Raw genomic sequence first — 144179 nt, 5'->3', positions numbered from 1 at the left:
TAATTGCCCTGGTGTCTGGCTGTTCAAAATTGGCAGCCAAGTGATTTACCTCAACCTCCCACCCTGCCAAAAACATCTCCCCCTTACTCTCACAGATATTATGGAGCACACAGCTAGCAACAATAACAATGGGAATATTGGTTGCGCTGAGTCTAACCCTAGTCAGAAAACAGTGCCAGCAAGCTTTTAAACAGCCAAAGGCACATTCTACCACCATTCTGCACTTGCTTAGCCTATAGTTGAACTGCCCCTTACTACTGTCCAGGCTGCCTGTGAAGGGCTTCATGAACCATGGGAGCAAAGGGTAGGCTGGGTCCCCAAGGATAACTATTGGCATTTCAATATCCCCAATGGTAATTTTCTGGTCTGGGAAGTAAGTCCTTTCTCGCAGCTGTTCGAACAGCCCGGAGTTCCTAAAGATGTGAGCGTCATGCACCTTTCCCGGCCATCCCACGTTGATGTTGGTGAAACATCCATTGTGATCCACTAGTGCCTGCAGAACCATTGAGAAATAGCCCTTGCTGTTTATGTCATGGTTGGCAAGGTGGTCCGGTGCCAAAATAGGGATATGCATTCCCTCTATCGCCCCACCACAGTTAGGGAACCCCATTGTAGCAAAGCCATCTACTATGACCAGCACATTTCCCAGAGTCACTACCCTTGCTAGCAGAGCCGTAACTAGGTATTTTTGCGCCCGAGGCATGGATATAAAATTGCGCTCTCCCCCAGGACTGGCTATTTGGCAGCGGGTTCCTCAGTCCCTCTCGGAGGGAAGGGCCTGCCGCCGAATTGCCGCCGAAGAATGAATGAAGCGGCAGCGGTAGAGCCTGTCTGTGTTTTTTGGGGGTCTAACTCATGATTTTTGACTGCTTGGGCTAGTAATGTTGCTTCCAAGATGGCCTTTGGTTCCAGTCCAGTTCCAATCCAGAGAGGGACTCACAGGTTAAGAGCGGAGGGAGGTGCTGGATATCAGCATGTGTCCTGAGAATGCTGGGAGTTCAGGTTTGCAGGGCAGGATCGGGGTGGCAGGTTTGTAGAAATTTCGGTGGTGACCAGAACCCCGCCTCTCTCCCCCACCCAAGGCTCTGGGAGGGAGTTTGGGTGAGGGAGGAGGTCTGGGGTGCAGGCCCTAGGCTGGGGCAGGGGATTGGAGTGCAGGTTCTGGGAGGGAGTTTGGGGATGGGAGAGGTGCAGAGGGATGGCATGCAGGGGTGAGGGGTGTGGGTTGTGGCTGCAGATGAGGGGTTTGGAGTGTGGGAAGGGCTCAGGGTGAGAGTGGGGGTGAGGGCTCTGTTGGGGGCTGGTAATGGGAGGTTTGGGGTGTGGGAGGGGCTCAAGGCAAGAGTAGGAGTGTGGCGGGGTAAGGGCTCTGGCTGGGGCTGGGAATGGGAGGTTTGGGGTGTGGGAGGGGCTCAGGGCTGGGGCAGAGGGTTGGGGTGTGGGGGGATGAGGGCTCTGGCTGGGACTGGGGATAAGGTGTTTGGGGTGCTGGAGGGGCTCAGGGCTCGGGCAGAGGGTTGAGGGTATGGTGGGGAGGTGAAAACTCTGACTGGGGGTGTGGGCTCTGGGGTGGGGCTGGGCTGGGGATGAGTTTAGGGTGCAGGCAGGCTGCTCCGGGACAGGGGCCAGAGAGGAGGACTCCCCCCAGCCCTTTCCCTGCCGGCAATAGCAAGCTCTGGGGGAGGAACCCCCCTTTCCTGCTCCCCCAGCAGCACACTCACCCCCACCACTGTCACTGCATATGCTCCTAGTGCTCCTCTCAGGTCCAGGAATCACCCTCGCCTCCCCCATGGTGGGTGCCAGGGGGCGCTGCGTGCGCCTCCTCCCCTGCTGTTGCCCCTGACTGTAGCGTCACTGGGGGTGAGGTCTGGGGCTGCCTCCTTGCCCAGCATAGGGCAGGAGTGATGATCACTTTCTGCGCCCCCCCCCCCCCCAGCTTTGTGTGGCCAAGGCAAGTGCCTCACTCACCACACCCATGTTATGGCACTGCTTGCTAGCAGAAAGTTACTGATTGCCTTGGCTACTTGGATCACAGCAGCTCCCCGGTAAATTTTTCCCACTCCAAATTGACTCCCAACTGACTGGTAGCAGTCAGGCATTGCAAGCTTCCTCAGGGCTATCACATTCGCTTCTCAACTGTCAGAGCAAGTCTCATCTTGGTATTCCTGCACTTCAGGGCATGGGACAGCAACTCACAAAGTTCCATGAAAGTGGCATTATGCATGCGAAAGTTTTGCAGCCACTGGGAATCATCCCATATATGCAACACTATGCGGTCCCACCAGTCAGTGCTTGTTTGCCGGGCCCAGAATTGGCGTTCCACTATATCAACCTGCCCCACTACCACTATGATGTCCCAATTGCCACATCCCATGGTTTTAGGAATGTCTGTGTCCATGTCCTCCTCACAATTGTCGTCGTGCTGGCGTCTACTAGCTAGGTTCTGCACATACTGCAGGATAATGTGTGAGGTGTTTACAATGCTCACAACAGCAGCAGTGAGCTGAGTGGGCTCCATGCTTGCCATGCTATGGCGTCTGGATGGGTAACCCAGGAAAAAAGGCGCAAAACGATTGTTTGCCATTACTTTCAAGGAGGGAGGGGAGACTGATCAAATGTACCCAAAACCACCCGTTACAATGTTTTTGCCCCATCAGGCATTGGGAGCTTAACCCAGAATTCCAATGGGCAGCAGGAACTGTGGGATAGCTACCCACAGTGCACCACTCTGTGAGTCAATGCTAGCTACAGTATTGAGGATGCACTCGTGCACTTAGTGGGGACATACACGATCGACTGTATAAAATCGCTTTCTAAAGATCCACTTCTATAAAATCAACCCAATTTCGTAGTGTTGACCTACCCTTAGATGCTAGCTGTCTGTCACTATAACTAGTAATTCAGAGATCAAAAGGGAATAATAACATTTCGATGAATGTTGGCTAAAGTAATGTCATTGTCTATACGTCTCTTTGAAGTTTGTGATAGACTGGCTAATGAATAAATTGCCCTATGTTAATTTGTAACTAATTACTGGTGGTGTTTAGGAAACAGAAGGTTACATCAAAAGCCTATTGTTTACCCAGGACTGTGTGGTAAAGTGGATACTAGAACACTGTATAAAAGAGCTTTGGGTCCTGTTTCTGTCATCTCAGAACTGCTTTATGCTTCAACAGGGGAAGCTTAAGACAGCAGATTGGGATCCCAGTGCTGACTGGTCTGCCCTGAATATGATATTGGACATTGGACTATAACCTATGAACTATTTCTGAAAGAACTCTTTGCAAATGCAAAGCTCACCATCTCTGCTATGTATCTGAAGCTCAAGAATTAAAGTCATGTCTGTTTGTATATTGATCTTTGGCCATACTCTCTCTTTTCTTTTTTAATAAATTTTAGTTTAGTTAATAAGAATTGGCTGTATATGTGTATTTGGGTAAGATCTGGAATATTCATTAACCTGGGAGGTAATGTGTCCAATCCTTTTGGACTGGTAGAAACTGTTATTTTATATGATGAAATAAGATTTACAGGAATCTTTATCATATTTGACTTGGGTACCTGGATGGAGGCCTGAGGCTGAGTACTTTAAGGGAACTGTGTTATTGACCCCTGGATAACCAGTGAGGTAATTAAGAAGCTGTTTTATGCTGGCTTGGTAAATCTAAGTACTGAATCATCCACCAGCTTTGGGGTTTGTCTGCCCCATTCTTTGCAGTTCACCTTAATTGAGTGACCTCAGCTGGTCCCCACTGGGACGTTCACAATCATATTTGAAGTAAAATGTATAGTATGGTTTTCCACGATTGAGGCATCATTAGATGCATACACCTCATTTTAAAATTATCTGTCTTCATTGAGTATTTTGGCCTAAGAATTACCCTCAACGGTGACTAAACTGCTGAGGAACCTTAGTGATATGAGACATGACTCTGCCAAGAGGCACCCTCTTCCCAACGTGTGCAAATGAGCCATTATAGTCCCATATTGTCAAGATTTCCCCCCATCCGTGAAGTAAAGGACAGACTTTGAGAGTAGTTATGTCTACATTAGCACTTTTATCGGTGTACCTTATGTTGCTCAGGGGTGTGAAAAAATACCCGCCCTCAATGACATAAGTTACACTGATAGAGGCACAAGTGTGTTTAGGTGTGACCTGGTTCATCTGATCCTTATCTTTTCCATAGTTTCTCCTTCTGGTCTCATATTTTCCAGAGAATATTCCCTATTCTGTATCTTTTATGGGACTGATGGAAGACAGAAATCCACTCATTCTTTCGAGATCACTGTGAGTTCCAGACTCCCAAAACACACATCATCTTGGAAGGAAGGGAACCACTTCTTTCCTTGATTGTGTCTTGTCTCCATCTGACCTCTCTCTGTCACCATAATTCCCTGCTGCTGCTCTTCAAGATGCAAAACCTGTAAGCTGCTGTTATCGTGGCAATCATTTGAGGTCATTATGAATTATTGTGTTCCAGACCTGAAGGTCTTCATTGTATCATGAGACTGAACATTTCCATGTGATTGTGTTATGATATTGAATCCTTGTTAAGAAAGTTATTCCTTGATGGATCATTTTAAAGTATGGTTACTTAAACCTACCAATCAATTCATTATGCAATAAGATGCAGTGTATATATTACTTTTCTTAAATTATGCAGAAGTCTCCAGTGACCTACTGCTCAGGGTTCCCAGACATGTATGGTGCAAGACTAGCAAAATCTGTGCTCAGTTTCATTGTATAGAGGAAGATAGTTTCCCTTCTTATAACAAATGCTGATGCTCTCTGGGTTGCACTGTGATTTTGCACTTGAAATAGTACAGTACTGAGCCAGACAGGGGGAAATTTAAGTGAAAAAGTTCCTAATGCAGTCTAGCTATGACGTGATTACAGCTAGGATAAATATATTAGTTCTCCACATATTACACTAGAGGTCATACAACATCTAATTTATTTCCTTGACTTTCACATTTCACACTCCCCTGAATGTAATTTCTTTCAATTTTCCCTGCTGTCGGTAATTGGCGTGCTACACATCTCTTTTCTCCAGTCTGATTATACTGGCACTTCATTCTGTGTATCTATTAAGAATCAAGGATCAAACTCCACCCCAAGGCCTGGTTTCCTTTTCTCTCACTGTAATACTTGTCCATTTGTTAAGGGCATGACGTTGTCATATATTTCACATTTTGAAAGGTTAATACTTTCCAAAGGAAGAAAGCCAAGTCTTAAGTCAGCGGCTGATACTGTCTTTCAGAATTGGCATCGTCTCTCAATTTGTGCCTCCCCACATGTTGTGCTGCAGTGTTTTGAGGATGTCAAGTATCAGGGGGTAGCCGTGTTAGTCTGTATCTACAAAAACAACAAGGAGTCTGGTGGCGCCTTAAAGACTAACAGATTTATTTGGGCATAAGCTTTCATGGGTAAAAACCGCACTTCTTCGGATGCATCCCACTTCTTCAGTTTTTACCCATGAAAGCTTATGCCCAAATAAATCTGTTAGTCTTTAAGGTGCCACCAGACTCCTTGTTGTTTTGAGGATGGTCTTCTTTAAATTGGACAGTATCTTGACTGCATCTTGCAAAGTCTCTAAATTACACTGATGCTGAAATGTGACGTTTCCATTATTCTGTTAATGGTTCTAAGGGGGAAAGGACAGATTAAAGAGAATAAGAATTCATTCTTATTGTCAAGATCCCACATTCTTGTCACTCTATTTTATTATGTTAGTGACCCAGGGCCTGAGTTGCACCAGTTTTATGCCTGTGAAACTCAGTTGAGTTCAGCGGAGATTTATTGGCATAAAACTGGAGTAGAGTAGCAGGCCTTTAGACTTTTGAATAAGAACTGTGCCTTGCCTGATAACAGTGCTGATCTAATCTGTGCCTAGCTGCCTGCATCCCAAGGGACCTTTTCAGGCAGCCACGGGTCACTGAAGTGAAGTAGCACTCTAGCCACACCCATTGTCACTTAACCACATCTCTTGCACTAGGGCCTGTAAAGGTGTGATGTAGAGCCTCTAAGCAAATTCTCTGCCAGCCGGGGTTTCTCCCAATGCTGGGTAAAATCACAAAATGACCAAAAAAGTTAGATTTACAGTCCATATTGGGGCTGAGGATCAGATTCAGAATCTCAAACTGGCACAACATGCACAATTCTTCTTCGATCTCCAGTTTTCCTTTTGTATTATGTACAAGGTTTGTTGTCAAAAACAGTCTTTGCTTCTGGTGAAAATTTGCCCCAGCAAAACCAATGTCTCACCTGTTTGAAAGTTTTCAAAAGCCAAACTTCACCATTTGGAATGGAATTTGAAATCCTTCCTTTTTTTTTTTTTTTTTTTTTTTTTGGTGTGCCAAATAAAGGATGCCCTAATCAGCTGTGGTTGCTTTTTTAATCATCAATAATTTATCACATCTGCTTATGTCATAAATATTGCTGGAGTGACATAGAAAAATAATTAGATCTGAATATAAAAATGCCTGCTAATTTCCTAGTGATTATTACTTCCATAAACATAAGACTGGTATAAATAGAGTAAAAGGTAAGAGGAAGCACTGTTTGCTGTATAAGGGTCTGCATTTTAACCCTACAATTCAGCCCAAACGTGCATGGCTCGGGAGCTGGGCAGGAACCAGACTGTGGCTGTGATAGTCACTTTCTAGTTACTGCTGCTTCTTTGCTTGGGGAGAGGAGAGAAGAGTCATCTTTTCCTTTTACTGGTATAGATTATTTTCTCCCGTGCATTGGAGAGTGGGGATAAAGCCAAAGCTCCACTCACTGCCTACCCCACTTGCCTACACTCCACTCACCAGCACAGGTGAGGGAATAGCAGCTGTCTTGGCAGCTGCTTTTTCCCTACGTGGACTCCAGCCATATGTAGTCCACTCAGCAGCATAAGGGAACTTATTCCTCTTTGCAGGAGCATGTAACACAGCTCTGCGCTGAGCTCAGAGTGAATATTTTGCTCAGCACATGACACCACTATCCCCTCTATTTTACATTAAAATCTCCTTATTTCCATTCTCAAACAGAAGACTGTTAAGCACATACTGAACTGGTGACATGCAAATAAAATATACATTTTAATTTATTAAGCAAACCAACAGAACTTTCAGGCCTTGTGTCAGTGGTTGATAGCGTAGTAGAGGTGTTCATCAATATGATACTAGAGTTCGCTACATTATCATTGTAAAATATCACAGCAATTTTAGAAGTATCTCCTGTTGCCTACCAGGGAGAACAGATCACTTAAATTAGTCCCACAGTGTAATGAAATCTCATTACATGTTGTTATATAATATATTATCTATAAATCAGTCCAACCAAATCAATATTATGTTATTTTTCTATGAGGAAATAAAATTGGGTTCCTTCTCTTAATCATGCTTTTGAATTGTTATTTGGGCAAAAATGAGTAAAGGATATGGTTCTGCAAAACATCAGAGTTTTCAACGTTAGAACAATACGGCTATGTTAAAGAAGCAAGACAGATGACTGCCAACACTGTATGGAACCTAACGTGTAAATTATGTAGGAAAATAGATGGAAAGTTTCTACACTCTTGCATTGTATGAAGTCATGTAGTGGTGGTCATTCCATTTCTTTATTTTATATTTTAACATAAATAGTACGGTGAATCCAGTACAAATGACTTATGGGAAATATTTTTCAACAATTCACTGTAAAACTAAAGACTCAACTTTTCACTACCAAAATCATTCCTGGGTGTAACTCCAAATCCTACCAATGGAATTACCCTGGAAGTGGAGATATACACCTATCTCATAGAACTGGAAGGGACCCTGAAAGGTCATTGAGTCCAGTCCCCTGCCTTCATTAGCAGGACTAAGTACTGATTTTTGCCCCAGACCACTAAGTGACCCCCTCAAGGATTGAGAGAACAAAGAGGGACCAATGATGGAAGCTGGGAGGCAGTGGAAGGATGTTTACCATATTTCTGCCAAGCTTGGCATTTTTGCCATTATATAATGTTGGGACTCTGACCCAGGCTCACTGTAGCCTGCATACCCCTTATGCCATACATAGTCTTTCATGGTGCTTGCTATTGTAAATTAACCTTTTGATATTGGGAATTTGAGTTTCAGACAAAGCAGGGGACATAACCTTAGGATCTACTCATCAAGAAAACTATCTAGCATTGGTTTCCCTTTACCCAGAAACTGGGCTTCAGCCACCTCCATAGCACCATTTCCTATGCCTGGGATTACCCTCATTCCAGTGAAGTGTCGAGTTGGGGAAGAAAGCATTTCTGCCCTTGTCTCATTCCCCTAGTCTGCTCTGTTAGTATCTTGTTGCCATGTGTGTGTTGACCAGGCAATATAGGGGGAAGAGGCAAACATTTTACCAGTGGGTTTCACAGATATTTGGGGATAGCAGAGGAATGTTGAGACTCAAGAATTTTGGATTCAGTTCCAGGTTCTGAAGGGGAGTGTGGTCTAGTGGGACAAATTCCTTCTGCCCTCTTCACCCCCAAGTCGCATGCCTCCTCCCCACATCCCTTCCAACATATTCCTATGCTAGTCCTGTCTCTTTCCCTCCAACCATTCTGGTGCTTCATCCCAGTCTCTCCCATCCCACCCCTCAACCCAAGGCTCCTCATCCCAGTCCTAGTCTCCTCACCTAGCTAATCCCAGGCTCCTCTCTTATGGTTAGTACCAACATTGTCCATTTCCAGAACACCTTCAATCTGAGGATTTCAAAGCAATGTATAAACATTGCATTTTTTTCAGTGGAACAATTTTACAGTGGAAAATGCTGTTTTGTGGGAACATGTTGATTAAAAAAAATAAAATAGAATTTTTTTGAAATGATACTAAATTGAAATGGAGTATTCCATTTCAGCTTTCTCAGTTCATTTTAACTCTCTTACTTAATTTTCTTCTGATTTTTTTTATTATATATTATCAAAATGAAATGTTTCAATAAGGTAGTTTTGATGTTTCCAAATAATTTTTTGCAGAATTTCCATTCTACAAAACAAAACAAAAAAACCCAGTTTGGCATGTAAATACATTTTGAAAAGTCCAAATTCCCCACATGACAGAAATTCCATTTTACAACCAAGTTCTACTTAAGTGATTTGTCCATGTTCATGCAGAAGTTTGAATAAGAGCTCATTTTGATATGTGTATTTTTTTATTTATTTTATATTGTTTCAACTGTATCAGGAAACCAGGCAGGAGAGAAGTTGGGGGAAAACCCCTACAGTAAAACACACAAAGACAGAGTAGCTTTAGGAAAATCTTATTTTCCTTATTCTAACACTTTCTTCCAACATTGAAAATAAACTGTATCTCTTTCTGTGATTATTTGTTATTGTCACATGGAAAAATTGGGACTAGAAACTAGGTTGCCTGTCTCCCAGCCTCATCACTTAATGACAAGACCATGTTTCAACTGTTATAAATCATAGTGCTATTGTTAAAGAAGTGGGTCCTGATTCACTACTCCAGTTTTATGTTGGTGTAACTCTATTGATTTCAATGTCCTTAAGCAGACATAAAACGAAAATAATGTGGTGGTGAATCAAGCCGTCGGTATATACAGGATAGTAAAAATGTCTCTAGGGAAACAGCTTTACAAAAAAAATTATAAATAGGCAGTCCAACCAACCATTCCATATAGGACTATAACTATGCATGATCCATGGCAGACTGCTTTCATCACTGTCAAGGAGAGTTGTATATATATGTCTGAATCCAGGGCAGAGTATACTTCACGGAGATCACATTCTATTTTGCTTCTTTAACTTTTCTTTAACATTGCTGATGAATCTGATGTGCAAAACAAGAATAAATAAATAGTTTATCCCTTAGGTCACAAGGTAACTCCTAGAATCCAAATTCATTCCTGGGGTGACTCCAGATGATGCCAATGTAGTTACCCTGGAGTGAATTTAACACATTAAGGCTTGTCCAGTTTGTAAAGAATTTGGGGAAGCCGCCAAGAGGCCCTCTGCTGGAATCTGGGAGGCAGTGAATCAATCTGGGCATCTAAGGTGATGCAAAGATATAATTAGGAGTAATGGGACACTGAATAAGTGCTAAATAATATATTAATGGTTTATTGTAACTTTGCCTTGGGAAAAAAGTTCAAAATATCAAGAAAATCTTTCTCATATTCAGGTCTATTTGATGGTTCCATAATATCCAGCGGAAATGATGGAAGCCCCATTACTTGAGACGTTTAGAACTAGCCTGGACCAAGCACCAAAAAATGGACCATGGCAGGATCTCTTCCATCTCAAAGTGTTCTCATTTAAAAAATATTCACCTTACGCAACAGACACGTTTGCTAATCATGTTGTCAATTAGTGTATTAATTTGCCACCTCTGGTGTTCACTGTATTGATATAAGAATTTGATGATGATTCATTTCATAAAGTATAATTGTGTACAGGATGTAATCTAGACTCAACTGTAAAATCTCTCTTTTAGAGCTGTTTGCTTATTTCTTCTTCTCAAGTGAACTGCAATGTATTATGTTACTGAAACAGGGTTTCATTAAGAAATTCCTAAGAGAACACAATAAACTTTCCAAAATAACTACTTAAAGAAGAAGAATAAATATCAGTGTTAATTTCATGAATAGAATCTTACTCTGCATAATGCTATTAGATCAAATAAAATATTAGACACAAAACTAGATTTATACCAAGCTTATTTAGTCCCATTCTATGAGTAATTAATATTATTGATCTCCTCAGTCTGAAAGACTATTAAAGTACAAGCCACACACACATGCTTCTGAGAGAAAATATTGAGTGGGGTGTTTAAAAGTGAGGCGATTTAAAAGGCTACTGGCAAGAGACAGGCACGCAGAGTTAACGAAGTGTGTTCCTTACAATCCATCAGCTATCACAATGCAGCTCTCTGGTGATAAAAATCAATATAAATGCCTTCAGTTACACAACTTTGCTTCATGGGGAACTTTAACCTCAGTATGTCATTGTACAGATATTTAAGCATCAGGCCAAAATGTAGAAAAACTTAATGGGGTTCTGAGCTTGTAAACTCTGCCAAAGGATTTATTTATTCTGCAGTTTTCTTGATTCCAGCGCACATCTCTTTAATGCGCTCATCGCCAGTCTTCTCTTCTACATGGTTAGACACATACTTTGGCCTGAAACTTTCCCAATACATGATAGTTAAATAAATGTTCTGATTTTGATATGGATATGAAAAATGTATAATATTTTGAGGTCTTCTGAGGTAAACTTTTTTTCCTGATTATCCTTCATTATGGCAGATGGTTCTGAACTTTACAATTAATGTTGTTTTAAATCATCCCTTTTTCAAATGTGTGAATTTGTGTAGAGCACTGCCCCTGAAATAATATTACCTATAGAAAATGAAATGTTACAGGTTGGCTAAAATGAATTTAAATTGGAATCAGATTAGACTGGCATGCTGCAGCTTAGGTATAAACATATACAAGTAGTTTGGTTTTGTTCTATGTGCTAGCGATGGGTATTATTTTGTAAAACCCACTATACTAATGATCCCAGTCGAAGAAATGTAACTGCTGCCTAGATGAATCATTTAGATCTGAATGTGTTAAACTCAAAGGTGGCTATTCATTCTATTCCCTTTGGGTTAGTATTCCCAAAACCAGAACATACAGACATCAGTAAACAGGCCTCATTATATTTATTTCCACATAGAACAAACCAGAGGAAAATCCCAGTATACATGAGATTTCTCACGCTAATGGGCTCTGTTGCTCTCTGATTGTATTGGTAGGGTGGGCATCCCTTACTTTCATACTCCCATCCCACTCCTGCTCCATACCCTTGAAACTGCTTGACCATTTCCTCTTTGCTTCAGGTATGACTTCCCCTAAAATATATCCTGTTTTCCCCAATCACTTCATGCTTCTACTAAAGACATCTTGTTCTCAGAACCTGTCTGCTCCCCAATTATCTCCTAATTCCTCCCTCCAAACAACTCCACTGGCTTCCCTTCAGGTTCTAACTCAAAAAAGGTCCTTCTTTTTCAAAATCTTCTATGGACTTGCCCCATCCTACCACATGGAACTGGCTTCTCTCTGCTCCCCTTCCTATTCCTTCTACTTATATTGCACTCTTCTCCTCTGTCTCACACGCAGTCTCTCCAATTGTTGTGCAAGAGCCTCCTCTACAGCTCCTGTTGTGTAAAACAGATCTTATCTGCCAGTAGCGCTTTGACTCTTCATACCTTTAATGCACTTCAGGGACTTACCTCATACAGGGTGTTTGGTCACTTTAGGCAGCTGGCAACTCGGGCAGATGGTAGGACAATGGTTGATAAGATCCTTAGCCACATTCTCTCATTTAGGGTGAGTAGGAAAGGTTCTTTCTTTTATTGTAACCTCTTTAGGAGCTCTGCTTGGTCAACATACCAGAAGCTATCCAAAGTATTCAGGCCCCAGTCACAGCTCTTTCTGTCTGGCATTGCCTCAAGAGCATCCTCCCTGCATCCATTGCCAACACACCATGCATTGCTCCTGCTCACTTCTTTTACATATGTGGAAGTGGAGAAAGGGTAATGGGGAATTTGAACATAGATATCTTAGTTTCTAGGAATAGAGCAAGAGTCAGGATAACAAAGTCAGGCTGACACTGACTCTAATAATGCGAGACTTGAAGGCATGGCCTAGGAGGGTGGAAAGCGAGTGGGAACAGACTGTAAGAGATACTGTTTTGACCTTGTGTTAGATAAGAATGGAATGTAGACTGTGGCAGAAATTAATGAGAAAAGTGAGATATCAGGAAGAAATATGTATAATAAAATGCAGCTGTTGCTCATTATTGTTTGTAACAAAAAGTATAAAAGCTTGCCCTAATTGTTTATCTAGCGGAGACCTGCCTAGAGAGGGAACCCCTGCCCGTGTGTACTCTCCCGTGCATATTGCAATTGCTTGTAATAAAGCTGCCTCTGGCTTGTTGCTCCAAACTCAGAGTGAGCACATTGTTTTCTTCCACACATATGAGCACTCCTGGGATCAGAGATAAGGACTAGGACAGTGTACCGTTCAAACACAAATACAAGGACAGCAGGTTATCCTTCGTGTAAATGGAGTAATCTTCCTCACTGCCAGGTCTTGTTAAGTTCCATATGTGACATTTCCCATCATTGAAAATCACTCAATTATTTCCCCCTCAGGGTGGTCAGGAGAAGCCAAAAAGGTATGAATCTGGTTTTTCCTGCCCTTCCCTGTCCTCCCTCCCAGCCCAAAAAGCCCCTATTCAACCAGCTACACTACCCACTTTCAGCTGAAACTGTGATAGGGTAAAATTTAGCCCTCTTTATCAGTGAGTGAAGACAATGGGACTGGGACTCAGGTAACCTGCACCCACTGATACCTTCAATTTGTTATAAATCAACAGGAGTTGCACACCATCCCAAATGAATCCTCCCAGGGTAACCGCTCTTAAACCCATGTAGAGTTTTCAGGTTCTCAGTTCTGCTCTGACAGGTCACCTCATTTTCCAGAGTTTCTCTGCCACAATTATATTTTATTCAATCAAGCTAGAAGCAGCAGCAGTGGTAAGCTGCTACCAAAAAGTTAGCCTTATTAGGACTTAAATGAATTACCTTACATCAAGATTACATGTTTTACACATATACCATACAAATTATTTATGTACAATAAGTCTAACATTCTTATTTATTAGTGCAGTAAAATATAGCCAAAGTGTCTGAGGTGTTTTTTTTAAAATATGAATCATTGGTTATAGAATGAATGCTAATGTGTTACAGTTAATTGTTCTATTTCTTAATAGTGGGGTGAGATTCTTCTGACAATTAAAATATGTTATATCTATCTAAAGTATTTATTTCATTGGCATGATTGGGAAGGGTGAGAGATGTCAGGAAGTTTATTATATGAAAACTTTTATGTACTGTCTCCTACCATTATAAGTATGTGAAATAATGAGTTTGTGAAATACAAGAGAAGCAGTTTTTTTAAAGATTTATTTTTAGAAGTCTCTCTCTTGGGCATGCAGACCCTGCACATACAGATGCTAAATTCAGGATTTAAATTTGAATGCCCTTGTTTCCCATGCTCCAATATTGCTGCTACGGGCAAATTAGAAAAAAAAAAGGCAAAAAAAGCTAGTCAAGCCTCTATATTTTTTTCCTCCAGAATCAGGCTGCTATATCATCAGTATGGCATATTGTTTTGTATATTTTAATGAAACAATTATAGTCTTAGTTTGATTCACTCCAAGATTTGTTCTTTTCTAAAGGGAGTGGGATTGGTCTAGTCTCTCTGCTTTCCCATTATGTTTGTCACTAGTAAGAAAAAATATTGTCATTTTCTGTTGTTATAACCTTTTCATAAAAAGTTAACCAACTGTAAATGACTAAAACCTTCTATAAAACATAGCATTGTGATTTACAACTTTGACCATTCTTGCTAGACAAATTGGCTAGACCCACTCAAATGCTGCTGAAGAATTAGCCTTCAAAAGCAGGATTTAAGTGCTTCATCTAGCCAATAAATCCAGCGGACTAAGGACCAGATTCTTAGTTAATCTAAATCACATAGCTCAAATCAAGCCAATAGTCCTATTATAGCTAAGGATCTAGCCCAAAGAGAGAGCATGATTCTATTAGCTATTGCTTTGTAATCTGACCGCCCTATTAATTGCACAGGTGTAAATAACTATACAGCACAGTAGTAAATCAAGCCCAAAGTGCTTCCTTCTGATTCAGTGGTGATCCACAAAAATACATAAATCATCATGTTCCCTTGTGGCTTCCTGAGCTGTGCTGACTATCCCCAGTGTAGGATTGGCCTCTTGTGAGAACTTCCCCCCAGCATCCTCTTCTAGGGACTAGCTTTTTTAATTTGTCAGACATCATGAGTTGCAACCCTAATGAGAGCATTTTGCAATCAGGAACAGCTTACTGTACTTCCTGCTGGTAACAGTCCAATTCTTGTTGCAGTTTCCGCTACATTTCCTTTTCTGATTTGTGAGGAGAGGGCACATCCTTGCCCCAAGGAATGTACACTCCTGCTTATGTTTAACACATAAGGATCACAAACCAGAAACAGATGGGAGAAATGAGAGGGGACAGCTATATCTGTAACCCATGGGCTCATTTTAACATGAACTTGAACAGGTAGTCAGAAGGTCCACTCTAAAGTCAAGTACTTCTTTAGATTTTCTATGTTACAGAGCATGGAATCTGTAATTAAAGGGGTGGGAAAACCAAAACAAAATTCAATAAAATTGTGAAAACTATAGTTAGACATATGACCCATATGAAGTAGCATTTGAAGCTTCTTCAGTCATGCTGCCATACATTTAACTCCTAGTATGAAAGGAAGTCATCTTTCTAGGAGGGATTTAAATGCTTACATAATAGGAGATGGAATCTGTTACTTTTATGCTCATATTATAACCATGCGTGGCACAATCTGAAGGAAACCATTTTCAGAACACTGATTAGAAGTATCAAGATGATTAGCATGTTTTCACTGTCAGATATAGATCTAGCAATGCGAAATACTGTTGGTTTTACAGATTCTGAGACAGAATGTGTTCAGTGTAAGGAAACAATATTTAAAATCATGAAAAATGTTGGAACAAAATCGTTACACTATTTTATGATTGTACAGCAGATTAACATTTTCTAATTTTCCTAAGCATTAGATATTTATCATAAATAATGTGAATGAAAATAATAGTTACATAAAATACTTATTATTACGAGATGCTTTGCAATATAGTCTTTGATAATAGAATACAGTCTAATGCCACAGGCTGGTGTGGGGGTTGTTGATTTTTTGGGGGGGTATGGTTTGTTTTTTTGTCTCGGGACAAAGGAAGTGTAAGCCAGATTCTTGTTATATTATTAATATCCTAGTGATCTATTAGAACAAAAAATAAAAATCAATAGAGGGGTGCATCTCTGTAATAGATTTCTGATCTGTGGATGCATTTGTATCTTTTATTGCATTATGCTGATGGTCCCTACAAGCAACAGACTCCCATTTTTATTCGGTCAAGGTATAAAATAGCAATTTCCCTTTACTTCTATGCTTGCTAGAAAAGACTGAAAAGACTGATAGTAGAACTGTCTCATGTGAATTGAGCAGGACAAACTTGCTTATGAGATCACTGATCCCATTATGAAAGCACTATCAGTGCAAAATCTGCGTATTTTACCAGAAGGAAAGCCTCCTTTAGAAACACTCTAGCAGACTGCTTTAGAAGGGTTGATGGTTTTATTCATCTGGAAGGTAGGCCACCTGGAGATGGCATCTGTTGACAATTGTATTCCATTTCACTACTTCTTTTGAGAGTTGAGGATTGGTTTACATCAAACTTGGTGGGATTTCCCTCATTAAATGCCATGGGAATTAACACTAGGTGAGATGGTGCTAATCAGACTCACCCCTGTGGGATGGCTGATATGGAGACTTACAGCCCTAATGTGTGCTCCAGCTGGCATTGGGTTTAAGACCCCACATTGGTGAGTGTTAGGTATATAAGGGTGAAGAGCTGTAAATTTATGTCTTTGTAAATAATAAAGCTTTAAAAAATGAGGCTAATTTTTTTTAATGAACAATTTTAATTTCATTCAATATTTGTCATTTTTTCTATGAAAAATATTGACAATTTTTCATTTCAAATATTTGTTCCTCCCACCCTTCTCTCATCTTTTTTTTCTAGTGGGGACAAAAAAAGGAAAGGAAAGGAGAAAAAGTGAGGGAAAGCAGGATATTTTCCCCACCATGTAGAATGACTTTTTAAAATAAAATGTCATTTACAATTTCCAGAAACAATATTTCAACAATACAATTTCTCCAATAAAAATTGTTGGCCTCAAAAGCTCATTTCTTAACAAAAAATCTCATCCAAAAACTCTGAGCACTTCATATATAGTAATAGAAAGAGTCCTATCGATTAACACGTTAGAATATGTGCCATTGTTCAAATTGGGAGGGTCAGTAAAGTTGTTGGTTTTATGCATTGTAAATAGCTTACTGAGCCCACTTCTTAGCAATCAGAGTCAAACATTCTGTAGCAGCCTTTCTTCACCTAAGGGGAAAATGAGCATAAACTTTGCAAAGTTTTTCATAGCATTTCACAGTAACGGATGATTTAGTGCAGTCCTCATAGTATCGCTATAATTGTTAATGCTTCTTTCGTTTAGCTGTAGCTCCATGTGTTCTCCTTTTATAGCTCATTCCATATGCTCAAACAGTTTTCCAATGACTGGGTAGCCACTTCTGTCAGGTTTAGGATTTTGTAAAAGTCAAAACAAAATATGTTTTGCAGCAGCCCAAGCACTCAACAGTGTCGTTTTTGTCAGAGGTAAATGGTATTATTTCTAAGGATGAGCTTTTCCTAGCATTTGCTCATTTTTTTTAGCATTTGTGAGCTGTGCAGTCATCCCAAACTCATGGGATCTTTCTATCCAACTACATCATTCTATAGAACATTCCACCCCTACCTCATGCCTTCCTCTCCCGCAGCCAGGTCCTGATTGGGTGAATCTGTGCATAAAAGTGTATATGGTGAAAAATAGTGACAAATGTGGTGTCTTACATATCCATCTCAATAATCTGAGCAGAAACCAGCCTGTTCACAGGCAGATATGGACAGTGGATGACAGAGTGCACTTGTATATGGTCAGAGCATTATTGAACAAACGGATAACCAAGCAGATAGCAACATGGCACTGGATGGCAATGACATGGGATCAGCCTATCCAGTGGCTTCTGAGCCTGTATCTTCCTTTCTTGGGATCCCTGTCATCTATTGATGTCACTGTGATATGAGCGTGCCATCAATTCCCTGTTAATTGGTGGGAGTCACTACTGAGCTACTGAAGATACCCTCATCCCTATAGCACATGTCCACAAAACAGTACCAGTGACTGTGTTTGAATAAGACACCACTGGGTCCACCTACTCCCAGGTTTTTGTTACTCTGTGGTAGGGTTGCTTAGAGTCACTTTAACACCTGCTATGCCCATGCAATACCTGTGCTGTAATCTGAGAATCCTGTCCTCCTTTTCTTCTTTCTCTCTGGGATTAGTTTGGACATCTTCTTACTGCAGATGCATGCAAAACCTGTAGCTGCCTCTCTGTTCTTCCATGATTAGGGACACTCCCACACTGTTGTATAATTGCCCAGTCACAACCATGGTCACAGTTGTCTAATTGGGCCTTGTGTCCTGTTGATTTGCAGTGCCTTGCCTTCAGCAGTGAGCTCAGAAGGGAGTAGCATTTGTTCTGCAAGGTGTTGCTCACCCACTTCCATCCATTCTTACCCAGTTCGACCAATTTCTGTCCTCCTCCAGCCCTGTTAGGAAGAAGGATATGTGATTGTTTTACTATTGATTTATGGTGATTGTTTTATTATACAACCGGAAGATTAGTAGATTCATACTATCAGTTCCAGCTAAATTTAGGTTAACTAGAATTTTGCCATTTTCAGCTAAAAAAGATTTTTAGAAACTCACAGGCAAAAACCAAAACCAATCACACACAAACAAAAAACCAAACAAACAAAAAACCTTTTGGCATCTGTTTATAATATCTCAATTGCTGTCATTTTAACCTAAATGCGTTGTGTATTTTATGCTCTTCAGTCTGAAACATTTACTGCCACTATTATATTTTGCAATTACAGTGAAGTGAGGCAGAAAATAGCAGTTCAAAATGTATTCGAATAATGAAGTTTCAACCATTATTTGTAAGGCTGTGGTTATTTTAGCAAATATTTAATCTTCCTAACAGCATGTATTCCTAATTGATCTTTATGTATTATTGTTCTTGGACATTTCTAATCAACTTCTAATTGCTACTTTAATGCAGTGAGGAATAGAGAGAATAGAGTAATGGATGTGGGAGATTTTTACACTATGCAACATCAGCCACACTTAATAAAATATGTTTTAAGTTGATGAGGTTTTTTTTTGCCAGGATGGAAGCATTTAGATTTATACCATGGAGCTAAACTCTTTTTCAAGTCTCCTTGACCACATGCTTTACAGTTTACATCTGAATTAGATAAATAGATGGTTAAAAACTTTTAAGATCACACTCCTGAAAATGAAACCTTCTTACTGATTGGTCAAGAGTCTCTTTTCTAGTATGCTAAAAGCCCACAAGATGTTCAGGAAAAAAATCTTCCCTTCCTCCACCCCATAAACACTTTTATTAATTTTTTATATAGATGACATAGTTATAGCAGAACATTATGCATGACTAGAGAAACTAATTCCGAGAAAAGCTGACAGGGAAGGTTTATCGCTAGAGAAATTCAAATTGATATCTGTACTTGTTAAATTGTCTTATTTAGTAAAAAAGAAAAAAATCTCCTTCAATTCTAACTGGTAATAGATATGGGGAAGGGGATTACTAGTCTAGTTAAAGCAGAACTAGTCAGAATCATCTCAGTAATGAAAATGCAACACTTACTTCAGGGGACTTAGGGCTTGTTTTCACTACCAGGGTAAGTCAACCTAAGTTACACTACTCCAGCTACATGAATAACATAGCTGGAGTCGACATAGCTTAGGTCAACTTATCCCCATGTCTTCATTATGCAGCATTGATGGGAGATGCTCTCCTGTCAACTTATCTTAATCTTCTTGGGGAGTTGGAGTACTGGGGTCGACCACAGAGCGTTCTGCCATCGATTTAGTGGGTCTTCTCTAGACCCACTAAATCAGCCCCTCCTGCATCTATTACAGCACTGTCAATCTCCCCGTAGTGAAGACCAGCCCCTAGTTTCACCTAGTTATCGAGACTTATTATCGTTGGAAGACAATTATCAGGGCGTAACCGTGTTAGTCTGTATCCACAAAAACAACAAGGAGTCCGGTGGCACCTTACAGACTAACAGATTCATTGGGCATAAACTTTTGTGGGTAAAAAAACTCACTTCTTCAGTCTCCATGCATCTGAAGAAGTGAGTTTTTTTACCCACGAAAGATTATGCCCAAATTAATCTGTTAGTCTTTAAGGTGCCTCTGGACTCCTTGTTGTTTTTTTGGAAGATAATGTAAGAGGCATAATAAAGTACCTCAAGATACCTCTGTACTGCAAAAAGAATGCTCACAGCTGTCAATCTCAGAGCCTGGTCAACTGAGTCGGGCTCACACTACAGGCTAAAAATAGCAGTGCAGACATTCCCAATTGGGCAGGTCCCTGGGATCCGGGACTTTCCCTTCTCTTTGTGTTTCAGACTTTGGGTTCCAGCCTGAGCCTAAACATCTACACTGCTACTTTTAGCCCTATTGTGCAAGTCTGAGTCAGCTGACCTGGGCTCTGAGACTCATTGTTGCAGTATATTTTTTGTAGCATAGATGTATTCTTACACATTATATCCTAGATTTTATAACAGGGGTCAGCAACCTTTCAGAAGTGGTGTGCTGAGTCTTCATTTATTCACTCTAATTTAAAGTTTCACATGCCAGTAATACATTTTAACAGTTTTTAGAAGGTATCTTTCTATAAGTCTATAATATATAACTAAACTATTGTTGTATGTAAAGTAAATAAGGGTTTTAAAATGTTTAAGAAGCTTCATTTAAAATTAAATTAAAATGCAGAGCCCCCTGAACCGGTGGCCAAGACCCGGGCAGTGTGAGTGCCACTGAAAATCAGTTCGCGTTCTGCCTTTGGCATGCGTGCCATAGGTTGCCTACCCCTGTTTTATAAGATATGTATGTGTTGTTCCACTCAACATTGCAAGTGACTTAGTGTATCACCTTTAAAAAGAACAGGAGTACTTGTGGCACCTTAGAGACTAACAAATTTATTAGAGCATAAGCTTTCGTGGACTACAGCCCACTTCTTCGGATGCATATAGAGTGGAACATATATTGAGGAGATATATATACACACATACAGAGAGCATGAACAGGTGGGAGTTGTCTTACCAACTCTGAGAGGCCAATTAAGTAAGAGAAAAAATTTTTTGAAGTGATAATCAAGATAGCCCAGTACAGACAGTTTAATAAAAAGTGTGAGAATACTTACAAGGGGAGATAGATTCAATGTTTGTAATGGCTCAGCCATTCCCAGTCCTTGTTCAATCCTGAGTTGATTGTATCTAGTTTGCATATCAATTCCAGCTCAGCAGTCTCTCATTGGAGTCTGTTTTTGAAGTTTTTCTGTTGTAAGATAGCCACCCGCAGGTCTGTCATTGAATGGGCAGACAGGTTAAAGTGTTCTCCCACTGGTTTTTGAGTATTATGATTCCTGATGTCAGATTTGTGTCCATTAATTCTTTTGTGTAGAGACTGTCCGGTTTGGCCAATGTACATGGCAGTGGGGCATTGCTGGCACATGGTGGCATATATCACATTGGTAGATGTGCAGGTGAACGAGCCCCTGATGGTATGGCTGATGTTATTAGGTCCTATGATGATGTCACTTGAATAGATATTGAACAGAGTTGGCATCAGGCTTTGTTACAAGGATAGGTTCCTGGGTCAGTGTTTTTGTTCAGTGATGTGTGGTTGCTGGTGAGTATTTGCTTTAGGTTGGGGGGTTGTCTGTAAGCGAGGAGAGGTCTGTATCACCTTTGAGACTTAGCTAAGTTCCATTTTCAAAAGTGACTTAGGGACTTAGGAGTCCAAGTCCCATTGATTGTCTATCCCATTGGGCTCTTAAGTGTCTATGGGCACATCTACACAGCAATCAGAAACCCAGCAAGTCTCAGACCCTGGGTCTACAGACTTGGGCTCGCAGTGCTCGTGCTACAGTGCTAAAAATAGCTGTGTAGACATTTGGGCTTGGGCTGTAGCCTGGGATCTGAAGCCCTCCCCCCGAGCTTCCGAACCTGAGCCTGAATGTCTACAAAGCTATTTTTAGTGCTGTAGTGTGAGCCCTGTGAGCCTGCATCTATAGACCTGGGCTCTGAGACTTGCTGCCGTAGGTTTCTGATTGCTGTGCCCTAAGTTATTTATCTGGCTTCATCATTTAGGGTACATCTACACTGCAATTGGAGGTGTGATTTGCAGCTCACGTATGGTAGCTCCCTAAAAATACTAGTGAAAATGCCACAGTGTGAGAAGGCAACATGAGTACATGCCCAAGTACAGACCATGCAGAAGACTGCACCACCACATCTTTACTAATATTTTTAGGGAGCTAGCTAAACTAAAGCTAATGTAGGTATGCATACATGAGCCACAAATCACACCTCCAATTACCTTGGTGGCATAACCATAGGCCTTTCAAGGCTGAGTGGAACAATGCTTAGATACCTTTAAATATCTGGACCTATAACATTTAAATATAGTTCAAATATTCAATGTGCATTTAGTGACAATCACTTTGTAACTAAGTCCCCTAACATGATTGTAGCATAGGCTAACTTGTTCACCTTAAATCTTCTGGGTTTTCCCCCACTATGTGATCAGTTTGTGACTGTGGTTGGTCTTATGGTGTAGTTTTTGTACGAGGTGCTAAAGGAAACTAGTTTGATTTGCTTTTCTTTTACATTGGTATTGTGTGTATATATATATATAATCTTTAGAGTTAGGGTTATTAGTGTATCAAATGCTGTTGGTTTATCTACATAATTATTTGTATCATTGTTCTAATGTTAGTGTTAGCAATTTTATATAGGAACCAATGGAGTGTTTATCACACTTCTTCTTGAGGTGTCACAGTGGTTGTGCTGGACTCAGCATTTATTCTAAGAACATACTGAATAACTTCTCGTAGTCCTTGTGCTTAAATGCTTTGATGGATTGGAGCATTAATAATGGCAATAAAATTGGTTTAGAAGATTTGAAAAACAGATGCTAGTTCATTATAATCTTTATATTTAACACTCCGTGGGGCCTTTAAACTTATTCCTCACAGAGGGGTTCAGAAATTCTGAAAGCCTGGCTGTTAGGAGCAAAAGGGTGTTGGATATTTGGTTAGAAATAGGAAATGGGCCTGTGAGCCCAATATATCTATGTTTCAGGAGGAAATAACATGTATCATTTTTGTTTTATTTGTTGAATGCTGATGCTTGCGATTCATGTTTGTTTGTGTGTATCTAAAGAAAAATGTGCAGTGGTATTTGGGGTCCTGAGAGAAGGACCCATGTGACATCACCACCTCTACCAGCCCCAGCTGTATCCCAAAAACCTGCTAGGATTGGACTTTAACAGCATCAGTAACAACAGCAGCTCAAGCCCAACTAAACTAATTTCTCTTTTTTTCCCAAAAGGACAGTCGTTACCATCTTTGATATCCATCTAAGAAACTGTCAGATAAGAGGGGTGCGGGCCCTTCTAACATTTCTATCCAGTTAAAGGGAAAGGGAACAAGGGCTGTTGTTAAAATGAAAGCCTTATTTAATACTTTCAAATGCTTTAACTGTTTTTCCTTTAGCTTTAATACAAGGTTTAAAGGATTTTTTAATGATATGTTTGCTGTGGTATTAAGCAGGCTGACATCTCTGGATACCAAACCCCAAACTTTGTTTAACACTCTTTAACGTTGGACTGTGACCGGTTTATGTTAATGCCTTTGACCCTTTATTCCATAAAAATTTAAATCAACAGTCTCCGGAATAACACGTAGTTCTGCTCTGGCAAATGATGGTAAAAAGTTGCATCATGGGTTGCCATGTTCATTATCTCTCAAGGAAGATATTTGTGCGATACCCAGATCAAATTTTATCACTTTATACATAAACATTTGTTTATCAAATGCCAATTCTGCAAATGTCATCTGGGTTCTGAAATTCAAGCTGTGTCCCCCCTGGTTGTATGTCATCATTAAGTAATTAAGATACTGTGGCTCAGATGATTACCTCCAATACACCAGTGAAATCAGTTCTCTCATTTTACACATACACCCCTCCATTGTCCTCAATGGTGTTTTAGGAGTGTAACTGTTTACAAAAATTATCTGTACATTTAGAATTTGACCAAGAATGGTCAATAATTGTATTAACTAGAATAGAATCCAGCTCCAGCTCCCATAGCTGTTTTGCTTTTGCAGAACTAATAAAAGATTTACCTTTGCACTATATCAGAAAGTATAATCCACAATAAAAACAGGAAGCAGATCTGCTGAGTAAAAAGGTGCCATTTTTACCTTGTCACTTTTCTAAACCTAAATATACTACATAACTGTGCTTTAAGAATAGATACTGGATAATTGCAGCTAATAATATTAGGAACGGGAGATTCTGTTTTAAAAAAACTGTGCTGTATTCTCTGGAGCTAGGAGGTGATTTAGACTTCATTAGATATTTCTTTAACCAAACATCTCATTGCAGATTTTGGTAGTATTTTAGATAATTTGAGAGGATAAAAATGGGGAAATTGGGACTTATCTTGATCCAAAGTCATCAGTGGAAAAACTTCCATCAACTTTACTGTGCCCAGCAATAGAACCTCGATGATTATTTGGGGCCTCAGTGGAATTACTGTGATACTCTATAGGATTCAGCATTAAGTTTGCATGAATCTTCTGAGGACCCCAACTGATTAATATATATTGGAATAAAAGAACTATGCCTTGTCCCACTGAACAGTCTTGATGGGATCACTCATATGAGACCTTGATTAGGCGTGAAAGAATGAGAATCACAGATTCAAGCAAGCTGAGTGGGGAGCTGCATAAATTACACAGTAAAAAAAGGCAAAAAGAGAGGGCTGTGTCCTAAAAGCTTTCCCTGGAGTTAGGTGCCTAAAACAGATTGGCCGTATTCCAAAAAAAAAGTAGGAGAAAGACAAGCCCCTCTCCACCCCATACACATTTTCAGTTAGTGCACTCACCCAGGATGTAGAAGACTCAGGTTCAAATCCTCACTCTTCCTGATATAGAGCAGATAATAGAATCCAGGTCTCCCACCTCCTAGGTGCAAGCCCTGATCACTGAGCTATAGGCTACTGTGGGAGCAGGAGATCTTTCCCAATCTCTACTGTTGAAGCAGTTCCATTTTATATGAAGTATTTAAATATTCATTGGGCCACAGAGTGAGTGACTGACTGTGTAGCCTAGTGGTTAGCAAACTCTTCTGGAAGACCCAGGTTCCAGTCCTTGCTCTAATGAGTAACCCAACAGGACTTAGGCATGAGCTAGGCATGGAGCTGCTCAGAGGTATCAGGATTTAGATGGTTTTGTGCATGTCCACAGGCAGAAATGTATGTAGCTAGGCACTTTAGGCACCTAGAGGATTAGGCAGAAGCACAGTGGAGGTTTTGAGGATCTGTTTTGATTTGGACACTTTAAGATGAAGGAAAGAGTGGGTCCATTACTTAGTATGTAAGAAGAAGAACAGGAGTACTTGTGGCACCTTAGAGACTAACAAATTTATTAGAGCATAAGCTTTCGTGGACTACAGCCCACTTCTTCGGATGCATATAGAATGGAACATATATTGAGGAGATATATATACACACATACAGAGAGCATAAACAGGTGGGAGTTGTCTTACCAACTCTGAGAGGCCAATTAATTAAGAGAAAAAAAACTTTTGAAGTGATAATCAAGATAGCCCAGTACAGACAGTTTGATAAGAAGTGTGAGCATACTTACAAGGGGAGATAGATTCAATGTTTGTAATGGCTCAGCCATTCCCAGTCCTTATTCAAACCAGAGCTGATTGTGTCTAGTTTGCATGTCAATTCCAGCCCAGCAGTCTCTCGTTGGAGTCTGTTTTTGAAGTTTTTCTGTTGTAATATAGCCACCCGCAGGTCTGTCACTGAATGACCAGACAGGTTAAAGTGTTCTCCCACTGGTTTTTGAGTATTTTGATTCCTGATGTCAGATTTGTGTCCATTAATTCTTTTGCGTAGAGACTGTCCGGTTTGGCCAATGTACATGGCAGAGGGGCATTGCTGGCACATGATGGCATATATCACATTGGTAGATGTGCAGATGAACGAGCCCCTGATGGTATGGCTGATGTGATTAGGTCCTATGACGATGTCACTTGAATAGACCAAACCGGACAGTCTCTACGCTGTCTCTAGAGCTTATGCTCTAATAAATTTGTTAGTCTCTAAGGTGCCACAAGTACTCCTGTTCTTCTTTTTGTGGATACAGACTAACACGGCTGCTACTCTGAAACCTGTTAGTATGTAAGGACTGCACAAAAGAAGGCTGAGGTGTTTAATGCCTATTTAACTTCAGTCTTCACTAAAAGACTGGATGCTCAACACAATATTAACAACAAGGGGGAAGGAACATAAGCCATAATAGGTAAAGAATGGGTTAAAGAATATATAGCTAAACTAGCTATATTCAACTTGGCTTGGCCTCATTAAATTCACCCTAGGGTACTTCAGGAACTAGCAGAAATTATCATCAAGAACTCTTGGAGGAGAGAGGAAGGACAAACGTACCTATCTTTAAACAGTGGAAGAAAGAGGACCTGGGGTTTATAGACCAGTTAGCCTAACATTGAGAACTGGAAAGGTACTGAAACAAATTATTAAACAGTCAGTTTGTACACACCTAGAGCATAATAGGGTTATAATAGGATTACTGGTCTAATGATGGGGGGGTAGCAGTAGATGTGATTTCTCTTGATTGTAATAAAGATTTTGACACTGTCCCATGAGAGGTGTGTAACTGGTTAAAAAACTAACTCAAAGTTCTCAATTCTTTGCTGTCAAACTAGGAGGATGTATCCAGTAGGGTCCCACAGAAGTCAATCCTGGACCTAGTACTAGTCAATATTTTTATTAATGATTTGGATAATGGAGTGGAAAGTATGCTTATAAGATTTGAGAATGACACTAAGGTGGGAGGAGCTGCAAGCACTTTGGAGTAGAGGATTAGAATTCAAAACAACCTTGATAAATTGGAGAATTGGTCTGAAATCAACAAGATGAAATTCAATAAAGACAAGTGCAAGTACTAAGGAAGGAAAAATCAAATGCCCAAATACAAAAAGGGGAATTAACGAGCTAGGCCATACTTCTGCAGAAAAGAATCTGGGAGTTATAGTGGATCACAAACTGAATATGAGCCAACAATATGATGCAGTTGTGAAAAAAAGTTAATATTCTGGGCTGTATTAACAGGACTGTTGTATCATGTAAGACACAGGAGGTAATTGTTCTGATCTACTTGGCACTGGTGAGGCCTCAGCTAGAGTACTGTGTCCAGTTTAGCGTGCCGCATTTTAAGAAAGTGTGATAAACCCAGGACAAACAGCTATGGCGGGGGGGGGGAGGGGTAGTAATTAGTCTCAGGGGGCTAAAAGGCCTCTCCCTACCCACTGAGGAGAGATAACCACGGGGAAATAAGGTGCAGCTGGAAAAGGGGTTACCAGGGAACTAATTAGGTTCAGAGCAACAGAGGGTCCTGTGGCACCTTTGAGACTAACAGAAGTACTGGGAGCATAAGCTTTCGTGGGTAAGAACCTCACTTCTTCAGATGCAAGTAATGGAAATCTCCAGAGGCAGGTATATATCAGTGTGGAGATAACGAGGTTAGTTCAATCAGGGAGGGTGAGGTGCTCTGCTAGCATTTGAGGTGTGAACACCAAGGGAGGAGAAACTGCTTCTGTAGTTGGATAGCCATTCACAGTCTTTGTTTAATCCTGATCTGATGGTGTCAAATTTGCAAATGAACTGGAGCTCAGCAGTTTCTCTTTGGAGTCTGGTCCTGAAGTTTTTTTGCTGTAAGATGGCAACCTTTACATCTGCTATTGTGTGGCCAGGGAGATTGAAGTGTTCTCCTACAGGTTTTTGTATATTGCCATTCCTGATATCTGACTTGTGTCCATTTATCCTCTTGCGTAGTGACTGTCCAGTTTGGCCAATGTACATAGCAGAGGGGCATTGCTGGCATATGATGGCATATATAACATTGGTGGACGTGCAGGTGAATGAGCCGGTGATGTTGTAGCTGATCTGGTTAGGTCCAGTGATGGTGTTGCTGGTGTAGATATGTGGGCAGAGTTGGCATCGAGGTTTGTTGCATGGGTTGGTTCCTGAGTTAGAGTTGTTATGGTGCGGTGCGTGGTTGCTGGTGAGAATATGCTTAAGGTTGGCAGGTTGTCTGTGGGCAAGGACTGGCCTGCCTCCCAAGGTCTGTGAAAGTGAGGGATCATTGTCCAGGATGGGTTGTAGATCACTGATGATGCGTTGGAGAGGTTTAAGCTGAGGACTGTAGGTGATGGCCAGTGGAGTTCTGTTGGTTTCTCTTCTGGGCCTGTCTTGTAGCAGGAGGCTTCTGGGTACACGTCTGGCTCTGTTGATTTGTTTCTTTATTTCCTTGTGTGGGTATCGTAGTTTTGAGAATGCTTGGTGAGAATTAGGTTCAGCTGGCTCCAGCAGCTTGAGACCTTTGTAAACCCTCCCCTGCGTGGAAGGAGGGGGGGGGTAAGAGTGAGAGAAGCAGGGAAGCTTCTAGTAGGCTAGGTGCAGCAAGACACCAAACCCTTCCAGGAAGGAAGGCTGCACTCCCTCCCCAGAAGGGAAGGAAAACAAACACAAAGGACTGACTGAGGAAAGGAACAGCTGGACCCTGTGCTACCTATAAGGATTTGCCTTACCCAAGCATGTGTCTCCAAGGCTAAAAAGGAATGAGCCTGCTGAGGAGAAGAAGGCACTTTGCCACACGTGGTGTTAGCAGTGGGATGTGGTGAGTGAGTGAGGCTCTGTGGCAAGCTATCTCAGAGCAGGGTAAATCACCAAAAATAAATAAATAAAAACTGGAGGACATAGTGAAGGCATTGATACAGGCCACTGCGTCCCAACAAGAGGCTACCAGGGTACAGATGGCTGCCCAGCAAGAGTCTGTACGTGTCCAACAGGAGACAAACCAATTACTGATGAACCAGGTGGCCAAAGATCGAGCCACCCTCAATGAAGTAGTGAACCAGTTGAAAGCCCTGACCACAATGACGCATGGGCCCCAGGGGGCCCAGCCGCTGCGGGCAAGCAACTATTTACAGAAGATGACAACAGACGATGATATAGAGGCATATCTCCTTGCATTTGAGAGGACGGCACTACAGGAGACCTGGCTCCAAGATCAGTGGGCAGGTATCCTGGCTCCATTTCTACGCGGGGAGGCCCAGAAGGCCTATTTCGACATGACCACAGAAACAGCTATGGATTACCCCCAGTTGAAGGCGGAAATCCTGGTGAGGTCAGGCGTGATGCCAGCCATAAGGGCCCAGCGCTTCCACGAGAGGAGATACCGGTACAACAAAGCACCAAGGTCCCAGCTATTTGACTTAATTCACCTCACCCAGAAGTGGTTCCACCTCGGGACCCAGGGGCTGGAGAAGGTATCCTAGTGTTGGACAGGTACATGTGGGGGTTGCCACCGGACATATGAGGGTGGGTCTGCCAAAATTATTCCTCCTCCTAGTTGTCCTTGTAGAGAAACATTTAGCAGCCCGAGGACTTTCTTGGACCACCAGGGAAGGAAGGCGCCAGAATCGGAGACAAGTCTCTGTGCCGAGGCCCTGGTTTGCCCTATCGCCAGGTTGGACTATGGAGGGGAGGAAGGAGGCGGAAGAGCAGCCGACGGTCCCGGAGAAGAGCCCATGCAATGCAAACTGGGGGATATAGGGGAACCATGTGATCTAATAAGTCTAGTCGGGGTTGCTTTGGTCCCTCATAGATACACTAGACCCATTAAGATAAATGGTATAGAGACCACCACATTAGTAGACTCGGGAAGAGCGATTATGTTGGTCTCAGGGAACCTGGTCAGGCAGGACCAACTATCCCGGGCCAAGCGCTCAGGAATATCCTGTGTGCATGGGGATGTCAACTATTATCCAACCATCCCCATAAAAATAGAAGTTCTCAGAAACCCCACTAAGGTGACGGTGGGAGTAGTTCCGAAACTCCCCTACCCAGTCCTTATCAGACAAGACTTCCCGGGATTTGATAGCCTACTCCCCGGGGAGGAGGTAGAAGAAAATAATGACCCCAGGACCCAGGAGATGGCCCAGATAGCTAACACCCCCCCCCCCCCGCTAGCCTTCTATGAATTTGGCCAGGATTTGTTCTCCCCACCGGGGAAGCCCAGGAAGACTCAGAGAGAATGGAGGGTGGATAAAAGGAGGGGGACGAGGATCCTGACCCAGTACCAGAAGTCTACGCTTGTAGGGGAAAGAGGTGGCTCAACGGACAGCGGGACTGGGCCAGCGATCAACAACTCTATCGCCAAACCTGGTTCCCCGGCGGCTTTCCCCCAGGGGGAGACGGAGGTAGACCCCCCTGAGTTTGGACAAATGGGGACTGCACTCAGGAATTGTGGTCAGGATCAAGCCAATGATCCAATATACAACAATATTCGTAAAGAAGTAGTCGAGGTAAATGGGGTCCCCATAGAGGGGAGAGTTAAGGGCCCAGGGCCATATTATGTGATTAAGACTGATCTGTTATACAGAGTAGTCCGGGTCCAAGAGCAAGTCATAGAACAGCTCTTGGTCCCACAGAAGCATCAGAGGGGCATGATGGATCTGACCAACAGCCATCTGTTCGGGGGCCATCTAGGGGTAGATAAGACCCATGATCGGATTCTGCAGAGGTTTATTTGGCCCGGCATTTATGCGGCGGTCCGGCGATATTGTACATCATGTCCAGAATGCCAGATACATGGGCCCCGACCACACTTAAGGGCTCATTTGGTACTTCTGCCAATTACTGAGATCCGATTCGAGCGAACAGCTATGGACCTAGTAGGACCATTGGAGAAGTCAGCCTGGGGCCATCAGTACATTTTGGTAGTACTAGATTATGCCACCCAATACCCCGAGGCCATACCCCTACAGAACACCATGTCCAAGACCACAGCCAAAGAATTAGTCCAGATTTTTTCCAGAGTAGGGATACCTAAGGGGATCCTGACAGACCAAGGGACCCCCTTTGTGTCTAAGCTGATGAAGGACCTATGTACGGTGCTCCACATACGGACCCTCAGGACATCGGTCTACCATCCCCTGACCGATGGCCTTGTTGAACGTATTAATAGGACATTGAAGAACATGTTACGGAAAGTGGTTAGTCGTGACGGGAAAGACTGGGACATCCTGCTGCCTTACCTGCTGTTTGCTGTACAGGAGGTTCCTCAGGCTTCCACTGGATTCTCCCCCTATGAGCTGTTATATGGTCGCCACCCCAGGGGCATACTGGACCTGGCCAATGAAGGCTGGGAAGAACAGCAGAACCCAAGGAGAAATGTCGTTGAACATGGGTTGCAGATGACAGACAGGATAGCCCAAGTCACCCCTTTTGTGAACGAACACATGGAGAAGGCTCAAGGGATACAACAGACATACTATAATTGCCAAGCAATGACCCGGAAGTTCCAGGTGGGAGACCGGGTAATGGTGCTCATACCCACAGCAGATAGCAAGCTCCTGGCCAGATGGCAGGGGCCATACGAGATAATAGAAGCTATAGGAGAAGTCAACTATAAGGTCCGACAGCCGGGTCGCCGGAAGCTGGAGCAGATCTACCATATAAATCTGCTGAAACCATGGCAGATAGAGAAGCTCCTGTTGTTGCGCTAGGGGCATCATCCCCTAAAAGCAACCAGCCCGACCAGGTGGAAATATCCCCGGAGTTGACTCCAGAACAACGATCGGAAGTGATCCGCCTGATCAAATGCAACCAGGATGTGTTCTCGGAAAAGCCAGGCAGGACTACAGAGGTTCACCATCACATCCTCACAGAGCCTGGAGTGAAGGTGGCCAAAAGAGAAGAGATCAGGACAGAGGTCAGGAAAATGCTGACCTTAGGAGTCATTGAAGAATCTCATAGCCAATGGTCAAGTCCCATGGTTTTAGTGCCTAAGCCTGATGGCAGTATGAGGTTCTGCAATGACTTTTGCAAGCTGAATGAGGTGTCCCAATTTGATGAGTACCATATACCCCAGATAGATGAGTTAATTGATAGACTGGGAAAAGCATGGTTTATGTCTACCCTTGACCTGACCAAGGGCTATTGGCAGATCCCCCTGGCCAAGGCCGACAAAGAGAAGACGGCCTTTGCAACTCCAGAAGGTCTGTATTAGTACACCGTCCTCCCCTTTGGGTTGCATGGAGCTCCCACTACGTTCCAACAGCTCGTGGACAAACTGTTGCGACCGCATGGCAAGTACGCGGCAGCCAATCTCAACGATGTAATTATATATCGCCCCGACTGGGAGACACACTTGGGGAAGGTAGAAGCGGTCCTGGACACCCTGAGGAAGGCAGGGTTGACTGCAAATCCCTCCAAATGTTCGATTGGGTTAGCTGAGGCCAAGGACCTCGGGTATGTAGTGGGGACGGGCGTGGTGAAGGCCGAACTCAAGAAGTTCGAAGCTATACGGAAGTGGCCCCAACCACTCCGGAAAAAACAGGTCAGAGCATTCCTGGGACTAGTGAGGTACTATAGATGGTTCATTCCCCACTTCGCCACCAGGGCATGCCCATTAACAGACCTAACAAAAGCTTGGGGCCCAGACATAGTAAAATGGTCTACCATGGCCGAAGGCGCTTTTGAAGATCTGAGGACAGCCCTCTGCACAGACCCCGTGCTAGTAGCCCCAGACTGGGGGAAGGAGTTTATCCTACAAACAGACGCCTCTGAAGTAGGGTTGGGGGCGATACTTTCACAAATGGTCAGAGATGATGAACACCCCGTCCTCTTCCTCAGTAGGAAGCTCCTGCCTAGGGAATGGAAATACGCCGTAGTGGAAAAGGAATGCTTAGAGGTAAAATGGACCATAGAAAGCCTCCGCTACTATCTACTGGGACTGAGGTTTGCCCGTGTCACGGACCATGCCCCTCTGCAGTGGATGCACCAAAACAAAGACAAAAACACAAGAGTAACAATATGGTTCCTGTCGCTTCAACCCTTTCACTTCACAGTACAACATAGGTCTGGAACCCAACATGGCAATGCGGATGGCCTGTCGAGAGTGCACTGCTTTCTGACCCAAGTAGCCCAACCCCGTAGTGTTGAGCAGGGGTAATGTGGTAAACCCAGGACAAACAGCTACAAGCGGGGGGGGGATAGTAATTAGTCCCAGGGGGTTAAAAGGCCTCTCCCTACCCACTGAGGAGAGAGAACCACGGGGAAATAAGGTGCAGCTGGAAAAGGGGTTACCAGGGAACTAATTAGGTTCAGCTTGAGACTTTTTTAAACCCTCCCCTACGTGGAAGAGGGGGGTGAGAGAGTGAGAGAAGCAGGGAAGCTTCTAGTAGGCTAGGTGCTGCAAGACACCGAACCCTCCCAGGAAGGAAGACTGCACACCCTCCCCAGAAGGGAAGGAAAAAAAGCACAAGGGACTGACTGAGGAAAGGAACAGCTGGACCCTGTGCTACCTATAAGGATTTGCTTTGCCCAAGCCTGTGTCTCCAAGGCTAAAAAGGACTGAGCCTACTGAGGAGAAGAAGGTACTTTGCCACAAAAGATGTAGACAAATTGAAGAAAGAATCCAAAAGAGAGAAACAAAAATGATAAAAGGAAAACTTGACCTATGCAAAAAGGTTAAAAATACTTGGTATGTTTTGTCTTGAGGAAATAAGAATGCGGGGGGACCTGATAACTGACTTCCAATATATTGAGGGTGGCTATAAAGAGGATGATGATCAGTTGTTCTCCATGTCTACTGAAGGTAGGACAAGAAGTAATCAGCCTAATCTGGTGCCAGAGAGATTTGGGTTCGATATTAGGAAATGCTTTCTGACTATAAGGACAGTCAAATACTGGAATAGCTTCCAAAGGAGGTTGTGGAATCCCCATCACTGGAGGCTTTTAAGAACAGGTTGAACAAACACCTGTAAAGGATATTTTAGGTATATTTGGCCTTGCCTCTGGGCAGGGGGATGGACTAGATGACCTTTTGAAGTCCCTTCCCTACATTTCTATGAAAGTGGCAGTTAGGTGTCCAAACCCCTTTGTGAGTCTAGTCCTTTGTCTCCTTATGCTGTGAAGATGAATATGTTAAAGATTGTGAGGAGTCCAGATGTTACAGTAATGGGGACCCTGTTAGTGCCTCAGATAGATTAGTCTGAATTAACTAAAGTTTTGTTACTTTTGGATAGTTTTTAAATGATATAAGAGGAGAATTCTCAGAGTTTATGAGATTTTGCTAGTTTACTCTCTCCTAAACTCAGTGGAGAGATCCAGCTAAGAAACATTTATTATTTTCTCATCTCTGAAGGTGCTTAGTAATTAAAGTAGGAAATTAGTAACATCAGTTTAATATTAGAAAAAACACACACCGGCAAATAAAATAATCAATCTTTTACTGAATATTGCAGCTATACTCCTTTTAATTTAAAGGAGAGAGTGTTTTTTCTCCCTACATATTAAATTTGTTAATAGGTTTCCTTAGATTAATCTTGATTTTCATATTGTCAGTGTGAGAGTTCATTATGATGTTTTAATTCAGAGCTATACTGGATTGGTTTCAAATGAGGGGAGCTCAGATTGACATAAATCTGAAGTGATGAGACAGCCAGACCCATTGACTCACTAGATTCTAGTTAAATCCAGTTTACTTTGAAATTGCTTATTAAATCTGGCCAATCTCTATAACTTAATTTACTCCATCATTATAGTTGTGATTAAGATGGTGGTTACAGAGCTGCTTAATGATAAAAACATGCTGAATAACTGGCTAATTAAAGTCACTACACTTTTTGATGTTTTTCTCAATTGATCCTTGGGGAAAGGGAAAGGATGTCCAATTACCACAGTGCTTGTAAATATAGGGAGTGCTACGGTTTGGAGTTTGCTTTGGAGAGAAAGATATTTGAAGTTGCAGAGGCCACAGAATGGAAGAGCAATGACCCCATCATGTGACTATTTTTCATAAGCCCTTCTGCAAGACACAATCATTGCCCCCCTAATGCAACATGTTGAGTAAGGGCCTGTCCCCATGAGGTCATAATGGCAGAGCTCCCATGACTTCTCCTGAATCTTTTCCTTTCCTGGGTGAGAAGCTGCAGTACAAGGTGCACATACAGGGAGCAACTATTTAGTTAACTTTATTAATGAGCAGAAAGTAAACTAGGGCATCCTGAAACTTGATCTTATTTAAATACATACAAATTAATACCTACCCTCCCCGAGCTACTAGGAGGAGTTCTATTCCTCGTTTATCCAATATATCCAAAGCAACTTCAATGTGAGCTAGATGGCACCCTAGCTATAACAAACAGGTGACATCTGGGCAAATTTGACTTTCAGAAGGCTTGAGAGTAAGAGGGTATTTGAACAGAAAGAAGCAATGAGTTAGGTAGATTTTGTATCAAGTGCTAGTATTTTATGTGATGTCATTTAGAAAGTGGTGAGTTGAGTTAAATCTAAATCTAGGTGTTTTCACTGCAAGTAAACACAGGGGGATGAATGGGATTTACATTTCTTCTATTTGAAGACCACAATACAATATTCTTGTTTGCAAATTAATTTTTAAATTAATCAGCAAAACCACCAAGATCATTAATAATATAACCAGAAGTAATTTAACCTATATCATTGCTGTGATCCAGATCAAATACTCTTTTTACATCTAAAATTAAAAAACTGCTTTTTCAGTGGGTTTAAGATTAAATCAAAACATTTGCAATCCAATCTTTTGGAAATATATTTAAAATAATTCATTTGTAGCCATTTAAAAAGATCAAATGGCATGTGCTCTGGAGACCTTTTCTTTAATGTTGAGTTTTCCACACTGAGAAAGTTGCAGCTTGCTTGCTAAAGCAATTATCATTCCACATTCCAGTAATTGAACTTCTGTCATCCTGTTAAGGGCTAATCAATGACTATGGGAATTTGTAATTTTATAGTTACCCTGCAATCCCTAAAGCTGTAATTAAATTGATACAAATTCAAACTGTCCTTGATCTCAGCCTAAATTAACTCCTCAAGAGACAGACTTCATGAAATACCCCTGGGGTAACCCACTGGTGAGCGTGTGTTACCTCTGTGCCTGATCCACAAAGGATAAGAGTTTGTTGCAGACCTAGCTGAACAGCCCAACTCTTGGTTGTTTAGCTCAAGCTGTTGCAGTTCATCTTCTTCTCTCTGGAGGTCACCTGCACGTCAGTCATGATGGTGGCCATTACAGATGCAGATTTTGATAGGAAATTACAAAGGGGCAAGGAAGTGGGGAGTGTTCATGGAGCTTTCTCTGGGACCCGTCAGAATTGCAGTTCCAAAAGAAAGCATGATGGTTTTATCCCTCTCTCTATTTGGTCTGTGAAGTGGCACGTGGGAGAAACATGCATGTATGCTGTATGCCTGAGAGCCCTGGGAAGCAACCTGAAGCAGAATCCTTCCCATTTTCCCTCTCGGTGATGTAGCTGCACATTACACCCAAGACAGGGCTTTCTCCATTAGGAACATCGGTTTATAAAAATAGCACATACACCCTTTTTGTAGTATCAAGCTTGTAGCTGGTTTCAGAGGGGTAGCCGTGTTAGTCTGAATCTGTAAAAAGCAACAGAGGGTCCTATGGCACCTTTAAGACTAACAGAAGTATTGGGAGCATAAGCTTTCGTGGGTAAGAACCTCACTTCTTCAGATGCAAGTAATGGAAATCTCCAGTGGCAGGTATAAATCAGTATGGAGATAACGAAGTTAGTTCAATCAGGGAGGGCGAGGTGCTCTGCTAGCAGTTGAGGTGTGAACACCAAGGGAGGAGAAACTGCTTCTGTAGTTGGATAGCCATTCACAGTCTTTGTTTAATCCTGATCTGATGGTGTCAAATTTGCAAATGAACTGGAGCTCAGCAGTTTCTCTTTGGAGTCTGGTCCTGAAGTTTTTTTGCTGTAAGATGGCTACCTTTACATCTGCTATTGTGTGGCCAGGGAGGTTGAAGTGTTATCCTACAGGTTTTTGTATATTGCCGTTCCTGATATCTGACTTGTGTCTATTTATCCTCTTGCGTAGTGACTGTCCAGTTTGGCCAATGTACATAGCAGAGGGGCATTGCTGGCATGTGATGGCATATATAACATTGGTGGACATGCAGGTGAATGAGCCGGTGATGTTGTAACTGATCTGGTTAGGTCCTGTGATGGTGTTGCTGGTGTAGATATGTGGGCAGAGTTGGCATCGAGGTTTGTTGCATGTTGTACCTCACCCTCCCTGATTGAACTAACCTCGTTATCTCCATACTGATTTATACCTGCCTCTGGAGATTTCCATTACTTGCATCTGAAGAAGTGAGGTTCTTACCCACGAAAGCTTATGCTCCCAATACTTTTGTTAGTCTTAAAGGTGCCACAGGACCCTCTGAAGCTTGTAGCTGGTCACTAAAATGTAGTTGAATCAGGTAAGTGCACATGTTTTAGGCCATGATCACCACTAACATAACCCATCACTTTGCATTATATTGAAGTCAAATGAATTTCATCTGCTTATGCCACAGGTGAATTTATCCCTTGCATTCCAAGGTTGCTTTTCAATGCAATATGCAAAGAGTGCAAGATCAGAGGATTATCTGAATACAGTACATTATATTATTTTCACAAGCTGTGATGGAAAATTATTTCTAAAATATAAAATTTTGCGACAGCTACCTTGGAATCCTAGACCAGGTCCTTTCAGGGGCCTAAAAAGCTATACAGTAATTTATTAAAAACAATCTATTCTTTCCAATTATTCTCAAAATGAGGTAGTTAGAGATGGACAGCATCACACACAGCTCTTCCATGATATTTTTATTTGCTCCTCCAAAACATTACTTCATCATTTGAAAAAAAATGCACATATTGGACCTGGCCCTGCCATCTTTATTTACACTAGTAATACTGCCTTACTTCCCTAATTTCGGTGGGACTACTTATGGAAGCAGTAGTTGGCAGGCTCCAGTCCTTTTGTTTGCTTTTTTGTTTGCATCTCATGTGTAGCTGAAATCATGCAAGAAAGCTCATATCTCATTTGTGTCCCAAATTCCTTTTGGTTACTCACTGCTTGCCAAAGTAACCTTTTTAGGATAAGTCAAACTAGGAACACTAATGTATGAGATCATTGGGGATGCAACATGTTTATGAATCAGCCAAGAGCAAATCCCAATTTTTTTCCTAAAGGGCATTCTTCTAGTGATCATAGGGTGGCTTAAACTTATATCCTGGAGATCACCAGCTCCATTTTTATACATGATTTGGATCATCGGCAAAATAAAAATTTGTAGTAATATTATGCTAATACCTAACGGCCTCAACTGAGATTGGGATGCCATTGAGCTAGGAGCTATAAAGTATAGAGTATGTAGCATTCCTTGCCCGAAAAAGCTTGCAGAATAAATCAGAAAGACAGTAAGGGTAGGAGGGGAAACAAAATGTAGTGATACTCAGCACAAACCAGCCAAACCTTAAATCCAGATAGGTATAGGTTGATTATACAGCCTGTCTGTAGCGATGTATTAAGAGCAACAGAGTCCCAGATATTCATGCAGGTAGTCAGCGACAATGATCACTCAGTGTTACACTTGGCAGGAACAATGCGGTTTGGCAAACCCTAGGGGAGTGAATGGCCTAGCGTTCTGTGTGTGCCAGTTGCCTTATTATATAGGGAAAAAAAGTCATAAAAGCCTTAAAATGATCTGATGGACAACAAAACAGCTGGGCGATAAATATTGGATGGTCAATATTTAAATAGAATCAAAGAACAAACGTGATTATCCTCACAGCTTAGAATGCCAGGACGCTTCAGGAGAGTAAAGAATTTTCCTAGAGAGAAAGACTGTTCTGATTTATTGCAAGCTGGCAATATGTTATCTAGATGTTATCTACATTGAAGTTTTGGACTTTTGCTGGGCTCTTGATTTGGTCCTAAGATAGAAGAGACTTATTCAAAAAGGGAGCTCACTGAAGTGGATGTGGGATACACCTTCTAGCAATGCAAACAATGATTAGAATTTAGATTGGATGGTGCTGGATTTACAATTTGATATAAAATCATTACGTATTTTGATAGCTTGCTGTAGGAAATAAATGAACATCTTATCAGACTACAGTTGCCACTTCAATGGAAAATGCATGCAACTATCATCATTACTGCATACATATAAAAGGGATCATAGAAGCTCAGCTATCACCTTTATTTCAAAGAAGTGCTACACACACACATATACACTCGCACGCACACATGCAAGTGGACGTGAGATATAACACTTCTAAGGAATAGCATCTGCCTCGTGACTGTTATTTACAACAGGCTTCCAAATGTCCCCAAGAATGTCTCTTGTGTTTCTACAGCTGAATAGAAGTAGCCATCTGGGCCAAGCATGTTTATGATGCTATCTTATTTTTTTGTTGTTTCAGTTTATTTCAGTGTAATGCACCCAAGGCAAGAAAAAGATCATCTCAAGCACATCTCTCAAAATAGTCCTAATTAGTCACTGCAAACAGGCTTGTCAGTGTAGAGTAGTCGACATCTGTTTAATGCCACTACTTTAATTTTAGTGTCAGAGTGAGATCACAAGAGCTGGATTGTAATGGCTGTGTCTGTCTATGAGAAAAATCCTGTTAGTTCTAATTAAATTTAGTTTGCCGTATACTCCAGCTTTCAAAGATTTAAACTTTGCTGGGATTTCCTTATGTAAGAAGTTTTTGACAGTTTTCATTGGGATACTGTAATTATTTTTGAATTTATTTTCCATGCCACAGAGTTTTCAATATTTTGTAAAAGGTACTTCCACTAAATAATAAAAATCTTCCTTTCTGATGCAGGTATATTATACTGTAGATAAAAAATACAATTTATAATCAGCCATCATGAACTTTACTTAACATAATTTAGAGTAAATGATGGACTCCATCTTTTGTCACTTTATTGGGCCCATTACTTTTCTTATTTGTATTGTTGTGTTTAGAGGCCTGTAGTAGTAATCAGGTCCTAGTGTGCTGTACAAATACATAATCAAAAGATGGTCTCTGCCCCAAACAGCTTATAGTCTTAATATAAGATCAGACATACAAATAGCTAGAGGAAGCACAAGGTAACATTATGATGATTATGAACAGCATGATAAGCCTTGGTCAAAGCACATCAGCTGCCTAAGCACAGCAGAGGTTTCTATAGACATGGTAGCCAAAGGGAGTTTTAAGGAGGCATTTGAATGAAGGCAATGAGGTGAGTTAACATATGTTTATAGGAGTGAATGCCGTACATAAGGGCATGAATGGAAGAAAGTATGATGATGTTTGTTGTGACTAAAGTTCTAAGTACCATTATCCATCTGCTTATCTCTGACATTCCATACATGCCCCAAACTATGATGTATATAGGTGATGTGTGATAATTCTCATTCTTCTGAGGAGCACAGAGGATTACATGAGCTATAATATCTAGGCAGAGTAGGTCTAATTAAAGATAGAACTAAATTTGAGATCAATTCACAAAAGTGAATACAGTATAACTCCAGGTATCCAAATTCTCTTTATCTGAAAATCTTACTTATTTGAATCAAGAGTGTCTCTCCCAGGTAGCTCTATGTTAGTTAATCATCTGCTAATAATTTCTCAGTTAGCTTCTTAGCATGTGTTAGTGCTAATCAATGGCTTTTTTTTTTGTATACCTCAGATATGTCCTTAAGAAGGAAAATTACACTTTGGACAAGGCCAGCTGCAATCTGGCAGTGCCACTCATTGTGGTGGCATTTGCTGGCATTGTACCCCACTGGGGTGGGCAGCACTAGAGGCCCCAGAATCCTGCTATTGGGAGGCCCTCGGTTAACTGTCCTGTCCAGTTGCCCTGCCTGTCTGCTTCCTGGCACCAAAATTCCATCTTGTCCAGAAGGAAGGAGTCCGAGAATTGACTGAAGCCAATGAAAAGGTCCGGGATTCAAATGAACAGGATGAGGGTTGATACCCACTGCCCAGCCCTGAGGGAAGACAGCACCAAGCTATTGTAGTCCAACAATAGGGAGTTGCAGGACAGAGCAGGAGGTGGCAGAGGAGGAGTCAGGGTCTGGGGAGCTCCCCGAGCGGACCACCTTGCCAGCAGAGAACCATTCTCCTCAGGCATCTCTATTTATCTGAATATCCAGTTAAATTATCCAAAAACTTTGGATGTCCTCCATGCTATTTGGATAAATGGAAGTGTACTATAATTCTAAAGCTTTAAGTCAGACCAAGTAAAGTAGGGTTGGATCCTGCAAGGTGCTGAGCATTGTATCCCTAATCTAATAAATCATTAACATTTGTGTTAAACTTGAAGCAAGTGGGCAGTCTCATTGACTTCCATGGAACTACACACATGATGAAATTCTTTGCTGGATTATGGCGAGAGTTCTCATCAGCTTGCAAGATAACACCATAATCAGGAATCTGGTCTTTAAATAGTTTGGAGGGGGTGGGTAATTTCTCCCTATCCATACATGGTTATGAGTTTCCCCTCTATTTTTCTGACCACTTCTGACCAAACCCCAGTCAGAGATCCCTCATCCAAGCTGCAGTCTCAACTAGACATTTTGGTAGGTCACTCAACTACTCCAAACAACTCAGATAAAATGGAGAAGCTGGTGTCTTTGGCAAACTGAAGGCACCATAATCTTCATAGGACTGGAGATGTAGGGTGTAGCTAGGGACCATCTTCAGGACCATCTGCACACAGGTGATTGATTTTGTAGATCAAACTGTGTATTTTATATCTTCTCCATCCGCGCATTCAGATACTATTTGTCTGTGAAGCCTATTACACTGCTCTACAGCCAAAATGCTTTTGAAATAAATGTAGTCAAACTTTATTAATTCTGGGTCACTGAGAATGAAAATGATGCTTAAAATTGTTGATTGGCACTAGTTTTCAAGATATGCTATTGGGTCAGTATATACGAGCCTTGACTTGGGAATGGCGGAGGATAAGTGAGTTGGAAGGGATCTCAATTTAAACCAGAAATGACTAAAATACATCTTTGACTGGATCTATGAATAAATCTATGACTGGGTTTGGACAGTACTTGCTTTTTAGGCAAAACAATGAATGATGCAATCTGAAACTGGTATTGCATCATACATGATATGAATTGCATCATGTTATTCCTAGAAGTCATGGATGATGCAATCATAATGAAGCTTACATCACTCTGCTGAACAAATTGCCCAATATCAGCTCTAGAAATCATACAGTGTCGTGCTTTCTTATTTGTCAGTGTTTGATTTTGCAAAGGGACACATTTCTGTTTAGCCAAAGTTAGCAGAGATGCCTCGTACTTGTGTGAACAGTGCAGATAACTTCTGCCGTGTTTGTGGTGAAGTGACTTTTGCATCACAAAAGTGCAGTATAACCACTATGGTTAAGAAAGCCTATCACCTTTATTTTGGCTGCAAAATTGGAGATCAGGACAAGAGGTGGGCCCCACACATATGCTGCAACACTTGTGCACCAAATCTTCGCCAGTGGTTGAACAGGAAAAGGAAATCTATGCCTTTTGCAGTGCCAATGATTTGTAGAGTGCCAACAGATCATACCAGCAATTGTTACTTCTGCATGGTGCCTCCAGTTGGGAAAGGTGTGTCAAAGAAGAAAAAGTGGACTGTGCATTATCCAAACATTCCATCAGCTATACGCCCAGTACCACCCGGAGAAGGACTGCCGGTTCCTGATGCACCAGAATCATTCTCACTTGAGTCAGACGAGGAAGAAGAAGAGGATGAAACTTCTGGTCCTGAACCATCAATGTCACAGGACCCACATTTTCTCCCATCCTCCTCCTCTGAACCACACCTCATAACACAAGGTGAACTGAATGACCTTGTCAGGGATTTGGAACTACCCAAGAGTAAGGGAGAGCTGTTGGGCTCCAAACTACAGCAGTGGAATCTCCTGGCAGGTGATGTTAGGGTTTCCATGTTCTGTGACCGTCAAAAGGATCTTGTCCCATTCCTCTTCATGGAAGTGATCTTGTGGCCTGCAACAACATCGATGGTGTGATGGCAGCCCTCAACTTCGTTCACGATCAGATGAGTGGAGACTATTCATTCATCGAAGATGAGTCTTAAAGCTGTTTTACTGCATAATGGCAATGTTTTGCCATCAATTCCAGTTGGTCTTGCAGTCCATATGAAGGAAACCTATGACAACATGAAACAACTTTTGAGGTTCATAAACTATGACCAACATCAGTGGCAGCTTTGTGGCGATTTGAAGGTTGTTGCTCTCTTGCTTGGTCTGCAGACTGGATACACAAAGTACTGCTGTTTTCTCTGCGAATGGGATAGTCATGCAAGAGATTCCCACTACATCAAGAAAGATTGGCCACTCCGACAGTCATTGGAGCCTGGGAGGAAAAGTGTTCAGCATCCACCACTTGTTGAATCAAGGAAAATTGTTACCACCCTTACCCATCAAGCTGGGTCTGATGAAGAACTTTGTCAAGGCCATTGACAAAACACAAGCAGCTTTCAAGTACCTCCGTGGAAAATGTCCAAGGTTAAGTGAAGCTAAGATAAAGGAAGGTGTCTTTGTTGGTCCTCAGATTTGTGAACTTCTTCGAGATGATGCATTTGACCATGCACTGCGTGGCAAGGAAAAGACGGCATGGAAAGCCTTCCAGTTAGTGGCAATAAATTTTCTCGGAAACAACAAGGCAGACAACTACAGGTTGTTGGTGGAAAACCTCCTCAAGGCATACAAAAGCCTTGGTTGCAACATGTCACTAAAGATACATTTTTTGCACTCTCATTTAGATTCTTTTGTGCAGTGAGCAGTGAGCAGAGCAGTGAGCGGCGAGCGATTTCACCAGGACATTGCAACAATGGAGAAATGCTATCAGGGCAAATGGAGCCCATCAATGCTTGCAGACGATTGCTGGACAGTGACAAGAGATGCTCCATTTAATGAATACAAGAGACAAGCCAAAAAGCGCCGAGTAGACACTGAATAGGACTAAACTATGTACATAATAGTTTTTTGCCTTTTGTTCCATAATAAATTTTATTTATATAACCCTTTTGCTGATTTTTTAAAGTGTTACATACAGGGCCGGCTCTAGGTTTTTTTGCCGCCCCAAGCAAAAAAAAAAATGTGGCTGCCCCCCACCCCAGCCTTGGGCTCTTCCCCCCCCCCACCAGTGCCCTCCCCCACCCGCACCCCCTGACGCCCCAGCCCTGGGTTCTCTCTTCCCCCCCACACCCGCAGCCCCTGCTGCCCCAGCCCTGAGCTCCCCCACAAACATGACCTCCTTGTTCACCACAGCAATCCCCATTTACACTTGCAGTGGGGATCAAACCGTTTCTACTATTTTTATTTCACTTTAGTATAAATCTTGCCCCCGCAACCCCATATTTAGTGCTCCAAATGCAATGAAAGGCATAGGGACTAACTCTCAAACCTTGTACCCAGGAAGGGATGGGGAGCTAGTAAAGAGGGTTCAGGCAGAGGAGCGGGTGTGGGGGTGCTTGGGGGCTCTACACTGGCAGAGAGGTGGGGTGTGATGTACTTGCAGAGGAGGAGAGGGGGTATCAGGAGGGTTGCGGGAGAAGAGGTGCAGGGGAAGGGGGAGCTGCGGGAGGAGAGGGCTGGGGAAGGGTACAAGGGGAGAGGTGCAGGTGAAGGGAGAGTACAAGGGGAAGGGGTGTGGTGAAGGAGCAATGGGGGAGGTACAAGTGGAGGGTCTCTGAGCGGGATGGGGGGTACAAGGGCTGAGAGGGGCAGGCGCTGACAGCTGCTTCCCCAGCCCCGGGCAGGCAGAGCCGAGACGACAGACACTGACCCCCAGGTGCCTGAGCCGCGGGGGTCCCCCGGCAGGGCAGTATCCCCCGCTGCCCTGCTTGGAGCTGGGCTCTGCCTCTCCCCGTCCAGGGCCGGCAGCACGGGGCTGAGGCGAGAGAGGTGCGCGGCGGGCTGGGTCCGGGAGCAGGAGGGGGCGGCGGCAGCTCCCTGGCAGCCGGGCTGCCCAGCCACTCGCCCTGTCAGTGCGCGAGCCGGGATCCGCGCCCCCTGCCCAGCCCGGCGGCGCCCTGCACAGCCCCCTCGGGCGGGGAAACGCCGCGCCGCCCTGGGGAGACTCAGTACAGCAGCTGCAGCAGGACCCCTCCCCCCTCCCTGCATCCCGGGCCCCACTTCTCTCCCTCCCTCCCCGGCTCCTCACACCCAGGCTGGGCTGCAGTTCAGGCTACCCGGCCGCTGGAGAGCCAGAGCATCATCCCCCGGAGCTGAGCCCCTCTCGCTGCCGCAGCCGGGCTCAGCTCCGGGGGATGACGCTCCGGCTCTCCAGCGGCCGGGCAGCCTGAACTGCCATCCAGCCTGTGCGACTCAGGCTGCCATGATCGCCATCTAGTGACTGCAGCCAGAACTGCAGTGTCAGTTCCAGCTCTGCAGTGACAGCCTCAGCTGACAGGGAACATCTTGGTTCAGGGCCGGCTCCCGGCTTTTTGTGCCCCAAGAAAAAGAAAGGGGGGGAGGGGGGGCTGGAGTGCTGCCCCTTGGAAAGTGCTGCCCCAAGCACATGCTTGGAGCGCTGGTGCCTAGAGCCGGCCCTGGTTACATAAACAGGACAGGTGAAATATTATCATGTAAAGCAACCATAAACACATGAAAAGACCTAGGTTTACAATTTATGATTAAAACTCTACTATCTACACAATATACATAGACATAAAATGTAAAAACTTAAATATCTTAGAAACAGTAGCCAATCAGTTGTTTTAATTGTCATATTTGAATTCAGCACATCAAAATACATAATAAATAGCACATTTTATCTCTGAAGCAGATGACTTCTCAAAAATTGTAGACCAGTGTTATTGGAATATTCTATCACAAAAATAATAGGGTTAAACTGTGAGCATGGGCAGGGCCATAGAAAACAGTGCAGCTCTGGAATCACAAGCTGAGGAAGAGAATAAAGGGTAACTTACTCCCTACTCCCACAATAATTTTTAAAATTATGGCTGTGAATTCAGAACGGGTGGATCACTTGACAAAGAAGAAATTCAGCTGCTGATTTACTGTAATGCTCTTGAGAACCTTAGAAATCTCCATTTAATCCCTACCTATTAGTTGATTTGTTGTTCTAATCTGTATATTTTCTGATTACTATTTAGAAACATCAGATCTTGAATTGAGTTGATATTGGAGATAATGTGTTTTTAGGCTGCTCATCCCTTTTACGGGCCTAATAGATTTTAATTGGAGTCTTGGTATATTATTATTTTGCACAGTACCCTTTGAACAAAATCTGGGGAATGGATACAGTCTTCATGCATTTGGTGTAAGTGAATGGCTGATTATTGGAGCAGTGTTCCAAGACAGGCTAAACCTACCCCCTCTTAAATAGCTGACTATCTTAGAACAGAACAAAGACAGACACTCAATGTAGTAATTTACAGAAATGTTTTAAACAAACAAAAACTTGTTGATGACAACTGCAAGAGGAAAGCGGACATCATTAGACAAATTTAGCTGGCTAAAGCAGAAAAATTCGGTTCTTGCAGTAGTCATATTGTGTTTGTAATTGTTAATTGCTGTACATCTCAGAGATTCAAATGACAAGGTTCAGTTAGCTATAGAAAGCTGAGAAAAGGATAGATGCATCACAGAAGCACATTTTATATAGTAATCATGTTTCAGTATTTTACTGAGTTATTTGTAAGAGAAATGTACACATAAGCAGAACTAGCTGAGTAAAGTGGCCACATTTCTCATGCATGGATCATAAGATTAGGCTGTGCTAGATAAAAGAAATTGGTTCTTACCCACAAAGCTTAAGTGGACTCCAATTTAAAAAAAATGTTGTTATGTTTTGTTTTCAGAAAGGATACAGTAATGTCAACAGCAGGGGTAAATTATTTCAGTATTAAGCTAAATTTTTCATTTTAATAGCCCATAAAGAAATGTGTCTTTTTCAACAATTACAGATGAGGACGAACACATGCCTTGTTAAATGTTGCAAATTTGTCTTGTTGTTTTAATATTATTTGGAGATGCGCTCCTCACTTCATTACAGACTCCCTCATGTAGGGTCAATTTTCTGCCTACATTACAATTCCTGTGCTCCCACTGGGAACAAAGAATAGTTTGTCAGAAGCCTGGGAAAGGAGACAAATGGAACTTTGCTCTAGTCTAATAACCTTCCTGAAGAAGACAGATGTGTGAATTGCAAAAGTTTCACCTGCAAAATTCCTGCTGGCACACTAATTAAGGACTAGTTCTCTCTCACCCCTGAACAGAAGTCTGAAAGGAGATGATGGGGAGAAATTATAGTTGACTTGTCCATCAAAGTTACCCTCAAAACATTTTGCTAGGGTGATGTTTACCTTCCAGACACACAGTGCATTCTGTTTCCAACACCCATGGATTTCCAGAAGTATGTGCCAATCTTGCAGGTTCTGTTGAAGTCATATGGCCTTCCACATGTAATTGCTGTGCCTCTGTCCTACTTCCAGGTCTACAAAATTCCCCGTGGGGCTTTTCTTGCTCTCTACTCCTGGACCAATTCTTAATGTGGTTTCCCTCAGCCTAGAGGAGGCATCCCTCAGATGCTCATACACCCTAAGGTTATAAACACTTCTCAAACTGATAATAAGTTGCCATCCCACTCCCTGGAGTCCCAGCCCATAAGACAACCAGAAATAATATCATATGATTTATGTGGCTAATCACAACAAAACAATCCAACACAAAACATGAAGAAATAATGGGAAAAGTTTTCATAACAATTTTCACTATCAAATAGCAAACTTTGAACAACATTTTCAAAGAAATATCTCCAAATTTCCATCCATTTGTTGAAAACTGAAAACAAAAACAAATATTTGTGTTCACAAAATGTTCTCATTATGAATATTTCATGTAGCTCTAGTGTAGTATTACAGAGTTCGATACCCACTGCAACCATGCTTAGGTGCTTCAGGGTAATTCATTCATTTTCATAATAATTTTGGAAATGACAATATTAAAGGTGTGGTGTACCAGCAGTGAACCCTTTGTGGGAATGCTGTATCTAATGTGTGAACAGCACAGCCTTGCTAAATGAGACCAAGAAAGAGAAAAATATGAAGATCAGAGAACTTACATAATGATTTGAAGAGACATAATTTGAAATAACCTATTTGCAAATGGCACTGCAATTTGCACAGCCATACCTGGAGTGCATTTTGGAAATAACATTGCTTTTAGAAAGCTTTCATGTTCTTATCTGTTTGAAAATGGTTTTCCAAACTTTTTCTTTTAGTCATGAATTGTAGTAGGCAATAAGAGTTCTATACAGTATTCATGGACTCTTGAGCATTACATACACAACTTGGTTACAATTTATTTAGATGCTGCTAGAATCTGGCAAACTGAGAAACTCATAACACCAGGTTGAAACTATGTGTGATGGACAGCAATGTCAGGAAGGGCCATCTGTTGTTGTTTTTTTTTTCAAAAAGAACATCCGAATGCATCCGAAGAAGTGGGCTGTAGTCCACGAAAGCTTATGCTGTAATAAATGTGTTAGTCTCTAAGGTGCCACAAGTACTCCTGTTCTTTTTGCGGATACAGACTAACACGGCTGCTACTCTGAAACCTGTTTTTTTCAGTACACATGGATTAACTAATATGTATGCACACTGCAGAAAGGGTGAGGCACTGTTCGTACATTCTTTACAAACAGCCCCATCAAGTTATTCCCAGGTAAATGGAAAATTCTACTCAGAATTCTGAGTTCTGGGCTAATGTTTTATCTATCTTGCTTACAGATAAATCTATCAGTATGACTACACTGCAATTAGAAACCTGCAGCTGGCCTGTGCCCCTGACTCGCACTCATGGACATTCAAGTGTGGGCTGTAGCCTGAGCTCTGGGAGCTTCCCACCTCACAGGGACCTAGACCCTGGGCTTCAATCAGAACCTGAATGACTATACCACAATTAAACAACCCCTTAACTCAAGCCCCAGAAACCCGAGTCAGCTGGCATAGGCTAACCATGCATTTTTAATTGCTGGGTAGACATATGCTATAAGTTTATCTCTCCCGCTGTTGATACCCAATTCTAATTCAAATATTGCAGTGCAACAACAAGGATACTAAACTCTTAGATGTGATAGCCTCAGATGAGCAGTAAGTCTGAAGCCTATTCTGCCTGGTTTTGTTATGCAAAGGAAAAGTTAAAGGTCTCATTTGAGTAGTCCACAATTTTTTCCCCCCTTATACACATTTGTAAGCAAAAATGGGAGTTACTTGTCAAGGCTTAAGGATTTGAACAATGGTAAAATGACATTTCTGGTGCTGAATAATGTTTCTTTTGTGACCAAGGCAACATGGCAATTATTTTCAAATTTGTTTTCTCCTTTCCTAAACTTTTCAGGTTAAGTAAAATGGGACCCTCAACTCAATTCCTAATTTGTTTTTTTAATCCAAACATCTGAAATCTGAGTTCAATTCCCTGACTCTACCACTGACTTCCTGTGTGAGGTTGGGCAAGTCATGTAGTCTCTCTGTGCCTCAGTTTCCCATTGTAAAGTAGGATAAACCTCTCACAGGATTGTGATGATGACAAACACATTAAAGATTATGTGGTGTTCAAACACTACTATATGGGGGCCATAGAAATATCTAAAATCGATAAATTAAGTAACATTTTCTCATAATGATTCCATGTTTATCAGGAAGGACACTGGATACATTTATAATACAATCATTTTGAAATAAAGTTGCTACTTGATTCTTCTCATAAATAGATCAAACAGGAAATGACTTCAGAAAAGTAACTATAAATGTAATCAATTTATCTTAATAATGCATCTCTCTAAGAATAATAATTTATTACCTGCATGGTATAAATGTAAACAGAACATTAATGGAGTCAGGGCTGGGGCGGGGGAAGAAGACAACAACACATTCACACTGATTACAAGTAGGCAGAGACAATTATTAATTATTATTACTAGTAACTCTTTATATTATCATGAGTCCCAAAGGATCCAATCAGGATTGAGATCCCATTATATCAGATTGTGTATAAGCACTTAATATAATGTCCTCTTCCCCCAAATGCCTACAACCTAATTTAAGGCAAGACCCAACAAGTTAATGTTAGAATCAATGAGAAGGGAGAGAGGGTGATTAAGGATAAATATAATGAGATCACTGTGTTTATGTACTGATGACCTTGGATAGGCCATCTGTGGGGTTTGATCCCAGAACCTTCCTTTTAGCTCACACAATAACAGACTTAAACTTCTATATTTCATCTAGCCACTAGGACAAAAAGCCAACTTCCAACCACAAAATAAAATCCACCCTGTGAATAGAAAACAATGAGGTGCCATTCACAGTACAAACTTTATACGTATAGTGGCAGAATAGATAGTGCCAATTACTCCATTTTGGATTGTGTTTGCATCTTGGCTCCATCGAGCTCCCTGAGCTTGACTTCCTCTCCAGGAAGCTTGCATATACCCAAGGAATCCATCCACAAAAAATGTGGTATTTCTGAAACACCACTCACTTATGGCGCCAAAATGTACTCTCAGTACGTTGTATAGATTTGTGCTCCTTCATCTTTTTCTAACAAGAGGAATGAAATAATTAACCATGCTGACTTTTAAATTACCATCCCTGGGCATCTGAATTAAAACCTCACTGAGAGGAATAAGACAATTCACACCTCTTAGAGCTACTGTTCCAGGCTCACTGCAGACTCATCTCCATTTTGGGTACACTAGGTTCATATTTTGTAGGTTTTCTTTGCATCTATGACATCAATAGACTGTGTTTTTATTACTGTTATTTTATTATTTCAAGTGGAGCTGCTGTTTCTGTGCTCTGTAGCCTTCATTTTGATAACAGTCCTATTTGGTTAAGGTTAAATATGGGCATAAGTACTTTTCTGAACTGAGGCCTCCTTGAGTAGTTCAACTGAAACCAGAGGGACTACATGGGGAGGGAGTAGCATGCTACTTTAAGGGCAGCAGAAGCTGGCCAGAAACAAACAAAAATAAGTTGAATGGAAAATACAGCAGAGTGCAAACTATTTTAAGGGCATGGAAAACAAACAAACACCAAACAGCCCTTCAGCTATCAGTACATTTGTGCTGTGCTGCCCCTGATGTTTCCTGAATCCTTGATTGGAGACTAACTTAAGAAGATGTGGAATGGAGAGAGGTAGACGGGGGGGGGGGGGGGGGGGGAGGAGGGAGAGAGAGAGAGAGAGAGAAAGAGACTTCAAGATAAGCTCATTCTTATCTCATTTTTTTATTTTTATTTTTTTATATCTGTCTCTTTAAGGATGTTATGTTTGCTGCTCCGCTGTGACCATTCACCCATATGACCTATTAAACCTGTTTCCTCAATTAGATCATAAACTGCAGAAAAGATAAAATGCCATGTAAACTACTGTGGGCATAAAGGAAATCCTACAGAGAGACAGTGTTTAATAAGATAGAGCATTTCACTTTAAGAGAATCTTAAAATATGTTACTTGAAAAGCAAAAATGTTGTGTGGTCTCAGTTCTGGTTAGCTCAGATCTGTGTGATGCCCCTGAATAGCGGCTATAACCAACAGACCTTAATCTGGGACATAGTTAGGTTTGAGCTATTTCGTTTTCTGGGATTCAAGGAATCTATTTTATGAGAGCACTAATGCAACTTCTTGCAGAGGAGAAAGACTATGATTTTGTTCTGCCCCACCCCCATTCACCTTACTCTAAATAAAGACCCGGGGTCTGTGGAACAGCACCTTGGGGGGGGGGGTGCCTAAATACAAATGTAAATTAGACAAGCTCTGAGGCTGTCTCAATTTGACTCAGAGTCCCCAGTACTGGGAGCAGAAATGCGACAGAAAGTTGGCAAAAAGCCTATGCCCTTAACCCTTCCTTTGGTGTGTGGGTGAATGCTGCTCAGATGCACTTATGGATCAGGATATGTATGTGTGTGTTTATATATGAATATATACAATATTTTGACGATAAAGGAGATGGTAGTTTGCTACTGCAAGGAAGAGCCTGCTTGACATGTCTGCTTCAGGGCACACTCTGAGACTGCTGAAAGTTCAGTGCTACCTGCTGTTCTTGGGAACAGCCTGTCAGGATGGTCTGCCCTTGGAGAAGTTGTGGAACCTATGTGTGATTACCCCTGGGAGGATGTTGGAAGCAACAGCCCATTTATTCACTGCACCAGTGGTTTCTATAAATATATTTATACCCCTGGCTTGTCTGCCTCACTGTAGTCTCAGGGGCTTGTCTATTTCAGAGAAAGTCATAATGGGAACTGTAAACTGTTATGCTTGCCCTGTCCAGAAATTGTACTGAAACTTTTACAACCATGATTTCCCACCATTCCCTTTTTTTCTCTTGAAATCTTACTCACAAAGTAGTTTCATAAAGAATTTGAGATGTACGCAAGCTCCTTTATTGTCTACACCTGCTACAGCTTGCTATCTAGACAGCTGACTACAGTGTTCAGTTGCCATTGTCTAGGGGACATATTTCCAGTAATAATAGTGATTATTAATATTTTGTCATATTAATTATGTCCCTTTGTGTTATACACAGTAGAATATCTCTTAAGAAATCCTCTGATTATAGAGAGAGAACATATTTATTTAGAAATGTTTGGAAAAGGAAAGAGACCAAAATCAAATATTTTATATCTGTCTGTGCAAATGATATTTTGTAAGGTTTCTACCTGATTTTAGAACCTGGCTCAATATTTATTGTCATGCCAAACTTCTTTGGTTCACTTCATGGCACTTTTTCTGTAAAAACACAATACTTTGTGAACTTTGCTAGCTTTTATGTGGTGTAAAATGTTCACATCATCTGTTTACTGAGTATTTCAATATTTCATGAACCTGCTGGAGGAGATACTGGTTGTGATGTAAAAGTCAAACAGAGAGGAGAAGAGAATGTGACTTAGGGTAGTGGTTCTCAAACTAGGGCCGCCGCTTGTTCAGGGAAAGTCCCTGGCGGGCCAGGCCAGTTTGCTCTACCTGCTGCGTCCGCAGGTTTGGCCGAGCGCGGCTCCCACTGGCCGCGGTTTGCCGCTCCAGGCCAATGGGGGCTGCAGGAAGCAGTGCAGGCCGAGGGACATGCTGGCCGCCCTTCCTGCAGCTCCCATTGGCCTGGAGCGGCAAACCACGGCCAGTGGGAGTCGCAATCAGCTGAACCTGCAGACGCAGCAGGTAAACAAACCGGCTCAGCCCGCCAGGGGCTTTCCCGAACAAGCGGCGGCCCTAATTTGAGAACCACTGACTTAGGGGATCACTCATGGAGACAGTTTAGGTTCTCTGAGTCAGACATTGAATCTGGGCTCATCCATTATGTTGTTAATATAACAGTTAAATAAAAGTCCTTTACTGAAACCTGGGATTCCCTGCTTCCATGAGAATACTACATTTCACACAGATGAAATAGTAATTCCAGACATCACATAGCTGAGGCAATACTCATAACAAACTTCATGCACAACCCATAGGATAAAACTTATTCATGAAGAAATTTGATGAATAATATGTTCACTATAATTAGGGTTACCAGATAGTAATTGTGAAAAAAAAAACAGGACGGGGATGGGAGGTAATAGGCGCCTATATAAGAAAAAGTCCCCCAAAACAGGACTGTCCTTTTAAAAATGGGACATCTGGTCACCCTAGCTATAATAAACAGTTCAACAACACTCTAGTGATAAACCAGAGGGAAAATGAATGTCTTTATTTCCCTTCATAAACAAAATGTCCTGGTTTTAAATTAAAGGCAACCTGTCTTCCTTTACTTTTACAAACAAGGCAAACATATGAACAGCTTATTGGTGATTTGATCCCATCAGGGACAGAATGGGAAGACTTCAGAGAAACTAAGAGAGGTAGAAGTATTAATATTTCAGGAAGCTACTTTCTTTTTATTAATAAAAATAAAAATTAAAAAAAAAACTTTCTTTGTTTACTTGACCTTTTTCTCCACATAGGAATTTTTAAAAATCTACTCCACTTTTATGAACAGCCAAATTCTGGTCTGTTACCTCAGTGCAAATACAGAGTAACTGCATTAGCTTTGGATTTACACTGGGGTTCAGTAACTGGGAACATAATTTGATCTATTTCTTCCTGCATGCTAGACATTTTAGGCTAGATGTAGCTTACAGTCAGTCCTGGGGGAAGGGCATAGTACAGAGGAATTCGGTTGATATAACCAGAAGGCTCTTGGGGCATGATGCAACAATAGCTCCAATACTATGAGACAGAATGCAGTGTGCGCTCAAGGGCTGGTTGAAAATTTCCCATCAAAAGTGTTTTGACCGTGTTTGGGTTTTTGACTAAATAACATTTTTTATGAAAATTGTCTGTTTTATGAGGAAATTTTTTGACTTTTCATTAAAAAAATCAAAATCCCTCAAACCAAAGTTGTTTTGGTCAAATCATTACAGAATTTTTTTTTCATTTTTTCTACTAAAAAAAAACAATTTTCTGCAGATTTTTTTTTCTGAGTAGCTCTGTTGGGTTTCACCATCCCCACATGCTACTGGCCAGCTCAAATGAAGATTACAGAGATGCTGTGCCGTTATTGTACCATCCCCATGGTACACCTTTTTGGGGGTAACTATTGAACAAGTCATACAAAGGCTAACCTCAACCATCCCTGGAAGACCTCTCTGAGAGGAACATTGTGGTAGGAAGAAGTCCTTTGTGTCCTCTCTCCACATATCTTCCCACCACAATGTGATCATTTTTATTTCTCTCTGTCTGTCTTTATTTCTCTTCTAATAGTTTCTCTCTCTTTACACTTTTTGGTCCATGTTCCTTCAGCACTTACCTTTTCAAATCTGACTGTCTTCACCTCACCAAAATTTATGTTTATTCTTAGTCTCTTATGGTTAAAATCATCAACAACCTCCTTTTCTTTTTAATGTCATTCATACTTTTACCTTCAAGCAAATTAATCAGGATTTTCTTAAGTGGTAGCTGACTTACATATTAATAAATAAGGAAGAGATGCATGAACATATTGACCTAAGTATATACGCTAGCTAGTGAAGTGAGGTTGACAGTAGTGCACAAAAATACAGCCATTCAAAATGGCTAATTAATAGGCCTGGCTAGAAAAAATAATTTAGTTATGTGAAAGTTTTCAAAATTTGGTTCCATTCCAATGCAAAATGTTTTAGTTTCAATTAATTGGCATTTTCTGACCAAAGCTGTTTCATCAAAAAATTCCCTACCAGCTCTTGGTACTAATTAATTCGCTTGAAAAATCATTCATTTCTGAAAGTTCATAAAATCCTTACTCCCACTGAGGAGAAATGGATGAGTTGGATGGGAGGGAGCGGGATCCATAGCCATACCTCTTTCTGCAGTGAAACACTAGATGCAGCAAACTGAGACATCGTTATGAATGGTTTAAAGTGCGTAACAAGTGGATCTGGGAAAGATGTGTCTCCTGAGGCACCATCCCTGCACCTCCCAGTGTGGCTCCTTTGAATTCCTATAAATCACATAATCTACACCAAAGGCTGGAAATCTCTGCAGCATATAAACCAGCTGTGCTTTCTCCATTGCTGAAATATGAAGGAAGAGATCCAAATTTATCTTTGCCCTACTGAAATTCTGCTCTCTCCTTTGTCTGTTACAAATTAAATTCATAGACTCCGTATCTCCCTCAGCGATCAACTTTCATTATTAATAACTGACTCATTTTCACTTGCTAAAGTAGGAGCTTCAGACTATGTTAAGGTAACAATCATTCAAACAGGTGAACCTTAAGAGACTTTTCCCCTAATCAGTCTCTAAGCATTGCCACCACATACATACGCGCGCACACACACACACACACACACACACCTGCAACAGCACATGTAAAGCCATGATGTATTGAGCTGAACTTTCATTCAGCTTTTGCTTACATTGCTGAACAGTGATCTCCAGCAAAAAAATTAACTCTGACTGAATAGGATTTCTCCTGTTGTAACAGAGGTCTGTATAATGTTTCCCTTCCCACCCATATCCTTTAAGAACATAAGAATGGACCTACTGGGTCAGACTAAAGGTCCATCTAACCCATTATCCTATCTTCCGACAGTGGCCAATGCCAGGTGCTCCAGAGGGAATGAACAGAACAGATAATCATCAGTGATCCATCCCCTGTCACCCAATCCCAACTTCTGGCAAACACAGGCTAGGGACACTATTCTGGCCCATCCCGGCTAATAGCCATTGATGGACCTATCCTCCATGAATTTACCGAGTTCTTTTTTTGAACCCTGTTATAGTCTTGGCTTTCACAACATCATCCGGCAAAGAGTTCCACAGGTTGACTGTGCATTGTGTGAAGAAATATTTCCTTTTGTTTGTTTTAAACCTGTTGCCTATTAATTTCATGTGGTGACCCCTAGTGCTTATGTTATGAGAAGTAGTAAATAACACTTCCTTATTTACTTTCTTCACACCAGTCATGATTTTAAAGACATCTAGCATATCCCCCCTCAGTTGTCTCCAAAGCTGAAAAGTCCCAGTCCTATTAATCGCTCCCCATATGGAAGCCATTCCATATCCCTAATCATTTTTGTTGCCCTTTTCTGAATCTTTTCCAATTCCAATATATCTTTTTAGAGATGGAGCTACCACATCTGCATGTAGTATTCAAGATATGGGCATGCCATGGATTTATATAGAGGCAACATGATATTTTCTTCTTCTTATATATCCCTTTCCTAATGATCCCCAACATTCTGTTAGCTTTTCTGACTGCTGCTGCACATTGAGTGGATGTTTGCAGAGAATTATTCAAAATGACTCCAAGATCTCTTTCTTGAGCGATAACAACTATGTTTTCCCATGTGTATTACTTTGAATTGATCAACATTGAATTTCATCTGCCATTTTATTGCCCAGTCACCCACTTTTGTGAGATCCCTTTGTAACTCTTTGCAATCTGCTTTGCACTTAACTATCTTGTGTAGTTTTGCATCATTTGCAAATTTTGCCATCTCACTGTTTATCCCCTTTTCCTAATCATTTATGAATATGTGGAGCAGTACTGGTTCCAGTACAGGCCTCTGAGGGGCACCGCTATTTACCTACGGGTCTGTCACATCTTACGTGCTTTTAACATGCGCGATTTCAGCTTTACGCAGTCAGCAAAAACAAAAACAAAAAAAGAGAACAATAAAAATTTTAATACTGTACCTGTAGTGCAGGCGATTCCGCCCGCCATTGAACTCAATGTAATTTTGACTATACGCGGTTTTCGCTTTAAGCGCTAACCGCGGAACAGAACCCCCGTGTAAGATGAGACAGATCTGTATCTCCATTCTGAAAAGTGACCCATTGTTTCCTATCTTTTAACCAGTTTCTTTGAATCCCTCCACTGGTACTCCTTACACCATATCAATTTTCTTGGCCTCACAACCTTCAGGGACTCTTGTAACTTTGACTCTCCCTCCTTATCCTCTCTTGTTTTTCATTACATTGACCCTTCCCTGCTCTGACAATTATACCAGACTCTTCTTTTTTGCTTGCTTGTTCTCCCCACAAACATCTTCTGTGTTTTTTTCTGCCCTGTCCTTTATTTGCAGAATGCCCTACCTGAATGGATCTGTTAGGCTATTACCCAATCTTCACTTCAAATCCTTTCTCAAAATCCACTTCTGCCACAAGGCCTGTCAGAAATCAGCCATTGTTTAATGAGGGACAGTTGTGGATATTGAATGAGAGGCACCTGTGGAAAGTTAATATTTGTATATTTGACTACTAAACTAAAAGAAAACTCAAATGAATGCATGTATATAAAATTGTATATATTTGCTTATCTCCCCCCCACCATATATTCATCATTTTATACCACAAGCTGTGTAGGGTAGGGAATGTGCCAATTTCTATGTTGCTAGAGCACAAGGGAGTCTTGATCATCATTGGAACCTTGAGGGTTCTTTCATAATACAACTATTAAATAATAATTGATAATGGTAATAGTGTATCACACTTGTTGCCACCTATAAACCAGAGAGAACCTGAATATAACACATATCTGTTGTATTATAATAGAACCTCGGAGTTACGAACACCTTAGGAATGAAGGTTGTTCGTATCTCTGAAATGTTTGTAACTCTGAACAAAATATCATGGTTGTTCTTTCAGAAGTTTACAACAGAACATTGACTTAATACAGCTTTGAAACTTTACTATGCAGAAGAAAAATGCTGCTTTCTCTTTATTTTTTAGTAGTTTACATTTAACACAGCACTGTACCGTATTTGTTTCTTTTTTTTTTCTCTGCTGCTGCCTGATTGAGTACTTCTGGTTCCAAATTAGGTGTGTGGTTGACTGGTTTAGCATTCACATTTCTGACATTCGTAACTTTGAGGTTCTACTGTACTTCATTTGTAGGAAAACAGGAATCATCTTATTGAATAAAAAAGTAATGGTCTAGTCTGGAAACTTGTCTCAAAGGTATACAGTACAGCTGCTTCCAGGAAAGGTTTTCACCTTCCCAGTAATGGACAATTTTATAATAACATAAGGGAAATGAATATGTCACACAAGACATTTAGTGGTAGGCTTCTGTTTTAAATTATTGAGGTTCAGATACCTCTTATATATAGTTAGTTTCACTAACTAGTGAAAATGTGGATGATATTCTTATGATCAATCTACGTGTCTTTTCTGAGTCCTGCTAAAGTCTTGGCCTCAGTAGTCTCTCCTGGCAATGAGTTTTACAGGGTAATTATGTATTTTGTTAAATTTGCTGCCTTTTCATGGTATTGTTTCTCTTCCTGTCTCTCTGTTATGAGTAAGGGGAAATAGAAGCATAAAGTTTAGCTGCTATATATTGTACCATCTATTGTTTTGTATCTCTTCCTATTCACAGATTATAAAACCAGAAGGACTCATAGATTATAAAACCATTGTAATCATCTAGTCTGACCTTCTGTATAACACAAGCCATAGGACTTCCGTGACTTAATTTCCATTTGAACTAGAATATATCTTTTATAAAAACATCCAATCTTGATTTAAAATTTGCCAGTGATAGAGATACCATCTCTTCTCTAAATTAAATAGTTCATATTCAGCTATGGATTATAACTGGGGAACCAGTTATTTCAAGGGATTGCTGTGGTTGAAAACCAAATCAGAATTTGGCCCAGTAATTCTGATGAAGTATTCTTTCAGTTTCCCTATTCTTTCTCTTTCTGATATATTCTTTTAGAGATAGGATGGATACAACTGAACTCATAATTCAAGGTGACCTCATATATCGATTTATAGAATGGCCTTATAGAGAATAGTTTTGAAAATCCTCTCCTCTCCTGTATTCAGCCTAACGAATTGTTGTTGTTTTTTAAATCATTACAGAGCATTGAGCAAAGGTTTTCATTGAGCTGTTTACAATGACACCCATGACTTTTCTTAAGTGGTTACATTTAATTTAGATACCATCAATGTATTGTGAGTAGTTTAAATTGTTCCTTCCAATGTGCCTTACCTTGCAGTTGTCAGAATGAATTTCATCGCCTACTATGTTGGGATCTTCTGAGGTACTGTTCAGTCTTTTGTAGGCTAGACTAACCCTCAATGATTTTCAGCCATTTGAATTTTTTTTCCCCTCACAGTTCACCTCTCCTGTTCCAGATCATGTATAAATATCTTAAATAACACAAATCCAAGTACAGGAAGCAATAGTGAATGCCCACACAATGGTTAATGCAGGCAGACAACCCAGCTTCCCAAAAAGCTTCAGGGTTTGTGTGCCTAGAACTCAAAGGTTTTTTATTTTTTTTTTTATTTTTTTTTTTAAAGTTACAACTTGCCCCAGAAATGTGACATGTCTTTAGTCTGTATGACGGGTACAGAAATATTGCCATCCTCGGCAAATGAAATGTTCAGACTGGTAGTTCAGGAAGGAGCCATAAAAGCAACTGGTTCAGGAACAGGAAGCGAGACATTGACTGGGAGAACTTTGTTTTCTGAACCCAGGGCAATGGGTCTGGGCAAGAAACCATGAGTTGAGGAATATTTGTGTGTTGTATTTTGAGGTTTATCATCTGTTTCTGGGACCAAGAGATAAAATTCCTGCTGGAAAAGAGGATCTCACTGATGTTCTTGTGCTGAATTGCTTCACTAGTTTACAATATATTACTTTTGAGATAATGATCTGCTTGGTAGTGACCAGGTTATAACAATTCTGAAACCACTGATTTCTCACTCATCCTTCTCTGTTCCTTAGGCCCTTTTCAGGGCTTAGGGTGACCTGGCAACTTATGAGGGAAAACAGAGGATTATAAATTAAAGATGTTATAAATGATTGACCTACCTGCATGGCAGCATGAAAAAGCTGATTGAGTGCTGGAGGCTGTAAGGATCAGACACCAAACTTCAGTCTGAATGCTAGATGCTCTAAACTAGAGATAATTCATACTGTATTCAAATAAATGGAAAGACAATAAGGTATTTGTGCTAAAGACAGTCAGATGGCCCAGTATAAACCAAGTACAATTACTGCAAAATTAATCTGATATGATTTGCATTTTAAAATGACCTAGTAAAGTGAGGAGACACTCAGATATTACTCTGCCCTTTCAGGAAGGAGGAGTGTAGTTTAAGAACTTTGTTAATTTAATTTAGCTTTAATTTAAGCCCTGAGAAGGGCTGTGACTGAAAGAGACTGTGGATTTTATTGAAGGAGCCCTAGTGAAGGGGAAAAGAGGGGCAGGATCCAGCAGAGGCACCCTGGCCATGAGGGGGCGCTTGGGTGGTAGGCTGGCACCGTTGCACCTGGAATGACCAAACCAATTAATTTATGACAAACTCCCTCCCACACAGAAGTGAAATAGAGCGTAGATTTGCTCTGTAATGCTTGTCTTGTTTGCAAATTCTGCACATGTTCCATTCTGATGTTGGGAGGTGTGGGAATTAGCCATTAGTCACTAATCACTTTCCTTTTCTGCCTCGATTCCCTTTCCCTCCCTTTGTCTTCTCTATATAGGTTGTAAGTTCTCTGGGACAGAGACCTGTCTCTTACTATGAGATTTTTAAAGCTCCAAGTACTGATGAGGTTGCTTTCTTGCCTGGAGACTCTAGGCATTACTACAACACATACACTACTAATAACAAACCATGCTACACACCTACCAAATACGGTTAAAACTTTTATTGTGTAGCTGGAGCCTTTTTATGTTGATCATATAATTAATGTACCTTAATTTGTATACAATAAGGTAGCATTAAGATTGAATGTACTATTATCTTAACTTAGGGTTTGAGGGTTTTTTCAATGTATATATTTATATATTTATTTTAATTGGGATTTTTCTAGAATGGAATACTAATACTTTTTTCATAACAATAAAGAGAATATTGAACAAGGTTTATACAAAGAATCTCCAGCCAATATAGGAAAATAATAATGGGCATGCTTTTATAATATATTAAATGTTTGCATTCATAAACAGAACTTCTCCATAATTGCCATATGTTTCTTCAGAACTGCTAATGTTTTAACTGCTGAATTTTCAAGAGTTGAATAACTGTCCAAAGAACTGTCTTATGCAATACTCTTTTTTTAAAGTAGGAAAACACATGAGAAGCAATGTTTTGCTATTACAAATATATGTATATTGTCTTTTTTCATCTCATTAACAATACAGTTTGAGTCCTACAGTATATTTAAAGGTGGGAAGTAGTGACTTAAGAACACTTTCCATGTTTATTTTTCCTCATTGAATTCCACGTCAAATTAGCTTCATTTACAAGTTTTTTTTAAAAAATCCTGACTGTCCATGTAACCTCAGTCTAGTATCTGAAAGTCAAGCTGTGTTTTTCTGCTTCATACATCACTACCAAGATTAAACAATGTAGGAATCATAGTTGGTGGTTTTGCTGATGCTTAAAACTGAACTGAACCAAACTTGTTTTTCTGTTCTGCAATGCCAAAGGCAGTACAACTTATTGGTCAGTAACCTATATAGATACTGTACAGTGGATGCTGTGAAAAATACACAGGGAGTAGATACAATGTTGTAACAAAAGATCAATTTTAGATTCCTGTTTCTGACTGTAACCACATTGTAGGCAGTGATCACATTTTTAAAAAGTATCTGAAATCTGCTTTTAATAAACATATATCGTTTTTAAGAATAAACAAGATCTGGCATTCAAAAGTGCTGCTAAGAAATTGGGGATTATTTTCAGATCTTGGGAGACAGGCCAGTCCTCGCTTACAGACAGCCCCCCAAACTGAAGCAAATACTCACCAGCAACCACACACCACACAACAAAAACACTAACCCAGGAACATATCTGTGCAACAAAGCCTATTGCCAACTCTGTCCACATATCTATTCAAGGAACACCACTGTAAAACCTAATCACATCAGCCACACCATCAGGGGCTCATTCACCTCAACATCTACCAACGTGATCTATGCCATCATGTGCCAGCAATGCCCCTCTGCCATGTACATAGGCCAAACCGGACAGTCTCTATGCAAAAAAATAAATGGACACAAATCAGACGTCAAGAATTATAACATTCAAAAGCCAGTTGGAGAACACTTTAACCTCCCGGGACACTCAATTACAGACCTAAAAGTCGCAATTCTTCCACAAAAAAACTTGAAAAACAGACTCCAAACGAGAAACTGCATAACTGGAATTAATTTGCAAACTGGACACCATTAAATTGGGCTTGAATAAATACTGGGAGTGGATGGGTCATTACACATTACACAAACTAAAAACTATTTCCCCATGCTAATTTTCCCCCTATTGTTTCTCACACCTTCTGGTCAACTGTTTGAAACTGGCCATCCTGATTATCACTACAGAAGTTTTTTTTTCTCCTGCTGATAATAGCACACCTTAATTGATTAGTCTCGTTAGAGTTGATATGGCATCCCCCATTTTTCATGTTCTCTCTCTCTCTCTCTCTCTCTCTCTATATATATATATATATCTTCCTACTATATTTTCCACTGCATGCATCTGATGAAGTGGGATTTAGCCCATGAAAGCTTATGTCCAAATAAATTTGTTAATCTCTAAGGTACCACAAGTACTCCTCGTTCTTTTTCCTGGTTTAGTTACACAACATAGGTTAGAAAAAGGCAGGGGTGAAATCTGGCCACATTTAAGTCAATGGGTGTTTTGCCATTGACTTTCATGGAGCCAGAATTTTACCGTAAGTATTTAAGTGCTACCGTTAAAAATCTTATTTTAGAACGCAAGCCTATGAGATTACATATAAGTACATCTGATGGAATAGGCAACACACACACAGTTAAAATACCTGATCCCTTAGGCATTTTTTTCAATTCTTCTTTTTTGTTTAGCTAATAGTATTTGCTATTGTCAGAAACACATGAGAATCCCTATCAGCCAGGTGTAGTTAAAGTGAGGCAGTATTTACAAAAGAAAAAAAAAAAGTGTTTACAGATATGTGCTGATTTTAGTGATATAAAGTCTGACTCCTGCAATAGGACAGGTTACATGCTTTGTTTATCTACAGTTAGGGTGCTGCACAGACAACAGTGCCATAAGATTTCACCACACTGCCCCACCCATTTGCCTTAACCCCAAGTTAGAGAGACCACCTCTAGGAATGAGAGGATAATTTAGTCTTTATGCTCATTATGCCCATGACTTCTTCATGACACTGTGAAGAAGAGGGCCTAGATCCCAGTGGGGTCCTTTATTTTGTGGATTCCTGTCCACTAGGAATAGGACTGAGCCCATCAACTCATTTCACGTAGTCCACCAAACAGGTATCAGACACAACTTTACTGCAGGAACTAGTGCCGTAGAGGTGAAAACTTTTGCAACTCATTACTAAATCCCTGAGCCATCCAGCCCCATTAATCAGTTTGTAAGAAAGATGCCTTTCCTTGGGTAGAAGGACACTTAGTTAGCTTCTGATCATTGACTAGCCCAGGGAACGATTGCTTTAAAAAGTAATTCCCTTGCCTAATTGTTTATGATTTGTGTCACTTCACACAGCTGTGATTTCCTGGCCTCAGCTGAAGGGGAACCAGCCTGTTGGGGCAGCTGTGAGCATATTATGCTTCTATGCAAAAGACCAAAATCAAGAAAAAAGATTTGAGACCTCAGGCCTCAAGCTGGCAGAAGCAGAGTACATCACTCAGGTAAACTGTTTAGTGCCTACAGGGAGAATGTTGGCTGAAGTGTACTTACTTCAATCCCTGCCAACAAATTTATACCAGTAACTGTAACAGAAAAGAAAAAGGAGAGAAAGTCATTGTGCTCAATTTGGAGGAAATTGTGAGCTTTTGTTTACTTTTTCTGGATCTAATTCTCCTATCACCTAACCCTCCACTAGTACAGAAAATAGTATAAAATTATCAAGTTATAACTAATACATAATAGAAAGACACATAACACAGAAAGAAATTAACCTACCCATTTGGCTCCTGGTTTCTGGATTATATCAGTATGTATTTAATATGATTTTATTTTAGAAATGTCTCTTCGAGTGCAGCAATTTCCTGAAGCACAAAATCATTAAAGTATATAGTGTTGGCTGAAATATTGACTGTGTAGAAATAATAAGTCTGGAAAAAAGAAAAAACATTCTGACACACTATTTTGAATTTCAGTCAGCGCAATCATAATAGCTGAATCTTAGTTTCCTGGTATCAGTTAGTCAGTCACTCATTGGAACCTTACTTACATAAATTAATTAAAAAAGCATATGTTACTTGTAAACAGCTTTACGGTCATGGCTAGAAGAAGTTGTGAAAATAGATTCTGCTCTTGACCAACTAATTCGTCAAGAAACCAGTTGCCCAAGGAAATTCCTTTAAAATAAATAATTATGTTCTGTGAAAGGGATCTCACAAAACTGGGTGACTGGGAAATAAAATGTCAGGTGAAATTCAATGTTGATAAATGCAAAGTAATGCACATTGGAAAACATAATCCCAACTATACATATAAAATAGTGGGATCTAAATTAGTTGTTACCACTCTATAAAGAGATTTTAGAGTCATTGTCGATAGTTCTCTGAAAACATCTGCTCAATGTGCTGTGGCAGCCATAAAAGCTAACAGAATATTAGGAACCATTAGGAAAGGGATAGATAATAAGACAGTAAATATCAAAATGCCACTATATAAATCCATGGTATGCCCACACCTTGAATACTGCATGCAGTTCTGGATGTCCCATCTCAAAAAAGATATATTAGAATTAGAAAAGGTACATATAAGGGCAACAAAAATGAGGTATGGTGCAGCTTCCATCTGAGGAGAGATTAAAAAAGACTGGGACTTTTCAGTTTAGAAAAGAGCCAAGTAAGGTGGGATATGATGGAGGCCTATAAAATCATGAATGGTGTGGAGAAAGTGAATATGGAAGTGTTATTTATTCCTTCACATAACACAAGAACCAGGAGTCACCCGATGAAATTAATAGGCAACAGGTTTAAAACAAACACAAGGAATTACTTCTTCACACCATGCACAGCTAGCCTGTGGAACTTGTTGCTAGGAGATGTTGTGAAGGCTAAAACTATAACAGAGTTCAAAAAAGAACTAGATAAGTTCCTGGAGGATATGTCCATTAACAGCTATTAGCCAAGAGGGTCAAGGATGCAACTCTGTACTTCGGGGGTCCCTACCCTCTGACTGCCAGAGGCTAGGAGTGGATGGCAAGGGATGGATCACTAGATAATTCCCTGTTCATTCCCTCTGAAGCACCTGGCATTGTCCTCTATCAAAAGACAGGATACTAGGATAGATGGAACATAGGTCGACCCTGTATAGCCGTTTTAATGCCTAAATATTGGAGAACTGCCTAAACAATGATATCCATAGTAATTTATTATCTTCAGCACTAGCTAGGGCCATGAAATGGAGTTTCAACCCCAGCATTAGCTCTTAAGCTTGAGGTACATTGTTCTACTGAGGACTGGTGAAGCTTCTGGTGCTTGATCCAGACTCCTTTGAAGTCAATGCAAATACTTTCATTGACTTCAGTGGGCTTTGGATCACACCTCTGAAGAACCTACATTTATACAGCAAACAAGTACATAGCATTCCTCTTGGCATTATCTGAATTAATTATGATATGATCTAAATTAATCATCATTTTGTCAGAAAGTTGTATTCCCACTGTGGTCTTTGTTCTGTCCCACTGCCTTTTCTAATAAGCATTCCCTTTTTCAAGCTATCTTATATCATGATCAATTTAGCTTTTGTGAGGTTTGGGTAATTCTTTTTACTAGTGTAAATTTATATTCAAGTGAAAATAATATGTTATTTCTCACTATTAACTTATTAAAATAAAAATAAATTTGTCTTTTTGTGAGTCACTTGACTGAACAATACCTGATAAGGTGCTTCCTAAATTTCTTAGAGCAAATTTTTTCCCTTCTGAGGAACCCTCTCCCCCCTTAAAGACACATATTGAACAAAAATTGGGCCTGACATAGTCTGATGTTGGGGCAGAGTATGTTGCCTTCCAAAAGCATGGAGCTCAAGAATATGCTATCTTGAACCCTTCAGATTTCAGGAAATTCACACTTTTGAAGATAACTTAGAACAGGGGTCGGCAACCTACAGGACGCATGCCAAAGGTGGCATGCAAGCTGATTTTTGATGGCACACGGCGGCGGGCTGAACGGCTCAGCCCACCGCCGCTCTGGGGTTCCAGCTGCTGACCTGTTGCCAGCCGGGGTCCTGGCCGCCGGCCCCACTCAGCGCCCTCTGCCGGCCTGGGGACCCCCAGGGAACCCCAGGCTGGCAGCGGGATGAGCAGGCCAGCATCTGAGACCCCAGCTGGCAGGAGCCGGCAGCCGGAACCCCAGAGTAGCGACGGGCTGAGCAGGGTCGGTGGGGGGCTGAGTGGCTCAGCCCGCTGCTGGTCTGGGGTCCCGGTCATCAGCCCTGCTCAGCCCAGATCGGCAGCAGGCTGAGCAGGGCCTGGGATCCTTGTCTGGTGTTCCAGCCACCAGCGCCGCTCAGCCTGCTGCCAGCCTGGGGTTCCATTCACCCAGACCGGCAGTGGGCTGAGCGGGGCTAGTGGCAAAATGTATTACTGGCACGCCAAACCTTAAATCATAGTGAACTTGGCACACCACGTCTGAAAGGTTGCCGACCCCTGACTTAGAAGATCATGATGTAGCTCAGGGGTGGGCAAACTACGGCCCATGGGCTGGATCAGGCCCACCAGCCATTTTAATCCAGCTTTTGAGCTCCTGCTGGGGAGCGGGATCTGCAGCTTGCCCCACTCCAGAGCTCCAGCCATGGAGCAGGTTCGGGTGCCGCTCCGTGTGGCTCCCAGAAGTAGTGGCATAGCCCCCTCTGGCTCCCATGCATAGGGGCAGCCAGGGAGCTTCACTCCACATGCTGTCCCCACCCCAAGCGCCACCTCCATTGGCCTGCGGACAGGGCAGCGTGCAGCAAAGCCACCTGGCTGCACCTCCATGTAGGAGCTATAGTGGGGACATGCTTCTGCTTCTGGTAGCCGCTTGAGGTAAGCGCCGCCTAGAGCCTGCACCTCTGAGCCACCTCCCCTGCCCTCCCACCCCCCGCTCCAGCCCTGATCCACCTCCTCGACCCCAGCCTGGAGCACCCTCCTGCACCCCAAACCCTTCATCCCAAGCCCCACCCCACAGCCTGCATCCCCAGTTGCAGCCCTCACCCCCCCAGTGCCCCAACCCCTTGCCCCAGTCCTGATTCCCCTCCCACCCTCTGAACCTCTTGGTCCCAGCCTGGATCACCCTCCTGTACCCCAAACTCCTCATCCCCGTCCCGTCCCTAGAGCCTGCGCCCCCAGCTGGAGTCCTCCCCCTCCCTCTCGCATCCCAACCCACTGCCCCATCCCGGAGCCCCCTCCTGCACCCCGAACTCCTCATTTCTGGCTCCACCCCGGTGCCCGCACTCCCAGCCAGAGCCCTCACCCCCTCCTGCATCCCAACTCCAATTTTGTGAGCATTCATGGCCCACCATACAATTTCTATACCCAGATGTAGCCCTCCGGCCAAAGAGTTTTGCTATCGCTGATGTAGCCGGATCCTGACCTTTGAACTTTGAAGATCGGGGTTAAGCCCCTTAACTGGAGACAGAAGTGACTGAGAAACACTGGAGCAGTCATAGCTAGAGCTGGATGATTTTTTCTGACAAAAAAAATCAGATGTGTCAACAAAAATATTTTGCAAATTCATGCTGATTTGGCCAAAATGGTTCAGCTAAAAATAAACAAAAATTATATATATATAAAAAAACCCAAACAGTTCTTAAATGAAACATTTTGACTTACTCAATTTGAAACAATTTTTTGTTTAGAAATTTCCTTCAATTGTATTAAATAGTTCAACCCCAAATGATTTTTTTAAAACTTTTCAGTTCACTGAAAATTTTAAAGTTTTATTTTGTTATACTGACCTGAAACTATTCTGTAGACTTTTTTCAGAACTGCCAGTGACAACCCAGTGATTCACAAAGCCCTAGTCATAGCACCACAGAAATGCCGCTACAGTGGTTTGCCCCATTGTAGCGGTGGTCAGCTGCTTTCTGCTTCCAGCGGGAGACACATTTCAGACAGCCAGAATGACAATGAGCCAGTAAGGAGGTGACAAATGTGTAGATCACTGGGGACAGATCCTTATCCAGGAAGGGACAGTCTATTAGGCATCAGCAGATTGAAAATGATTGATTTCACCACTGATGCTACCTGAGTGTCTAGACACAGGGACAGGTTGGCTCCCTAGATCTTACACCATACTATTTTGAATCATTTCTACTCTTAGGGTAGTATTTTCTTGCTTGGATAGCCTCATCTTTTCGTCTGCATGTTGTACTTTCATTCCACTCTACAGGCATCTGTCTCTTGCTCTCAGAAAAAAATGCAAACACCTTTGAATATTTTGCCATTGTCAAGAAATAGACATGTGAAAATGCTTTTGTCAAAGGTTTAAGCAGTACACAGCATACTTTAACACTTTACAAGCTACACATATGGTCAGGAACCATGTCACTCTCAGTGACTACTGATGACACCTATTAATTAAATTTCACAACAGTAGAACAAAATGTGACTTTAAAGGACAGCCATTGAATCAGCTGCCTAACCCTAGAACTCTTCTGTGACACTTGTTGATGCACTTAGCAAATAATCAGTTGAAAGGCTTTATTCCTTTTAAATGAATAGCTTATTGACATCCTGTGCTTTCATTCAAGGCAGATGACCATTCTTTGATCATTCTTTACTAGGTGCTGTTAACTGATTAAGCAAAAGCTGTGTATGGCAATTTGCCTATCTTAGCTCTCAGACATGTAAATGGGTGGGCAGAACAGGAATCATTCCTCTACTGGGTGGGTTGCTTGAAGATATTCATGGGGTAGGAATGTTACAGTAACAAAGGGCAGCTGGACTGTAGGGCAGAGGAGACATTGTCGGAGAATAACAGAGTTCTCACTTTTTGTTTGGGTACAGCAAATCAGATACTTTATTATCTCTCTATCAATTGCATAGAGGGAGAGAGCTAAACAGGTCTCTCAACAGGTAAACAATTACAGCAAGCATTTATACCTTTTGTTACAGACAATAATGAGCAACAGTTGCATTTTGTTTATACAAAGGTTATTCTGATATCTTGTTTTGTTCACTAATGTAGACTCTTAGTCTACATTCCATATTATCTACACAAGGTCACAACAACTTCTCACACAGTTCTTTCCCACTCGCCTCACACATTCCTCGCTTCTGCAAATCTCATGTTATTAGGGTTACAGTTAGCATAACTCTTGCTAACGAACTGTCATGCATTGCATCCCCTTCCTGTCAGTTCTTTCTCTGCTTCCACAACATCATGCAGTCAAAAGTACCTGATAAATTAATTTAGCACATGGCTTTGAAGTTCCTGTCACTTCCACAGGTATGTTTTCCAAATACCAGGCAATGCCATTTTCCAGCACTTTCATTAATAACTTACTGACCAAACATACATTTGTAGTGAGTATTGCCAAATAGTTACTAGTCCTCAAATCTCTATACATCCATTTTACATTGTGAAGTGGGCAGCTCAGCACTGCTATTTTTATTTTTCTGGACCTGAGGTTATGATTCTTTAGTCAATTTATACCCAGTATAGTAGTATTTCTGCTAGATCATTTTTATTGAGGTTTTAAATTTAGTTTTAAATTTAGTTGTCTCTATTGTGCTCTGCAATGCTTCCCTAAATTTTTTCATTGTCTTGAAGGCTTCTAGCCTAAATTAAATCATCATCCATTAGAGTTGTAACACTTTATAATCCCTCAGATCTGTGCAGTTACACTTTAAAATATCTCAGGAGTAGAAATAATATAAAATGGCATTTGCTTAAGATTATATTAGCTGAAAAGTGTATTTCAAATCACTAGCTTAGGGCTTGATTCACCTAATTCTACTTGTCAGACTGCGTGTCCTGTATCTAATACTGAGAATATATTTGTTTCTAAGGCCTTGGCTACACTTGCAAGCTACAGCGCTGTGAAGCCACCCCCAGCGCTGTAACTCACTCCCCGTCCACACTGGCAAGGCATTTGCAGTGCTGTATCTCCTTGGCTGAAGCGCTGCATGTACTCCACCTCCCCGAGAGGAATAGCGAGTATTGCGCCGCTGCTGCAGCACTGCGGCACCAGTGTGGCCACCCAATGCACTGTGACTGGCCTCCAGAAGTATTCGGCAGTATCCCACAATGCCTGTTCTAGCCACTCTGGTCATCAGTTCAAACTCTACTGCCCTGGCCTCAGGTAACCAACCATGTGACCCTCCCTTAAAATTCCCCGGGAATTTTAAAAATCCCCTTCCTGTTTGCTCAGCCAGGCGTGGCGTGGAGTGCTATCAAGGAATTTTTCCAGGTGACCATGCCTCCACGCGCCAAGTGAACCCCAGCATGGAGCAATGGCGAGTTGCTGGACCTCATCAGTGTTTGGGGGGAGGAAGCTGTCCAGTCCCAGCTGCGCTCCAGCCATAGGAATTACGATACCTTCGGGAAGGTATCAAAGGACATGATGGAAAGGGGCCATGACCGGGATGCCCTGCAGTGCAGGATTAAAGTGCTCCCCCCGCGACCCCCCGATTCTACAAAGAGCTGGATGAGATACTTGGGGTTAACCCCACCTCCACTCCGAGCACCACCACGGACACTTCAGAGCCGGAGTGGGAGGAGAAGGAGGAAAACAGGAGTGAGGGTGGTGGGGCGGATGGAGACACCCTGGAATCCCTGGAGGCATGCAGCCAGGAGCTCTTCTCGAGCCAGGAGGAAGGTAGCCAGTTGCAGCGGCCGGTACTTGGTGGAGGACAAACAGAAGAGCAGGTTCCCGGTAAGCGGGTTTTTTTTCAGGAAGGAATTTTTTCGGTGCGGGTTCTTTGGGAGAGGAGGGTTAGGCATGCATGCCTAGATGCAGAATAGTGTGTTGATGTGGTTTATCACATCGCGGTAATCGGCCTCAGTAATCTCTTCGAATGTCTCATCCAGAATGTGTGCAATGTGCTTGCGCAGGTTTATCGGGAGAGCCACCATGGTCCTTGTCCCAGCCAGGCTAACGTGTCCACGCCACTGTGCCACGAGGAGCAGGGGGACCATTGCTGCACATAGGCAAGCTGCCTATGGGCCAGGGCGAAAGCCGCACTGCAGTAGAAGACCCTCCCTTGCTTTCCAGGTCACCCTCAGCAGCGAGATATCGTCCAGGACAACTCCTGTGGAAAATGTTGGGACAGTGTTCAGTGTAGGTGCCCCCTGCAGCTGTTGGCTCTCCCCAAGGCACAGAAACCCAGAGGACAGTACAGCCCTGAAACAATCAGTCCCCCTTACTCACCATTTTGAGGCTCCCGTGGGTTATGTGTGCTCTGTTTGGGATGGGAAAATTATGCTATTGTGTAGACCCTGTATATGCCCTCCTTAAGTGCGGGGGAAATCATTACTCTGTCTGCTATAAACAATGCTGCCTCTGTTAAATGTTGCATTTTGCCTATACAGCTGCAACAACCTTGAGACCTCAGCCATCCCTCTTATCGCCTGCTCAGAGACTGCAAAGACTCAGGAAGAGACCACGAAAAACCAAAGAAGACATGCTGCAAGAAGTGATGCAGCAATCTATTAAAGAGAATGAAAAAGCACCGAACTAGAGGGAGAGATAGCAGGATCCACCAGGAAAACGCAGCGCACCGACGACAAAGCACGGAGCACCGGCAGCAAAGCACGGATCAGCTCATAAACATCCTGGAGCGCCAAGCAGACACTATCCAGGAGCTCGTAGCCATGCAAAAGGAGCAGTACCGCAAACATAAACGCCCCACCCCCACAGCCCTTGTCCCAAAACTCTTTCCCTTGTGCCCCACTGTTACCTCCAACCCACTTTCCCCAACTTCTGGGTTCTTCATGCCACCAGCTGCCTCCAACACCAATATCTTCACCACCCAGGCCTGAAAACCATGACCCTTACCTTCTGCACTCAACCCCCATCACCATGCAGTATAGCTATCCTGAAGTGCAGCACTCACTGCACAGCACACCAGACAGGACATACGCGAATCTGTGATTGTACCGTTCCCCACTCCACCCCCTTGCCCTTTCTGATTCCCAAGCAGTTGTGTTTCTTTTCAATAAATAAATTTTCTTTTCAATAAATGGATTTTTTGACTTTGAAAACATTCTTTATTAATGCAAAAAGTAAAAGATTCCTTAGCCCAGGAAATAAACAGGCACTGCAAGTCTGCTTAGCAAACACTGATTCCTAAAGATTGGAACTACTGCACTTCACTCCCATGCAGGGCACCAGATATCACTGCTGGTTTTCAGCCTCAAATTGCTCCCTCAAGGAATCCCTAATCCTTGAAGCCCCGTGCTGGGCCCCTGTAATAGCCCTGCTCTCTGGCTGTGCAAATTTAGCCTCTAGGTGTTCAACCTCGGAGGTCCATGCCTGAGTGAAACTTTCACCCTTCCCTTCACAAATATTATGGAGGGTACAGCACACGGATATAACCGCGGGGATGCTGTGTTTGGCCAAGTCCAGCTTCCCATACAGAGATCGCCAGCGGCCCTTTAAACGGCCAAAGGCACACTCCACAGTCATTTGGCACCAGCTCAGCCTGTAGTTGAATGGTTCCTTGCTGCTGTCAAGGCTCCCTGTGTAGGGTTTCATGAGCCACAGCATTAACGGGTCACAATGGGCATTTCAACTTCCCCTACTGTGATCTTCTGCTCTGGGAAAAAAGTCCCGGCCTGCAGCTTCTTGAACAGCCAAGTGTTCCGAAAGATGCGTGCGTCATGCACCTTTCCTGGCCAGCCTGTGTTAATGTCAATGAAACGCCCACAGTGATCCACAAGCACCTGGAGAACCATAGTGAAATACCCTTTCCGATTAACGTACTCGGATGCTAGGTGGGGTGGTGCCAGAATAGTAATGTGCGTCCCATCTATCGCCCCTCCACAGTTAGGGAAACCCATTTGTGCAAAGCCATCCACTATGTCCTGCACGTTACCCAGAGTCACGGTTGTTCTGAGTAGGATGTGATTAATGGCCCTGCAAACTTGCATCAACACGATTCCAACGGTCGACTTTCCCACTCCAAACTGATTTGCGACCGACCGGTAGCTGTGTGGAGTTGCCAGCTTCCAGATAGCAATAGCCATCCGCTTCTCCACTGGCAGGGCAGCTCTCAATTTCGTGTGCTTGCGTCGCCCGGTGGGGGTGAGCTCCTCACACAGTCCCATGAAAGTAGCTTTCTTCATCCGAAAGTTCTTCAGCCACTGCTCATCATCCCAGACTTCCATGATGATGTGATCCCACCACTCAGTGCTTGTTTCCCGAGCCCAAAAGCGGAGTTCCACGATGCTGAGCATGTCTATGAATGCCACAAGCAATTTTGTGTCATACACGTTACACGGCTCGATAGCATCGTCGGACTCCTCACTCTCACTGTCACTTTGGATCTTAAGGAATAGTTCAACAGCCAAACATGAGGTGCTGGCAAGACTCGTTAGCATACGCCTCAGCAGTTCGGACTCCATTTCCCGCAGACAGATCGCGCTGCACAGAAACCATTGAAAGATGGCGCCAAAGGTGGACGGAAACAAATGGATTTCTGGGATGCGAAGCGATGCATCACGGGGCGCTGGAATAGGACCCAGAATCCCTCGCACCCACACCCCCTTCCCACAACTCACGGCGCCAGAATGGGAAGAGGTGCTTTGTGGGATAGCTGCCCATAATGCACAGCTCCCAATGGCGCTGCAATTGCCGCAAATGTGGCCATGACAGTGCACTGGCAGCTGTCAATGTGGACAGACTGCAGTGCTTTCCCTACTCAGCTGTACGAAGACAGGTTTAACTCACAGCACTGTACAGTTGCAAGTGTAGCCAAGGCCTAAGGTCTCCGTCCTGCACCACTGAAGTCAATGGGTGTTTTGCCACTAAATTGAATGGGAGGAAGAACACATAGATTCCTTTATTTTTGAACCAGGCATGAAGTATGTGTATCTGAAAGCTTTAAGGCAAATCCTGTGGTGTCAAGATATTTTTATTAGCTCCCAATTTTTTTGTTTTTGACTAATCAGTTGACTATCATGTTGATAGTACTGATGTAAAGTATACTGCAACCCTCACCTCCTACGTAAAATTTATAGCATTGAAGCAAAATAAATATTTGGTAACAGTTTAGCAGACCTTGTAAGGCCATCATATTTCCATTGAAATATGATTTATGATATTGATTTTTTTTAACCTTGCAGAAGATCTCCAAAAGAAATAGACATAAATTTTGCTGAACAAACGACACCAATTATTTGGTTGTCCATAGCTGACAAATTATCTATTTTTTTCTTAGTCCAATATGATGGCCAGTAAAATATAAAAGTGACTGGGACTATAATCAAAAGGTATTTCTGTAAATCACTCAATGACAATCTGGGGCAATTTTCATTTACTCTCAGGACAGATTTTTCCAACTGACTAGACAGAAAGTGGTAAGAAAGATTTAAGAAATGCCTTGTAAGTGCTGAGCTCAGAACTTAGCATCAAATATCATCAATCTGTATCCTGCTGAGACCAAAAGCTTTACAAAATAGCTATATTGAACCCACATAAGCATTCAATTATAGAATTATACATTGGTTAGTTTGATGTCTTGGGATTTCTGAATTGAGGTATTATCAATGGTCTCTGGCTTTGACCATTATTGCAAGAACCATCTGCTTAATTAGATTAGTGACTGATCACTCGGAACTAGATTCCCCCCTGCCCTCTTCCTCCCCCTTATCTCTTGAAGGCACTACTAAACTATTTCATTGGGTTACAAGCAGGGCAGAACTCCTACAGTCAGGATCTCTGAATGGTATCACCATAAAAAGAGCTGTCAGACTGACATTATTTATTTTCTCTAGTCAACGGAGCACAAAATACTAGATGAGAAAAATTGCTAAAGGAACAGCCTTGGTATAAAATACAGCTAATAGGTTCATAAATATCTGTCCAAAATTGTGGAGACCCCTTTGTTTTTATTGTTTTTTTTTAAAATATAACTAGAAATGTAAAGAAAAAAGATACAGCGAGATTTTCAGTGATACTAAGACCTCTATACAGATCTCAGGTAATGTAAAGGGGCCTTCTACTGGATGCAACTGTCATCTATCTGTATTCTAAAGCTCCTTTAAACTGGTAAGAGCAGATCCTTGGTTGCTGTAGCTTGTCATAGCTCCATTGACTTCAATGCAACTAAGACAATTTGCACCAACTGAAGATCTGCAGTACAAAGGGGCCTTTACATAATATAGATTCAGACCCATGTGGCCTGACCCTCCTCAGCCACTTCTTTTGCGTCAGTAGCTCTATTCATGTGAGTAAACAGGGCAGGAGTAGGTCCAATATGTGCAACTAGTGTTCATTATAATAATACAGATGATTTACATTCTTGTTGGTACACTAGAATACTTATTGTGAACTTAAATCTAGAAAGACTTTTAAATTAAAATATTAAAATATAAACTAAATGTGTAGAAAGGAGTAAGTGCACATAGTTTAGTTACTATGACATGCATGTCTTTCACTTGTAACCAAATACTACTATACTTTCTCTGCTTGTTCCTATTTCCTACAGTTATTTTGCTAACACGTTGAAGAATATTTTCTGAAATATTGTTATTATTAACTATTTGTATTACAACAGCTCTTACAAGTCTCAACCAAGATCAAGGCCTTCTTGTACCTGGCACTGTATGAACAGTCCCTGCTCTAAAGCTCTTACAAGTTAAACAGACAAGACAGACAACGAGTGGAAGGGAGGAAATGTTCTTGTCCCCATTTTACAAATTGGGGAACTGAGGCACAGAACAATTGCATGTGACTGGATTATTGATCTAGCTCCATGATCCATTCCATTGTTAAGGTTGCAACTGAGTTTATGTTGTGGGACCCCCCTCTAAAATCCACAATAAACATCATATCAGCCTCAAAATGGTAGGCTATATCTGGGCCTCCTGCAAAACTCCTAACCTCAGAAGGAGAGGTTCTCAGCTCTGCTAGGGAGATGCTTTCTTGTGGAAGTTCTAAGCTTCACAGAAGAGTGAAATGCTTTCCTTAAGCCCCTACTCTTGTGAAAAAAAATTGCCACTGGATCTTATATGATCAAAGGTGAGTTTATGTCTCATCTGAAATAGAACAGTACCTCCCTAGCATCATGCAGGACCAGTCACACAGAGGAAGGAGTGCCACTGGATCAGAGAAGGAATGCTAATCTTCTAAATTAAAAACACCACTTCCTTTCACCTCTTAGAGGTCTCCCATACAACTATTGATGCATCTTATCTTCTGAGACCTTATAATATCACAATTTAATCTGGTGTGTGTATGAGAATATGCTCATAATGTTTAAACAAGAACACATCTCATTAGTAATGGAAATTATTACTCATATGCTTTTTCTTTTAATAGCAGTTCTAAGTATACCCAGATTATTATGAATATCTTCTTTTGAGATAGCATTTTAATAACATAGCTGTAGTCTGCTCTTAAGGCTACATCCAGAAATCTTTATTACTTCTGTCAAAAGGTTCTACACACACATGCCTTTAGCTAAATGCAATGAAGCAAACACATGAATAACTGACAGTGCATTGATATGGAGACAGTTTTCCATAGTTAGTAACCATACACAGTATCAAAATTTCTCATTCTTACAAGAACATCACACCAAATTAACATTTAGATGCACAGTGTATCATATCTATATTTATTTCTGCACTGAAAAGCTAATTAACAACATATTTGTATTCAGAACTGCCATAGATGCAACCTGTGCATTGGACTCCCCCCCCCCCCCCAAAAAAAGTTTTACATTTGATTTGTACAGCAACAATCACATTCTAATTAGTAAGGTAATCAATTAATAAACTCAGAATTGAAGGATCTTACTTTGTAGATTAAGATTACCTCAACTGTGATTAGGTGTAATTGGTGCATTCTTAAAACAAAACCAAAAAGATTAGACAGTCTACTCCATTACTCTAAGGAAGAGCTTCTATTCAGTTTATTTGAAGAGGTTTGGTGGCATCATTTTACCCCCTACAGTTTGAAAGGGATGCACATGGTTATAACCACATGACATCCATTAAAATAACAGGAGTTCTGTAACCAAAATCTCATGCAGTCCTTTAAATGTTTACACTGCCTCACTACAGTTAATATATACAAAATGATATAATAGAGCAATTAAAGCAAATATGATATGTGAATTGAAGACAAACAGATATTTTTATGGGGAGCTAATTGAAGGATGTAGAGAAGAAGTAGGGAGGAGGTTGAGAAGAGATAAACCTTAAAGAGCTTGTTGAGCCAAATGGCTTTTTCTCCTCTGCTAATTTCTTGACTCTATAAACCAATCAGAATAATGACTTTCGCTTTAAAGGACCAATATTAGAATTGTGCAAAATGTTGTAGGGTGAAATTCTTCTCCCCATTCTGCACTGTGCATCTCTCTTATCCACAATGTTACATTCCCACATGGAATGAGGTCAGAATTTGCAAATAGTGAGGTCAGAATGAACTTTTGTCTCTAGACTAAGGTCCCTGAATTGAAACGTGTGTGCTTGTGGAAAACTGTGGGCTAAGATTTCAAATGGTCCTTTAAGACCTTGATCCTTCAAACACTTTGCAAATTGGCTTAGCATTTAAGAATGTGAGTAGTGCCATAGAAGTCAATGGGACTATTTGTGAGGTTAAAATTAAGCACATGCTTAAGCATAGAGCTGGTCAGGACTTTTCCATTGGGTTGATTTTCTGGTGGAAAATGAAGTTTTGATTTTGTGAATAATTTTCAGTCAGGATAATCTAAAGAAAATATTTCATTTGGGCTCAGTTTGACCCAAATCAGAATATTGCTATTTTTTTTTACCTGACTTAAAATGTTTTGTTTTGTATTAGTTGAATGGAAAAAAAATCCCTCATTAAACTGCATTTACCTATAGAACATTGCCTAATGGGAATTTTAGTTCTGACAATTGTCAAAGTGGGAAAATGAAACATTTTCACATTTCCAAATAGAAATTTCAGGACAAAACCAAATGTTAAAATATCAAAAATTCCCATGGGACAGAAATTCGGAATTTCAATCCATCTTCTTAAATGTTTACAGGAACTTTTACAAGATCAAGGCCTAAATTTGTATCCACCAAGGCCGACTCCAGGCACCAGCCCACCAAGCTTGTGCTTGGGGCGGCACCTGGAGGGGGGCGGCGCGGTGCTCCGGCCGCCGGGGAGAGCGGAGCCGCGGCGCGCTCGCCGCCCTCCTCCCGGCGCTCTGGCCACCACTCCGCCCTCCTCCCGGCGCTCTGGCCGCCGGGGAGAGCGGAGCCGCGGCGCGCTCTCCGCCCTCCTCCCGGGGCTCCGGCCTCCAGCGGAGCCGCAGCAGGCTCGCCGCCCTCCCCCCGGCACTCTGGCCGGTCGGGGAGAGCGGCCTGCAGCCGGGCTTGGTGCCCTCCCCGGCCGCGCTGGGGGAGGCGGGGGGGCGGCGGGAGGCTTTTTTGCCTGGGGCGACAAAAAAGTCAGAGCCAGCCCTGGTATCCACACATGTGTCTTCACAGTTGTTTACATGCATAACCCCCTTAACCCAAACAAATAAGACAGGCTTCTAACTACACAACTCACATGTAAAAATGCAAGTGTTCACCCCATATATGATGAGAACCACTGAATAGTTGTCCCTTTGTCTGCTGGTTCCCACAGCGCTCTCAGTAAAACAGGGATGAAAGTTTTCCAATGTGGATGCCAAAAGTAGGGGCGCCCTGCATTAAATGCTATTTGGTCACCTAAATAACTAGCTCTGATGTGCTTCAGCTAGAAAGAAATGTCCTTTTTGACCCTTTAAACATTTAAAAGAATGTTCTGATACAATATTAATGTGCGCTCACTCTGTTTTCTATGTCCTTTTTGTAAACTATTTGCCATTCTCTGTATGTCTTCTGAAGTGGTTCCTTAACTATTCCATTCTGTGGATCACTTCATAAAAGAAAGTTCATTTCATTCATCCACATCCTCTTCCAGCTCCTTTCTCCTCCTACCCCTTTTCTCTTTGTTTCTCAAAACATTCCATGTCTGGGGTTGCCAGTGTGTCTTTGTCTCTGAAAACTAGTTTGTGGGTATTATCCAGACTTAAAAACATATTTCAGTAACAATCATATAATAAAATATCATAATTTTACATGCAGGGATGTTAAACACATTTCAACTGGATAATAATATTCAGAAAATTGTGAGTTTTCAAATGATATCTCAGAAGGCATACTTTGTGTAAACTATATCATAACCTTATAAAAGTGGTGTCACAGCAGGATCTCATTCCATCAACTCCTAGTCATCTATATTCTGCACAATAACTGTACAATATAGTATGTAATTTATGTTTTGTTGTTGTTGATTTGCTTTATTTATTTATTTTTAAGGAAATTATGCTAGCAGAGTCTGGTATTCTATACCTCCAGCTTCTAGATATAGCCCCAAAATTGTGAAGAGTCCTATACATAAATACATACACTTTGTGCTCTTCTTGTTTTAGAATTAATAGTGTATTTTTTATTCTTTGAGTTATATTTTTTGAGGGAAGGGTTTGCTATGGGGTTGCAGCACTTAGCATGAGGAAAACAAATACAAGTAATGCATTGATTACATGGAGACTCATGAATGTATCTCAAGTATATATCTGCTCAAGTTATTACCAGTACAAATCAAATTGTGCATACATCCTTTGAAATAATTTTGGAGTGAGGGAGAGGGAGAAGCATTAGCAGGTTTTGATTGGCAAGGTTGTTTAAGCAAAGCATTATCCTATCATTATACTATTCCAAAGGTAAGTTCTTATGCTATATAAAAGGTAAATAGCCTAGAAATAAGAACACAATGATTCTTGTCATAAAACTGATGATAATGCTGAGGTTATAAACACTATGAAGGAAAAAAACACACTAATGTGTAAAAACTAAATTAATGGGAAAGAACTAGGTCAGGAAGAGCATCTGAACTAAGTCTATTAGTATTTATTTCCAGTAAAACCAAAGAGGATTATCTTTTTTACAAGAAGGTCATTAATGAGATTACGTTCCCAGTAGTGACTGCTGTGAGCAATATCAATAGCCATGGATAGTATATCCAATATAAATGTTTATGGTGCCCAGAGGGTTCATTTTCTTGAATGATAGGATGACTCATGCTTTGTGTTAGACAATGGAACTATGTGAAATTGAACTTCTTCAGGGCATGAAGGACATTTTATAAAAGACCGGAAATAATTAACAAATTTGAATTTGCTTCATTAACTACTAAAGTGCTTATTTCTGCATCCTATGAGGGGGATGGGGGAGAAGGGCATGGCTTTGTGGTTAAAGGATTTCACTCGGACTCAGGAAACGTGGGTTCAATTCCTGAGTCTACTACTAACTTCCCATGTAACCCTGAATAAGTAACTCTTTGTGCCTTGTTTCTCCATCAGTAAAATGGGGCTAATACTTCTTCCCTACTCTATCTTAAACTGTAACTTCTTCAGAGAAGGGACTGCTGTTTGCTATATTAGCACAATGGAGCACTGATTTCAGTTGCGATCCCTAGGAAGTACAGTGATGCACATTAATAATTTATAGATTTTAATAGTAGAAGTGACCATTATACAACAGTTCATGCTAGATGAACGTAACTGGCCATAGAACTTCACCCAGTAATTCCTGTGTTGAGCGCAATAACTTGTGGTGGACGTAGAGCATATCTGCTAGAAAGTCATCCACTCTTGACTTAAAGTCTTCAGAAGTGATGGGAAATCTATCACAAGTTATTCCAATGGTTAAATATGTAATAATAAAATAAAACTACACTGCTGCTGTGTACACTATTCTTTGACTTGCACGTAGACCAGTGGAATGTCAGTACTTTCAAAATGCCATAGCAACATTTGCTCATGAATTGCAACAAAAGCAAGATATTAAGGGGTTCAAATTGAAAATGGTCCTGAAAGGACTACTGTGATCAATCAGTTAAAAGAAAACAATCTACTTGTAGTTTTGTTTCCACATACAGAACCCAAAGTCCACAACTGGGAAAGGCAGTAACATTACAACATTTTTACCAGATTTGCATTAGGCAAGGAAACCGGGGATAAGTATGGTGGAATTTGGATGACATAGGCAGGTCAATCAGAAACACACTCATGTAGTAACAGAATCAAAAGGACAGGCAGCTTTTAGATAAGAAAATGCATGTACAGTTGCACTGAGAAAAGAGCAGTCACAGCAAAAGCAGCACATAAGCCTTTTATAGTTTCCCATCAGCATCTCAAAGTGTACTCAAAACATTTAGTCACTTATAACCTGCATTGTTCAGACTGTCACAAGTATAATAATGATGATCCATAAAAATGATTAGCAAACTAATGCTCTTACCCAGCTGCAGCAGTGTTAGATAGACCTGCTGGCCTGGTTCCCAACATGAATCCTTTTTCATTGTTGTAAATATGTCTCCAAGGCACTGCCAGAGCTGGCCTGTCTTTCACAGACATTCATAAGCCGTACTGCGCAAAGGCTATGAGACAGCAAGCACCTTACCTACTCCACACAGCTCCACTGTGAATCCCAAATGTTATCTCTTTTCCCCTATGCAGTGGCAGGAGCTATGGGAATGGCCTTATAGTCCCAGCCCTCTAGAGTTCCTTATAGCAACAACACAAGCAGAGGAAAAGAGGGTGAGTTTGGGTTTGCCAACACTACTCTGCCACCCTCTTTCTCCTACTAAATCATGAGTGCTTGTTAAGAATGCCAGGATCCGACACCTCCCTTTCTAGAAGTGGCCTTAAAGAACCAGTGCCTGGAGCACTTCATTCCCCAGTTGGGAGGAAAAGCAGCGGCTGTGAGCACCAGCCCAGCCTCACACCCTCAGTAGCCCGATGCCACTGGGACACTCAATTTTAACCCTTCCCACTTTCCACATTGTGAGTTTTTCCCTTGTTCTTACTTGTGTTTGAATTCCAAACTCCCTCTATTTTAGGACCTCATTCTGTGCATGTCCCTCTACATCCTTCCTCCTTCTCCATTTCACCTCCCATATATCCTTCTCATTATTTTTTCTTCCTCAAACTTACTCCTCTCCCCTTCTCACCCTATAAGATACTTCTCCATAAGCAAAGAAAAAGAAATGGAACTATCAAGACATGCTCCCAACCTCTCTCAGACATTTCCTTGTGTATTTTACACTTGCCTACACTCTGACTCTTTTTATTCTAATATAGTTGGAGCAGGGACCATATCTTCTTGTGTCACATATGACACCTAGCAAAATTGGCCCCTCAATGTTGTTTGGAGCCTCTGTGTGCTGCCACAATACAATGACTGAGTAACAATATATGCAAACCACAGGAAAAGATATGCAAAAAAGTAAAGGAAAAAACACATGTATTGGATCTATGTGAATGGTTAGAACAAGAAAGCTTGATTAGAGGTGGGAATTTACTTGCCACTCTGCACAAATAAATCATTGCTTGTAGTTATTAAATGTAGTGCATCCAATGTAATCCATTTTGAGAACATCTGAATACCCATTTTATGGAACATCAAATACAATATTTTTTCCAGTGGAGCAAGTTTGCATATGAATTTTAACCATTTTACTCTGATAGCCACCAGGACAAATACGTCCACCCCTACACAGTCTAAACTCCTATCTGAATTCAATAGTAGTTTAGCCTGAATTAGACTGTAAGGACTAATAGAATACTGTATGATTTGGTCTTTACTGAGGCCTCCCTCTTAAACTTAGCAGGTGAATAATGCTGACAATAAAACTTACCATGCATCTCTGCAATAATCTATTTTTCTTTTCAGCGGTCTTACTACATTGCTCACTGCCCCTTTCAGTGAAAAATGGTCAAAAGAGGAGATAAAATGTCAGGTTCACAGTGTTAATTGGCTCTTTTCTGTCTGACGACAATGCAGAGGATTATTCCACAACATAACACACGAGCACCAGCCTTTCTTCGCCATTATCCTGGGGTTTTAGTTTCTTGACTGCCATTGACATATTTCAAACATCTTTTTCCTAATCATGTACAGGAACAGATAAGGCTTACATAAAATGATATTTATATCAAAATTATCTTGTTTCTTCACACAGCTGCATTTCCAAAAGAACTCAAAAAAATCTGCACCACCCCTTTTCCTCCAGCAAAATGCCGGAAAGACAACTGCAAAAGTCTGTAGTTTTGTAACAGATGGAATACACATTCATTCCCATTGAACCACAGCTTAGATTCTTGCACATGGTTATCATTCTTATTTACCTTCCATCTCTTTAATAACTCTATTATCAAGCTTTGATTACCCAGTCAATGAAAGGCATTCAATGAAAGAGAAAGGCAGCACAAAACTGATAAAAGGATGTACATTTTTACACAATTAACTTGGAAAACTCCCTCCCACAAGATATTAAAGCTAAGAGTAGGACTCAAAATGATTGAGACATTTACACATATAATAAGAACATCCATGGTTACATAAAAAAAATGAAAAAGGGATAGGTGATATAAACTTTTGTGCATCATTACATAAACAACTAATTGATGAGAGTTAGGAAGTTATTTCCCTAATGGGTGGATTATTAGTTAATTGTCTTGTGTGTGTTTTCACTTGATGTATTTTGTGACTACTGTCAGAAACTGTTTATAATACTAGATTGAACGTTGGTTTGATCCAGTAAGGTGTAGCCTATTCTCCTATATGAGAGGACTTATCCTGTCATTATTTCCACTCATTGATATGAATACAACTACATTTCCAATTTTAAATGTGTAAGGATAAGATTTTTCTAAGTTGTCAAAGGGATTTGGATGGCCAATTCTCATTGAGTATCTAAATCCCTTACATGGCCATAACTAGCTATACTTTTCATGTATATAGTACTTTTATTTGACAATCTCAGTCAGAGCTGGGCCATATGTCTGCAGGGGTTGAGGACTGCCAGTGAACAACTCCTTCGTCTTCAAAGTTAGAGACAACAAGATGAAGGGCAGTTTCTCCCCCACTCCCATATCACAAAGGTCTTCTGTGAGTGGTCAGAGGGTAAAGGGAGCGCTGCCTCACTAGCTCTTTAATACTCTGCACTTTACACTGTACAACATCAGTGGGACTTTTGTGTGCCACACATCTACAGAGTTGTGCACTGTAGATCAGATATCACCCAGAGTATCCCAGAATGGATCTTTCATGTGGTCTTTGGAATAACACACCACATCGGCAGAATGGCATAGATCCAAAAGGAAACATTGAAAACAATGGAAGTTAGGTGCCTAAATACCTTTGAGGATCTGCACTTGGCTAATTCTCCTGTCACACAGCATGGAACATTCCCATCAAATCAAAATCATACAGGCTTAAATCAAAGTGGCCCTTCAATATCTGCTCAACACCATCATATTAACTAGTATTCATGGACAATTGGCAATGTAAGTATAAATCACAGATTAAGATGTATTTTTATGTATAAGGCCATTCTTTGACCCAATTTAGTAGAGACATAAAATACACTTTTGAGTACACCAGTCTGCTGAAAAACAATTTCCAAGTATATAAAAATCAGTGATTTGTTGAAGTTAAAAATAGAACCTTATTTTATGATTTCTTATGCCATTTCAGCCCGAACCTTAAGGTATTTGGACAAGTTTGCAAGACTATAATTTTATACAGTTCAGAATGAGTCATAATTCTAAACCTGCCAGTAGAATTTTGTTCTACACTTTGCATTTTAATTTAATCACTTGTCCTTTACTGTTCTTTTCCCCCCCAGACATATTCAATTGATTTCACAGTGCACAGTTGTATCTGCTACAGGGGAAAAAAAATACTGAGTTTATGCGAGTTAAGAATTTGGCACTGAAAAAAACACAGTCATTTATCCTTCCTTTTTTTTTGGAAGGGATTTTAGAAATAACCAAAGGACTGATTCTACAACCTGATTTGTGAAGGTCAGGCCCTGCACCCATGTGGAATTTTGATGACTTCAGTGGGGCTCTGCACAGGTGTAGGGATACGCCAATATGGACCAGATTACAGGATTGGGGCCTGAATTATTCTCACAATCAGAACAGAAAAGAAAGTGTCTTAGCTGATCTGCACACACTAGTGCCACTGGGTTGATAGATTATAGATCCAGAAAGGACAATTGTGATAATCTAATCTGACCTCCTGAATAATACAGGACATTTCCACAAATTAATTCTTGTTTGAACGACAGCATACATTTTAGAAAAAACAACCAGTCTTAGAGAATCCATCACAACCCTTGGTAAATTGCTCCAATAGTTCCTCACTCTTAAAAAAAATGCACCTGATTTAGAGTCTGAATTTGTCAAGTTTCAGCTTCCACTCATTGGATCTTGTTATATCTTTGTCTGATAGTCTGATGAGCTCTCTATTATCAATTTTCTTTCCCGGTGTAGAAACCTGTAGACTGTAACTGTATCAACTTTAACCTTCTCTCTAAATAGATTGAGCTCCTTGATTCTAAAAGGCTTGTTTTCCTTTAATCATTCTCTTCTCCAAACCCTCTCCAATTTTTCAACATCCTTCTTGAATTGTGGGCACAAAAACAGGACACGGTATTTCAGGAGCAGTCACAGCAATGCCAAGTACAGATGTAATATAACCTCCCTACTCCTACTTCAGGATCCTGTGTTTATATATCCAAGGATTGTAGCAGACAGTTTGGCCACAATGTCATATAGGGAGCTCATGTTCAGCTGATGATCCATCATGCATATCAAGTCTTTTTTCAGAGTCACTACTTCCCAGGGTATAGTCTCCCATTCTGTAAGTATGGTCTATATGTCCTGCACATGGGCCCCAAAGTTTTATGTCGTACCAAAGGGCATCACAAGTAAATAATACATTTAATGTTAGACTCATCCTGGACCTACCTAGGAGTCTTGGTAAGAAAAACACACTTCTAGACCTTTTGTTGTTTTAATTTTTGTCTCTCTCTCTCTTATGAAGTGTTTTGCTCTTATTATTGAGATTAAACAGTATTTTGTTTTAAGAAGGTTATTTTAGGTAACCATATTGACTGCTGCTCACAAAGGGAAGAACTGAAGATACTATCCCGTTTGATCTGCTGTGCGAGCATGGTTGAGCCACAAGGTACTGTATTCTAGGACCTGGTCTAAGAGTGGGGATATTAATAAATTAACCCAGGAGATATTCCAGTCTGTGTTAGAGTATTTTTGATGAGCCCTGAGATGGGGAAACTGAGGCTGAAGCACTTGCAGGGCCACCCCACATGATGAGGAGGCACTCCAAGATGGCAACCCTATGATAACAGGATTATATGAAAGGGGTTTCCTAAATATCCGGGGATTGGACTCAATGACCCAGGATCTTTTAACCCATGAGCACAGTAGCTATGTCAACCTAAATTTTAAGTGTAGAGCAGACCATAGATATACTGTAACAGTGGTAAACAAACTGTACATACAGTTGATGGTCCCAGTCAGTGGTGCTGGAACTAGGGGTGCTGCTGCACTCCCTGGCTTGAAGTAGTAATAACAAACACCAAATAATGGTTTCCAGCAGCAGCCCCACTATAAAAAATTGTTCCAGCACCCCTGGTCCCACTGACTACTCTGGTTTGCAAATTATTGAGTTAATTTAATCCCATACCAAGAGCAATTATTTCTAAAGGGCTAGTATAGGTCATGTGCCCATTGCTTTTGTCTAGAATGGGAAAACCTGATCTCAGTATTTAAGAAATAAATAAAATAAAAATGTAGTCTTGCCCTTTCTATGTAAATTCTCTTTGTAGATACACAGAAAATGATTCAATATACTTAATATATACTTACATATATATTCTGTCCAGAGTATATTATAGTTCTTACCTTTCAATGTGTTTTCAGTTTCAACTTTGAAAGAAAAACTGTACATAAATCTGTTTAGTTAGCAATTATTAATTAGCAATAAAACACTAATAACTTCCCTCAACTTATTTTTCAGCTTAAAGTGCTGCCAGTTACAAAGAAATTGTATATGAGGGAATTTGCAAACACATTACAATTTTTATTATGGCTCACCAATAGTTGCTGTCTGTATTAATAATACAATTATGTCTCATAAAACACTAAGTAGTAATAAACGGAAAAAACGAAGCTGCCTTTTCTAATCACATCTGTGTATTATTAACAGTGTTGGACTGTGAGGCCATCTTAAAGGGGAAATTGCATCAGGCTTTCATTGCACTATTGAGTAAATAAAGCAAACAAAATATGCAAATTCAAAGTATATTAGTATTGGTTCATCTGGTTTAATCTCAAGGTATCCTAGAATTACTTTAGTTAATATTATTAAAATTAAGATCGGTGAATAAACACCTAAGAAAAATGGCAATGGCACTGCAAATCCTGAGGCTCAAACCTGGCCAAACAAATTCAGTTATTTCATGATTTTTAATTTCAGGAAAATTAGGGCCTGATCCAAACCCCACTGAAGTATTGGATCAGGTTCTTGCTTTGTGAAGGGTAGGGCAAACAGAGCACTAATTACAAGAGCCTGATTGCCATGTGTCATTCAGTATGGAGTAGAACTGAGTGAATAACTGCTTTTTGTTGCAGTTCTGTAACAGAATCAATCAATCAATAAAAGGCTTGTTTAGAACCTAAACTGTTTTTTTTCCTCCATCAATTAAAAAAAAACTGAGAAAAGATTAGTTCAGGTTGATTCAAAACAACATTTGCTAACTGAAATGTCAAACTGAATTGACATTTTGTTTAGAAAATGTCAATTCAAAAGGAAACGTTGAAACAGTTCATTTTGAAATGTTTGTTTCTAGTTTTTTTAAGCTGAAAAATATTCACTAAATTTGAACCAAATATGTGAATAGTTATGGTGCACCAAAAATAAAAATAAAAATGGATTTTTGGCATTGAACTCTGATGGGGAGCAAAGATTTCAGTTTCACCAGTATTGTGAATAATCCAGTATTGTGTATTCACTAGCAGGAACTCATTACTACTGTTAGTATATTAAATTCAATGGAGCAAAGCTTTGGATGGATTTCTGGATACAGAGAAGTACCATTTACACATAAGAAGAGACAGTACCTGCTTCAAAGAAGTTATAATCTAAACAGACAGGAAAGTAAGTGTAAGAGGAAACAGACACAGAAAGATGGAGTGACTTGCCCATGTTCATACAGCATGTTAATGGCACAGCAGGGACCGAAACCTGGGTCACGTGAGTTTTAGTAAAGCACTCTCTCCCTGAGGCTACTCTGACTTTTCCCTTCCATTGACTAAATTTTTCCCATGAAAACTAAGCCACAAGACAAGTGACAACCACTTTGGGGGCTGAACACATAAAAATTAGAATAGTTAAAGATTAAATTTATTAAAATAAAATTGTTGTTTGATTATGTTGTGAAAAGTGTATGCTGCTATTTATGGGGAAAATGCTTAGTCTGTCATAAAAATATGTATTTTTCCAACCAAACAGCTTATCTCATTTCTTGTGGCTTGATAAAACAGTAACAATTGGGGGAGGAAAAACCCATTCACCATCTGATAGGGCTGCCAGTGCCAGATCCGTCACTAATCTTCTTAGAAGTAAGCTTGTACCATTTTTTGCTCAGCCTGACAATCTGAATTTTGAAAAGGTCACAAGCACTTGTCACCATTCGTACATCCTGAATGGTATCTGATAATAGTATTTAATCACAGTTGGCATTTTTGAGCTTACTACAGTGACAGCCAGCTTGCTGAAAAATAACACACTGGCTGTGTGGCAGCTGTATTTATTCTGTCCTGGTTTAGTACTGCTTTAGCAATAAAAAAGGTACTTTACTATTCAATATACAACACAAAACACTCTAATATGCTCTTTCCCGAAATGCTGTTATGTTCTCCCCACTCTGAATTACCTTTCTAGTCCCTGATCCCGCAAACACGTATGCACCTGTTTAAGGTCATGCACCCTGAGCAGTCCCATTGTAATAGCTGAAGTCATATGCATAGGTCTGTGCAGGTTCAGATTCTGAGTCTCTTTCCTGATTATTCAAACAGCCAATTGATTTTCAACATGCTGGAAACATTTTGGATGAAATGGATGATATTTTATATTCTTAGACAGACAGATTGTTAACCTCTTGCAATCTGGAAAATCTGGAGTAATTGGGAATACTGGTGTGAGTAACTGCTCTTGTTTTTGTTTACAGCAGGTAAGTCTGAGAATACCTGTTGCGAGAGCTCTCCCAAAGAACTAGTATCATGTTTGTCTTGCTCAGTTGGTTTAGGAAGACTCTCCCAAAGTACTGTCATTGATATTGTCTGTTTATATATTCCAGGGATCGGCAACCTTTGGCACGTGGCTCGCCAGGATAAGCCCCCTGGTGGGCTGGGCCGGTTTGCTTACTTGCCACGTCCACAAGTTTGGCCGATCACGGCTCCAACTGGCTGCGGTTCACTGCTCCAGGCCAATGGGGACTGCGGGAAGTGGTGGCCAGCACATCCCTCGGCCTACACCGCTTCCCGCAGCCCCCAAAGGCCTGGAGCAGCAAACCGCAGCCAGTGGGAGCCATGATCAGTCGAACCTGTGGACGCGGCAGGTAAACAAACTGGCCCAGCCCAATAGGGAGCTTACCCTGGCGAGCCACGTGCCAAAGGTTGCCAATCCCTGATATATTCTATGCCTCAGTTTGCCTTTGACTCACTGCACAGTGAATGCTGCCCTTCACAACCTCACCCAGATCCAGTCAAAACATGATGATGTGCGGGGAAAATCAAGAAAAAGAAAACAAAAAGAAAAAAATACCTCCCCTTTTTTTTGTTTTCCTTCCAAATCAGAATTAGAGAAAAAATGAGCGCCACCTCAGGCACCTGGAGCACAGGGTCCACACACATTTGGAGTCCCTCTGAGGAATCTTGGCTATCTTAAACAGAAATCATGTAGGGCTTGACAGGTCGTGTGTCTTGGTACATCTACTGTTCTGCCTTTGAAGAAGATGCAGAATTATTCCTCTCCCTCTACAATCACCCAAACTGGCCTCCCTGTTTAGGCACCTAGCAGGAGTTCCACTCTTTATTGGGATTCTGTCAGTCCCTGCTCCCTTTGCCCTCCTTTCCTCATGCACCCATGCTGGATATGGCCAGAATCTAGCTGTGTTACCTTGGACAAATAGTTTTAAAAAATCTCAGTGCCTCAGTTTCCCCATGCATGACATAAGTGCTATAAGGCCTACCTCACAAGAGTGTTGCAAGACTTAATTAACTAAAGCTTCTCCAATACCTTGTTTAAAGATGCTATCTAAGGCCCCAATTTAGCAATGTACTTAAATTCCATTGACATAAATGAAACTTCAAATGTGCTGAAATGCTTTGCAGAATCAGAACTTTAGGGCAGAATATTTTTTATTGTGCATCTACGCTTTATGGCTGATTTTATTATAGTATATGGTAAAATATTAAGATACTGCAGAACTTTCATCTTTGTAGATACATTGTAATCATCACTTGTTCCTCAGTACTCCATCTATGACTTTTTAATACATCTGAACATACCTGGGCTCACTTCTAAGTCTTATGCTAGGTTTCCTTGCTCCCCGCATTTAACTTTTCAATAAAGTACTTATTTAGGAAATCTGAAATAACGTTCAAAAGTTGAGAAGATGAAATATCAGAAGAACTGAGACCAAGTATGTGTAACCTTCAATAGAAAACAGACTGGAAAGAAAGGAACTGGAATATTTTCTTTTCATACATCTTTGGCCTTACTATTGTTTATTCAAAAGCTTTCTGGCATCCAGAATCCTTAGCACCAACTGACATTTCATATATTTTAACTCAATACAGATTTACAGCTTCCCATCCATTCATCTTTGACAGGGAAATATATAGTCTGCCATTATAAGTCCTTTATGGTGACCCTGTCTTCCGTACTCTTCATTCTAATCATAGCTATGCCACTTACTATTCATGTCAGTTTGGAAATATATAAGAACCATAAAAGTAAAACCTCCTCTCCATCCCCTCTTTGAATTACCATTGAAAGAGCTATAAAAATGAAACTGAAATGAATTCATGCAGAATTTCAAAATAGCATGAATAATTTTCCCCCCTCCCAACAATGCTTGATGAGGCTAATGGAATAATGCCTTTCAATCTCCGATCAACAAATAAACAGCTGCCATATGTCCATCTTATAAAATTTATTTAAACACTGTCCTTACTCTAGCAAACAAAAATAGAAATGCCTCCTAACTTTCTATTCCCCTTTTTTCTTTAAACAAACTAAAAAAGGGTGTGTATCATGTTACACACAAGTTCAAGATTTGTGTTTTTATTGCTAATTATGGAGGCACCCATCATTGTTCCATAGTTAAAGGTAAACTGAGTTTTGCATTTAAATTAGGGATTCAATCACTTTTCAATATATGACAGATATAGTATTCCGTCCCCAAATGTGTAGCAGTTATTCTGAGGTATTCACAAAATTTTAACCTTACATATCCAGGTAGGGATATGTAAGGTTGTAAGTATGTAGTTTAATCCAGAACTATGTACATTATTCCTTACAAATCAAAACTGTATGGTTACTGTATGATGTCATTACAGGGCAGAGTTAAAATTGTTTGGGTGCCATAACTGTACTTTCAATATCTTAACATGTTTAATTTTCTTTTAAGTGTAACCCTAACATTGAATCCCCTGGGTATGTAATGATTGCTTTGGGGATAATTACACATCATCCTGCAATATTTTTACTCTTAAATTACTGATTTGGACTGAGTCTTTACCCCATCTTAACATATTTTGTATCTAGAAATTACAAAAAAAAAAAAAGTTGGAAAACAGTTAAAATAAACATTCCGGCAGAGTCTTTCCTAAGGCTCAACTGATGAAATCAAGAACTGTGCATTCAGTGATGGAGTTTTAGACTTTGATTTGTACAGCTTGGACTGTTGGTTAGAGAACTCACAGGATAGTGGTAGACAGAGGTAAGCAGAATTGATTCCAAAGACCTAACGTGGTCAGATATACTGATACTGCACACAGTTCTTCAATAAGATATGTGGTGCCATTATTCATGGGAAAAAAATAAAATCTTGTAAATAGATTTTGATTTAAATTGGGACTGCCCAAGGGGAAAAAAGACAGGGGGATGTTAAATGGTAAATAAAAGAAGGACACTAGGAGGAAACCATTCATCCTAATGAAGTTAAATTCTAACCAAGCATTTAGTGCCATGATTAGAGTGGCATCTTTGGTGTATCCTTAAAAACATTGCATCAATGCTCCAATGGCAAACATCTTTTTCAGAATTGGGTGAAACAGCTTGTATAAAATATGAACTAACATCATCAATTGATAAATAATTTTTGAAGCTAGAAAAAGCTTGGTTGGAAATTTGATGCTCTTCCTTGATTGTATCAGATTTTCAGAGTTTCTACATCTACTTCAGGCCTTCTTCATACAATTTCCAAGTTGGAAAACTGCCCTTCTTAACTGCTAGAAATATTTATACACAGGTTCCAATAAATCAATCATTCAATCAATCAATCTACCTTGAAACTGGAAAAAGGGAGTAGAAAATGTTTTGGAAAAAATGCATATCATTGAGGTACGCTTGGTTCATTATCAATATAATGGATATCCCTGTCATGTACTTTAAGTGAGAATATTAATAACCACATGACATTCAGCAAGTCTTGTTTTGTTAAGTTCCCCCAATAAACATATCTTACTCCCTTACATATGTAAGGATTGAGTTGTCTTTACATACCAAACCTAAACATGGAATAGATCTCACAGCAGTGCAAAAACTACAGGGCCAATTTTTTTGCTTGTGTATATGGTGAAACTCAGCTAAAGTCATTGGTGCTGCACTCATTTTCACAAGCAGAGAACTTGGACTATAATACCTGGCACTCAGGGATAATATGTTCTTGTATATTGCTTAGTAGGGAAAAGAGACATATTATTGGTTAAAATTTACATATCTGTAATGGCAGAGTATATATTTAACTTCCTTAGTGCTTAGGCTTGATATAATCCTTGGGGTGATTTTAATACAGATAGCTATGATCTGGTCTCTTCAATCTTATCATTGCTATGCTCTGTTCCCTGGCTGCCAGTATATGCCACTATAAAATTCAATCTGGTGGTGAGCATTTATATGGTGAAAGCCCAAAGCCTGCTACTTCATCTCTAAACCACCATCTGATTTATGCATTCAACCAGAATGCTGAAACCATTTTGAGGGTAAAATCCATGGAAGTCAGAGGCAGGATAGTTTTGGCAATAGAATTCACTCTCACCAGAAATAGATTTATGCATGAATTTGGCAACATGTAGAAAGAATTGCCAGACATCTCCCTACCTAGGCCTTCCAGATTTAAAGAGTTAATTCGTGCACATCACCATCTAAAATAATAGACACACATGAGAATTCAGTCAGAGAGATCCAAATATTTAATTGTAAAAAGTATAATTTAAGGGCAAGATGATCCGCCCTATATGTTAGTCTATAAGTGGCAGAGGTCACTTGAGAAGACCTACGAATAAGAGATTTTTAAACCTAAATTCGCATTCAGCCAATGTATATGTCAGGGGTGGCCAAACTTACTGATCTTCCGAGCTGCAAAAGATAATCTTCAGTAGTTCGAGTGCCAGGCACACCTGCTGGGGCTTAGGGCTTCAGCCCTGCTCCTGAGGGAGGTGCCTGCCAAGGCTCAGGGCTTCAGCAGGCTGAATCCCTGAGCCCCTTCCTCGCTGGGCAGAAGGCCCTACCCCACCACCCAGCCACAGGGAAAAATCTCTGAGCTCCCCCTCTAGTCTGGTAGGTGGAGAATGGGGGAGGGGAGGAGATCTCCACAAGCGACACTTTAACTGGGCCACCCCTGCTATATGTGAAGGATGACAAGGCAGGGAAGTCTCAGATACATCAAGTGCAGAAACAGAGGGAGAACATACATCTATACAGCAAAAAAGGTAAATATGTCCAGACAGGATCAAAGCATCGAGGTCTGCTGTCACTACAAAAAGCAGAGATGGAAAGAATTTGTGCTCCCATTACAATAGAACCTTGATAATCATTATGAACCCCTCAGGTCACTTGCACTTCATGGCCTAGTTTTCTGTGTTCCCAGGCCTGACCGTCAGTGCATGTTGGAGTCGATGGGTCTGCTATAACAGCACAAGTAGTGCTGGCCCTTATGCTATTTCAGAGCTGTTGTTGCCCTCTGTGGACCAACACAGAGCAATCTGTGTGGGATCCATGATCAGAGACCTTTCCTATTTCCATTAGTGAGCCATCACCAAGCTGTGCTTGTCTCAAGCCCTTTCCTCAGGAATAGCCCATTACTGCCATGGGGAGAAGCAGAAAACATAGTAGCAGCTCCCAGAGGCCCCAAGCAGGGAGAGGACATAGAAACTTCTTGGCATCTTCCACCCCTATCATACAGTTGTGGGAGAGAGGGGATGGAGGCTGAGCATATGTGATGGTAAGGCTGATTGGGGAGTGACTATGCTGGGGGTGAATGAGTAACTTTCCACATCTCCTTGTCAGCAAGCTAAGCAGCATTCATTTAGTCTATGATATGCATGGAAGACAGGGCGTTCAAGAAATAGTTTTCAAAAACAACATTGCTGTTAGACTGCTGCAATGCGTACTTTGATATCTGCCTTTTCTTGTTGTTGCTTGATAAACTTTGTTAATCTGCAATTGACAGACATATAGGGCAGCAATATGCCAGCGCCAATGATTTCATGTTTTTGTGGAAGGGCTTACAGTATGTCAGCTGTAGAAAATCCGGTACCACATAATGATTTATTTTAAGAGACCTGAATTGAGGCTCTTAGAATAGTTATATTTTATCAGCACTTTCCTCCTTCATTGAGAAGAAGAAGTGTCAGTTATAAAATGGACAGGCGAGAGATTGGATTGGATGTCTTTGAAAATCAGAGCACAGAAAAGACTGTCTGACACTGATGGCTGAATAAATAGTTCAGCCAAATGGTGACTTTGTTACATTTCACAAAAATGAATGTCTTGCCATTTTGCACTTGCACAGTACCACCTTAGGGAGAGCCCCCTGCTGGTGAGAAAATAAGAATCTTGGTAAAAGTAAATTTTGTAGATAGAGGAAGGGGCTAATTCCATTCTCCCAGACCCTAACTTCCCCTTCTTTAGATACCTAGCTCTCTGGTGGATTCATGGGGTTTTGAGAAAACAGTTGACCAAACAACATCTGTTAGGAATGACACGTTAGTGACTGATGGGAAATGCTGTGCAGGGGAAGACAGACAGTGAAGATCTCTTGAGGCTTGCATTGCTCCAAAATGTCTTGCTTCCAGGTACCTCAAATACACGTAATGATACTTTTTCTACTACTGCTGTTCACAGTTGTATGGTCTGCTGGTTAGAGCACAGGTTCAGTACTCCTGCTCACTTATTTACTCTTTTAAAAAATCAGTTTCTATAATGCTTTAATAATAAACAGAACTGGCTTAACATTCCATTCTGCCCACTGGTTTATTCCAGTACTATGCAGCTATTTTTATTTTATGAGTTGCCATCACGTGCTTCCAGTCTTCACTGTACACTGTATTATCAAGAGACAAAATTAATAGCCTTGTGTGGGTGATGACACAGAGGATTTTTGTGGAACATACAAATCCTTTTTCTCAGAAAAGGCATGGAGCACAGTCTGATACTGCCAGGTCATCTGATCCAAATAAAAGTTTGCAAGTTACTATGGAGAAAGCTCACAGCTGAAGTCTAAAGCCATTTGATTGCTTAGTCAATCCTTGTACCCTATCCTCATATCTGCTCCATCCTGTATCACCAACCATTCCATGGTGTCCCTCCACTAAAGACTATTGAGTTGTGCTGAGTGGAAATGATATGCAAACTCAGCACTGTCTATCACACCGCCTCTATCTACTGCAATTCTTTGAGTTTCAACAAAGTAACGGATAAAGGGGAAGCGATAAATATAAATTTATTTGGACTTTCAAAAAAGATTTTGACGAAGACCCTCACAGGAAGCTATTCCAGAAACTAAGTAGTTATGAGGTGAGAGGTACAGTTCTGCCACAGATTAAAAACTAGCTAAGAGATGGAAAACAAAGAACAGGACTAAGTGATCAATTTTCAAGAAGGCAAAAGGTTAACAATGAGGTTTGGTAAGTATTGAAGTGAGAGACTTCAAGGACAAGACTTATTGTACATGTAATTTACCAACAAACTGAAATAAGCAGGAGAGATTGCAATATAGATGGCATCTGGAGAGTAGCCTTTTCCATATAGACTCTGACCTTAGGTCAAGACTTCAATTTCCCTCCTCTCTACTCTGAGATTTGTAGGCAGTACAGACATATTCATTCTGACTCCCTGCTGACTATTGTGGTTTCTGAGGGTTTGGGAATTCTTGAAGAAAGAGGAAAAGCAGGTGTTCAACCTCCCTCTCAGCAAACTTGAAATGGACTCTCAACTTGCACTAGTTAGAAAGCATCTTCTTTTTCTCTTGCACACACCAAGGCCACAGGCCAGTCCTACTTTCTATTCCTTTTCTTATTGTTCCTCCAGATCACCAAGGGCAGATAGAAAGCACTGACATGGAAGACAATGGGGTTGCTTTCCATGCTCTTGGATTTTTATAGTCATTTTGCTTCCTTTCAAATAGTTCATTTTTAAGGTGTTTGTTTGCCCTTTCTCTCTCAAGGCAACCAAAGGGTTGATTTGAACATGACCACCCAGAATTTAAAATGTGTCATCATTTTAAAACGTATTCCACTTTCATTGACCTAATCCTAAATTATTCTAAATGCAACAGATCTACGAGTGCATTCATCTATATTCTCCATTTGCATGGAGAGGGGCATTTTCAGTCATTCATATTTTTGTAGATACCTGTTGTGAAAATGAAAATGAAAACCCTCTATTTTTTAAAATGCAGTTTCATGAAGTCTTTACAAAGAATTTTAAAAACCAAAATCCTAAGTGCTAAAGGCCTGCCTTTGCAATCTTCCCTCACAGTGAGCAGCACATACATGAGTAACTTTAAAAAAAAAACATGTCCAAAATCTTTGAATAAATTGACTTTATTTGGGCCAAAATTAAACTGAGTCAGAGCTGTGGAAGATTGCACTTGTTCCTGGTTCTTTATCTTTCTCTTCAGCTGGCTACAAATCCTAACCCAGCAAACGTTAAAGTCATAGCCACAGACAACAAATGAATGAGTCTATTTAAGATGCATATTTTTCAGAATGAAAGGCTGGCCTGTTCTGCATTCTCTTCAAGCAGTTCCAGGGTAAAATATAATCCATGAATAAATTTGTATAGACCCTTGGAAAGATGAGTAGACAGTGAATAAATGAGTTCCCAAGATTGTATCATGCTACTTCTATGGAGAAATTCTTTAGCCTTAAGACCTATTCCCTAAAAGGGGGGGGGGGGGGGGAAAGCAGCATCCTACATCTTGGGGGAAAGTAGTTAATACATACTGTATGTGGAGTAATGGAATGCCTGAGCAGCGTAAGGTCAGATACCTACACACTTTCCTCCAGGCATACAAGGTATGAGAGGAAAGTGGGTCAGATTTCAAGGTTAAAATACCTACAGACTTTCCTTGTTACAAAAAGAAAGAAAAGGAATAGACAAGAATAGAAGACAGCAGAGTTGAACTCTTTGCCCAAATGTTTTTTGTGGCCAAAGAGCTTAGGATTTAGAGCCAAGTCCTGTTCCTGTTCTGTCAAGGAGAGTTTCACTATAACCTTCCGTTGGAAACAGCTAGAGATTTCTGTGGTCAGCAGAACAGGGTATACGGAATTACACCAGAATCAGTGCATACAAAACCCATGTTAAACAAAGTGAGCATAAAGTTAAAAAGGGAATTAAGCTAGCTATAGAGAGAAGTACATCCAAAATGTGGGAATTATGCCCCCTGAATAAATACTAGGGCTTGTAATTAAAGATTTTGAGACAAACAGTAGCTGCAATTGTAAGTCTTGAAAATGTTCATCGGGTCCTATAGCTAGGATTTTCAACGAGAGAACTCAGAACCCAATAGGAGTTAGGCACCTAACTCCTTTGGGCCCTTTGACACTCATATCTTGTTGAAAGTTGTAAAGGTTTTTAATAAACTTTTAATTGCCAAGCCTGATTATTTAGGGCCAAATCCTCAGCTGATTAAAGGAGATGTGGTGATTTACAGCAGCAGATCCGGTCCATTTGAATAGGTCATATAAGCTTTACCAGGGTAAGCCAGCCCGTCATGCTGCATTTTCCAATGAGAATTAGAATTGGTGTTTATCAATTTGTAAACATCATGTGGTGTCAAGAACTGCTCACCTAACTCACATGTTCAGTGGGATAATTTGCCCAAGTCAGACATGAAGGATTAGATACCTGATAAGACTTTATATTTTTTTTTCTGTGAGGGAAGCAAAAAGTTCCACAAATCAGCTGTTATAATCACACTACTTCTTGAGTTACCTTGCCGGCTCCTCAGCTGGTAGAAATGGATGTGCAGTTGTGTTGACTCTGATGGAACAATGCCAGTTTATACTAACTGAGGTCTGCCCCACTGAGACTGTTTCTTACAAAGCTCTCCCCTCTCTCCTTTATCCCTGACATGCTCTGCTCAGTCATAAATGTATGAGATTTTCAAAAGGTATTCAATGGGATTTAACTCCCTTCAATTCCTTTGAAAATCTCAACCTATAATCCATCACGGGGCAGATCCTCGGTGGTGTAAATTGTCATCATTCCATCAAAGTCAATAAAGCTATGACAATTTACACCAGCTGAGGATATGCTCCATCTGTTTAAATTTTAATTCCTTAATCTTTTCCATTTCATTCAGAACACCAATGCCATAGTACTTTTCTATGTACCGTGTGTCTCTGCTATTTATTTAATATAACTTCAATCTTTTCTCTAGGATAAATATTGCATGACTTCATACTTTGATGTAGAAATATTAACCTTCAACATTTTCCCCTCCAATTAGATTATATAAGGCATACCACAGAGGTAAACAAATTTGTGCTACATTCTTAATACCAGTTAAGGATTTCGCTACATTTAAAATCATGATGATGTTTCTTGTTAAAATATACAGGTTGCTCATTATATCTTGGAATACAGCATAGTTGTTTTATTCCAGATTTTGCTTCCAAGGTTAGCACAGAGCAGACCTAATTATGTAGAATGCCTGAATACATCTTCTTCTCAGCCAGCATTTTCACCTGACTCTGCTTGGTACTTATTATTTTCTGCTCATTATAAACCATGACATAAATAGTAAGAAATCAACAGCCAGAGATGACAGTCACTAGTAAAACAAGAGGAATGTAATGGTTGCCCTGCTCACCCATAGTCTTGGCTGTTACAGTAGAATTTTCTCAAATTCTTTTGGAAGATGCTGATATTTGTTGTATATACTTTTGGAGCATTCCTGATATTTTGCCAGTCCTAAGGTATCTTCCAACACAAGGGGAAATGCACTGGTGCTTTAAATATATTATGAAATTAGCAGATCATTTAAAGGATATTAAACATTGTGAAAATGCAGAGGCACAAAAGACCTTCAGGGATTTTGTTTTTAGGCTGCTTTGGTTTTAGAAGCTGCTACTGTTGACACTTCATATAAAACCCAGGCTTTGATGTACTCTAAGATGAGTTATTTGTTTTGTACTCCCTTTACTCCCCACTTCTAGGCCTAAGAGCTAATGATTAGGGCTGAACAACTAGTGGGAGAATGTATTCACTAACATGTTAGTGTAGCTAGGTGTTTTCAGCAGGAACAAGGAACCAGATCCACACAGTTAGGGGTCCCTGAAACACCACTAGCTCATGCCTCTAACCAGCTATTCTGATGTCACAAAATATCATCTCTGGGTGCCCTTAACAGGTAATACTTCCCCTTTCACAAGCACTCAGTCTGTGTACAAAACAAGGGAAACTTTACTAGGGAAAAGGGAACACAGTAACAATATAACTATATGAATGATAAATAAAACACTCCCCAACAGTCTCCTGGACACCCCTCAACACACATGTCATATTGGTGGCCTAGTTTCCCCAAACCCGCTCATTTCCCTTGTAACATATAAACATGTTTTCTACCTAGAAAATGTAAGTGCGTGTAGCATACCAGTAGGAAAAAAAAGTGATGGAGCAGCAACGGACATCTATGCCATAAATTATGTCCACAATGCAGCACAACTGTACCAGTAAAGAGAGTGCTATGTATGTACACAGTTGCTCCTCTGGCAGCATCACTGCAATTTGTGTACCAGTGTAAGAGTCAGCCATGCAATTCATTAATATAGAGAAGGTTAAAAAGAAAGAGGAAAGTGTTCTCCAACTGTCTGTGTATCTGCCTATTAATTTGTTCTATTAGTCTAATCCAATCTATACCATGCCCATTACCATGGTATCTGGGGGATTTACCAAATGACAACAGATAGTCTAAACACATTGTTCAGTTTTCTAAAACAAAATGAATAGATGTAACATTCTAGTTCCATTTAAGTTAATGGTGAAATTCCCACTGACTTTAACAGAGCCAGGATTTTACCTATAAATGCCAAATTCTGCCTTCAAGTGCATGCACACATTTGGCATTGACTTCTGTGGAAGCTGTACATGTGTGACTGAGGAAAGGATCTGGCCTGCTGAATACATGCTAACAATGCAGATGAAACATACACATGTAATTATGCCTTTGCACATACACGCGCACACGCATACCAGTACAAATGAATATTCATCAGCACCAATTCATCTAACTCCAATCACATCTCATTTTAAGCTCTGAGGCAATGTAATTTTCACCTTTATTATGAAGAAAGAGCAATCACATTAGAGAGCCTTGTCATTTTCCTAGTAATGCGTTTAATATGACATTTGGGAAAGTGCTTTTCTGTGTCTAGCATAACAATGTTGTTTGTACATTTTTAATAGAAGCTGCACAAAGGCATATAGTGCAAGTAGCTTCTTGTGCTGATTTTTTCCCTTTAATTTGAATGCAAGTTAAATGTTAAATTACAGCATTTGTGAGCTGTTTTAGTATAGCTATAGAGTTGTCTATTATGGACTAAGCTTCATTTCATTGTAGCTTTCCTTTAACTGACTAGGAATTCTGAAGCTGTTACACTATATTATTCCAGGAGGCCAGCATACTTAGAGATCTGATGAGTTTCAATATATGTCTACTGGGTATGGAGTTACTTAAAATTTCTAAAAATGTAAGGCTATATTCTAGAGATGGGGGCAGGAATCAGAGAATAAAATATGACTCCTTAATTCTCAGGGATATTCTTATCCCTTGTGCAATTTAAAGAACCTACTGGACTGTTCTAAGTTGTTCTATTGATATAGGGTCTCAATGGACCAAATGCCAGTGGAGGATTGGCTTAGTGGAACTGTGTTCTAACTTCTACCAAAACCTATCCTTATTCCCAGTAGCCCTATCCCCTAATGCTGGATTAGGGAGGGATCCCATGCACAGAACCTGACTGCAGTATAGTTGTTTCAGCAGGGAGTTCGTCCCTGACAGGGGAATTTTCTGCCAGACATTTTCAACCAGATTATGGTAGAACAAAAGGGGTCATAATACATCGAAGAAGCTGTTCCATATTCACCTCGTAAAACAAAAGTCAATGGTGGGGTTTCTTAAACGAAGAGAAAATGTAGATTGTACAATAGAAGCAACTGTGTGGTATTAGGCAAAAGACACTCCCAATAGCCGGGTTACCCAAAAGGGACTGAGATGGGGAGGACAGGTTGTTGTTGCTGGTCAATGTAGAAATAAGGGCTGGCTCCAGGCACCAGCTAAGGAAGCAGGTGCCTGGAGCGGCCAATTCAAAGGGGCGGCACTCCGTCCGCTATTGCAGCGGCACGTCCGGGGTCTTCGGTGGCAATTCGGCAGCGGGTCCCTCAGTCCCTCTCTTCCTCTTTGAGCTGCTGCCAAAGTGCCCAGAAGAGGAAGAGAGGATTGAGCTGATTCAATAACTTCCTACAAATCCATTACTGCAGTTTCCCTGCACATTTTATTATGGGGTCTCTGGATCTCTATGTGGTCCATGTTCCATTGTATCATCTGATTTCATTATATGTACATCTCCAGTGCCTCTGATATTGTTGTTTCATAAAGCACAACTAGTAAATTGCTTTTCCTTCACATTTCCCACAATGCTTTCTATATTCTTACCATTCTATCTGGTTGATATCTCTGATTCTGTACCCTGTCCTCCTTCAGATTTATTTATGTTCATCTGAGTTACTTTACATGATTCTGTGGAGATTTGTCAAGCCAGCAATCTACCCACTGATGTTCTTAATAGTTGTCCCCTTGCTGTTTTGTCCCATTTTCCAACTACAATTCTAGCCCACATCACCAAGGAAGTTAACAGGCAATTCTTCTGTCATTTACACCCTGAAATCTTAAACCCAAAGAACTCAAATGCCTCTGAGAGACAAAATAAAAAAATCAGGGGACAATAAAGGAATGATGATTATTGCCATTCTTTTGCTCGGTTTGAACCAAGCATCAGTAAAACTACAGCAGTTTTCACCAGCAAAGTCAATTTTTGCTCCTGTTGCTGAAAGATGTAGTTCAAATTGTACCTAAAAGCTCCATTTGATCCAGAGCTCTTATTATAACCATTCTTGTAATGTTTGCTATGCAAACAAACACCAGTTCCATGTGACCACTTCATTGCAACAGGAGAGAAAGAGAAAGAAATCAGCCTGAGAGTAATGATGACTGAGGTCCAAGGAGCATTCTATGCTACTCTAAATTTTCAATGTATCATAGACATGGCTGCCCCATTATGGAAACTTGACTAGAAAAAATTAGTTTATGGAGGCAAAATAGCTAGGTGAACTTCAACACAGCAGACTTTAACAACATAGAAAGTGCACAAAATTATTATGCTATCTATAACTTATGGTAATAGGTAATGTCATGTTGGGGCAAATCATCTGAATTTAGCTCTTAATGTAGACTTCTGCCCCTCCTGACTGGAAAGAGCTCAGAATTAATCATTATAGTTAATGTTATCTTATGTTTTTTTCTTTATGTATAATTAATATTTTTACTGGGGGCCAATCAGTATAATGATTGATATGGAAAATTCTAAAAATAGTTACCAGAGAGTAATCTTAATTGGTTAAGAATGTGAAAAAATATGCTTCTGTGGTCTGATTGTGATCCAGATGTGCCAATTTCACTTTGTGTGAGGAAGGACATTCCTCCTTTTGGGTCCCCATTTTTACTTTGTCTCCAAGAGGCAGAGGAATTCTTAGGGCTTAAGATCTCAGGGAGAGCTACATCAGATATGTCTTCATAGCAATGTTTATTGGTTCCTTAGGGATATTCCAAAGAATGGAAGAATTAGAAGTAGCAGCAGCAAGCCCCAGTCCCTGTATCTGCTTTATTTTAAAAGACTAAACGATTTCTATAATGCATCACTTTTCCAATCAAAGAGAACCTTGGTCTCAGCAGGACTAAATACACAGTTCATTTACTAACGTAAAATTTTATAAAAAGAGCAGAAAAAGAAAGTTGTGGCATAGAAAGAAAAAGAAATGTGCACTGAACTGCAGAGACCTGCAATAAATGTCTCTTTAATTTGAACTTTCAATATTCTGTACAGTTACTTTTGGAGCAATCTTTGTGCAGTAGCTTTAAGAGGATATTCCATTGCTGTCCACAGTCACAGATTGTTCTATTTCTTGTGAAGCCATCAACTGTATGTTTGGGAAAAAAGACCCTTAGAAAGTGCACAGCCATTCATCTTTCTCTGCCCAATGAACTTTTCAAGTTTCTGACTTAATTTTCACTCATCACATGGATTATCCCTAGACTGCAGTGCTAGATGTTTGCTGAGAAATTAAACAGGCATTTAAGGGTGAAACACACTCTTCTTAATTTTGTTGTCGAACTAATCCCCCAAATTACTGAAAATGGCATGGAGTCACTTCTACACTGGTGAACTTCCTGCTTTTCACAGGTGTTACTGGGGCAGCTGTGGTCAAAAAAGTCACTGGCAACCTAGGTTTGATAGGACCCTGGTTCCAGGGAGATGGGGAATCTAAAGGACATTACGTCCATACAGAAATGAAGGATATACCCCAGATCCACAACAATTTCAGAAGACCTGTAGTTGTTAGGATCAGAACCCGTTTGTTGCTGGAGGTAAGTGGCAGGGCAAACATGGTTCCCCACTGGAACAATGTGGGTAATATCCTGAGAGGAGTGTGCCTTGGAAGTTTGCCTCCACTAGAAACCCTCTTGCAGGTTTTTCCTGTGGGAGGGGGCAACCTAGTCCGAGATTCTCTTGCTTTAAATGCAGTTGTTGTGTATATGCAATGCACTATGTATGTGTATTGTTAATTATTTTAAAAGTAGTATGCTATTAAGCATTATTTTAACATGTCCATAATGTACATACAGGGCCATAATGTACATTCTAAACAGTTTGAAATTGTTTAGGATATCAACAGGCTGGAACTGTGCAGCAACCTCTTCAAAAAGAAACAAGCACATCATTTTATACACAGTAATCTAGGACTGTTGCGATGGACTTTTACCAGTGTTTTAAAATTACAGTGTTTTACATTATAGGAATGAAAAACTACATTATACAACTAATTGGTGATCTGATGTTTTTCTGTGCTACTGTACACAAATTTAAAGCAATGCTTATTTCTGATTATCCATATCTTCCCCTTCTCTTTAAATAACCATTTGCATTATGCTTGCTGAGCTCAAATTCTTCATACTTCTCTTCTTTGTATATTCTGTTCCAGCTTGACCATTACCCATATGATTTCTTTCACTGTCTCCTAGAATTGCTGGAAATCTATCAAAACATAAAAATCACATATGGCTTACTGCTACTGCTGTATATCTAAAAGCAAGCAAATATGGAGAGTTGTTCTCAGGATTAATATTGGATGTTGTGTTTGATAAGCAGGCTGTAAAAAGGGTTATACATAATGTGATATCAATTTTTCCCATTACATTTAACTTCTGGCTTCTGTAAGTTTGCCTTGTCCAATCTTCTGACTGAGATCACGAAAGGGGTCTGATTCACTACCCCAGTTTTACATCAGTGTGATTGTATGGGATTCTTTTGCATAAGATTTTTAAAAGTAAAGTCCTTTTTTTGTTCAATATGAACATTAATTGTAACCCTACTCCAATTTCTGTGAGAATAGGGAACTGCTCCTATGTCCTTGCTAAGATTTCCTCTCACTCCAATGTTATATGTTGGCTGGCTGTGTGTGAACATCATAGCTGATCTCATTATGCTTCATGGCACAATCCAGCTTCTAACTAAGGGGGTTCAGGACAAACTTTCCCTGGTGGTAGGTGTAACAATGTATGATTGAAACATGACAATTTATATCATTAATATTGCCACTGTTAGACAATTGCAACAAATTTTGTACAAAGTATGTCATGTAAAGTGTTAATGGAAAAGTTATGATTGGCTGTGTATGATTATCCTGTTTATATGCATGTACTATTTTTGTATTTGAAATTATAAATATTGACTATATATTGGCATCCTACCTATGTGCTGTATTCCTGCACAACACCCACAAGGTAGTTTACATCCACTCTAACCAGCCATTGTGAATGGACTATTCAAGCTGTATGTCTCATTAAAGGCAATTAACTCTCACAATAGGCCACAGAAGAAATTTATCCTGCCAAGTGAGCCTTCTTGTGGATGTTTAGCCACAATATGGGTGATGGCTGCTCCTGTGAGTCATCAAAGCATGTAAGGGCATGTTACTTGCTCATGTGAGCCTAGATTTCATCTTGTGCCTGTAATTTTCTACAAACTGAGAGCATTCTCTCCACATGGGAGAAGGTATGAAAGACCCTGGAAGCATCTCCATTTTGCTTCTTTCCTGCTCTGATCTATGGACTTATACTAAAGGCAGTGATGAGCTGCCAAAATATTAACAACTGGTTCCCTCCTCCTCACCACACGAGGGGATCGTGCCGCCCTCACCCTCCGGGGACCCCTGCCCCATCCACCCCTCTTCCCTGTCCCCTAACTGCCCCCTGCCGCCCCATCTAACCACTCCTCTCATTCTTGATGGCCCCCCAGGACCTCTGCCCCATCCAACCACCCCTTCTCTCTGTCCCGACTGCCCCTGGAACCCCTGCCCCTGACTGCCCCCCACTGCCTCATCCAACACCCGTGCTCCTTCCTGACTGCCCCACCTGGACCCTTGCCCCCATTCAATTCCCCTGTTCCCTGCCCTCTGACCGCCCCGAGTCCCGACCCTAATCCACCCCCCCGCCTTCTATCCAACACCTCCTCCCTGCCCCCCTTACTGCGCTGCCTGGAGGTGGGGGCTGGGTGCTGGGGCCCGGGAGCCACGGGCGCTGGGTCGGAGTCGGGGGATGGGCCGGAGTCACTGGCCGGCCTGAAATCAGGGGCCGGGCCAGAGTTGGGGCCAGGGGTCAAGCCGGAGCTGCTGGCCGGGCCGAAGTCGGGGGCCAGGCCGGAGCCGCGGGCCAGCCCGGAGTCGGGGCCAGAGGCTGGAGCCGGGGGCCGGAGCCAGGCACCAGCTCAGAGCTGCTGGCCAGCCTGGAGTCGGGGCCGGGTGCTGGAGCTGGGGGCCAGCCCAAAGGTGGGGGCCAATCCAGAGTCAGGGCCGGGGACCGGCTCAGAGCTGCTTGCCATCCCAAAGGCAGGGGCCGGCCCAGCGTCGGGGCCAGAGGCCGGGCTCCTCGCGTCCCCCAGCCCAGCTCACCTGCAGGAAGCTGCTGCTTCCTTCTCAGCCCTCCCTGGCTTCCCGCGTGAACAGACGATTTGCGGGAAGCCAGGAGGGGGAGCCTTCAGGGGAGGAGGCAGAAGCGGAGCCGGAGCTAGGTGAGCTGGGGCCGGGGGCATGTCTGGGAACTGCTGGAGCTTTTGTTAAATTTAAAAGCCCTTTTAGAACCGGGACAACCGACTCAACTTGCTGCCACCTATGCTACTGCAGATACATTATTTTTAGCATGCTAGTTTGATGAGATCTAGTGCAAGTATGTCTACAGGACTGGCTCCAAGTGTAGATGTAACCTCAGATATAAGGGAGATAGGAAGTTCAGGTTAACACAACCAGCCAGAGCAACTGACATGCAGGAGCAGGGTTGTTAGGCCAGAACAAGGAGCACACACCCCTTGGAGGGGATGCTTACTTCAAAATGAGCTTAAGTCTGGGGTGAGGAAAAATGTTGTCCATATGTATAATCCAGGCTATCAGCTCTTTGCCTGCTCTAATGCCTAATACATGTATTTTGGATTATGAATCTGCTACTGCCTTTCAGCTAATGGAAATGTCTTTTAGGTCAGACAGTAGATGCTCATAGTTTTAGCTCCAGAAATTTCAGGTTCAGTCCCTTCAGATGAACCAACTGGAAGCATTGTTACATATACATCTTCTAGAACAGTTAAACCTAGGTGAGTTAAACAGGAACCACAATTATTTGTTCAGAGCAACAGTTTGCTTGAGGATGCATACAAAAGTGACAGTGAAAAACCTTTGTGTAATATCTTTGTGGGGAATGCTTGATATTATAAAGAACAGGTTAATGCCTTAAACATGAAGAGGATCACAGGCTATTAACTGAGAGAATATGAAGCACTTAGAGAAGGAGAAAAAGATACTGACCTGAAACACCTGAGGTTGTGTCTCAGCAATGCTTCCTGCTAATGGTGCAGAGAGAAGAATAGGATGAACTTGTTGGGACATTACCCAGGGTACAATCTGGACCAATGAACAGCTGTGTCCCCTCAGTTCTCCATCCTGGGGTGCCTTTTACACCACTTTGCTGTGAGAGCAACCACTCCTGGTCTGCTCACACACACCCTTCAGCATGTAGGTTACTCTCAGTTATATTGTATGAGTCCTATAGTCAGCCATTCTTGAATTATGCCGCAGAGTGACACCAGCAAGTTCCCTATCCCAGACATTCCCCAGAAATGTAATTCTTGTACTGCCCAGCTCTCTCCTGGACAATTCAAGCTCATATAAAGTTAGTCATTTTATTATAAATATTTTATATAAATTCCTGTTATCTCAAATGGAATTTCCCAGACACATTGGTTTAGGTAAAACAATAAAACACATTGGTTTAGGTAAAACAATAAAACAAATTTAGTAACTGCAAAAGATAGATTTTAAGTGACTACAAGTAATGAAACATACAAGGGAAAATTAGTTACAAGAAAATAAAAGCAAAACAAAACAAATCCCTAACTTAACAAGTTAAATGAATTCAAAGCAAAGGTCTCGCTCACCACATGTTTCAGCAATCTTACTGGCTGAATTTTTTTTCAATCAGGATCCCTCCCCAAATCCAATGCTACTTCCTTTGTTCTTCAAGTATTGTCAATGCCATGGGTAGAGAGAAAGGAAAAGATCATTTGGGGCCTCTGCTCTCCCTTCTTCTAGTTCTTTCTCTTCTTTGAGAATCATCTCCAGCTGAGGTTCAAGAGACAAAGTCACTGTGGATGGGAACCCCAAGCTGTTTCTTTGTCAAGATGTAGATTTTTTTGCTCACACCTTCTTTCCTGCAAAGAATGGCCACTTATAACCAAAAACAATGAGGAGTCCTTGTGGCACCTTAGAGACTAACAAATTTATTTGGGCATAAGCTTTCGTGGGCTAGAACCCACTTCATCAGATGCATGGAGTGGAAAATACAGGAGCAGATATAAATACATGAAAAGATGGGAGTTGCCTTATCAAGTGTGAGGTCAGTCTAACGAGACAATTCAATTAACACTAGGATACCAAGGGAGGAAATGTAGGGACGCATAGCTCCCGAATCGCCAGTCCACGGGCGCGGCAAACTGCTCCCATGGCAACGAGGCAGGAGTGACCTTCACCCCCACGTTTATGTTTGGGAAAACCTTTTGGTTGATTTGATTGTTTCCTCGCAGCTGGCATTCACGCGCTCAAGAGATGGGTTCGTTATCTTATGTGCATGTATACTGCCTGGCTTTTCTATGCGCAGGAATGTAACCACTAAGAAGAGTTGTAAACAAAGTAAGGAGAGAAATAAAAACCCCAGGAAAGTTTTCCTGGGAGGCTTTTTCGGCTTGAGGCTTTTAAGGCTTTCTGACTACCACAGACCTGGCGTTCTGTTTCCTTTCTTCTGTCGTCGCCACAGGAAAAATAACTTTTGTAGTGGCAATGAGAGTGGCCCATTTCAAACAGTTGACAAGAAGTAACAGTAGGGGGAAATTAGGTTTAGACAGATTGACAGAGCCAGAAGGGTACCCAGAAGTCACCTACTATAAGACAGGCCCAACAAAGAAAGTAACAGAATGCCACTAGCCATCACCCCCAACTAAAACCTCTCCAGCGCATCGTCAAGGATCTGCAACCTATACTGAAGGATGATCCCTCACTCTCACAGACCTTGGGAGACAGGCCAGTCCTCACTTACAGACAGCCCCCCCCCCCGCCCCTTCAACCTGAAGCAAATACTCACCAGCAACTACACACCACACAACAAAAACACCAACCCAGGAACCAAACCCTGAAATAAACCCCGGTGCCAATTCTGTCCACATATCTAGTCAAGGGACACCATCATAGGACCTAAACACATCAGCCACACCATCAGGGGCTTGTTCACCTGCACATCTACCAATGTGATATATACCATCATGTGCCAGCAATGCCTCTCCGCCATGTACATTGGCCAAAGTGGACAGTCTCTACACCAAAGAATAAATGGATACAAATCTGACATCAGGAATTATAACATTCAAAAACCAGTAGGAGAACATTTCAATCTCCCTGGTCACTCAATAGCAGACCTAAAAGTGGCAATTATTCAACAAAAAAACTTCAAAAACAGACTCCAACGTGAAACTTCAGAACAGGAATTAATTTGCAAACTGGACACTATCAAATTAGGCCTGAATAAAGACTGGGAGTGGTTGGGTCATTACAAAACCTAAACCTAATTTCCCCCTACTGTTACTCATGCACAAAAGTGCTTTGCAAGGAAAACTGCATGAAGAATGATAACAAAGAGATGTAAAAACATAAAATAATAAAATAATAATAATAATAATTAATAAATAACCCAGAAGCAAATTTGAAGACCAGATTGAAAGTAGTTTGAAAATTTGATACTAAATATTAAATGTAGATGCTTTGACCTCTTGAGACTGACAGGTCTACGAGACACCTTAAAATTCTGTAATAATAATTTAAATAATTATTAAATATATCTTTACTTTCCACTGTAACACACATTTTCTGTTAGAATTCCTAAGATATTACTTAGTTTTTCATTAAGGAAGTTTTCCTGCAGTCTATTTTGTTTGCATTTTTCCTCTTGTATTTTATGCCAGGCCAGATTTGGCTTTCATTTACACCGAGATAAGTTTGAAGTAGCTCTATTGTGCTCTCCATGTTAAAGTTCTCCCCACACTCACAGGGGTAAAACAATTCCAAGAGTTTTTTTACATTAACACTTCCAGTACTGACATAGCATAGTTCTTTCTTAAGCTGCCTGGAGATAGGAAAATATTTATACTAGCCATGTGGTTCCAGCAAGCACTTATTGGAGTAGAATACAATCATCATCATGTCTCACCCAGGGTGCTCATTTCCACTTACTGTGATTCTGTGACAAATTAGTAATTTCTAATGAGTGCTCAGATGACAACTGCTAAAATGGTAGATCCCTTACCTTGGTGATGATGGTAATAGCATTTAATAGGGTTAGCAATTACACTGATTTCCCATAAGTAATAATGAGAGTGGGCTTCTATATTTCTAGTAGAAGCTTATTGAGCATGCAGGATATTAGAAGTCACATAGATGTGAGTAGTTATGAATCAGCTTTATCTTTAGCCATAAGCTTCTCTCCAAGGAACCTTAAATGGACTTTCAAAGTTACATCAGAATGGTGGAAAACTCTCTCGCTTAAATGACCTTAAAACAAAAAATAAACTTAGCATCAGTGTAAATGGGAATAGAATCTGACTCTATAGTAGGTCTCTAAGTCTTTTTTACTACATTGCTCCCTCTTAGTGAACATTTGATGTCCTATTACCAAAGCACACCCATTATAACTGGATCCATTGGCCCATATTAGGGGCCAGATATTGAACCATTCAAGCTAATGGCAATTATCACATTGACTTAATGGGTGCAAGACTGGGTCCTCAATGCTTAAAATAGAGTAATAGAGTTTATGGGTAATGCACTAATATGATTGGAGTCCTTCCTGGAGGGACACACCCAAAGAGTACTGATGGGAAACTTCATCTTCACCACTAGACCCCACAGTTATAGGGTTCCACAAGGATTAATTTTTTTCTCTCCAGTCTATTCAATATCTACATGTAACCATTAAGTAAACTGCTCAGGCAACATGGACTCAAGTGCAAGAAATATGAAAATAACACACAGCTCTACCTATCCTTCACCACATAAACCACAAAACTACCCCCAAAATGGACTGGTGCTTGGATGTGATCAACCCATGGATGAAGAGCATCTGGCTGAAGCTAAAACTGAGCAAATCAGAGGTGATGCTGGTGGGTAGAGGAAAGTATTTTAAGCACTTGTAGCTACAGTGCTTCATCATTGAAGATACATATCAGATTTCTCAATGAGCTCTCACATAACAGCACCTACTATGGTGACAATGATAACCAACATTATGACGGGAACACTTTTTACCATCTCCACTTGGATAGGAGACTCTGTCCCATCCTGACAGTTGAAGAAGTGGCTTCAGATATTCATGACTTTGTCATCTCTCAACTTTACTACAGCAATGAGATATATCTGGGCATGAAACCATCAGCATTTAGGAAACTCCAATTAGTACAAAGCACTGTAGTACATCTCTTCAGCAACACAGGATAGTGTGAGAACTCATACCTGTCCTCTGCTCTCTACACTGGCTGCTCATAGAATTTTGAATCAAGAACTAAAGCTCTGGGATAAAGATCGTGGTCGACAACTTTGCTCCACTGGCACACTGGATTTCTCAATGGTAATAATAAAGGTTGGCTGCATGGGAGACAGAACCTCCTCTGGGAGTGGTCCAAGGAACTAAGGCCCATTACAAACCTCACCACTTTCTGCTCCAAGTGTAAGGAACATTTCTTTGATCTTGCCATCTGTAATATAAACACATAGCAACAATTATATTCATGTAATAAATTAAAAACAAAAGAAAAAAAACTAACAAAAAAGACACTTCACTGCACATTTCTCCCTTGGGGGATGGAGGTGTTGCGTGTCTGAGTTAATGACTCGAGATTGTTGAAATAGGCTTAATTGAAATTATTTAATATAAGAGTATTAATCAGAGATTAATACAACACTATACAGAATACAGAAATAAATAGATACATTACTACCCTTTGTTTTCAGACTAAGAGCTGGATTTGTGCGTGTCCTGCATCTGGAAGGGATGCACAGTTTTCATTCCCCCCAACCTAAGTTTTCATATCACTATTATTATATAGGGTTTTAGACAAAGGAAACCTAGTTGCCAAGAAAATTCTCCCAGAAACATATGTTGTGATATCATTTCTATACAGTCTCAGTTTACCTGACTCATATGAGAAGGCATGATTATTTACAGCTGAGAGGACTAACAATTCTTCAAGATAATATCTTTAAGTGGGTCTTTCTTACCCCACAATAATTCTTCCATGTTGATTTCCCCCAACAGAAAATATCTGCTAAAACAATAATCTCTTATTAGTTTCCCCAGTTTAGATATGCTTGTGTCAGCATTTTATATACAGTAACTCTGCGCTTAACGTTGTAATTATGTTCCTGAAAAATGCTACTTTAAACAAAATGATGTTAAGTGAATCCAATTTCCCCATAAGAATTAATGTAAATGGGGGGTAGGGGGGTTAGGTTCCAGAGGACTTTTTTTGCCAGACAAATGACTATATATATATATATATATAAACCTTCAGCATTTAGGAAACTCCAATTAGTACAAAGCACTGTAGTACATCTCTTCAGCAATATATATATATATATATATATATATATATATATATATATATATATACACACACACACACACACACACACACAGTATAAGTTTTAAGCAATGATGATTGTGAAGCTTGGTTGAGGTGGTGAAGTCAGAGGGTGGGATATTTCCCAGGGAATGCCTTACTTCTAAATGATGAACTAGCATTTGGCTGAGCCCTCAAGGGTTAACACAGGGGTCAGCAACCTTTCAGAAGTGGTGTGCCGAGTCTTCATTTATTCACTCGAATTTAAGGTTTCACATGACAGTAATACATTTGAAAGTTTTTAGACGGTCTCTTTAAATATGTCTATAATATATAACTAAACTATTGTTGTATGTAAAGTAAATAAGGTTTTTAAAATGTTTAAGATGCTTCATTTAAAATTAAATTAAAATACAGAGCCCCCCGGACCTGTGGCCAGGACCTGGGCAGTGTGAGTGCCACTGAAAATCAGCTCGCGTGCTGCCTTTGGCACGCGTGCCATAGGTTGCCTACCCCTGGGTTAACACATTGTTGTTCATGTAGCCTCACACCCTACAAGGCAGCACAAACGGATGGAGGGGAGACATCATGGCAGAGAGAGCTAGAGACACACATGATGTGTGAGAGAGAGAGACGTGCATTGTCTCTTTAAGTATGCTGACCCCACTCTAAGTGCACTGCCCTTTTAAGTAGATCAGCAAGTTGAGACAGCAGCTGCTGCCAGCCAACTCTTTCCGTCCTGAGCCCTGTTCTGCCCACCACTGCTCTTTGGAGATGGCCACATGGGGTAAAGGAGTGGGGGGGAGGGGAACACCCTGCCATTAGCACCCCTCCTCACCCCTGCTATCCCTCTAGCACAGCAAGCAGGAGGCTCCCGGGAGCAGCTCCAAGGCAGAGGGCAGGAGCAGCACACGTCAGTGTGGGGAGGGACAACTGAACTGCCAGCAATTGATAGCCTGCTGGGCGGCTGCCACACAAGGAACTTAGGGGAGCGGCGAGCTGATAGGGGGGCTGCCGGTCCACCTTACTTCCAAGCCCCCACCAGCCAGCTGCAATGGGCTGCTCTTTCTGCAAGCAGTGGACAAATCAGGTGGCTGCCAAACAATGTTATAAGGGAGCATTGCGCAACTTTAAACAAGCATGTTCCCTAATCGATCGGCAAAGTAACAACGAAACAACTTTAACTGAGACGACTTTAAGTGAGGCATTACTGTATATGTTAAGGAGATTATTTCCAAGAATATCTCAAGTTTTATAGACATGAAGGAGCCCTAAAGTTATTAAACACAGCATGATGAATACATTCCTGAATAGGATTATTTATTGGTCAAGACCAGTGTTCTGAGCCTTAGAAGTTGGATATTCTCTTTGTTGAAGATAAAGATACTAAAGAAGAGTTAATATACATAAATGAATCAAATATACAGAAAGGGAGAACTAAAACTATTACTGTGTACTAACAGGTACTAACAGAGGGAAGAGAGAACCAACAGATGATGGGTGTAAAGTCACATTGCTTAATTCACTATGGGAAGATGCTTAGAATCTATGGTAATGAGCCTACTATAAAACCTAGAATAGAAAAAGGAAAGAAGGGAACACCGCATCATCTAGCCTGACCTCCCATATATCACAGGCACTAAACACTACCCAGCCACCTTCACACCAACCCCAACAACCAGAATTAGTATTCTAGCCCACAGGAGATTAAAATGTTGTGTGCCACAGGCATGGAACAGGAGAAACTGAAGGAGCACCAATGGCCAAGGCCCTGAAATGGCAGGGAATTGATTGAAATAAACCAAGATGGTCCCAACAGGTGATCCATGCCCCATGCTACAGAGAATAGTGAAAACACCCCAAGGTCCCTTTCAATTTGACCTGGTGGAAATATTTTCCTTACCCTGAATATGGCAATCAGCTTGATCCTGAGCATTGTGAGCAAAAATCAACCAGCTAAGCACTCGGGGGGGGGGGTGGGGGGAGGGGAATCCTCAATACCACCTTAGAGCACCAGCACACCCCATCCAATGTCCCGCCTTCAGCCATGGCCATCTCTGATGCTTCAGAGGAAGGAGAAAAACATGCAGAATACACTTGAGAAAAAAATCCTTCCTGACCCCAACAGGTGACCAACAGGAACCCTGAAGCAGGAGATTTTATTAACATAAGACATAAACCAGAAGGGATCCGGGGGCTGCTGAGCCCAGCCTCCCACCAAGACAATCAACCACATCATATAATCCCACACAAAGTTATCAAGGTTTATTTTAAAACTAATTACGTTGTTTTCCTCCACAGCTCCTACTGGGAAGATGTTCCAGATTGGGAAGCTCACTCTTCTGATGGTTAGGAACCTTCTTCTAATTCTCAGTGTAAATTTATTCATGGCCAGTTTATGCCCATTTGTTCTTGTGCTATCATTGTCCTTTTGTTTAAACATCTCTTTACACTTGCTGGTGTTTACCTCCTAGATACATTTATAGAAAGCAAACCTATCCCTTCTCAGCCTTCACTTTGGTAGTTTAAATAAGCCAAACTCTTAGTCACCTCTTGTAAAATAGGCTTTACATTCCTCTGATCCTCTTCTCTGCACTTGCTCCAGTTTGAATTAATCTTTCTTGAACATGGGTGACCAAAATTGTACACAGTATTCCAAATGGAATCTTACCAATGCCTTGTGCAATAGCACCAACACTTCCCTATCTCTGTTAGAAATTTCTTGCTTGAGACATTTAGGGATCACATTTGCCTTTTCTGCAACCACATAGCATTGGTGGCTATAGCTATTCTGTGATCAACCAACACTCAAAGTCTCTCTCTTCCTCTAAAGCTTTCAACTGATGAGCCCCCCAGCTTATGTCCTTTTATGTTAAGTTCAAGAACAGCTAGGGAGCTATGAGCTATTCATCACTGTTGTATAACGTGAATGTTTGGTTAAGGTTTCATAGAGTGTAAGCCCTGAATAGAGACATGTGATGAAGTGTTTGGGAGATAAAACTGACAAAGATTAAGTTGGTTTGTGTATACCTGGTCTAACCAGCTATGACTGCTAATATCCTGCATACTCAATAAACTTCATCCAGAAATGTAGTGGTCCACTCTCCTTATTTCTCATGGGAAATCAATTTGATTGCTAACCCCATGAAATGCTATTACCATAGTCACAGATGCAAGGGATCAGCCATCTTAGCAGTGGCCAGATGAGAAGTCATTAGAAGTTAGTACTTACTTGTCAAAGAATTTCAGTCTGTGAAAATGAGCACCCTGGGTCAGCTATGATAATGACTACAGTCCATTCCAGCAATGCACTTGTTCAAACACCTAAAATAGCACAGATTTTTTCCCCACCCTCCAGATTCTATGCCAGTTCTGAAAATCCTAGTGTCAGAGTTAGAATTTTCCTACCAATGTGATTAGGGAAAGACTTTCAGCATATGGAAGAGAGGAGGGATACTCTCAACAAAACCTTCCAGTTTCTTAAGAATTAATTATTTCTATTTGACAGCTCCGAAATAATTGGAGAGTGAAGGGTCTGATCCTGAGAAGTGCTTAGCATCCTCAACCCCCAGTGAAATAACTGAGATTTGAGGTGTTAATATCTGGTGGACATCAGATTCCTAAGCTGCACTCCTTGATTACTGTAAGTTTTCATGCTGCAGTATATTGTTTTCTATGTGTTCTTCTGTTCAACAACATTAACAAACAGTGAACCAGATCCTCACCCTCTGCCCATTCCCTTCTGTGCTACTCCGGGGGCACAAAGTAGCCAGAAATCTGCCTTAAAGTGGCAGCTGGGAATATACCTGATGTAGGTAGCTCTAAGCCACACACTTCTGCACCACCCTCTCCCAGAATAAATAATGTGTCAGAGGTGTGTTCAGGAATGGGGGAGGACATGGCTGGAGCAGCCAGGGCTCTGATAATCCCTACCCCTTAGACTGCTGTAAAGTCCACTAGTCTCATGATCTGGGGAACTGGAAGGTAGCTTTAAGACACCTTTACTCCTACTCCTTAATCATTCCACTGAGCAAAGATTGGTCACACCTGAGGATCAAATACAATACTTCTTGTATTTAATATCCAGTGACTATATATAACATCCATCCATCAATCAGAGAGAGACAGTACTCTACTCTCATACATCTATAGAACTAGGTTACATACTTTCCAGCAGTAGAGTAAAATGTAGTACACAAAAGTTTTGATTTCTTAGGGGGTTTTGAAAATTGAAAATGCCTATCTCCTCATATAGTACCGACTCATTTGCCTTGAAACACCTGAGCTGGAGATCCCTTGTTTCACATGGGAGGAGGCTGTTGGCAAGGAATTCTTTATAATGGACCCTTGACTTTGAAATTCATTCCTGCTTCCATACCCCTTGGTTGGAAATAATTTAAACGGTTGACCTCAAGTACATACTGCAAGTCCCCTTCTCCTTGCCCCAGGTATTCAGGAACTGTAGGCATACAGAGAAAGTTAAATAGGACTCAGAGGGGGAAATGGGTGTAGTGTAAGTCTTGCAATGGGGTCTACAAGGGTCAAGGCAGGCACTGCTTCCTCTTTGCCACCAGGGGCTTAGGTAGGGATGACACCAAGAGGAACTGAGAAGCTAAGCCCTGCAAGAAGTCCCACAGTAACGAGCATGCAAGATAGGCCAAATTGGTTGGCACTCCTTATATAAACGAGGAACCCATTGCTGGGAGTTGTCTGAACAATGCAGAGTTCTGGAGTGCTTCTGCTTTAGACCCCACTTGCTACTCCTTACTACTCCTTACTTTGATCCCAGACTCTCGGCTCTTGACCTAGGCTTGGCTCCCTCCCAATCCTGATCCTGGTTTACTGTCTCTGGCTTAAGACCATTTCCTGACCCTGGCCCGGACTGTTCCTGATTCTTGCCTCATGGCTCTTGGTTTTGTAACTCATTCTCACTCTGGCAGGGCTTTGTCGTTTTGACTGGCCTGACCCCAGACTGATGTCTGACCTCTGGCCGTGATACTGAGCAGCTCACTCCACAACCCCAGGCTGCCCATGACCAGCCCTACTATATAAGCTTCTTCATTCCATTATTTTAGTTATGATTGCATTTGTGAGGGGTCAGACTAGCTGGTTTTTGTTTTGTTTTGGGGTTTTTTTAGGTGTAGTTTTGTATGAGAACAGGGGATCCACAGTGATGAATAGGTACTTTTTTGTCTTTAGAAATTGAAATAAATAAAATAAACCACAGCAATGCTGATGGGCACATCTATAACACTTAGAGTAAATTATCTAGGAAGTACCTTCCCATTAAAACCTTAGGAAGTATAGCATCTGAATAACAGGAGCCTGCAGTCTAGCCTTTAATGTACAAACTTTTGAATCCTACTGTGTATTTGTCAAGAATTAATCATGAAAACACATTTTTTCTTATAAAAATTGACTTTCAGGAAACTGATGAATTTAGGAACCTGCTTTTCTTATCAGCACCGGTTCCCCAGTTTTACCCTTGTGCCTGCAATCTATCATGTCTCTAATAGGATTTACTTTTCTTGAATTATCCACTTTTATATACCAGCTTCTCACCATTTTTTTTAAAAAATCTTGTATTTATTTTTGTGGCTGTCTTTACTCATTAGAAGAGATGCAGCTCAAAACAATTCAAGCCTGGAACAGGAAATCTCATACACATTTGTCATGCATCAGACTGCCAAGCAGAGTTGTTTGAATTATTCATTGAGAATCATTTAACTGATCAATTTAGCCTTTTTTTTTCCTTTTATTTTCCTGTGTTCATGGATTATCCACAAACTGGTCGTGATTACTTACACATAATCACTGGTGAGAACAAATTGTTCATCAGATATACTGTGTGAAACATTTTAGAAAGAGGTTTCAAAATGGCTGCTGAGGTATCTCTAGTGCACATGTTCTTGTGAATATTTATTTGCGATAGTATTCAAGACATTTTTGCTGGTCTGAGAACATTCTAGCTAATACAAAGTAGTTCACCAGAATGTTTGCAGATAAATGAAGAAAAGAGGTTGTGAATATCAGAGTGCAGTGAGGCAGTGCGGCTCTCCGCCGCCCCGGAGCGGGACGAGCCCATCTGGAGACCGGAGTGGGGGCAGCTAGGGATCTCGGAGCCCGCCCCTGAGAGGGTCAGGCGGCGACCCGGAAGTATAAAGGCTCGCCCTCAGAGCTCACTAGAGGGCCAGACGCTGGGGAGGTCAGATGTCTCCAGCCTAGCCCACGACTGGGAAACCCCCACGGCCTAAGCTGCATGCCAGGACTGGCCTGACTTGCCCTGCGCTCGCTAACCAGAGGAGTTTCCGGACCTGCCCTGCGCCCACTACCTGGAGGAGGTGCCGGACCTGCCGCTTGCCTGCTACCCCGAGGAACCCATGGTGCTGGACCCCCCAGAGGACAACAACCTGACCCAGGTACTACCTGAGGGGGAGTCTGGAAGTAGCCCAGGGGCAGCCGACCCTAATCTGGATGCAGCACTGCCAGAGCCCATGTCAGTGTGTTGCGGCCAGGATCCCCACTGACTCAACAGTGGGTCTTCTGCTGCTGCTAGGGCCCCGGGCTGAGATGCAGTGGAGTGGGAGGGCCTGCGTCCCCTCTGCCACCTATCTCGTGGGTGGCAGACTCCCCCTCTCCCAGGCCTTGGAGGCTTGGGCCTACTGTTATTGCTCAGCCCTGCCTGAGGGCCTGAGCCCCTGATTCATTATTGCCCCACCCTGATCTAGGGCCTGGGCTTGATACTATTTGTACTATTACTGCTCAGCCCTGCCTGAGGGCCTGAGCCCCTGACTCATTGCTGCCCCGCCCTGACCCAGGGCCTGGGTTTACGGTGCTTATTCCGGTTACCGCAAGGGCCACCAGAAAAGACTCCCATGCCGGACTAATTTCCCCAAACCTCAGCAGTGTGCAGTGAGCCGGTGTGGCTCTCCGCCGCCCCGGAGAGGGTCAAGCCCTGGCCAGCACATCTACACAGATGTTAGTCATAGATGTTATTGGTAACAATAGTCACACATACTCTTAAAATATGGTCTTTGGCTTCAGCACTTGTTGCCTATTAATTGACAGGTGACACATAACTTGCTTGTTTTCACCAGCAAAGCGCTAAATGGTTTGCAAGCCACCTACTTCTGGGGACCTCTTCTTCCTCATTCCCAACAGTTATGATCAGAGTAGACTATAGAGTTAGAACACATATGGTCTAAACAGGGAGGAGTTCCTGACAAATTTTCTCTGAGGTGCCTTAGATTCTGGAATGCACTCCCCCCTTGGAATGAAATTGCCCTTCAGTAGGTTACAAATCCAACAGATTCCAAGATAACGGTTTTCTCAGGAGTTTGGGGTTGGGGAGATAAGGGACTCTAAGGTATGCAGGGGGATTTGTTGCCCCTCTTGCTCTGATTATGGGTCCAATTCAGCAAAACACTAACCACCTATTTAACTTTAAGCATTGGCTTTGCTGTATGGGCTGAAATTGAATGCTTAAAGCTAAGCATATGTTCAAGTGTTTTGCTGGACTGGAGGCTAGAGGAATCATCTTTCTTCAAATGAAAACAACACATGGAAAATGCTCCACCACAGCTTCTCGTGCTTTTGACAGTTCAAGTTTTTCCTGGCTTAGGTTTGTCATTGATTAGCCGCCTTGGTGACACACTTCTAGTCCATCATCATTGAAAGTGACCCCTAATTGAGCATGTCAGCCTGAATTAAAGAAATGTAGATAAAGGCATCATATCTAAATTAATTTCCTGACTTTGCACTTAGCCTTCTCTGCACTACCAATTACGAAAATGAAAGATAGTACACTTAGAAACAAAGGGACATGGTCAAGGTTTTAAGTGCCTTAAATTAAATAGGTTTTGACAGTTGTACCATTTGGTTGCACTTACATGTAGGGACAAATTCGGAGACTATGTGATGCAGTGTCCCCTAAATGGATGCAAATATAAGCCTTGATACTTCACCCATAGTGACTTCAGTGGGGCTCTTCATGAGCACTGCTCTGTGATGGCATGCAATGAAATGCCAGCTCATGAAGTACAAAATCAGGGTTAACGTACACCTCCCTTTAGCTGGTAGCAGCACCACACCAGCTGCCACCTCTGCAACCATATTCAGATAGTTCCTGCCAGCATCAGAAATAACATCTGTGGGATGTCTCATGAAAGGGCTCTTACTTGTTTGAGGAGAATGCACAGACAAATATATCAAACATTTCTCTATCTGTAGGTTTCTCCTGGCACAAGAGGCCTGCTCAAAGGTTTCTCCACAGGTTGTGGGTCACCCAGAAGATAGGTAGCCACCTTCCACTCCCACCGTGGGGCATGATTTTCCTGGCAGGCACCTATAGACAAAAAGTGTTGGAATTTGACCCGCAGGATTTTTCATTAAAATAGTCCTTTGGGCTGTGGTGTTAGAAGTAGCTGCCTAAAGCCACTGTGTAGTAGGGCCACTAAGGAGAATGTATAAAAGCTTATGTCTAGAAGGAAATGAAGATCATTTAACTATCCTCCCTCATACTTCTGCCTTGAGTCTCTGTCCAGTAGTAGATTTTATCATTAAGCCAATTAAAAATACATCTTATTTATTGTGTCCCACTGAAAATAAACAGGGACACTAATGGTACAACAGCACTTGGTGACCATGTGGCTCACACTATTATTATTTAAATAAGTGACCTCTGCAATAAAGGCTATTTGAAATCAAATTTTAAAAAAACAAATACAAAAAACCTATTGTCTCCATCCTGACGGTATGTGGGCTGAAAGAGACAGTTAGGAAGCTGTAGCAACTACTAATAATTATGATCAGCCTTGTCATTTTTTGTTAGTGACCAAAAGCGACATCAGCTGTTTAATTTAAAGAGGCATATGTTGTTTTTACCGTTATTCAGGGTAAGTGAAAAGCGGGGTCCCAGCACATGGTAGTGGTGATCAGGCAGAGACAGGATTTGAGAATGACAGAGTTATATGCTGAGTTGCCAATTTCTGATTCATCCTTTATTTTGTTTGTTTTTTGGTTATCTGTTCTTTGCCGTAACTCTTGTGCTTCCTTTCTCTCTCTCCTTTCCTATGGTGTGGCCTAGGAGGGTGTGACAGCAGGTATTTTATCCTTTATGAGATCTGGAACAAGGGCTCCTCTTCTGACTATGGAAGATCTAGTCTGTGGAACTTTGGGTCTCTGTAGCATTCTGGAGTGGAGCTGATTAGGTGAATGGGGGCAGATTTTGAGCATTTTGTTAAGAACCCAATAGCTATTGAAAGTCACAGGGGCCCTGATAAAACTTGAAAGACACTGAATATATGAATCATATCTATGTGTCCAAACAACACTCTTAGTGAGCCTGAAAGACCCCATTGACTCTCAGATCACATGGGATTCTTGATGCTTTTTTAAATTTGTTGCTGTGTCCATAGTGCTTTCTGCATAATTATCCCCTTTGAACTGGTCAGATCATTCTCTTTTCTTTCCTATATGGAAAACCTTGTGATTGGGGGACCAAAATGACACAAAATATGAACCTCCTGGTTAAATAACATTTACTGCATGCCCTCAAGGAGAATGTGTTTGTGGAACTATGTAGTGGAGAGGAGATTAGGCCACCCATATTATGGAGAGCCATACCCATCCACAAAGGCTGGTGCCATCCTATATACCCCTTTCCATTGTTGCCGTGTTTTCTCTCTCCAACCACAGAAGCATGGTTCCTACAGGAGCTGTGCTGCCAAAGGCTGAGTCTCCATGAGGCTGCACAATAGAATCTGCAGGGGGATATAGCAAGAGTTGATCTTGCTCTTTTTGTCTTCCATATTCTTGAATTGGGAAGGAGCCAAACACCAAACTATTTCATACTCTTTTGGTGAGGCAATATTCTAGAGAATGGTTTCATCTGGGGTGTCATAATGTGCCCAGATACACAGCTTTTGTGGGTACTGTTTCATTTTGGACTACAAAAAGCTGTGAATGGTTGTTGATTTTGACAGCCAGGGATTCTGTTGAAAGGAGAAATAGTAACAGGGACAAGGGAGACTTACATACCTCAAGCCAGATCAAAGTTGTCACAGTATATTCCATGAGACATGACAGATTGCATTGAGTATGGGTAGGAGATTTTTTATTCAAGTCATGGTGCCTTGAAAAGCCATTTTCCTAAAGGATTTCAGTATCTTGTTCCTATTTCACCCCATGAAAAGCTTTTTCATTTTCTCGGGAGAAGGTGTTTGTGACAGATGTGATGCTTTAGAAACATGGACTATTCAAAGACTATTATATTGAGATGTGACAGATGCTAGGGACACAAGGAATATTCAAACATTATTTATCAACATTATAACTGTTGAGTGTATCTTTGTGGGCTGGCTAGTAATTACATTATTGGTTTGATGGGTGATATAAAAGATGTTTACTGTAGGCACTAAAGTTGCTGGGAGGTAATTAATACAAATTCCTAATACAGGTAAAAACTCCATGGGAGGTTTGCCAGCTGGTGAAATAGCACATACTGGTTTAAACTGATTCAAAAGGCCTGGCAGACAAAGAACTCTAAACTATATAAACTGATATAGGGAGAGTGGCCATGTTCACTTGATCCAGAAATTGACATGAAACTAGGACTAAGGAAGGCAGAACCTGCTGAAAGGGCCTGAATTATTAGGGTCTCCATAGGGAATACTGGGAACAGCCTGGTAAAATAGACCTTCAGATAAGCTATCTGTTGTTTTTATTATATGGTTTCTCTGTAATGCTTTTTGTTCTGAATAAATAGTACTTTGCTTTATCCTGGCTGGCTGGTCATTGGTTAGCCCTTTCATTGCATCAGAGAACAAGACTTCAGGTACTGAAACAAATTCAGACCTGCTGAGATAATCACAATAAATTGCAGGATTCTTCAGCCTTAAACCCTGCTCTGGAGGGAGTGGATCACAGGATCCCCCCCCAAACAGTGATAGCTAGAGGCCTGAGACCTAAGTGAGGTACCCTCATGGAAGACAGGAAGAGTCAGAAGTGCAGTTACCCTGGGATCTGTGACAATGTTTAATTTATAATAGTTTAAAATTTTCTCAGTCATCTACCAACAATCATTTTTTAAGGTTAAAAAAAAGAGCAATGTAACGAAGTTATAAGTTACGCAGAGTAAATCAATATTTTAAAAACCTTACAACAAAATGGTGACCTGTCTTCCACAAGGGTGACTTTCTACAGAGCATGTCACACTACAGGCTCTTTTCTTTTGCCCCACTAAATGTGTTTAGAGCCAACACTTCATCAGGGAAAATCTTATAAATGTCAGCAGATAAGCAATCAAGATCTGGACTTTTCCCCAGAGAAAGGAAGACAATCATCTTTACCCCCTGTAGAAAGAAAGGCGTTTCCATAATCAGTCTGTCTTTCGGTTTCATTGTGAGTAACTAGAAACATTCAGAACATTTTGCATTGGCAGTGTTTACCTTTTGTTCATTTAGATTTAGCCTTACATGTTTCCTTACATTCAACTCTTCTATACCTGCTTTATTTTAAAGCTCAAGGGTGCAGCTGGAATATTAGTGGTAGATGAGGGTAGGCAAATGGAATTTGACAATGGGAGGATGGTTGCAAGTATCCAGAAGGGTAGGTAGGTTCTTGGATAGTGGAGAGTTGTGAAGCAATGGGAGGCGTTTAAGTGAAAGGGAACAGGTAGTCAGGGGAAGGAGTAGCTGGGAACTAGAGAAGCAGGACTGATGTGTGGATTGGGGGAACAGGAGTAGCAGAGTAGATATGAGCAGGAGTGGGAAGAAGGAGCAGGAGATGGGAGCAAGGCACATCAAAGCCAGTCAGAGAAATTGGGCTGGTGGCTGCAGAGGCTGGCAGCTGAAGAGAAAGAGGAACTGGAGCGGGAAGTGAGCAGTGGACTGCTTGAAAAGTGCCCAATGGCTGAACAACAGCTTTAGATATAGCCCAACTAAGAAAGGTAAGAAGCTCTAGTTCCACTGGCAGGAGCGAAAGAAGGAGCAACATGCTGGCCAGAAGAGAGGCATGGGAAGAGAAGACAGGTGGGGGAATATCTGAGTGATCATCTCTGTATGACCAAAGGATGGGACACTGAGAATCTTTGATTATAGAATCGCTTTGACAGAACACTGAAATGGCATGTCAGCATAAAGGAATAAACAGCGACCATAAAATAGTTGTTTGATACTGTCTGTACTATATATTACATCTGTGAAGTATTTTGAAATATATCCTTCATGCTAAATATTAGCCAAAGTACAGTTTCATTGTAAAGATACGATGGTGAGACACTGCAGTTAGAACATATTTCCAGTATATTACAGATCAGTGAATATAAAACAATAATTAATATTAACAGTTTTATCTTCACACAATATATTGTAAAGCATCCCAATGTGTTTTACAATCTGTGGACCTACATTTTTGAGAGAGACCCGTGATTCTGGGTGTCCAGCTTGAGATCTCTTTTCAGCACTTTCTAAAAAGCAGACTCAAACTGTCTCAAATTGGACATACTACTGAGGCACCCAAAATCACTAGTCACTTTTGAAAATCTAAATCATAGGCTATATATATTTAACTCACACTTCTTTCCAGGACTCCCCTTAAAATAAAATGCAATTTTGGACCATTATTAAGGGTAGACTTTATATGTACAAAAATCTCTTTACATACCACTGAAATGCAGTCAACCCTGGTGAGGTATGCAGTAGCTATTTAGCAATGAACAGCAACACTAAATAATAGTCTAGGACATAAAATGAAGTAGTATCCATTTAAAACTGGAGACATCATTACAACCTAGAAGACTTAAGCTTCTTATAATCATTTCTTTATCTGCCCAGCAATGTATTTTAAAATTTAATTTAAATGTACGTTGATAAGTGATGATCTTTCATTGAACTTAATCTATACAGACATTGACTGCCTTAGACTACATAGTTTTTGTTAATCATCTATTCTGCAAACTTCATTTGTTCTAGTTAATGTTACATCAAACAAAAAAGATTTTTCATTTTCTATTTCCTCTGCACTTGCACTCAAAATTGCTTGTATCAGCAGTTTATCTTCCCCCTGCCTTCCCCAAAGATATGGAGATAACTTAGAAGTTGCAACTTTGTGGTTTTTTCCACTTCAAGCATTTATATGCATAATAATTTTGTACAAGTATCTCAGTTTTTGATCGATGGTTAATGATTATTTTGTTTCATGCAATTACGTACCTTACAGCTTGAAACTTAGAAAACAATGGTTAAGGTTTCTTTTAATGGAAAATTTAGCTTGCATCAGTTATTTTGAAAGTCTTGATAAATAGTGGGCTGTTTTATGTAATTGTTTCATGATCCTAAAACTAGAATTGTTATTATTCAGAAATGTAGACCATTAGCCTGCCTCCTCCCCCTCCGCCCCTCTCCCGCCGCCTCCAAAAAAACAAGCTAGTTAACTTTTTGGAGAAAACAACCATATATCCAGAGGCACTTTTGCATATGAAAAAAATCTTTATTTTTGTCCCCAGATATGACCTGACATATAAGGACCTTTATGTTGAAATGAACTGTGTTTTCCAGGTGCCTTTCACCACACTAAATAGACACTGTATAGTGTATTTCATTTAAATATATATTGAAATGTGCACTTATTTAAATATTGAAATATGACCTTTTATTTAACACTTTTCATCTGAACATTTCTGTTCGATGTGAGCTTAAATTGCAAGGTGCTGAGCACTCTAACCCCAATCCAGCAAAGCACAACTTTAAGGATGCAATTTGTCTGAGTTGCATTATTTTATGAACCTTTGCTTTTTGATTTCCCATCTTTAAAGTTCAGCATGCACTTAAGTGCTTTTCTGGATCAGCACCAGAGTGTTTGACATCTTGCAGCACTAGGAACAGTATTTAAGGGCCCAATTCAAGGAAGTACTGATTGCCTTCTGTCAAATGCTGAGCATCCTCGACTTTCTTTGTAGGGTGCCAGGGACTTTAGAGGAACAGTGTTTTCCCTTACACTCTTCCCCTCCAGGAAGGAGGAAAAAACACAACTTGCTTATAATTTAAAAGCAAGAACAAATCAAAACAGGCAACTATAAAATATAAACAGCTGGGAATGCCATGTTAAAGTGACTCCAATGAAACAAGCAGACTCCAAAGAAGCCATATATACTGTTGTGTTTGTACCCTTCATAGCATGTTCTTTGTTGCCTATAAATGTTATGATAAAAACAGATGCACTGAGAATGTTTGGTTTGTAGTACTTTGCCTTCCCCTGTATTTTGATGACTATTTAATGACCTAATCGGTTTCTTTTCTTTATATGTTTAACACTATAACCCAACCGTTGTTTAACTCTGAAGACCAACTTGTTATCTGTAATATGATCAAACAAGCCAGATCCTCAGCTGGTGTAAACTAGCATAGCTCTTCGAAGTCATTGGAACTATTTTGATTTACACCAGCTCAGGATCTGCCTCATCTACGTACTCCTGTACAAAGCCTGCAGTTGAAAACTTCAACCTCTCACTGTTTAGGCGACTCTAATTCAAACCCAAATTTGACCATAGTGAGAGGAAATGCTGATTCATCAAGCTCTCCACTGCAGACCTCTGTGCAAGCTGATTTGTTTGGAGATGCTTATAAGGGCTATGGATTTTTCCTCCGCTGGTGTACTTTGTTTTATTATAAAACATTCTCTCAATGAGACCATCAATAACTCGTAATTTTCGGGCTTAGCCATCTTTCTTTGTATATTGGTTTACAAATACAAGCTTTGACTTTTGATTACTCTGTAATATACTCATAACCCTGTAAAGAATTTCCCAGGGTAGAGTGGTTGTTTGCATCACATTTGAGTGAAATGTTTAAATTAGTTTTGACATGCAGTTTAAGGTCATAAATCAATATGCCACTCCTGTAGCTACATGATGAAAGGAACTACCTACCACACCTGTTTACAAAATACTGTGTTACTCTAGGTACACTTTTAGCATCAAAATAATTCTTGGAAACAATTTTACAAAGATGAACTTTCTTGTACTAAACATTCTTCACATAACATTTTGAAAATCCCATTAAAATGGCTTTTAAATGACATGTCTTGTTCTGAGTATGGGGAATGTCATTTCTATAATCAGTTCAGTTATTAAATAGTAATTTTCTCTTTGCACTAATATTAACATGCTTTCATACCCTTTGCAAATCAAGTGCCAGGAACTTGTATTGACATAAGAAATTTTTGTTTTATTTATGGTGCATGTTTTTTTAGTAAAATAAGTATTAATCCTCAGAATACAGGAAATATAAAATATTGCCCCAGCTGCTTGTCTATACATTTTTTTGCCAGGAACAATATGCCACTGCACCAAATAGAGACCATCTTTATGTTTTGTGATTGTACAGCACATAGACTAATGGCATACTGATCCATGACTAGAAATCCCAGGCACGACATCATACAAAGAAGAAGTGGATTATCTGTAACTTCAAGTCTTTAAACCATGATTTGAGAACTTCAGTAACTCAGCCAGAGGTTAGGTGTCTATTATAAGACTGGGTGGGTGAGGTTCTCTGGCCTGCAATGTGCCAGAGGTCAGATTAGATGATCATGATGGTCACTTCTGACCTTAGAGTCTATGAGTAAAACACCAATTTCCTCAACCTGCGTATGATGCAAGTGTCAAACTATCATTCCAGATATAATATCCTAAATCTAACCAAGAAGAGTACCAAATACTCACAATAAAGTTATAATCCTGCCAGGTGCTGACTGAGTGTCTTATTGGAAGTGATAAAAATTCTCAACCAACATTGTACTCAGTACTTCGTGGAATTTGACACAAAGCATCCAAGAATTCCATTGATTTCAGTGTGAGTTGGATCATCCCCAAAGGAGGTGGAAGTGTTCAAAATGCCTTGGGGGTATAAGATCCTATTGCAAATGAAGAGGGTGACTTTTTCACTACACCAGAAGACATCAATCATTTTCAACATTCACACCTGGATTCATGCTCTCTTAGATGAGAAATGGTTGCTTCCCTTTTTAATGTTGCCCTTGCACCACAAAGAATGTATCCAGAGTCAAAAATAGCAGAAAATATCCCTTTGTTGTACTTCTCCTGAACTACAAATCACAAATGGTGTAAATCTCCAAGCAATCTCAGATATTCTTATCTTTATCCAGCATAGACCAGCACTTTGTACACAAGCTCTTTTCCATAAGTGGAGAATGGAGTAGAGGAGTTGTTCATGGAAGTCCAGAGGAAGAAACATAACTTTGCTTTTATACATCCCTAGAGTTTTCGTAAACTAAATAGAAAAAAGCCCCACATTTAAATATTGATGGACCCTTACCTGTCCATTTTTGGCACATGAAGTGTCTGCATGTAATTCAAAATGTATTGCATGTTCCTTCTGGTACAAATACTGAGCTTCTGCATTTCACACTTTTACTTGTCCTTTGCATAACAAACAAGTTTTTGCTTCATTTCTACATTTCTCTCAAATACACTGGATTTCCAACTCAAAATAGAAAAAATGAAGTTTGAGTAACTTCCTCTTAAATTAATATTTACAGACTTGTCCAAAACTTTCTAAAATGGAGATTATTACTATTAAACATTAAAAAAACCCAAAACAAATCAGAATATACAGAAGGAAAAACAAAACAGGAAAATGGCACCAGCACAGGAGTTATTGTAGGTCCCCAGTAAACTAGAACAGAAAGATCTCAATAGACAATAACCAAAAGTCCTTATTAGCAGCTTAACTGTATTCATCAAAGAAGAAATTAACAACAGTTTTTATGTTCAAGAGGAAAGTTCATGATGTTCATTTAATGAACGGTGAGAAGAAATAAATGATAGGGTTAATAGTGAGGCCATATGAAACATAAATGAAGAACCTGTAGTTAAGACACTAGACTAATACTTGAGATTTAATTCCTGGTTCTACCACACACTTTTTCGATGACTTCTCATGAGCCACTTGATCTGTGTCTCAGTTTCCCATCTGTAAAATTAGGATAATAATAATTCCTCTGACTCATTTTTTTCTGTCTTGCTTATTTTGATTGTAAACAATTGGGGACAGGGACTATCTCTTAGTTTATATATATATATATATATGTACAGCATCTAGCTAGCACTATGTGGTCCCAATCTCAATTGGGAACCCTATGCACTACTGTATCCTTATAAATGAATAATTACCTGACCAGTTTCAGTTGAAGGGCGTAGTGAGAAACCTTTTATGGATTTTGTTTCCTGTTGACTCACACACTGAATTTGTTTCGATTGATCAAGCCCTAAAACTCAAAGAAAAGCTCAGCTATAATGACTGTGTTTTACCTTGTTTGAGGTAAAACAAGTCAAAGCCATTGAATTCTAAATACTTTCCTTCTAAACTCAAGACATGGCCTGAGTTTTCTCAAAAATTGTTTGAAACACTCAATCTGTTTACTGACTAGCTTAGAACTGACATTTTGGTAGAACTCCGTTTTTGTGTCAGTTTCAAATTTGTCAAAAGGAGTCCTTCCAATCTCTAGTATGAAAGATAAAGAAATGTTTGAGAAACATCTGTGCACGTGACTCATTACATCATTAGCTGACATCATCTGGGTTAAGGGAATCCAACTGTGAAATAGACTCTCTCTCTCTCTGAGCTAACTCTATTCTTGTTGTAACATCTGTTAGACTAGTGAAGTTACACCAAAAATGATTTTGGTTTCACTCAAAATACTATGGGAACTGAAATAAATGCATATTTCATCCTGCATCTGGTAAGATGGTAAATCTGAATCTACAAGTATTCAGGTATATGGTCCAGTTGCCAACAGTATAACTACAGTTGCCAACAGTATAGCTGTTGGAGACTACCACTTTGGGAAGATATGGAACATACTTTTTGTTGCGTCTTTGACCCGCAGAATTCTACCCCTCCTAACTTCCAACTAGACCTGGTCAAAACATTTTCCATTCAAAAGTTTGTTGTTTATTTGGTTGATTTTTGATTTAAAAAATGGCTTTTCAAAACAATTGATCTTTTCATGAATTTAATTGAAATGAAAAAAATGGATCATTATGTTTCAAATAAAACAAAGTGGGTTTTTTGATTGTTTATGTTTTGTTGTGAAAGAAAAAAAATCACAGGAAAGTTAGAAAAACAAAACAAAAAAAAATAAAATTTTCCAAGGGAAAAAGAAATTCCTCTTTGGACTATTCTGTTTCCAATTCCATGCAAAATCCTCCTAGACCAGGGTGGGCAACCTTTTTGGACCAAGGGCCACATCTGGGTATAGAAATTGTATGGTGGGCCATGAATACTCACAAAATTGGGGTTGGGCGAGGGGGGATGGCTCAGGGTGCAGTCTCTGGGTGGCACTTACCTCAAGTGGCTCCCAGAAGCAGCAACATGTCCCTCCTCCAGCTCCCACGCAGAGGCTGGGTGGTTCTGCTGCGTGCTGCCATGTTCACAAGTGCCGCCCCTGCAGCTCCCATTGGCCATGGTTCCCAGCCAATGGGAGCTGCAGGGGTGGTGCTTGGGGCGGGGGCAGCGTGTGAAGCGGAGTCCCCTGGCTGCCTCTACACATAGGAGCCAGAGGGCGACCATGCTGCTGTTTCCAAGAGCTGCACAGAGCGCTCCCGACCCTGCTCCCTGGCTGGAGCGCCAGAGTGGGGCAAGACCCAGACCCCGCTCCCCAGCGGAAGCTTGAGGGCCGGATTAAAATGACTGGTGGGCCAGATCCAGCCTGTGGGCCGTAGTTTGCCCATCCCTGTCCTAACTATAGTATGTGTAGGACTGGTTGTGTATGGGAACTTGGTGATCCATCCAGTCACTTGAGAACAAAGTCTTAACAAGACACACAATAGAAGCTGCTGCCTTGACTACAGTCCCTTTCAGTGTAAAATTTAGTTATTACAACTGGTGCCTCACTAATTTTCATCCTGTCTGGTATTATATAGTGCATTATATAAACCAAAATTTGTATTTGTCTGAAACAGTTAACAATGCTGAACCTGATGTTCAGGAGTGCTGAGCACCCACAACTCCACCTGAAATCAATGAGAACAGCAGGTGCTCAGAACCTCATGATATCAAGCCCTTGATGACTAACCTAATAAATTAATGTTTTGAGATACTTAAAAATTGCATTAAAATAATTTCTGGGATAACTTCCTTCAAACGTTGCCAACCAGGGCCTATTAAAAGTAATTAATAATTTTGTAGTTTATCCTATGCAGTGTTCTCTTGTCACTAAAACTGTTGATAAAGAGTAATCAATATACCGTAGCTGGGTTTTGCTTTTGTGAACAGTCCCATGAGCTAAGTGAGTAGCTGTCTTGTATCTTGAAAGATATTCACACAGGGACATTATATCTAACACAATTAGTTGCCCAAATACAGTAAAATGTGTAGAGCATCGTTCAGAAATAAATTATGTATGTATTACTCCAAAGAACATTGGTAATTTATGAATTTCTATTAAACCTGTTTCACTCAATTTTTATTAAACTTGAGAGCTGTGACCTACCTAGAGATTTCCAGTTTAATTAGCTTAATTTAAGACTGGAAACAGTGAGAGTGGGAATGGGATATATGCAAATTTGTTAATACAAATTTAAATTAGAGTAAAATGAATATGGAAGTGGGTTTTTTTTAGTGCATTGTATCATTTACCCTGCTATAGCTAAAGTAATGTCACTATTCTATTTATATAACCACTTGTTTCAAGGGGTTGCTTTTGTAACAACAATGCACTTTTACTACATGGCATTATGAAAGTCCTCAGACTGATGCATCACCATTGTTATGTTAGTGTGACTCTGCAGTGTTTATCAACAGGTGCGTTCATGTCCTCCACCCATACATGGATGTCCACTCATGCATGTTCTCCTCACACAGAAGATGATGATTCTCATTCCTCAGCATCATCCTCAGTCTTGTATCCACAGAGACTCCTCCATGGGTGAATGAATCAATGTATAATGAGGGGGTAGGTTCAGGAATGTGGAGTCAAAGGGAGGTGCATCATCCCCCCACAAACCAATGGGAATCCAAAGGACAGTTAATGCTATCTGAGGCTGTATTAACTTTCCCCTTGATGCTGGGGAACCTCCATCTAAGAGAGATTCCACAGGAAGCCTTGGAAAAGACAATCTCTAGCTACCTCACTGTATCATTAGGAAGTTGGAGTGGAGACCAGGGCACTACTGCCATGAGTCTCCAGTGGATTGCATTAATTCTGCAGCACTTAGAGATGGTCTTATGGTAAAGCACTTGCCTCAGATGCAGGAGATCTGGATTCTATTCCTGTCTGCTTTAGACTGCCTGTGTGATCTTGGGCAAATAATTTATTCTTTCTGTGCGTTAGCTCCCCATGTGTAAAGTGGGGATAATACTACCTCGCCTCACAGGGGTATTGTGTGACTAAATTAATTAATGTTGATGAAGTGCTGAATTACTGCAGTTGTGGGGGAAATAACGAAAAAGCCTTCAGATGAAATAAACTTCACCTTTCAATCTAAAATGAAAATGAGCAGTTATGATCATTTGCATTGGTATTATGTTAGTCCATGCCATAGAACAAATGGAAATTTGAAGAAGCAATAATCTCTTCTATTTAAAAAGTAAAACAAAACATAATTTGAACAACTCCTGAAGGTAAAAACAAAACAAAAAAATGTGTAACCATGTTATATAGATTGTTTCTGTAAATGTCATGTGAGAATCAAAGTAAAATACTGATATGCAAAATCTTGCATTCAAATATCATCCTCAAGGCCTTGATCCTGAAACTGAATTCACATTTCATCAGGGCCTAAATTGAAGCTGTCAAATAGTTTTGGTTGAATGTAGTTCATGTTTTATTACTTTTCATTATTTGTAACACCCTATTAACAGCAAGAAGCTTAAAAATACACTTAAAATAATATTGATTTTTGTCTTTTTCCACTTGGAAAGCATTCTCCCCCAACTGAATTTCTAATGAAATTGAAATCAATAACATTCTGTTTACTTCTTTGTGTGGGCATCAGCTTTCAGCCTTGTCACTGACTATGAACCCGATAGGATACATTGTAGCTATAATGAAAAATATTGAAAGTGCTGGAGCTATACCAAGCATACAATGGTGCAATCTTCTCCCTTCGTGCACATCTCCTCCCCCACCCCAAAAGAAAACACAACTGTGTAAACTGGTGTGACTGTGACATATTTTTTCCATCAGAGCTTTAACATTCTTTCAATGGTAGGGGATAATGGAAAAGTATGAACCTTCAGCTGAATCAAACAAAAATGAACAGAAACTCATAAAAAGCAAAACAATTCAATGGGAGTATAGATCTAATTATCTATTTGAGGATTTGCTAGTAGATGTAGTTCAGAGGAAGGAAGTAACATGCTTTCTATATCTTTGGGTACCCATATTTCCCTGCTTTTTCTGTGTGTTTTTGAGATTATATATTCCAGAGTTTTCGTTTATCAAGCCAAGTTAAAAAAAAACAGTTTGTGATATTTTGCCATCAATGGACAACATTTTAGTTGAACTGAGAATGTTAGGTATATTGAAATTCATGTTCTGACACAGCATTGGGGAAAAATGACATCTATGAGAAGAAATGTTTGAAATTAACACAATAAATCTGACCCTACCAAAATAAACATCTAGGACTATAAAGAGTCAATTACATTTAAGAAAAAATACGTATGTGTAGATCATTATTTTATATTAATATTCACTTTTTAATGGGGACTTCCTTTTTCAAAGCCAGATTGTCCCCTGAATGGATTATTTCTGCATATGTAACAGGATGCTCCATAAGTTTTGACTCAAAGTTCTTGATTAACTGTTTACTCTGTGAGGGGAGAGATTTTTTGCAGTTCCTGGGAGCTTTACCCAAGGTCAGATTCACACACACAGTGGCCACTCTATGCTATCACACTGCTTTCCAGCCGCACAGTTTGCCCTGAGCTCTATTGCGACAATGGTTCTGGAGGAACCCTGTTGAATCTACCTGGTAGGAGTGGAGCATAATATTGTTCTGAACAGCTGCCCTATCCCCCTCCCAGTTCTTTCCTCTCCAGACCAAACCCTCAGTCTGAGATCTGGAGATCGATTTCTGCAGTGCATCTACTGACAGATTTTAGGCAGAGAAGGGGGAGCATGCCACAGAGGTAGCATTGCTCCTCCAAGCTCCTTTAGTCTGGATCTACTACTGTTTGGTCAATACCTGTCATTGAAATGGAGGGGATAATTTGGGTTTCTAGAAAATAGACTGGACTGGACCACTAGTATTATAGGGCTTTGTGAATTTTGAACCATTTGGTGTAGATCTCACTGGACTGGGAGTCAGGAGACCTAATTCTATGGACAGTGCTACCAGTTCATTTAGGCTTCCTCTCCCTCCTGTTGCCTGTATTTACACTGTAAGCCCTTGAGGACAGGGATTCTCTCTTACTATGACTTTGTACAATGCCTAGCAAAATGCAGCCCCAATCCAGTGCTACTCTAATTCAAATAATGGTAATAAATAGCAGTGGAACTATTTGTTGACATTTTCCCATCAATATAAAAAACAAACAAACCTTCATTATGGAGTTTATTTCAAGCCACGGATAAAACAATTGTAAATTCATGTATTTTTCCCCAGGGGACCATTGGTGTTTCCATCCAGACTATTGTATAGAGCAAATTAGCTAGCAAAGAATGTCCTCTCTAGAGATTAACAAAATCTTCATAACACACTAGTTAACTGTAATCCCAATTTCCTGTACACGATTCAGTTTTATGGAGCTAAGCCATTTAATTAGATGCTTTATTTACAATTATTCACAAAATGGCACACAGTTTCCAAGTATTCTATTCTTGTACAGACTAACTACTGTGACAAACCACTAGTTATTAAAACTCTAGAGGCATTTCAATCCCTTCCCAAACATCATAATGGGGCCCAATCTTCCTTCCATTGAAGCTAATGGCAAAATGCTCATGTGGATTAAAATATCTTCTTTTTTGCCACTTCCTCATTCTGAGTCTGACTTTAATAGTCTTCTTCCAAAACTCATGATCATACAGGCTGTGACACAGATTGGTCTCTGAGGCCTGCTGATAAGTAGTATACAAAGAGTCTTTTGTCTTCCCCTGGATTGTCTTTCATCCAAAATCATTGCAAGAGCTATCCTACTGATATAGCTGTCTGGTCTCTGCTGCATAAGCACATACAAACATAGCCTAGACTTCCTCAACTTGTCTTCAGTAGGAGCAACCCATATTAGGCCCTTAATACCTTGTTTAATTTCCTATAATGTAGTGTACAACTATTTGACCATTTCAACATCTTCATTCCCATGGTGGAGACCATACTGTTTTCCTTTCTTATGGCTGGCCAAGTCTCTGTTCTGTATATTAAGAGAGTCAAATTAAAGTTGTATACACTCTACCTTTTAACTTTATTGCCATCTTTTTGTTACAGAGAATCAGAGTTAGCTTCCGCCCTTTGTACCATGCAGCTTTAGTATGAGGCTGGGCATTACTCAGGATGACACCATCATCTGCATCCATTGATCCTAGGTACTTAAATTCTTTCACTCTAAGCTTTCTGACTGCAATATCTTTTATGGTGAGTCCTCCTCCTTCAGTTGTCATAGCCTCAGCCTTAACAGTCACTCTCAGTCCAGCCTCATGTGGATGAAAATATGTGGTTGAATTGATATTTGACTGAGCTGAAAACACATGACCAGTCTTTCCTTGTTACAGCAGGACAATTGTTTTGTTCATAAGAATGGGCATGAAGATAAACAATCTAGTAAATATTTATTTTGTTTAATATTAAATGTTAATATGTCATTAGCTAATGAAGTCTGAGTAGCCAACTGTCCACTTTCTTCCTAGTTTTCTCCCGTCCCCGCTTTTCTTCTGTGCCATTTGACAAAACTTTTGCCATTTCTCACTTGTTTAACAATGGATAAGTACAAGGACCAATGGAGAGCCCATTGAAGTAAAAGTCTTTCTGTTGTCTTTAATGAGGTTTGAACTGAGTATAACACTCCCTTATTTTACACTGGCTTGTATCTTGAATAATCATTCACACCCATGTAAACTTAGTATAAACTTTAATATTTCACATTCACTTTTCACATGTGTAAATGATTACACAAAATACAGGCAATGGGAAATCAGAACATTGGGGTCAAATAAAAGCCAATGGGCCATCATATATCTGAAACATTCATGCAATATGATAATTTCTATTTTTTTCTAGTTTTATAGTAACATTCTTCATCAAACCTATTATATCTCTTGTAACTGGGCTTACTCACCACTGTAGCGCCTCCTGCTGGCTGTCCTGGGGATTAGCTCTGTTCACCAATGTGCCCTCCTCCGATGGTGTCTCACCACCCTCACTTTTGTTCTAGGACCCTGACCTTTCCAAGGTCCGCGGCCTCCTCTTCAGTAACGCAGCCCTCCGGTGGTGCCACATACAGTGTTCCACTCTTCTGGGGGACCGGTAGTCCACTGTTCAGCCACTTCCTTTAGTGGCTACTGCAGTGTATTGTCTGGTCACTTCCTTGTGGCCCCAGCATTTTCTTTACCCTTGCCTCAGGACCTCTGCATGCAAATCCCAGCAGCCATCTAGGAGCTGTCTCTCACTCCCCCAGTCCCTGCTAGTATCACTGCTCTGTCCAGGTTGCTGGCAGTTCTCTCAGCCCTTCAGAGACACAGTCCTTCCTCTCTGGGCTCCCAGCAGAGAACTGCCCTCCTCTGGAATCTCTTTTTCAGTGTCCTTGCTGCCCTCAGGTATAACAATCAATCTGCCCAGCCACCAGCCTCCTGGCCTCGGTGCCTGGCTTCTCTTCACACTCTGTGGCTTCTATTAAACTCTCTCCACAGGAGCTTTACTAGGTCCTGCTGTTGCTTACCCCACTTCACCAAATAAGTCTGGAGATACCACTGTGCCTCCCATTGCTTCTGTTGGTTCTCCAGGATTTCCTGCAGCAGGGTCTCGAGCCTTCCCTGCTGTTTGTCAGTCCCTTTCTGCCAGGGTACTGACACTAGAGTCTTGCCTGGTGCAATATCTCCACAAAGAAGACCTCTGCATACTTCGGATCCATCATCCCCACCTCCAATATCTCTCCTTTAATCTCTCAAACTCCCTTGTGCCTGGGCAATTGTCCCCACTGTCCCCTCCTCCCCTTATCTCAGAGGTGACCGTATGCCTGCATTCTCCACCACATGTAACAGGGTTCACTCACCACTGTGGTGCTTCCTGCTGGCTGTCCTGGGGATTAGCTCTGTTTGTCAATGAACCCTCCTCTGGTGGTGCCTTGCTGCCATCACTTTTGTTCCAGGACCCGCACCTTTCAAAGGCCCATGGTGTCCTCTTCTGCGACCCAGTCCTCTGGCCATGACGCACATGATGCTCCCCATTTCCAGGGGACCCACAGTCTGCTGTTCAGCCACTTCCCTTAGTGGCTACTGCAGCATATTGTCTGGCCACTTCCTTGTGGCTCCAGCATCATCTTTGCCTTGCCTCAGGGCCTCTGCCTGCAAACCCCAGCTGTCTCTTACTCCCCCGGTCCCTGTTAGTATCACTGCTCTGTCCAGGTTGCTGGTAGTTCTCTCAGCCATTCAGAGACACAGTCCTTCCTCCCTGGGCTCCCAGCAGAGAACTACCCTCCTCTGCCCTGCAGTTCCCTTTTTATATGGGCCTGCTTGACCCTTATTGGCTGCTTCCTTTAGCCCTTCTCTGATTGGCTGCCTCTTGCTCAGCCTCCTCTAGGACTTTATTAATCCCTGAGAGCCCAGTGTGGGGCAGGCACCCCATCGCAACTCTATATTATCCCCCTGCCACTAAACACATATGAATTCAAAAAATCCACAGTATTAAGTAAACAAAAAGATTTCTCTTATGTACAAGAAGCATTCATTGTCTTCCATAGGTTTTCCATACCATTTTACTCTTGATTTTTAAAGCTGTCATTGACTAAGCCGAATCACCTCCTTTGCACTTTATGCAATATCTCATCTAAAATTCACAGCAAAATATGCACTTATCTAAATATCTTTTCTACAGCAGTATCAACCCATGTACTCTGTATATACATGAATCACTTTCAAGACTATGAACACCAAGTCAGTCTGGAGGAGAGGAAATTATGTAACAAATTTTGATATAAAGATGTCCGAGTGTATGTCTACCAATATAAGTTTTGTCCTAATATTTCTTTCATTCATTTAAAACCATGTATTTACATTTCAGAGGGTTATTTATAGTATGTTCACTATCCTGGCTACATTTAGGAACACATATATAATTTCCAGGGTGGTATACTTGAAGTTGTACATGTGTACAGATTCAGAGGTAAACATGTTGGTTCACAAGTATGGAATACAGCAAGGTTACCTATCCAGATTATGGAATTCAGTTTTCATAGGTGTGACACTGAGCCAGAAAGGGTTAAGCAACTAGCAGGCTAAATGACCCAAATTCAACCTTTGAAGGATTATTAGAAAAGTATATAAATGGTAACATTGCTCTGCAGCCAAAATGCTTCTGAAATAAATGTAGTCAAACTTTACTAATTCTGGGTCACTGAGAACGAAAATGATGCTTAAAATTGTTGATTGGCTCTAGTTTTCAAGATATGCTATTGGGTCTGTATATACGACCCTTGACTTGGGAATGGCGGAGGATAAGTGAGTTATAAAGGGAAGGGATCTCAATTTAAACCAGAAATGACTAAAATACATCTTTGACTGGATCTATGAATAAATCTATGACTGGGTTTGGACAGTACTTGCTTTTTAGGCAAAACAATGAATGATGCAATCTGAAGCTGGTATTGCGTCATACATGAGATGAATTGCATCATGTTATTCCTAGAAGTCATGGATGATGCAATCATAACGAAGCTTACATCACTCTGCTGAACAAATTGCCCTATATCAGCTCTAGAAATCATACAGTGTCATGCTCTCTTATTTGTCAGTGTTTGATTTTGCAAAGGGACACATTTCTGTTTAGCCAAAGTGAGCAGAGATGCCTCGTACTTGTGTGAACAGTGCAGATAACTTCTGCTATGTTTGTGGTGAAGTGACTTTTGCATCACAAAAAGCACTGTATAACCACTATGGTTAAGAAAGCCTATCACCTTTATTTTGGTTGCAAAATTGGAGATCAGGACAAGAGGTGGGCCCCACACATATGCTGCAACACTTGTGCAACAAATCTTCACCAGTGGTTGAACAGGAAAAGGAAATCTATGCCTTTTGCAGTGCCAATGATTTGGAGAGAGCCAACAGATCATACCAGCAATTGTTACTTCTGCATGGTGCCTCCAGTTGGGAAAGGTGTGTCAAAGAAGAAAAAGTGGACTGTGCATTATCCAAACATTCCATCAGCTATACGCCCAGTACCCCACGGAGAAGGACTGCCGGTTCCTGATGCACCAGAATCATTCTCACTTGAGTCAGATGAGGAAGAGGAAGAGGATGAAACTTCTGGTCCTGAACCATCAATGTCACAGGACCCACATTTTCTCCCATCCTCCTCCTCTGAACCATACCTCATAACACAAGGTGAACTGAATGACCTTGTCAGGGATTTGGAATTACCCAAGAGTAAGGCAGAGCTGTTGGGCTCCAGACTACAGCAGTGGAATCTCCTGGCAGGTGATGTTAGGGTTTCCATATTCCATGACCATCAAAAGGATCTTGTCCCATTCTTCTTCATGGAAGGTGATCTTGTAGCTTGCAACAACATCGATGGTGTGATGGCAGTCCTCAACTTCGTTCACGATCCAGATGAGTGGAGACTGTTCATTGATTCATCCAAGATGAGTCTTAAAGCTGTTTTACTGCATAATGGCAATGTTTTTCCATCAATTCCAGTTGGTCATGCAGTCCATATGAAGGAAACCTATGACAACATGAAACAACTTTTGAGGTGCATAAACTATGACCAACATCAGTGGCAGCTTTGTGGCGATTTGAAGGTTGTTGCTCTCTTGCTTGGTCTGCAGCCTGGATACACAAAGTACTGCTGTTTTCTCTGCGAATGGGATAGTCGTGCAAGAGATTCCCACTACATCAAGAAAGACTGGCCACTCCGACAGTCATTGTAGCCTGGGAGGAAAAGTGTTCAGCATCCACCACTTGTTGAATCAAGAAAGATTTTGTTACCACCCTTACCCATCAAGCTGGGTCTGATGAAGAACTTTTTCAAGGCCATTGACAAAGCACAAGCAGCTTTCAACTACCTCCATGGAAAATTTCCAAGGTTAAGTGAAGCTAAGATAAAGGAAGGTGTCTTTGTTGGTCCTCAGATTCGTAAACTTCGTCGAGATGATGCATTTGACCATGCACTGCGTGACAAGGAAAAGATGGCATGGAAAGCCTTCCAGTTAGTGGCTATAAATTTTCTCGGAAACAACAAGGCAGACAACTACAGGTTGTTGGTGGAAAACCTCCTCATGGCATACAAAAGCCTTGGTTGCAACATGTCACTAAAGATAAAAAATTTTGCACTCTCATCTAGATTTTTTTCCACCGAACTGCGGAGCAATGAGCGACGAGCACGGCGAGCGATTTCACCAGGACATTGCAACAATGGAGAAACGCTATCAGGGCAAATGGAGCCCATCAATGCTTGCAGACGATTGCTGGACAGTGACAAGAGATGCTCCATTTAATGAATACAAGAGACAAGCCAAGAAGCGCCGAGTAGACACTGAATAGGACTAAACTATGTACATAATAGTTTTTTGCCTTTTGTTTCATAATAAATTTTATTTATATAACCCTTTTGCTGATTTTTAAAGTGTTACATAAACAGGACAGGTGAAATATTATCATGTAAAGCAACCATAAACACATGAAAAGACCTAAGTTTACAATTTATGATTAAAACTCTACTATCTACATAATATATATAGACATAAAATGTAAACACTTAAATATCTTAGAAACAGTAGCCAATCAGTTGTTTTAATTGTCATATTTGAATTCAGCACATCAAAATACATAATAAATAGCACATTTTATCTCTGAAGCAGACGACTTCTCAAAAATTGTAGACCAGTGTTATCTGTGTATACATAGAAAATAGGAGGTTTTACTTCAAAGCCACTATTCTTTACCCAAGGAATACCTGCTGTCAAGAGGCTATCGACAGCCTGCCAGAGATCTATAAAAGTACTGTGGGGCCCTGATCCTGTTTTCTTAGATCTGCTTGAGTTTGGTCAGGGGAAGCTTGCGTCACAAGATTGAGGTCTCCAGCTCTAGTCTGGATTACCCTGCTAATTCTCATGAAAGACTTCGAACAATCTCTATATATGAACTGCCTATTTGGACTATAACTTATGGAATTGATTCTGAAGGAACTTTTTGCAACTCAGCAGCTCACCATCTCTACTATGAAACTGACCTAAGAACTGTATTCATATCTGTATGCATAATGATCTTTTCACCAATACGCTCTCTCTTTTCATTTTTAATAGAACTTAGTTTAATTAATAAGAATTATCTGTGTGTGTGTAACTGGGGAAGATCCGAACTATTCATTGACCTAATGGGTAATGTGTCTGATCTCTTGGGACTGGTAGAAGTTTATATATGATGATCAAGATTTTCAGTAATCCTCATCATCTTTGACTTGGCTGTCCAGGTGGGAACCCAGGGCTGGGTTGCTTTAAGGGAGCTGTGTAACCAGTAAGGTATTGTAGAAGCTGTTTTGTTGCTGGTTTGGTTAGTCTAATTATTAGAATAAATAACCAGTTTGGGGGATTATCTGTCCCATTCTTTGCAGATTGCCCTGACTGAGCAATCTCAGTGTGATCTCTCCAAGCACAACGGTCACAATAGGTAACTGGATAGAATACATAAATGTGTAGCTCAGGGCATACGTTTCTTGTTAATTGTTCTCATAAACTGAGTAATTATTCTGGTAGCACTCATCTGTACTTGACGTGATCCTAGGGTTGTGTGGTTCTAGTTGTGATTTAGCCCATATCCCAAATTCATGGTAACAATTTATACTGCAGGTCAAGAAAGAATGAACATTTCTTGAGAAAAGACAACATTTCAGAAAATGTGAACCAGCGTCAGTAATGTAGCTAGACACCACTTAGGTGTGTTAAATTTTCAGAACAGTGTGTGCCGAACCTGTGACAGAAGCAAACGTCTCCTGGTCTCATTGCTCAATGCGATGGACCAAAAAATATTACTGCTTTCATGCCACACACACCTTGAGACAAGTTTCTAACTTCAAATCTGATTTCCTAAGGCTGCCAAAGCACTGGTGGCTTTTCTGGTTTGGAGAGATGCTCCCTGTGACAGCACTAACAATGCAGACAAAAAACTCTCCTCTCATGCCCACATGGAGGGTCACAATTGCAATATTCTGTTCCCCTTACATGGGCAGAACAATCAGATTTCACTGTGCTGATCAGAGAAAAGAGTTTTGCTCTTTATTTCCAAAGAAGCTGCTTATTGCATTGCATTTAATTCAGTGGTTCTCAACCAGGGGTACATATACACCTGGGGGTATGTAGAGGCCTTCCAGACAGTACATCAACTCATCTAGATATTCACCTACATTTACAACAGGCTACATAAAAAGCACTAACAAAGTCAGTGCAAACTAAGGTTTCATACAGACAATGACTTGTTTATACTGCCCATCTCTATATACTATACACTGAAATGTAAGTATAATATTTATATTCCAATTGATTTATTTTATAATTATATGGTAAAAATGAGAAAATAAGGAATTTGTCAGTAAGAGTGTGCTGTGACACTTTTGTCTCTTTAT

The sequence above is a fragment of the Chrysemys picta genome, chromosome 8 (assembly GCF_011386835.1).
Source record: "Chrysemys picta bellii isolate R12L10 chromosome 8, ASM1138683v2, whole genome shotgun sequence".
In the NCBI taxonomy this organism is placed as follows: Eukaryota; Metazoa; Chordata; order Testudines; family Emydidae; genus Chrysemys; species Chrysemys picta.
This window is presented reverse-complemented; position numbering follows the sequence as displayed.